The sequence below is a fragment of the Drosophila simulans genome, chromosome 2R (genome assembly GCF_016746395.2).
Source record: "Drosophila simulans strain w501 chromosome 2R, Prin_Dsim_3.1, whole genome shotgun sequence".
Classification (NCBI taxonomy): domain Eukaryota; kingdom Metazoa; phylum Arthropoda; class Insecta; order Diptera; family Drosophilidae; genus Drosophila; species Drosophila simulans.
Window position 1 is genome coordinate 57 of NC_052521.2, and position 121,896 is coordinate 121,952.

At 45.8% G+C, this 121,896-nt stretch overlaps 3 protein-coding genes and 2 long non-coding RNA genes across 7 annotated transcripts; 3 read left to right on the forward strand and 2 right to left on the reverse strand.

The window, feature by feature from the left end:
- Positions 1-40,859: 40,859 nt before the first annotated feature.
- On the reverse strand, positions 40,860-55,690 carry LOC120284357. Its single transcript, XM_039291516.2, has 2 exons — positions 55,628-55,690; positions 40,860-41,621 (listed from the first exon to the last, which is right to left on the reverse strand). The coding sequence occupies exon 2, from the start codon at positions 41,562-41,564 to the stop codon at positions 41,010-41,012; it is 555 nt and encodes a 184-aa protein (XP_039147450.1). The 5' UTR covers positions 41,565-41,621; positions 55,628-55,690; the 3' UTR covers positions 40,860-41,009.
- Positions 45,923-59,181, forward strand: LOC120284356. The gene is made up of 2 exons (XM_044922408.1): positions 45,923-46,420; positions 58,701-59,181. Exons 1-2 carry the CDS (start codon positions 45,938-45,940, stop codon positions 59,127-59,129), a joined length of 912 nt encoding a protein of 303 aa, XP_044778343.1. The 5' UTR covers positions 45,923-45,937; the 3' UTR covers positions 59,130-59,181.
- A 6,353-nt stretch (positions 59,182-65,534) lies between these two features.
- On the forward strand, positions 65,535-67,159 carry LOC123327124. 2 transcript variants are annotated; one of them, XR_006541598.1, is made up of 3 exons: positions 65,535-65,860; positions 65,924-66,462; positions 66,527-67,159. It is a non-coding gene; the product is annotated as an uncharacterized LOC123327124 (long non-coding RNA). The 2 variants fall into 2 exon arrangements; XR_006541597.1 differs by having other exon boundaries at positions 65,537-65,860; positions 65,924-66,445.
- Positions 67,160-71,383: 4,224 nt separating this feature from the next.
- Positions 71,384-120,745, reverse strand: LOC6739267. Its single transcript, XM_016172160.3, has 8 exons — positions 120,656-120,745; positions 120,357-120,598; positions 120,142-120,292; positions 106,888-107,135; positions 89,604-89,739; positions 72,228-72,847; positions 72,054-72,168; positions 71,384-71,999 (listed from the first exon to the last, which is right to left on the reverse strand). The coding sequence occupies exons 1-8, from the start codon at positions 120,696-120,698 to the stop codon at positions 71,614-71,616; spliced, it is 1,941 nt and encodes a 646-aa protein (XP_016025993.2). The 5' UTR covers positions 120,699-120,745; the 3' UTR covers positions 71,384-71,613.
- LOC123327077 lies at positions 86,898-89,080 on the forward strand. Of its 2 annotated transcripts, none has more exons than XR_006541534.1 (2): positions 86,898-88,655; positions 88,723-89,080. It is a non-coding gene; the product is annotated as an uncharacterized LOC123327077 (long non-coding RNA). The 2 variants fall into 2 exon arrangements; XR_006541535.1 differs by having other exon boundaries at positions 88,744-89,080.
- Positions 120,746-121,896: the final 1,151 nt, after the last annotated feature.

The window sequence follows — 121,896 nt, forward strand, 5'->3', positions numbered from 1 at the left end:
CGAGTGCTCGTACGCTCCTTCAAGCGGCCGCCGTTCGACTGAGGTAGCCTGGAATTCCCGATTTTATCGTGGAGCAGGTAGTGATGCCTTCTTTTGCACCCGTTGACACTGCATTTGGTGCCCTTCTTGCAGAACCGGGCCATGTGTCCACTCTCCAAGCACGCGAAGCAGATCCAATGCTTCCTTGCTAACTCGATTCCTCGATGTCGGAAGTGCATGATGAAATTCCTCGCAGTCCTTGATCCCATGCTGCCCCTCACATATTGGACAACATTTGTGAGAGTCAGTATCCTTTCCATCTAGACGACTTGTGCTTGCGTGCAATAGCCTTTGCTTCGGATCATTACTTGCAGCATCCGTGACAATGCATATCAATTTAGCGAGCTCGTGTAGCCATTCGCTAATATGCACCACTGTTGGATATGGTTCTATCGTAGCCGCATGCTTCGCCCAGTCCAACCTCTTGCTTATAGCAACATGCTATCAGCTCCTTCATTAGGGTTTTTTTTTTAATTCGTTTATTAAACCCTTAAGCTAACTATTTACATATAACATTATAACATTAAGGAGGGCAAATCCAGGACTCTCCGTGGTATGGCCGCGAAGCATTGCTTCGCGAGGACGATCAGGATTTGCTCACTCGTGGACCCTCCTGGCTCTCTCGGCTCTTCTGAGCTCGGTGGTTATCGCTGCGGCAAAGCTGTTGACCGCTTGCCATTCCGCCTCCCCCTTCAGCATGAATGGGACTAGGTTGTCCGCATTCAGTCTGCCGCCAAGTACGGTTTCCAGAGAGCTCCGTTCCCTAGCGTATTTAACGCACGAGAAGAGAACGTGCTCAGCTGTTTCGCTCCGTCCACCTCCGCACCATGGACAGTCATCCGCCTCCTCGTGTCCAAAGCGCTTCAGGTAGCTGCGAAAGCAACCGTGCCGCTGATCAGCTGCGTTAGGTGGAACGTTATATCCCATGCTTCCGTTCTAGCCACGGCTTGAGGTTGGGTATCAGCTGCTGCGCCCAGCGACCCTTAGGTTCGTTGTTCCACCTGTGCTGCTATGTCTCCAGGGTGTGCTGCCTTGCTTCAGCCCGTATTGCTTTCTTGACGCCGGGGGAGAGTCCTTGACCGTGGGTTTGGTTGAAGAACACTTCGTTTTCGTGCGCTAACAGGTCCAGAGGCGGTATCCCTGCGATCACCAATGCCGCCGCGTTGGACACTGTTCTGAAGGCGCAGCAGACACGTAGTGCCGACAGTCTGTGGGTAGCATTTAGGCCCTGGGCGTAGCTTTCGGTTCCAAGCGCTTTTGCCCACACCGGGCCGGCATATAGCATGGTCGCTCGGGTGACGCTCGTCAGCAGCCTTCTGCTCGCCTGTTTTGGGCCTCGGGAGTTCAACATTATGTTTGATAGCGCCCGATTTACTCCTGCTGCTTTCGAGCTAGCGTAGGCAAGGTGTTCTTGGAACGAAAGCCTGGTGTCTATCATGACTCCCAGGTACTTGATTGCCCGAGAGGAGGACACCTTGGTACAGCCTACTTCGACAGTGGCCGTCTCCACCGCCTTCCGCTAATCAGGACAGCCTCAGTCTTCTCCGGCGCCAGCTCTAGCCCCATTGAACTGAGCAATGTTCAATGGCCCTGATGTTTTGGTTGCAGCTTTCTTCGGCCTTGCCGGGATACTTGTCAACAACGAGCAAGGCCACGTCGTCCGCGAAGCCTACGATCTCGCTCCTCCCGACCAGCGGTAGGCGAAGTATCCCGTCGTACATGGTGTTCCACAGAAGCGGGCCGAGGACCGAGCCTTGCGGGACTCCACCGGTGACCTGGTGCCTGAAGACTCCTTCCGACGACTCACACAGTAGGACCCGATCAGAAAAATAGCTGCGGATGATCCTGACTAGGTAGGCTGGGACGCTGAAGCCAATTAGTGCCTCTAGGATCCGGTCCCATCTCGCTGTGTTGAAGGCGTTCCTGATGTCTAGTGTGACCATGAGGCAGTACTCTTTGCTACCACCCTTTCATCTGGTGCCTGGGCCGCTACTTCGACCACTCTGTTAACCGCGTCGACGGTGGACCGCGCTTTCCTGAATCCAAACTGGGACCTTGAGAGGTCACCCGCGTCGGCGATATCCCTCTCTAGCCGAGTGCACACCAGTTTCTCCAGGAGCTTGCCAGTTCCATCGATGAGGCATATTGGCCGAACGATGAAGGCTCCTCGGGTGGTTTCCCTGGTTTTGGGAGGAGCAGCAGCTTTTGAATTTTCCAGCAGCTCGGGAAAACTCCTTCCGTCAGGCTCTTGGCGAATGCCTTCGCAAACGAGTCTGGCTGGAGGTAGAGAGCAAGCCGAAGCGCCCTGATTGGGATGCCGTCGGGCACGGGGGCCTTGCCGTCCTTCAGCAGTTTTGCCAGCTCCAGGATCTCATCACTGCTGACCGTGGCGTCGGATTCGACGTGGTCCCCTGTGGCTGGGTCGGATGGACGTAACCCATCCATCACAGGGAACAGATATTCCGCTACACTGCGGAGCATCGCTGGGTCTAGTAGCTTGAGAGTCCTTGTGTACGCCTTCTTGACCACCACCTTGTAGGCACTTCCCCATGAGTCGCTGTCGGCAGAATCGCTTAGGTCGAGGAAGCATTTGCGCTTGCTCTCCCTTATGGCTATCTTAAGGGTTTTTCTGCGGGCTCTGTACTCGATTGGCGTTCGGCAAAGGACTCCGCACCTCTCGCGCGTTGGTAGCGACGTCTGAGGCACTCTCGACGAGCCGTCTCTGTCTCCTGGTTCCACCAGTAGACAGGGGCTCTTTGTCGGCTATGCGTCCTGCTCGTTTGCATGTTGGCGTCGCACGCGGCCTTCAGCCGCCACATCAGCTCTACTGGCGTCAGCTCGTGTCCTTGTCTGCTCGCCGTGGGTAGGAACTGCTCTCGAAACACCTGCGTGTCCAGAGTGTCCGTCTTGTATTTAATCCTGGCCTGGGCTGGTGTCTGTGCTTGGGGCGAGGGAGGGCATCCCAGGTCGCAGAAGATGGCCAAGTGGTCACTGCCCGTGTAATCCCAGCTGAGTCTCCACCTCGTTAGCCTGTACGACGAGCCACTAGTGAAGGGCACTCAGCGGCTTTGTGTCCCGCGGTCCCACATCTGAAGCAGCACTGGCTTTTGTCAACGGTGCTCCTGCAGTGAGCCGCTATGTGGCCTTCTTCCAGACATCTGAAGCATCTTTGGCGTGGCTCCAGCTTCTTGATCAGGCATTGGACCATCCTACCCTCAGCTTGCCACGCTTGATCAGCGGGTCCGTCAGATTGGCTGGGACTGTCTTCCCTCCGTACTGCGTTTGCCGAAGGCTCTTGATAGCCACCACTGCTGCAGGGATCTCTGCCTGGGCCTCCAAGGCACTCTTCAACTCGTCTTCCGTAGTGAGCTCATCGAGGTCGCGAATCACGAATACCTTGAATTGAGTTAACGCGCGAAGGCTGGCGCGGTCTCCTAGCACCGCTCCCATGTTCATCTTGAGCTTCTGCGTCAAGTCTTGGGCAGAGGCACGTAGCTCGAGGAGCAGTTCGCCTTTGGCCGTCCTCTTCACCCTCGCTACGTTCTCCCCGATGGGGGGGCACTTCACTGTACGGTAAGCCAGCTGAGGGGGTGATGACCAGCGCATCTGGCTTCCTCGGCGGTCTCTTCTTGCGCGGTCCGAGCGGTTGCTGCAATCTTGGTTGCGACTTCATTCCCGCTACAGTGGCTTGGGGCGGAGCCCTTGGTAGGCGCTTGGGTCCCGCAGCCTTCTGGAGGTCGGGTCGCTGGGCTCTCTTCGCAGACAGCACCGTGCGATCCTTTGGCTTAGGGATAACCTTACCGTTGCACGGTTCTTCGTGGCTGGTGGGAGCTTAGGGGTGGTCTGTTGACTAGCATCTGCTCTTGCCGTGCGTCCGACCTGCGATTTCTCCGACTCCGGCAGCCTAGTGCGCAGCTTTTATTGGAGCTCCTTCAATCTGGCGAATGAGTTCTTCATTTCATTTAGATTCGATACAGCGAACACATTTCGTAGGTCATGGCGCATGGATTTGCCCGTGCCACTTATCTGCAGGCTAACTACCGTTGTGTGCTCTCTGGCGGATTTGCCACCAAACAACTGCACGTTGAGCTGTCGACTCTCTCCCTTTAGGTTCAGGCTCTGGATGATGTCGTCGTCAAGCGTTAAGCGTTACGGACGATCCCTCATCGAGCAGCGCGTATGTGTCCACTTGCTTATTCCTCCCGTACAACGTCTCTGGCAAAATCCGGAATAGCAGGTGATCTCCATCCGGGTCAACGCAGCTAAGGTTTCGGTGTGGCGATTCCTGGCCATCCTCGGCTTGTCCTGCTTCTAGCGTTGCAGTCGTTGATGTAAAGGGATTACGTCGGCGATGACTGGTGTCCCTTTGTAGCTCCTGATCTCGAGTGCTCGTACGCTCCTTCAAGCGGCCGCCGTTCGACTGAGGTAGCCTGGAATTCCCGATTTTATCGTGGAGCAGGTAGTGATGCCTTCTTTTGCACCCGTTGACACTGCATTTGGTGCCCTTCTTGCAGAACCGGGCCATGTGTCCACTCTCCAAGCACGCGAAGCAGATCCAATGCTTCCTTGCTAACTCGATTCTCGATGTCGGAAGTGCATGATGAAATTCCTCGCAGTCCTTGATCCCATGCTGCCCCTCACATATTGGACAACATTTGTGAGAGTCAGTATCCTTTCCATCTAGACGACTTGTGCTTGCGTGCAATAGCCTTTGCTTCGGATCATTACTTGCAGCATCCGTGACAATGCATATCAATTTAGCGAGCTCGTGTAGCCATTCGCTAATATGCACCACTGTTGGATATGGTTCTATCGTAGCCGCATGCTTCGCCCAGTCCAACCTCTTGCTTATAGGCAACATAGCTATCAGCTCCTTCATTAGGGTTTTTTTTTTAATTCGTTTATTAAACCCTTAAGCTAAACTATTTACAATATAACATTATAACATTAAGGAGGGCAAATCCAGGACTCTCCGTGGTATGGCCGCGAAGCATTGCTTCGCGAGGACGATCAGGATTTGCTCACTCGTGGACCCTCCTGGCTCTCTCGGCTCTTCTGAGCTCGGTGGTTATCGCTGCGGCAAAGCTGTTGACCGCTTGCCATTCCGCCTCCCCCTTCAGCATGAATGGGACTAGGTTGTCCGCATTCAGTCTGCCGCCAAGTACGGTTTCCAGAGAGCTCCGTTCCCTAGCGTATTTAACGCACGAGAAGAGAACGTGCTCAGCTGTTTCGCTCCGTCCACCTCCGCACCATGGACAGTCATCCGCCTCCTCGTGTCCAAAGCGCTTCAGGTAGCTGCGAAAGCAACCGTGCCCGCTGATCAGCTGCGTTAGGTGGAACGTTATATCGCCATGCTTCCGTTCTAGCCCGGCTTGAGGTTGGGTATCAGCTGCTGCGCCCAGCGACCCTTAGGTTCGTTGTTCCACCTGTGCTGCTATGTCTCCAGGGTGTGCTGCCTTGCTTCAGCCCGTATTGCTTTCTTGACGCCGGGGGAGAGTCCTTGACCGTGGGTTTGGTTGAAGAACACTTCGTTTTCGTGCGCTAACAGGTCCAGAGGCGGTATCCCTGCGATCACCAATGCCGCCGCGTTGGACACTGTTCTGAAGGCGCAGCAGACACGTAGTGCCGACAGTCTGTGGGTAGCATTTAGGCCCTGGGCGTAGCTTTCGGTTCCAAGCGCTTTTGCCCACACCGGGCCGGCATATAGCATGGTCGCTCGGGTGACGCTCGTCAGCAGCCTTCTGCTCGCCTGTTTTGGGCCTCGGGAGTTCAACATTATGTTTGATAGCGCCCGATTTACTCCTGCTGCTTTCGAGCTAGCGTAGGCAAGGTGTTCTTGGAACGAAAGCCTGGTGTCTATCATGACTCCCAGGTACTTGATTGCCCGAGAGGAGGACACCTTGGTACAGCCTACTTCGACAGTGGCCGTCTCCACCGCCTTCCGCTAATCAGGACAGCCTCAGTCTTCTCCGGCGCCAGCTCTAGCCCCATTGAACTGAGCCAATGTTCAATGGCCCTGATGTTTTGGTTGCAGCTTTCTTCGGCCTTGCCGGGATACTTGTCAACAACGAGCAAGGCCACGTCGTCCGCGAAGCCTACGATCTCGCTCCTCCCGACCAGCGGTAGGCGAAGTATCCCGTCGTACATGGTGTTCCACAGAAGCGGGCCGAGGACCGAGCCTTGCGGGACTCCACCGGTGACCTGGTGCCTGAAGACTCCTTCCGACGACTCACACAGTAGGACCCGATCAGAAAAATAGCTGCGGATGATCCTGACTAGGTAGGCTGGGACGCTGAAGCCAATTAGTGCCTCTAGGATCCGGTCCCATCTCGCTGTGTTGAAGGCGTTCCTGATGTCTAGTGTGACCATGAGGCAGTACTCTTTGCTACCACCCTTTCATCTGGTGCCTGGGCCGCTACTTTCGACCACTCTGTTAACCGCGTCGACGGTGGACCGCGCTTTCCTGAATCCAAACTGGGACCTTGAGAGGTCACCCGCGTCGGCGATATCCCTCTCTAGCCGAGTGCACACCAGTTTCTCCAGGAGCTTGCCAGTTCCATCGATGAGGCATATTGGCCGGAACGATGAAGGCTCCTCGGGTGGTTTCCCTGGTTTTGGGAGGAGCAGCAGCTTTTGAATTTTCCAGCAGCTCGGGAAAACTCCTTCCGTCAGGCTCTTGGCGAATGCCTTCGCAAACGAGTCTGGCTGGAGGTAGAGAGCAAGCCGAGCGCCCTGATTGGGATGCCGTCGGGCACGGGGCCTTGCCGTCCTTCAGCAGTTTTGCCAGCTCCAGGATCTCATCACTGCTGACCGTGGCGTCGGATTCGACGTGGTCCCTGTGGCTGGGTCGGATGGACGTAACCCATCCATCACAGGGAACAGATATTCCGCTACACTGCGGAGCATCGCTGGGTCTAGTAGCTTGAGAGTCCTTGTGTACGCCTTCTTGACCACCACCTTGTAGGCACTTCCCCATGAGTCGCTGTCGGCAGAATCGCTTAGGTCGAGGAAGCATTTGCGCTTGCTCTCCCTTATGGCTATCTTAAGGGTTTTTCTGCGGGCTCTGTACTCGGATTGGCGTTCGGCAAAGGACTCCGCACCTCTCGCGCGTTGGTAGCGACGTCTGAGGCACTCTCGACGAGCCGTCTCTGTCTCCTGGTTCCACCAGTAGACAGGGGCTCTTTGTCGGCTATGCGTCCTGCTCGTTTGCATGTTGGCGTCGCACGCGGCCTTCAGCCGCCACATCAGCTCTACTGGCGTCAGCTCGTGTCCTTGTCTGCTCGCCGTGGGTAGGAACTGCTCTCGAAACACCTGCGTGTCCAGAGTGTCCGTCTTGTATTTAATCCTGGCCTGGGCTGGTGTCTGTGCTTGGGGCGAGGGAGGGCATCCCAGGTCGCAGAAGATGGCCAAGTGGTCACTGCCCGTGTAATCCAGCTGAGTCTCCACCTCGTTAGCCTGTACGACGAGCCACTAGTGAAGGGCACTCAGCGGCTTTGTGTCCCGCGGTCCCACATCTGAAGCAGCACTGGCTTTTGTCAACGGTGCTCCTGCAGTGAGCCGCTATGTGGCCTTCTTCCAGACATCTGAAGCATCTTTGGCGTGGCTCCAGCTTCTTGATCAGGCATTGGGACCATCCTACCCTCAGCTTGCCACGCTTGATCAGCGGGTCCGTCAGATTGGCTGGGACTGTCTTCCCTCCGTACTGCGTTTGCCGAAGGCTCTTGATAGCCACCACTGCTGCAGGGATCTCTGCCTGGGCCTCCAAGGCACTCTTCAACTTGTCTTCCGTAGTGAGCTCATCGAGGTCGCGAATCACGAATACCTTGAATTGAGTTAACGCGCGAAGGCTGGCGCGGTCTCCTAGCACCGCTCCCATGTTCATCTTGAGCTTCTGCGTCAAGTCTTGGGCAGAGGCACGTAGCTCGAGGAGCAGTTCGCCTTTGGCCGTCCTCTTCACCCTCGCTACGTTCTCCCCGATGGGGGGGCACTTCACTGTACGGTAAGCCAGCTGAGGGGGTGATGACCAGCGCATCTGGCTTCCTCGGCGGTCTCTTCTTGCGCGGTCCGAGCGGTTGCTGCAATCTTGGTTGCGACTTTATTCCCGCTACAGTGGCTTGGGGCGGAGCCCTTGGTAGGCGCTTGGGTCCCGCAGCCTTCTGGAGATCGGGTCGCTGGGCTCTCTTCGCAGACAGCACCGTGCGATCCTTTGGCTTAGGGATAACCTTACCGTTGCACGGTTCTTCGTGGCTGGTGGGAGCTTAGGGGTGGTCTGTTGACTAGCATCTGCTCTTGCCGTGCGTCCGACCTGCGATTTCTCCGACTCCGGCAGCCTAGTGCGCAGCTTTTATTGGAGCTCCTTCAATCTGGCGAATGAGTTCTTCATTTCATTTAGATTCGATACAGCGAACACATTTCGTAGGTCATGGCGCATGGATTTGCCCGTGCCACTTATCTGCAGGCTAACTACCGTTGTGTGCTCTCTGGCGGATTTGCCACCAAACAACTGCACGTTGAGCTGTCGACTCTCTCCCTTTAGGTTCAGGCTCTGGATGATGTCGTCGTCAAGCGTTAAGCGTTACGGACGATCCCTCATCGAGCAGCGCGTATGTGTCCACTTGCTTATTCCTCCCGTACAACGTCTCTGGCAAAATCCGGAATAGCAGGTGATCTCCATCCGGGTCAACGCAGCTAAGGTTTCGGTGTGGCGATTCCTGGCCATCCTCGGCTTGTCCTGCTTCTAGCGTTGCAGTCGTTGATGTAAAGGGATTACGTCGGCGATGACTGGTGTCCCTTTGTAGCTCCTGATCTCGAGTGCTCGTACGCTCCTTCAAGCGGCCGCCGTTCGACTGAGGTAGCCTGGAATTCCCGATTTTATCGTGGAGCAGGTAGTGATGCCTTCTTTTGCACCCGTTGACACTGCATTTGGTGCCCTTCTTGCAGAACCGGGCCATGTGTCCACTCTCCAAGCACGCGAAGCAGATCCAATGCTTCCTTGCTAACTCGATTCTCGATGTCGGAAGTGCATGATGAAATTCCTCGCAGTCCTTGATCCCATGCTGCCCCTCACATATTGGACAACATTTGTGAGAGTCAGTATCCTTTCCATCTAGACGACTTGTGCTTGCGTGCAATAGCCTTTGCTTCGGATCATTACTTGCAGCATCCGTGACAATGCATATCAATTTAGCGAGCTCGTGTAGCCATTCGCTAATATGCACACTGTTGGATATGGTTCTATCGTAGCCGCATGCTTCGCCCAGTCCAACCTCTTGCTTATAGGCAACATAGCTATCAGCTCCTTATTAGGGTTTTTTTTTTTAATTCGTTTATTAACCCTTAAGCTAAACTATTTACAATATAACATTATAACATTAAGGAGGGCAATCCAGGACTCTCCGTGGTATGGCCGCGAAGCATTGCTTCGCGAGGACGATCAGGATTTGCTCACTCGTGGACCCTCCTGGCTCTCTCGGCTCTTCTGAGCTCGGTGGTTATCGCTGCGGCAAAGCTGTTGACCGCTTGCCATTCCGCCTCCCCTTCAGCATGAATGGGACTAGGTTGTCCGCATTCAGTCTGCCGCAAGTACGGTTTCCAGAGAGCTCCGTTCCTAGCGTATTTAACGCACGAGAAGAGAACGTGCTCAGCTGTTTCGCTCCGTCACCTCCGCACCATGACAGTCATCCGCCTCCTCGTGTCCAAGCGCTTCAGGTAGCTGCGAAAGCAACCGTGCCCGCTGATCAGCTGCGTTAGGTGGAACGTTATATCGCCATGCTTCCGTTCTAGCCGGCTTGAGGTTGGGTATCAGCTGCTGCGCCAGCGACCTTAGGTTCGTTGTTCCACCTGTGCTGCTATGTCTCCAGGGTGTGCTGCCTTGCTTCAGCCCGTATTGCTTTCTTGACGCCGGGGAGAGTCCTTGACGTGGGTTTGGTTGAAGAACACTTCGTTTTCGTGCGCTAACAGGTCCAGAGGCGGTATCCCTGCGATCACCAATGCCGCCGCGTTGGACACTGTTCTGAAGGCGCAGCAGACACGTAGTGCCGACAGTCTGTGGGTAGCATTTAGGCCCTGGGCGTAGCTTTCGGTTCCAAGCGCTTTTGCCCACACCAGGGCGGCATATAGCATGGTCGCTCGGGTGACGCTCATCAGCAGCCTTCTGCTCGCCTGTTTTGGGCCTCTGGTGTTCAACATTATGGTTGATAGCGCCCGATGTACTCCTGTTGCTTTCGAGCTAGCATAGGCTAGGTGTTCTCGGAACGAAAGCCTGGTGTCTATCATGACTCCCAGGTACTTAATTGCCCGAGTGGAGGACACCGTGGTACGGCCTACTTCGACAGTGGCCGTCTCCACCGCCTTCCTTGAGCTAATCAGGACAGCCTCAGTCTTCTCAGGCGCCAGCTCTAGCCCCATTGAACTGAGCCAATGTTCAATGGCCCTGATGTTTTGGTTACACCTTTCTTCGGCCTTGCCGGGATACTTGTCAACAACGAGCAAGGCCACGTCGTCCGTGAAGCCTACGATCTCGCTCCTCCCGACCAGCGGTAGGCGAAGTATCCGTCGTACATGGTGTTCCACAGAAGCGGGCCGAGGACCGAGCCTTGCGGGACTCCACCGGTGACCTGGTGCCTGAAGACTCCTTCCGACGACTCACACAGTAGGACCGATCAGAAAAATAGCTGCGGATGATCCTGACTAGGTAGGCTGGGACGCTGAAGCCAATTAGTGCTCTAGGATCCGGTCCATCTCGCTGTGTTGAAGGCGTTCCTGATGTCTAGTGTGACCATGAGGCAGTACTCTTTGCTACACCTTTCATCTGGTGCCTGGGCCGCTACTTCGACCACTCTGTTAACCGCGTCGACGGTGGACCGCGCTTTCCTGAATCCAAACTGGGACCTTGAGAGGTCACCCGCGTCGGCGATATCCCTCTCTAGCCGAGTGCACACCAGTTTCTCCAGGAGCTTGCCAGTTCCATCGATGAGGCATATTGGCCGGAACGATGAAGGCTCTCGGGTGGTTTCCCTGGTTTTGGGAGGAGCAGCAGCTTTTGAATTTTCCAGCAGCTCGGGAAACTCCTTCCGTCAGGCTCTTGGCGAATGCCTTCGCAAACGAGTCTGGCTGGAGGTAGAGAGCAAGCCGAAGCGCCCTGATTGGGATGCCGTCGGGCACGGGGGCCTTGCCGTCCTTCAGCAGTTTTGCAGCTCCAGGATCTCATCACTGCTGACCGTGGCGTCGGATTCGACGTGGTCCCTGTGGCTGGGTCGGATGGACGTAACCCATCCATCACAGGGAACAGATATTCCGCTACACTGCGGAGCATCGCTGGGTCTGTAGCTTGAGAGTCCTTGTGTACGCCTTCTTGACCACCACCTTGTAGGCACTTCCCATGAGTCGCTGTCGGCAGAATCGCTTAGGTCGAGGAAGCATTTGCGCTTGCTCTCCTTATGGCTATCTTAAGGGTTTTTCTGCGGGCTCTGTACTCGGATTGGCGTTCGGCAAAGGACTCCGCACCTCTCGCGCGTTGGTAGCGACGTCTGAGGCACTCTCGACGAGCCGTCTCTGTCTCCTGGTTCACCAGTAGACAGGGGCTCTTTGTCGGCTATGCGTCAGATCCAATGCTTCCTTGCTAACTCGATTCTCGATGTCGGAAGTGCATGATGAAATTCCTCGCAGTCCTTGATCCCATGCTGCCCCTCACATATTGGACAACATTTGTGAGAGTCAGTATCCTTTCCATCTAGACGACTTGTGCTTGCGTGCAATAGCCTTTGCTTCGGATCATTACTTGCAGCATCCGTGACAATGCATATCAATTTAGCGAGCTCGTGTAGCCATTCGCTAATATGCACCACTGTTGGATATGGTTCTATCGTAGCCGCATGCTTCGCCCAGTCCAACCTCTTGCTTATAGGCAACATAGCTATCAGCTCCTTCATTAGGGTTTTTTTTTTAATTCGTTTATTAAACCCTTAAGCTAAACTATTTACAATATAACATTATAACATTAAGGAGGGCAAATCCAGGACTCTCCGTGGTATGGCCGCGAAGCATTGCTTCGCGAGGACGATCAGGATTTGCTCACTCGTGGACCCTCCTGGCTCTCTCGGCTCTTCTGAGCTCGGTGGTTATCGCTGCGGCAAAGCTGTTGACCGCTTGCCATTCCGCCTCCCCCTTCAGCATGAATGGGACTAGGTTGTCCGCATTCAGTCTGCCGCCAAGTACGGTTTCCAGAGAGCTCCGTTCCCTAGCGTATTTAACGCACGAGAAGAGAACGTGCTCAGCTGTTTCGCTCCGTCCACCTCCGCACCATGGACAGTCATCCGCCTCCTCGTGTCCAAAGCGCTTCAGGTAGCTGCGAAAGCAACCGTGCCCGCTGATCAGCTGCGTTAGGTGGAACGTTATATCGCCATGCTTCCGTTCTAGCCACGGCTTGAGGTTGGGTATCAGCTGCTGCGCCCAGCGACCCTTAGGTTCGTTGTTCCACCTGTGCTGCTATGTCTCCAGGGTGTGCTGCCTTGCTTCAGCCCGTATTGCTTTCTTGACGCCGGGGGAGAGTCCTTGACCGTGGGTTTGGTTGAAGAACACTTCGTTTTCGTGCGCTAACAGGTCCAGAGGCGGTATCCCTGCGATCACCAATGCCGCCGCGTTGGACACTGTTCTGAAGGCGCAGCAGACACGTAGTGCCGACAGTCTGTGGGTAGCATTTAGGCCCTGGGCGTAGCTTTCGGTTCCAAGCGCTTTTGCCCACACCGGGCCGGCATATAGCATGGTCGCTCGGGTGACGCTCGTCAGCAGCCTTCTGCTCGCCTGTTTTGGGCCTCGGGAGTTCAACATTATGTTTGATAGCGCCCGATTTACTCCTGCTGCTTTCGAGCTAGCGTAGGCAAGGTGTTCTTGGAACGAAAGCCTGGTGTCTATCATGACTCCCAGGTACTTGATTGCCCGAGAGGAGGACACCTTGGTACAGCCTACTTCGACAGTGGCCGTCTCCACCGCCTTCCGCTAATCAGGACAGCCTCAGTCTTCTCCGGCGCCAGCTCTAGCCCCATTGAACTGAGCCAATGTTCAATGGCCCTGATGTTTTGGTTGCAGCTTTCTTCGGCCTTGCCGGGATACTTGTCAACAACGAGCAAGGCCACGTCGTCCGCGAAGCCTACGATCTCGCTCCTCCCGACCAGCGGTAGGCGAAGTATCCCGTCGTACATGGTGTTCCACAGAAGCGGGCCGAGGACCGAGCCTTGCGGGACTCCACCGGTGACCTGGTGCCTGAAGACTCCTTCCGACGACTCACACAGTAGGACCCGATCAGAAAAATAGCTGCGGATGATCCTGACTAGGTAGGCTGGGACGCTGAAGCCAATTAGTGCCTCTAGGATCCGGTCCCATCTCGCTGTGTTGAAGGCGTTCCTGATGTCTAGTGTGACCATGAGGCAGTACTCTTTGCTACCACCCTTTCATCTGGTGCCTGGGCCGCTACTTCGACCACTCTGTTAACCGCGTCGACGGTGGACCGCGCTTTCCTGAATCCAAACTGGGACCTTGAGAGGTCACCCGCGTCGGCGATATCCCTCTCTAGCCGAGTGCACACCAGTTTCTCCAGGAGCTTGCCAGTTCCATCGATGAGGCATATTGGCCGGAACGATGAAGGCTCCTCGGGTGGTTTCCCTGGTTTTGGGAGGAGCAGCAGCTTTTGAATTTTCCAGCAGCTCGGGAAAACTCCTTCCGTCAGGCTCTTGGCGAATGCCTTCGCAAACGAGTCTGGCTGGAGGTAGAGAGCAAGCCGAAGCGCCCTGATTGGGATGCCGTCGGGCACGGGGCCTTGCCGTCCTTCAGCAGTTTTGCCAGCTCCAGGATCTCATCACTGCTGACCGTGGCGTCGGATTCGACGTGGTCCCCTGTGGCTGGGTCGGATGGACGTAACCCATCCATCACAGGGAACAGATATTCCGCTACACTGCGGAGCATCGCTGGGTCTAGTAGCTTGAGAGTCCTTGTGTACGCCTTCTTGACCACCACCTTGTAGGCACTTCCCCATGAGTCGCTGTCGGCAGAATCGCTTAGGTCGAGGAAGCATTTGCGCTTGCTCTCCCTTATGGCTATCTTAAGGGTTTTTCTGCGGGCTCTGTACTCGGATTGGCGTTCGGCAAAGGACTCCGCACCTCTCGCGCGTTGGTAGCGACGTCTGAGGCACTCTCGACGAGCCGTCTCTGTCTCCTGGTTCCACCAGTAGACAGGGGCTCTTTGTCGGCTATGCGTCCTGCTCGTTTGCATGTTGGCGTCGCACGCGGCCTTCAGCCGCCACATCAGCTCTACTGGCGTCAGCTCGTGTCCTTGTCTGCTCGCCGTGGGTAGGAACTGCTCTCGAAACACCTGCGTGTCCAGAGTGTCCGTCTTGTATTTAATCCTGGCCTGGGCTGGTGTCTGTGCTTGGGGCGAGGGAGGGCATCCCAGGTCGCAGAAGATGGCCAAGTGGTCACTGCCCGTGTAATCCCAGCTGAGTCTCCACCTCGTTAGCCTGTACGACGAGCCACTAGTGAAGGGCACTCAGCGGCTTTGTGTCCCGCGGTCCCACATCTGAAGCAGCACTGGCTTTTGTCAACGGTGCTCCTGCAGTGAGCCGCTATGTGGCCTTCTTCCAGACATCTGAAGCATCTTTGGCGTGGCTCCAGCTTCTTGATCAGGCATTGGGACCATCCTACCCTCAGCTTGCCACGCTTGATCAGCGGGTCCGTCAGATTGGCTGGGACTGTCTTCCCTCCGTACTGCGTTTGCCGAAGGCTCTTGATAGCCACCACTGCTGCAGGGATCTCTGCCTGGGCCTCCAAGGCACTCTTCAACTCGTCTTCCGTAGTGAGCTCATCGAGGTCGCGAATCACGAATACCTTGAATTGAGTTAACGCGCGAAGGCTGGCGCGGTCTCCTAGCACCGCTCCCATGTTCATCTTGAGCTTCTGCGTCAAGTCTTGGGCAGAGGCACGTAGCTCGAGGAGCAGTTCGCCTTTGGCCGTCCTCTTCACCCTCGCTACGTTCTCCCCGATGGGGGGGCACTTCACTGTACGGTAAGCCAGCTGAGGGGGTGATGACCAGCGCATCTGGCTTCCTCGGCGGTCTCTTCTTGCGCGGTCCGAGCGGTTGCTGCAATCTTGGTTGCGACTTCATTCCCGCTACAGTGGCTTGGGGCGGAGCCCTTGGTAGGCGCTTGGGTCCCGCAGCCTTCTGGAGGTCGGGTCGCTGGGCTCTCTTCGCAGACAGCACCGTGCGATCCTTTGGCTTAGGGATAACCTTACCGTTGCACGGTTCTTCGTGGCTGGTGGGAGCTTAGGGGTGGTCTGTTGACTAGCATCTGCTCTTGCCGTGCGTCCGACCTGCGATTTCTCCGACTCCGGCAGCCTAGTGCGCAGCTTTTATTGGAGCTCCTTCAATCTGGCGAATGAGTTCTTCATTTCATTTAGATTCGATACAGCGAACACATTTCGTAGGTCATGGCGCATGGATTTGCCCGTGCCACTTATCTGCAGGCTAACTACCGTTGTGTGCTCTCTGGCGGATTTGCCACCAAACAACTGCACGTTGAGCTGTCGACTCTCTCCCTTTAGGTTCAGGCTCTGGATGATGTCGTCGTCAAGCGTTAAGCGTTACGGACGATCCCTCATCGAGCAGCGCGTATGTGTCCACTTGCTTATTCCTCCCGTACAACGTCTCTGGCAAAATCCGGAATAGCAGGTGATCTCCATCCGGGTCAACGCAGCTAAGGTTTCGGTGTGGCGATTCCTGGCCATCCTCGGCTTGTCCTGCTTCTAGCGTTGCAGTCGTTGATGTAAAGGGATTACGTCGGCGATGACTGGTGTCCCTTTGTAGCTCCTGATCTCGAGTGCTCGTACGCTCCTTCAAGCGGCCGCCGTTCGACTGAGGTAGCCTGGAATTCCCGATTTTATCGTGGAGCAGGTAGTGATGCCTTCTTTTGCACCCGTTGACACTGCATTTGGTGCCCTTCTTGCAGAACCGGGCCATGTGTCCACTCTCCAAGCACGCGAAGCAGATCCAATGCTTCCTTGCTAACTCGATTCTCGATGTCGGAAGTGCATGATGAAATTCCTCGCAGTCCTTGATCCCATGCTGCCCCTCACATATTGGACAACATTTGTGAGAGTCAGTATCCTTTCCATCTAGACGACTTGTGCTTGCGTGAAATAGCCTTTGCTTCGGATCATTACTTGCAGCATCCGTGACAATGCATATCAATTTAGCGAGCTCGTGTAGCCATTCGCTAATATGCACCACTGTTGGATATGGTTCTATCGTAGCCGCATGCTTCGCCCAGTCCAACCTCTTGCTTATAGGCAACATAGCTATCAGCTCCTTCATTAGGGTTTTTTTTTTTAATTCGTTTATTAAACCCTTAAGCTAAACTATTTACAATATAACATTATAACATTAAGGAGGGCAAATCCAGGACTCTCCGTGGTATGGCCGCGAAGCATTGCTTCGCGAGGACGATCAGGATTTGCTCACTCGTGGACCCTCCTGGCTCTCTCGGCTCTTCTGAGCTCGGTGGTTATCGCTGCGGCAAAGCTGTTGACCGCTTGCCATTCCGCCTCCCCCTTCAGCATGAATGGGACTAGGTTGTCCGCATTCAGTCTGCCGCCAAGTACGGTTTCCAGAGAGCTCCGTTCCCTAGCGTATTTAACGCACGAGAAGAGAACGTGCTCAGCTGTTTCGCTCCGTCCACCTCCTTAGGTTCGTTGTTCCACCTGTGCTGCTATGTCTCCAGGGTGTGCTGCCTTGCTTCAGCCCGTATTGCTTTCTTGACGCCGGGGGAGAGTCCTTGACCGTGGGTTTGGTTGAAGAACACTTCGTTTTCGTGCGCTAACAGGTCCAGAGGCGGTATCCCTGCGATCACCAATGCCGCCGCGTTGGACACTGTTCTGAAGGCGCAGCAGACACGTAGTGCCGACAGTCTGTGGGTAGCATTTAGGCCCTGGGCGTAGCTTTCGGTTCCAAGCGCTTTTGCCCACACCGGGCCGGCATATAGCATGGTCGCTCGGGTGACGCTCGTCAGCAGCCTTCTGCTCGCCTGTTTTGGGCCTCGGGAGTTCAACATTATGTTTGATAGCGCCCGATTTACTCCTGCTGCTTTCGAGCTAGCGTAGGCAAGGTGTTCTTGGAACGAAAGCCTGGTGTCTATCATGACTCCCAGGTACTTGATTGCCCGAGAGGAGGACACCTTGGTACAGCCTACTTCGACAGTGGCCGTCTCCACCGCCTTCCGCTAATCAGGACAGCCTCAGTCTTCTCCGGCGCCAGCTCTAGCCCCATTGAACTGAGCCAATGTTCAATGGCCCTGATGTTTTGGTTGCAGCTTTCTTCGGCCTTGCCGGGATACTTGTCAACAACGAGCAAGGCCACGTCGTCCGCGAAGCCTACGATCTCGCTCCTCCCGACCAGCGGTAGGCGAAGTATCCCGTCGTACATGGTGTTCCACAGAAGCGGGCCGAGGACCGAGCCTTGCGGGACTCCACCGGTGACCTGGCGCCTGAAGACTCCTTCCGACGACTCACACAGTAGGACCCGATCAGAAAAATAGCTGCGGATGATCCTGACTAGGTAGGCTGGGACGCTGAAGCCAATTAGTGCCTCTAGGATCCGGTCCCATCTCGCTGTGTTGAAGGCGTTCCTGATGTCTAGTGTGACCATGAGGCAGTACTCTTTGCTACCACCCTTTCATCTGGTGCCTGGGCCGCTACTTCGACCACTCTGTTAACCGCGTCGACGGTGGACCGCGCTTTCCTGAATCCAAACTGGGACCTTGAGAGGTCACCCGCGTCGGCGATATCCCTCTCTAGCCGAGTGCACACCAGTTTCTCCAGGAGCTTGCCAGTTCCATCGATGAGGCATATTGGCCGGAACGATGAAGGCTCCTCGGGTGGTTTCCCTGGTTTTGGGAGGAGCAGCAGCTTTTGAATTTTCCAGCAGCTCGGGAAAACTCCTTCCGTCAGGCTCTTGGCGAATGCCTTCGCAAACGAGTCTGGCTGGAGGTAGAGAGCAAGCCGAAGCGCCCTGATTGGGATGCCGTCGGGCACGGGGGCCTTGCCGTCCTTCAGCAGTTTTGCCAGCTCCAGGATCTCATCACTGCTGACCGTGGCGTCGGATTCGACGTGGTCCCCTGTGGCTGGGTCGGATGGACGTAACCCATCCATCACAGGGAACAGATATTCCGCTACACTGCGGAGCATCGCTGGGTCTAGTAGCTTGAGAGTCCTTGTGTACGCCTTCTTGACCACCACCTTGTAGGCACTTCCCCATGAGTCGCTGTCGGCAGAATCGCTTAGGTCGAGGAAGCATTTGCGCTTGCTCTCCCTTATGGCTATCTTAAGGGTTTTTCTGCGGGCTCTGTACTCGGATTGGCGTTCGGCAAAGGACTCCGCACCTCTCGCGCGTTGGTAGCGACGTCTGAGGCACTCTCGACGAGCCGTCTCTGTCTCCTGGTTCCACCAGTAGACAGGGGCTCTTTGTCGGCTATGCGTCCTGCTCGTTTGCATGTTGGCGTCGCACGCGGCCTTCAGCCGCCACATCAGCTCTACTGGCGTCAGCTCGTGTCCTTGTCTGCTCGCCGTGGGTAGGAACTGCTCTCGAAACACCTGCGTGTCCAGAGTGTCCGTCTTGTATTTAATCCTGGCCTGGGCTGGTGTCTGTGCTTGGGGCGAGGGAGGGCATCCCAGGTCGCAGAAGATGGCCAAGTGGTCACTGCCCGTGTAATCCCAGCTGAGTCTCCACCTCGTTAGCCTGTACGACGAGCCACTAGTGAAGGGCACTCAGCGGCTTTGTGTCCCGCGGTCCCACATCTGAAGCAGCACTGGCTTTTGTCAACGGTGCTCCTGCAGTGAGCCGCTATGTGGCCTTCTTCCAGACATCTGAAGCATCTTTGGCGTGGCTCCAGCTTCTTGATCAGGCATTGGGACCATCCTACCCTCAGCTTGCCACGCTTGATCAGCGGGTCCGTCAGATTGGCTGGGACTGTCTTCCCTCCGTACTGCGTTTGCCGAAGGCTCTTGATAGCCACCACTGCTGCAGGGATCTCTGCCTGGGCCTCCAAGGCACTCTTCAACTCGTCTTCCGTAGTGAGCTCATCGAGGTCGCGAATCACGAATACCTTGAATTGAGTTAACGCGCGAAGGCTGGCGCGGTCTCCTAGCACCGCTCCCATGTTCATCTTGAGCTTCTGCGTCAAGTCTTGGGCAGAGGCACGTAGCTCGAGGAGCAGTTCGCCTTTGGCCGTCCTCTTCACCCTCGCTACGTTCTCCCCGATGGGGGGGCACTTCACTGTACGGTAAGCCAGCTGAGGGGGTGATGACCAGCGCATCTGGCTTCCTCGGCGGTCTCTTCTTGCGCGGTCCGAGCGGTTGCTGCAATCTTGGTTGCGACTTCATTCCCGCTACAGTGGCTTGGGGCGGAGCCCTTGGTAGGCGCTTGGGTCCCGCAGCCTTCTGGAGATCGGGTCGCTGGGCTCTCTTCGCAGACAGCACCGTGCGATCCTTTGGCTTAGGGATAACCTTACCGTTGCACGGTTCTTCGTGGCTGGTGGGAGCTTAGGGGTGGTCTGTTGACTAGCATCTGCTCTTGCCGTGCGTCCGACCTGCGATTTCTCCGACTCCGGCAGCCTAGTGCGCAGCTTTTATTGGAGCTCCTTCAATCTGGCGAATGAGTTCTTCATTTCATTTAGATTCGATACAGCGAACACATTTCGTAGGTCATGGCGCATGGATTTGCCCGTGCCACTTATCTGCAGGCTAACTACCGTTGTGTGCTCTCTGGCGGATTTGCCACCAAACAACTGCACGTTGAGCTGTCGACTCTCTCCCTTTAGGTTCAGGCTCTGGATGATGTCGTCGTCAAGCGTTAAGCGTTACGGACGATCCCTCATCGAGCAGCGCGTATGTGTCCACTTGCTTATTCCTCCCGTACAACGTCTCTGGCAAAATCCGGAATAGCAGGTGATCTCCATCCGGGTCAACGCAGCTAAGGTTTCGGTGTGGCGATTCCTGGCCATCCTCGGCTTGTCCTGCTTCTAGCGTTGCAGTCGTTGATGTAAAGGGATTACGTCGGCGATGACTGGTGTCCCTTTGTAGCTCCTGATCTCGAGTGCTCGTACGCTCCTTCAAGCGGCCGCCGTTCGACTGAGGTAGCCTGGAATTCCCGATTTTATCGTGGAGCAGGTAGTGATGCCTTCTTTTGCACCCGTTGACACTGCATTTGGTGCCCTTCTTGCAGAACCGGGCCATGTGTCCACTCTCCAAGCACGCGAAGCAGATCCAATGCTTCCTTGCTAACTCGATTCTCGATGTCGGAAGTGCATGATGAAATTCCTCGCAGTCCTTGATCCCATGCTGCCCCTCACATATTGGACAACATTTGTGAGAGTCAGTATCCTTTCCATCTAGACGACTTGTGCTTGCGTGCAATAGCCTTTGCTTCGGATCATTACTTGCAGCATCCGTGACAATGCATATCAATTTAGCGAGCTCGTGTAGCCATTCGCTAATATGCACCACTGTTGGATATGGTTCTATCGTAGCCGCATGCTTCGCCCAGTCCAACCTCTTGCTTATAGGCAACATAGCTATCAGCTCCTTCATTAGGGTTTTTTTTTTAATTCGTTTATTAAACCCTTAAGCTAAACTATTTACAATATAACATTATAACATTAAGGAGGGCAAATCCAGGACTCTCCGTGGTATGGCCGCGAAGCATTGCTTCGCGAGGACGATCAGGATTTGCTCACTCGTGGACCCTCCTGGCTCTCTCGGCTCTTCTGAGCTCGGTGGTTATCGCTGCGGCAAAGCTGTTGACCGCTTGCCATTCCGCCTCCCCCTTCAGCATGAATGGGACTAGGTTGTCCGCATTCAGTCTGCCGCCAAGTACGGTTTCCAGAGAGCTCCGTTCCCTAGCGTATTTAACGCACGAGAAGAGAACGTGCTCAGCTGTTTCGCTCCGTCCACCTCCGCACCATGGACAGTCATCCGCCTCCTCGTGTCCAAAGCGCTTCAGGTAGCTGCGAAAGCAACCGTGCCCGCTGATCAGCTGCGTTAGGTGGAACGTTATATCGCCATGCTTCCGTTCTAGCCACGGCTTGAGGTTGGGTATCAGCTGCTGCGCCCAGCGACCCTTAGGTTCGTTGTTCCACCTGTGCTGCTATGTCTCCAGGGTGTGCTGCCTTGCTTCAGCCCGTATTGCTTTCTTGACGCCGGGGGAGAGTCCTTGACCGTGGGTTTGGTTGAAGAACACTTCGTTTTCGTGCGCTAACAGGTCCAGAGGCGGTATCCCTGCGATCACCAATGCCGCCGCGTTGGACACTGTTCTGAAGGCGCAGCAGACACGTAGTGCCGACAGTCTGTGGGTAGCATTTAGGCCCTGGGCGTAGCTTTCGGTTCCAAGCGCTTTTGCCCACACCGGGCCGGCATATAGCATGGTCGCTCGGGTGACGCTCGTCAGCAGCCTTCTGCTCGCCTGTTTTGGGCCTCGGGAGTTCAACATTATGTTTGATAGCGCCCGATTTACTCCTGCTGCTTTCGAGCTAGCGTAGGCAAGGTGTTCTTGGAACGAAAGCCTGGTGTCTATCATGACTCCCAGGTACTTGATTGCCCGAGAGGAGGACACCTTGGTACAGCCTACTTCGACAGTGGCCGTCTCCACCGCCTTCCGCTAATCAGGACAGCCTCAGTCTTCTCCGGCGCCAGCTCTAGCCCCATTGAACTGAGCCAATGTTCAATGGCCCTGATGTTTTGGTTGCAGCTTTCTTCGGCCTTGCCGGGATACTTGTCAACAACGAGCAAGGCCACGTCGTCCGCGAAGCCTACGATCTCGCTCCTCCCGACCAGCGGTAGGCGAAGTATCCCGTCGTACATGGTGTTCCACAGAAGCGGGCCGAGGACCGAGCCTTGCGGGACTCCACCGGTGACCTGGTGCCTGAAGACTCCTTCCGACGACTCACACAGTAGGACCCGATCAGAAAAATAGCTGCGGATGATCCTGACTAGGTAGGCTGGGACGCTGAAGCCAATTAGTGCCTCTAGGATCCGGTCCCATCTCGCTGTGTTGAAGGCGTTCCTGATGTCTAGTGTGACCATGAGGCAGTACTCTTTGCTACCACCCTTTCATCTGGTGCCTGGGCCGCTACTTCGACCACTCTGTTAACCGCGTCGACGGTGGACCGCGCTTTCCTGAATCCAAACTGGGACCTTGAGAGGTCACCCGCGTCGGCGATATCCCTCTCTAGCCGAGTGCACACCAGTTTCTCCAGGAGCTTGCCAGTTCCATCGATGAGGCATATTGGCCGGAACGATGAAGGCTCCTCGGGTGGTTTCCCTGGTTTTGGGAGGAGCAGCAGCTTTTGAATTTTCCAGCAGCTCGGGAAAACTCCTTCCGTCAGGCTCTTGGCGAATGCCTTCGCAAACGAGTCTGGCTGGAGGTAGAGAGCAAGCCGAAGCGCCCTGATTGGGATGCCGTCGGGCACGGGGGCCTTGCCGTCCTTCAGCAGTTTTGCCAGCTCCAGGATCTCATCACTGCTGACCGTGGCGTCGGATTCGACGTGGTCCCCTGTGGCTGGGTCGGATGGACGTAACCCATCCATCACAGGGAACAGATATTCCGCTACACTGCGGAGCATCGCTGGGTCTAGTAGCTTGAGAGTCCTTGTGTACGCCTTCTTGACCACCACCTTGTAGGCACTTCCCCATGAGTCGCTGTCGGCAGAATCGCTTAGGTCGAGGAAGCATTTGCGCTTGCTCTCCCTTATGGCTATCTTAAGGGTTTTTCTGCGGGCTCTGTACTCGGATTGGCGTTCGGCAAAGGACTCCGCACCTCTCGCGCGTTGGTAGCGACGTCTGAGGCACTCTCGACGAGCCGTCTCTGTCTCCTGGTTCCACCAGTAGACAGGGGCTCTTTGTCGGCTATGCGTCCTGCTCGTTTGCATGTTGGCGTCGCACGCGGCCTTCAGCCGCCACATCAGCTCTACTGGCGTCAGCTCGTGTCCTTGTCTGCTCGCCGTGGGTAGGAACTGCTCTCGAAACACCTGCGTGTCCAGAGTGTCCGTCTTGTATTTAATCCTGGCCTGGGCTGGTGTCTGTGCTTGGGGCGAGGGAGGGCATCCCAGGTCGCAGAAGATGGCCAAGTGGTCACTGCCCGTGTAATCCCAGCTGAGTCTCCACCTCGTTAGCCTGTACGACGAGCCACTAGTGAAGGGCACTCAGCGGCTTTGTGTCCCGCGGTCCCACATCTGAAGCAGCACTGGCTTTTGTCAACGGTGCTCCTGCAGTGAGCCGCTATGTGGCCTTCTTCCAGACATCTGAAGCATCTTTGGCGTGGCTCCAGCTTCTTGATCAGGCATTGGGACCATCCTACCCTCAGCTTGCCACGCTTGATCAGCGGGTCCGTCAGATTGGCTGGGACTGTCTTCCCTCCGTACTGCGTTTGCCGAAGGCTCTTGATAGCCACCACTGCTGCAGGGATCTCTGCCTGGGCCTCCAAGGCACTCTTCAACTCGTCTTCCGTAGTGAGCTCATCGAGGTCGCGAATCACGAATACCTTGAATTGAGTTAACGCGCGAAGGCTGGCGCGGTCTCCTAGCACCGCTCCCATGTTCATCTTGAGCTTCTGCGTCAAGTCTTGGGCAGAGGCACGTAGCTCGAGGAGCAGTTCGCCTTTGGCCGTCCTCTTCACCCTCGCTACGTTCTCCCCGATGGGGGGCACTTCACTGTACGGTAAGCCAGCTGAGGGGGTGATGACCAGCGCATCTGGCTTCCTCGGCGGTCTCTTCTTGCGCGGTCCGAGCGGTTGCTGCAATCTTGGTTGCGACTTCATTCCCGCTACAGTGGCTTGGGGCGGAGCCCTTGGTAGGCGCTTGGGTCCCGCAGCCTTCTGGAGGTCGGGTCGCTGGGCTCTCTTCGCAGACAGCACCGTGCGATCCTTTGGCTTAGGGATAACCTTACCGTTGCACGGTTCTTCGTGGCTGGTGGGAGCTTAGGGGTGGTCTGTTGACTAGCATCTGCTCTTGCCGTGCGTCCGACCTGCGATTTCTCCGACTCCGGCAGCCTAGTGCGCAGCTTTTATTGGAGCTCCTTCAATCTGGCGAATGAGTTCTTCATTTCATTTAGATTCGATACAGCGAACACATTTCGTAGGTCATGGCGCATGGATTTGCCCGTGCCACTTATCTGCAGGCTAACTACCGTTGTGTGCTCTCTGGCGGATTTGCCACCAAACAACTGCACGTTGAGCTGTCGACTCTCTCCCTTTAGGTTCAGGCTCTGGATGATGTCGTCGTCAAGCGTTAAGCGTTACGGACGATCCCTCATCGAGCAGCGCGTATGTGTCCACTTGCTTATTCCTCCCGTACAACGTCTCTGGCAAAATCCGGAAAAGCAGGTGATCTCCATCCGGGTCAACGCAGCTAAGGTTTCGGTGTGGCGATTCCTGGCCATCCTCGGCTTGTCCTGCTTCTAGCGTTGCAGTCGTTGATGTAAAGGGATTACGTCGGCGATGACTGGTGTCCCTTTGTAGCTCCTGATCTCGAGTGCTCGTACGCTCCTTCAAGCGGCCGCCGTTCGACTGAGGTAGCCTGGAATTCCCGATTTTATCGTGGAGCAGGTAGTGATGCCTTCTTTTGCACCCGTTGACACTGCATTTGGTGCCCTTCTTGCAGAACCGGGCCATGTGTCCACTCTCCAAGCACGCGAAGCAGATCCAATGCTTCCTTGCTAACTCGATTCTCGATGTCGGAAGTGCATGATGAAATTCCTCGCAGTCCTTGATCCCATTCTGCCCCTCACATATTGGACAACATTTGTGAGAGTCAGTATCCTTTCCATCTAGACGACTTGTGCTTGCGTGCAATAGCCTTTGCTTCGGATCATTACTTGCAGCATCCGTGACAATGCATATCAATTTAGCGAGCTCGTGTAGCCATTCGCTAATATGCACCACTGTTGGATATGGTTCTATCGTAGCCGCATGCTTCGCCCAGTCCAACCTCTTGCTTATAGGCAACATAGCTATCAGCTCCTTCATTAGGGTTTTTTTTTTAATTCGTTTATTAAACCCTTAAGCTAAACTATTTACAATATAACATTATAACATTAAGGAGGGCAAATCCAGGACTCTCCGTGGTATGGCCGCGAAGCATTGCTTCGCGAGGACGATCAGGATTTGCTCACTCGTGGACCCTCCTGGCTCTCTCGGCTCTTCTGAGCTCGGTGGTTATCGCTGCGGCAAAGCTGTTGACCGCTTGCCATTCCGCCTCCCCCTTCAGCATGAATGGGACTAGGTTGTCCGCATTCAGTCTGCCGCCAAGTACGGTTTCCAGAGAGCTCCGTTCCCTAGCGTATTTAACGCACGAGAAGAGAACGTGCTCAGCTGTTTCGCTCCGTCCACCTCCGCACCATGGACAGTCATCCGCCTCCTCGTGTCCAAAGCGCTTCAGGTAGCTGCGAAAGCAACCGTGCCCGCTGATCAGCTACGTTAGGTGGAACGTTATATCGCCATGCTTCCGTTCTAGCCACGGCTTGAGGTTGGGTATCAGCTGCTGCGCCCAGCGACCCTTAGGTTCGTTGTTCCACCTGTGCTGCTATGTCTCCAGGGTGTGCTGCCTTGCTTCAGCCCGTATTGCTTTCTTGACGCCGGGGGAGAGTCCTTGACCGTGGGTTTGGTTGAAGAACACTTCGTTTTCGTGCGCTAACAGGTCCAGAGGCGGTATCCCTGCGATCACCAATGCCGCCGCGTTGGACACTGTTCTGAAGGCGCAGCAGACACGTAGTGCCGACAGTCTGTGGGTAGCATTTAGGCCCTGGGCGTAGCTTTCGGTTCCAAGCGCTTTTGCCCACACCGGGCCGGCATATAGCATGGTCGCTCGGGTGACGCTCGTCAGCAGCCTTCTGCTCGCCTGTTTTGGGCCTCGGGAGTTCAACATTATGTTTGATAGCGCCCGATTTACTCCTGCTGCTTTCGAGCTAGCGTAGGCAAGGTGTTCTTGGAACGAAAGCCTGGTGTCTATCATGACTCCCAGGTACTTGATTGCCCGAGAGGAGGACACCTTGGTACAGCCTACTTCGACAGTGGCCGTCTCCACCGCCTTCCGCTAATCAGGACAGCCTCAGTCTTCTCCGGCGCCAGCTCTAGCCCCATTGAACTGAGCCAATGTTCAATGGCCCTGATGTTTTGGTTGCAGCTTTCTTCGGCCTTGCCGGGATACTTGTCAACAACGAGCAAGGCCACGTCGTCCGCGAAGCCTACGATCTCGCTCCTCCCGACCAGCGGTAGGCGAAGTATCCCGTCGTACATGGTGTTCCACAGAAGCGGGCCGAGGACCGAGCCTTGCGGGACTCCACCGGTGACCTGGTGCCTGAAGACTCCTTCCGACGACTCACACAGTAGGACCCGATCAGAAAAATAGCTGCGGATGATCCTGACTAGGTAGGCTGGGACGCTGAAGCCAATTAGTGCCTCTAGGATCCGGTCCCATCTCGCTGTGTTGAAGGCGTTCCTGATGTCTAGTGTGACCATGAGGCAGTACTCTTTGCTACCACCCTTTCATCTGGTGCCTGGGCCGCTACTTCGACCACTCTGTTAACCGCGTCGACGGTGGACCGCGCTTTCCTGAATCCAAACTGGGACCTTGAGAGGTCACCCGCGTCGGCGATATCCCTCTCTAGCCGAGTGCACACCAGTTTCTCCAGGAGCTTGCCAGTTCCATCGATGAGGCATATTGGCCGGAACGATGAAGGCTCCTCGGGTGGTTTCCCTGGTTTTGGGAGGAGCAGCAGCTTTTGAATTTTCCAGCAGCTCGGGAAAACTCCTTCCGTCAGGCTCTTGGCGAATGCCTTCGCAAACGAGTCTGGCTGGAGGTAGAGAGCAAGCCGAAGCGCCCTGATTGGGATGCCGTCGGGCACGGGGGCCTTGCCGTCCTTCAGCAGTTTTGCCAGCTCCAGGATCTCATCACTGCTGACCGTGGCGTCGGATTCGACGTGGTCCCCTGTGGCTGGGTCGGATGGACGTAACCCATCCATCACAGGGAACAGATATTCCGCTACACTGCGGAGCATCGCTGGGTCTAGTAGCTTGAGAGTCCTTGTGTACGCCTTCTTGACCACCACCTTGTAGGCACTTCCCCATGAGTCGCTGTCGGCAGAATCGCTTAGGTCGAGGAAGCATTTGCGCTTGCTCTCCCTTATGGCTATCTTAAGGGTTTTTCTGCGGGCTCTGTACTCGGATTGGCGTTCGGCAAAGGACTCCGCACCTCTCGCGCGTTGGTAGCGACGTCTGAGGCACTCTCGACGAGCCGTCTCTGTCTCCTGGTTCCACCAGTAGACAGGGGCTCTTTGTCGGCTATGCGTCCTGCTCGTTTGCATGTTGGCGTCGCACGCGGCCTTCAGCCGCCACATCAGCGCTACTGGCGTCAGCTCGTCTCCTTGTCTGCTCGCCGTGGGTAGGAACTGCTCTCGAAACACCTGCGTGTCCAGAGTGTCCGTCTTGTATTTAATCCTGGCCTGGGCTGGTGTCTGTGCTTGGGGCGAGGGAGGGCATCCCAGGTCGCAGAAGATGGCCAAGTGGTCACTGCCCGTGTAATCCCAGCTGAGTCTCCACCTCGTTAGCCTGTACGACGAGCCACTAGTGAAGGGCACTCAGCGGCTTTGTGTCCCGCGGTCCCACATCTGAAGCAGCACTGGCTTTTGTCAACGGTGCTCCTGCAGTGAGCCGCTATGTGGCCTTCTTCCAGACATCTGAAGCATCTTTGGCGTGGCTCCAGCTTCTTGATCAGGCATTGGGACCATCCTACCCTCAGCTTGCCACGCTTGATCAGCGGGTCCGTCAGATTGGCTGGGACTGTCTTCCCTCCGTACTGCGTTTGCCGAAGGCTCTTGATAGCCACCACTGCTGCAGGGATCTCTGCCTGGGCCTCCAAGGCACTCTTCAACTCGTCTTCCGTAGTGAGCTCATCGAGGTCGCGAATCACGAATACCTTGAATTGAGTTAACGCGCGAAGGCTGGCGCGGTCTCCTAGCACCGCTCCCATGTTCATCTTGAGCTTCTGCGTCAAGTCTTGGGCAGAGGCACGTAGCTCGAGGAGCAGTTCGCCTTTGGCCGTCCTCTTCACCCTCGCTACGTTCTCCCCGATGGGGGGGCACTTCACTGTACGGTAAGCCAGCTGAGGGGGTGATGACCAGCGCATCTGGCTTCCTCGGCGGTCTCTTCTTGCGCGGTCCGAGCGGTTGCTGCAATCTTGGTTGCGACTTCATTCCCGCTACAGTGGCTTGGGGCGGAGCCCTTGGTAGGCGCTTGGGTCCCGCAGCCTTCTGGAGGTCGGGTCGCTGGGCTCTCTTCGCAGACAGCACCGTGCGATCCTTTGGCTTAGGGATAACCTTACCGTTGCACGGTTCTTCGTGGCTGGTGGGAGCTTAGGGGTGGTCTGTTGACTAGCATCTGCTCTTGCCGTGCGTCCGACCTGCGATTTCTCCGACTCCGGCAGCCTAGTGCGCAGCTTTTATTGGAGCTCCTTCAATCTGGCGAATGAGTTCTTCATTGCCAGGTTAATGCTCCTCACCCCGTTATGGTTGACTTTCGTCAGAAGGTCGTTCAGGATTGCTCCCATCTCCTCGATTTCTAGCTGGGGGGTCTTAACCTACTTTGCTAGTTGAGCTCTGGTAGGGGGGGATGTCGCTTCCAATGGTCTCTTGGGGGTGCCATCGCTCGGGTTTTGGGGTGGGGTCCTTAGTACCTTTGAAAAAGAGTTGCGACGGTGGGAGATATACCGCTCCAGCTCGGTCGCCAGAGTCCCGAGTTTATAGTGTGCCGCCTACGCGGGGGGGTTGGCTATTGGTCTGCTCCTTGACGTTTTACACTCATCTTCTGCCTCTCCTGCTCGGTTTATGGATCTGTCTCCGGGTTTCCATGGGATGTTGCCATGGGTAACCGTTGGCCGCCCATTTATGTATGCTACGCCCGGAGAACAGATCGTTAAGTGACTTCCGTAGCTGCTAGCTTTTGTCAGTGAGTGCACTGAGAAGAAAGCGCCACCTATGCCAGGGGCCTCGTGCAGCCGACCAGCGCTGCCAGACCTGGGAGCTTTTGCCGTTTACCAGCACTGCTATCCCAGCTGACTGCGTGATCAGCTGGCGTGACTGGCAAGTAGCAGCCAGCCCAACAACACACGGAACGAAGAGAAAATAGCAAAGAGAAAGTTGTTTGCTACTCTCACCCTGTCCTGCCCCATGGCCCTGAAGATCGTCGTCGGCGGGCGATCCCTGGACCCTTGGAGCTGTGCCTACTGCTAGTGAGTACGGCCCAAACTTTGTGCTTTGGGGACTGCTGCTCCTGTCCCTGTCGGGCCGGCGCGACCCGGAAAAATTTCAAGATTTTCCAGGAGCGCCAACTCGATGCACTTCGCGCGCGCACAACTTTTTTGCATCTCCCTTTCCTAGGATTTCCTAAATGCTGAATGCCGTTCTTCGTTGACTTCAAAAACGCAGCAAGGTTGCTCACCTTTGTGACAAACGATACAATTTTGGCTATGTTCGGTTCTGATATTGGCAGCACATCTCACACGCTCTCCAGTTGACTTCGAATCAGTTGCTCCGGGCGTCCATATCGAAATCGAAGCTGCTCCATAACTTCTTGCACATTGTTCGGGTGGATGAGCAGCGCCTTTACTGCCGCTCGTGCCTCACCCTTCATTATACTCACATACTCCTTCAAATACCAAGTTACCGTTCTTGATTACTTTAATGCCATCCTTATTAAACTCGACGGACATTCCAGCATCTATCATCTTCTTTACGGATAGCATATCGTGCGGGATTTCCTTACAATACAACACGTTGTGTAATGTAATGTTGCTTCCAGAATTGTTAAGTTTAACTTGTCCTTTTGCAGTAGCATAAACAAATTATCCACGCTTTGCTATCTCAATAGCCACGTTTAAATTTAAATTTTCATACTTAGAAAATAAATTAATATTATTCACTAGGTGATCTGATGCCCCCGAATCTAATATAAAATTTACTTCGTCTGGCTTTTCAGTGTAATTTACTATTTTCACCATAAATGCAAATACGCATTTTTGCTGCGTTTCTACCTTCTGAGTCTGTCTTTCTCTAACTTCTGCATTCATCAGAAATGCAAACGCACGTTCTGGCTGTTTTTCTGTCGCCATCTGAGCCTGTCTCTCTCTAACATTATTTCCATCGGGAACATTCTGGTTTCCCGCCTGCCTTTTTAATAGAAAGCAATATTTCTTCATATGACCCAATTTCTTGCAATGAAAACATTTTAGTTTGGACTTATTCTTAAAAGGTTTTTTCATAAATTTCATAGCTTTGTTTTTGTATGTATTTTCCCTAGACTCTCGATAGCTTGCAGCACTTTAGCACTTGTGTCTTTGTTAATTCCTCTTAACTTTATTTTATGATCGAGAAGCCGTGTCTTAACAAAGTCAATTGTCAAATTGCTCTCAGTAAGAGTTTCTATAGTTGTTTATACTCCTTCATAGTCAGTAGAAAGTGTATTAGGTAGGTGAGCAATTTTGTCCATTTCGTCCAACTTAGCTCCAGCCGCAACTAACTCAGTTATCAAATCATCAAATAAATGAAAATGGTTTACTAGCAGAGTATCACCTTTTAGTTCTAAAGAAAATAATTGCTTGCGTAGTGACACTTGAGATGCCAAGCTTTTACGCTCATAAATAGTATCCAATTTTTCAAAAATCTGCTTTGCCGAATTTCCACTGTCGGCAAAACTTAAAAAAAGAATCACTCAAATATTCTATTATATTCCCCTTTGCATTTCTTTCTGTCCGTTTTACTTCCTCGCTTACTTCTGTTTGTTCTTTATCAATTACATTTAACAAATCGTTTTCCTCTAACAGTGCCCCTACTCGGAATTTCCAAATTGAATATTTTTCACCGTTAAACGGCTTTATATTCCTCTTTCCTTTATCCATGTCTTTTTTTCTTTTGACTTTTGACCACGCGTCGTTGCGATGATAAAACTAACTGTTCTTATTTTTTCTTCTTTGTTTCTCCGTTTGCCTTGCGCTTCTTAGAATCACTTTTCGTTGCCGTACTGCTTTTACACTTATGTATATAAGTTAACACAATCACCAAACAGACGAAATATAGTCGTAAGCCTCAAGTGTTTTTCCCATTTATAGATCGAGCTTTACCTATAAGAAACCGTAACTTGTTAAGCTTTAGAGATAAGAACTCTTGCTATACTTAAGTCAGTCGATTTTGGAAGATTAGAAGCGTCGGTCATCGCCACGTACTTACTATTCGTCTCATTAAGTGCAGACCGCGCAAGCCCTATTATAATTAATAAACCTACACTAATAAATATATTGAAAATCTATTAAAATTGTTCACGCCAGAAGGGCGCAAACAGTTGAGCGGCAGTGTAAGCGGCCAATGCTTGTACTCAAAGCTCCTCCACGGCTCGCAAGCACCGCTGCTCGCGCTCTCCTTCTCTCCTCTCGCTCTCCTCCCTTCCCGCAAGGTATTCACCTCTCCGCGGTCCCGCGTTATTTCCAATGTTAGTTATAAGGTAGTCTGAATTTTCAAGTGCGAGAATAAAGTGCAAACTTTGAAGTCGATCCCGGGCGTTTAATTTCTGGAGAAATCAGCCGCAGCAGCCGCAACAACCAGCTTTTCCGCCCACTTCACTTCATGGTCCTTCGAGCCGGATGCTTCCTGATCCTGCCAGCGCTTCTTGCGGAAAAATCAAGATAAGTACGGCTTTAAATCCTATTCCGTCCGTGGTCGCCATTTTCGTTTTTCCAACGGCGTTCATTCTTTCCGTCCATCCGTATCAAGTGAAAAGTGAAAATATATAAGTACATGCGCCCAGCCACCGTGATTACTTCTTTTTTTTAAGTGCAGAAACAAGCACTTTGCCAATACCGGCCCCCTAATTCGACTCACGGTGATCCGCTGGTATCCAAGCGCATATACATATATATATAAGTTATGAACCCTTTTCTTGCGCTCTTCGTCACACCCCCTCCCACCGGCCTGTCTCACACGCGCTTCCTCCGCTTACGCCACTTTACGGTCACTCAACCCCCACTTCACAACGCTGACTTCGTTCCCCGCCCTTACCCATCAATACAACAATGTACCCAACGACCCGCCGGCTGCGATGTGCCGCGTCTGCAGGCGACACTTAGTTGCAGCCTAACTGCTGCGCCCGCAAATAACATTGGGAACGCGATCACGCTGCCGACGAACTGCTGCGTCTGCAACTTACGCCTGTTGCTATGGTGCAGCGGAGCCGCCGGACGTTGGATAAGCGACCGCCGACTTAGCACGGGTCATATTTCGGCGACTTGGCCGACTGCTATGCGGGGTCGCCCCTCACCCTGCCCCAGCAGCGAACGCTGCCGGCGATTCTGGAACCGTAGCTCTGATGGGAACCAGGCCCGGTCCCAGTCTTCAGTCTTTCACGGACACACAACCGAGGCACTAGCTGATGACTAATCCAAACTAATCTTAAAGAATTTATAATAAAATCAATTACAAGCTGAACTCTGTCGACTATTACTCTGGAGAAACACAGCATGCTAGCTGTTACATCAAGGTGAGGTATTCGGCAACGAGAGCCGAAGGTCCCGACGCAAGTATGACCTGCGTTAACTGGCGCCCGAACAGGGACCGGCAATGTCCGGCCGATAAAAATGACATGAATAAAAAATTGTGGAAATTTGTGCGCAAAAAATGTGGTGTGCATAAGTCAGATCAAGATCTGAAATTTATAAAGAAAAAGAAGTGTTGCGTGAGCTGTGAATAAAATGATAAAATAGCAATTACCCGCTGCCGGGGGGAATTACGCCCATCCCGGGGCGCAACAAATATTGCATAATTCAATAAAAGGTGTGAAAATTCTGAAATAAAAATGTAAACCTATGTTGCGCCAAGACATAATCAAAAATAATAAAGCAACGACCCGCCACCGGAGGACGCCACGTCGTCCATGCCGAGCGCAAAAGTTGTACGATGCCTATAACGTAACTAAAACACAATCAACCCACTGCGGCGGTACGGCTTGTGGAAAAAATTTTTTTTTCTCCTCAATTACCAATTCGCAGGAGCGCGAGAACGCTAACCTTACGATCGATCAACCGCAACCCCTGGTGCGCGCACGCACCGAATACGAGCTAAAAGAGATATCGGTCCTCCCTGACTGCGTCAAAGAACTGCAAGCGTTCGAAGGACGGCAGGAGGCTTACCTGTCTTGGATAAATAGGGCACAATCAATATTGACCGATTATGACTTGATTAAAACCAGACCCCTGTATAGGGCAATTGTCTTGCATATTAGACAGAAAATAAGGGGGCACGCCGACATGGCCTTGGCGGCCTATGGCGTCCAAGACGACGATTGGGACGACATAAAACGAGTCTTGGCGCTGCATTATGCAGACAAACGAGACTTACGTACGCTTGAGCATGAGCTCGGCGTTATGTCTCAAGGTTCTAGACCACTAGATAGATTCTATATGGACGTTAATGGCCATCTCTCGTTGATCTTAAATAATTTGAAGGCCAGAAACCACCCTCGTGAAGTGGTCAACGCTTTGATAGAAACCTACAGAGACAAGGCTTTGGATGTTTTTATCCGAGGAGTGGGGGGAGATTGTTCCAAACACTTACTTGTCCGCAGCCCCAAGAATCTACCAGAGGCGTACTCTTTTTGTATGGGATTGCAGAATGTAATGTCGAGGAATTCCGCTGCTCAGAATTATCAACCGTCAGGTGCCCCAAGATTCGCAGGCCCATTTCAACATCAGGCCAGGCCACCGTTCCGAACCCCTTTTTCTCCTGGTTCAGGCAGATTTTCGCAAAACTCCTACAGAACTCAGGGTCCTAGACAGGCCACTAAAATGGAATCCAATCGGTCGGGTCAATCTTACCAATCAGGATACAGTGGTCGCCAAGAAGAAGGCTCCGGTATCAAAAGAATGTCCGAAGGCAGCAACCCATTCCGAAAGGCACAAAGATTGTACCACATGGAATTGGCACCACACTCGCTAGCCCCGGCGGCTAGTGAGGATAACCAAGGCCGTTCACACGAGGGTTATTATGATGACGAGTCTCAAGTTGTCGAGGGAACCAACAATTATCCTCCGCAGGAAAATGCGGAAAGAGGTACAGATGCTCCACATAACCTTGAGACTGAGGGAGGGGCAAATTTTATGACCATCGCCTCTCCAGTGTACCGTACTTAGAGTATGCGACGGAGAGGGGAGAAAGGCTAAAGTTTTTGATCGACACGGGGGCGAACAAAAACTTTATCAGCCGAAAAATTGCAGCCGGTTGTACCACAGTCCGTAAACCCTTCTCCGTACTGTCCGCTGCAGGTAACATCATGATAACGCACCGCCTAGTTGGTAAATTCTTCAAACCACTAGGGAACGACTCGGACATTACCTTTTTCGTACTACCAAATTTACATTCTTTTGATGGTATCATTGGCGATGATACTCTCAAAGACTTAAAAGCCATAGTGGATAGGAAAAACAATTGTTTGATAATAACCCCAGGAATTAAAATCCCTCTTTTGGCGAGAGCTTCACTAAACGTTAACCCGTTACTCGCCGCCGAACACCCAGACGGTACACAAGAAATTTTGAATTCCCTTCTCGGAGAGTTTCCCCGCATTTTCGAGCCCACCTTACCTGGAATGTCCGTGGAGACGGCCGTCAAGGCTGAAATCCGGACCAACACACAAGACCCGATCTATGCTAAAAGTTATCCGTACCCAGTCAATATGCGCGGAGAAGTCGAACGTCAAATCGATGAACTGCTGCAAGACGGTATAATTCGACCCTCTAATAGCCCTTACAATTCCCCTATCTGAATAGTCCCAAAGAAACCTAAACCAAACGGGGAAAAACAATATCGCATGGTAGTCGATTTCAAGCGGTTAAATACCGTCACCATACCCGATACTTACCCCATCCCAGATATAAATGCTACACTAGCCAGCCTTGGCAATGCCAAATACGTTACCACCCTAGATTTGACTTCTGGATTCCATCAAATCCATATGAAGGAAAGCGACATTCCAAAGACAGCTTTCTCTACTTTAAATGGAAAGTACGAGTTCCTCCGTCTACCATTCGGTTTGAAGAATGCACCTGCAATCTTCCAAAGAATGATCGATGATGTTTTGCGCGAGCATATTGGCAAGGTTTGCTACGTTTATATTGACGATATCATCGTCTTCAGTGGAGATTATGACACACACTGGAAAAATCTCCGATTGGTATTAGCGAGTTTATCAAAAGCAAACCTCCAAGTGAACCTTGAGAAGTCGCATTTTTTAGATACACAGGTAGAATTTTTAGGATATATCGTCACGGCCGATGGCATTAAAGCAGATCCGAAAAAGGTCAGGGCGATTAGCGAAATGCCTCCTCCGACCTCTGTTAAGGAGTTAAAAAGATTTCTAGGCATGACCTCATACTACAGGAAGTTCATTCAGGACTATGCAAAGGTAGCAAAGCCCCTTACGAACTTGACGCGTGGATTGTACGCTAACATAAAATCTTCGCAATCAAGCAAGGTGCCAATTACATTAGACGAGACGGCTCTACAGTCTTTTAATGATTTAAAGTCAATTCTCTCTTCTTCTGAAATATTGGCGTTTCCATGTTTTACTAAACCATTTCATCTAACCACGGACGCTTCCAACTGGGCCATCGGAGCTGTCCTCTCGCAGGACGACCAGGGTAGAGATAGGCCGATAGCGTACATTTCCCGTTCATTAAATAAAACAGAGGAAAACTACGCTACCATTGAAAAAGAAATGCTCGCGATAATTTGGTCATTGGACAACCTTCGGGCTTACTTATATGCTGCTGGTATTATTAAAGTATATACAGACCATCAACCTCTAACGTTTGCCCTGGGCAACAGAAACTTCAATGCGAAGCTAAAACGCTGGAAGGCTCGTATAGAGGAATATAACTGCGAACTCATCTACAAACCTGGGAAATCTAATGTGGTGGCTGACGCGCTTTCACGCATTCCGCCTCAGCTTAACCAGTTGAGTACCGATTTAGATGCTAATCCAGAAGATGATATGCAGTCTTTGGCTACTGCCCATAGCGCTTCACATGACAGTTCACGATTGATTCCCCACGTTGAATCTCCAATCAACGTTTTCAGGAACCAACTCATTTTTGACACAACCAGGTCAGAATACTTATGCGAGCACCCGTTCCCAGGTTATACTCGCCATTTGATTCCTCTCAAAGACGGATCACTTGCCGATTTAACCAACTCGTTACAATCGTATCTACGGCCTGTAATAATTAACGGCGTCAAAATCCCGGAAGCATATTTGCAACGTTTTCAGTCCATCTGCTTAGCGAATTTTCTTTTATACAAAATTCGGATAACGCAGCGCCTAGTGGCGGACGTGTCTGGCGCAGAGGAAATTTGTGAAATAATTGAAAAAGAACACCGTAGAGCACATAGGGGCCCTACGGAGATTCGCCTCCAACTTTTAGAAAAATGTTATTTCCCGCGGATGTCCAGTACGATCCGTCTGCAAACTTCCTCATGTCAGTGTTGCAAACTCTACAAGTATGAGAGACACCCTAATAAACCAAACCTACAACCCACGCCAATTCCTAACTACCCATGTGAAATACTTCACATCGACATTTTCGTGCTCGAAAAAAGGTTATACCTAAGTTGTATTGACAAATTTAGCAAGTTTGCCAAACTCTTCCACCTGCAGTCAAAAGCATCCGTGCATTTGCGAGAAACTCTGGTGGAGGCCCTACATTACTTCACCGCCCCTAAGGTCTTGGTTTCGGATAACGAGCGAGGGCTATTATGCCCCACAGTGCTCAACTATCTTCGGTCTCTGGACATCAATCTGTATTATGCTCCAACCCAGAAGAGTGAAGTAAATGGTCAAGTCGAGAGATTCCACTCTACGTTTCTAGAAATTTATCGTTGTCTTAAAGATGAGCTCCCTACCTTCAAACCCGTTGAGCTGGTACACATAGCAGTGGACCGCTATAACACTTCCGTTCACTCAGTAACGAATCGGAAACCAGCAGACGTTTTTTTCGACCGCTCGTCAAGGGTAAACTATCAGGGTCTGACAGATTTCCGGCGGCAGACTTTAGAGGACATCAGGGGCTTAATTGAGGATAAGCAAGTTAGAAGTAATATGGCTCGGAATAAAAATAGGGACGAGCCAAGGTCTTATAGCCCGGGAGATGAAGTTTTTGTTGCAAATAAGCAAATAAAAACAAAAGAAAAAGCGAGGTTCAGATCCGAAAAGGTACAGGAAGACAACAGGGTAACAATTAAAACCAGATCAGGAAAAACTTTCCACAAATCTGATCTAAGAAATTGAGACGTGGTTTTCACATATAAAAAAGAAACGCGAAAAGAATAACAAAATTAATAAAAGTAGGTTGTGGCAGCTAATGAAATATTCCACCCATTCATACGCTAATTTAACACACATTGACGACATTAAGATTTTATAAAACTATATAAAAAAATATAAATAAGAAATGAATTAAAAAATACCGAAAATATAAAAAAAAGTACAAAATATGAGAAAAAAAAAATATAAAAAAATAGAAATATAAATACACAAAATGTACCGTACCCCCACACACTATGTATTCTTAGAACAACTTAAACGACCAGATATTTACGAATTGTCTTTTTGTAAGCTCGATTTCTGCATGTGTAGTAAATCCTGCCCACGTTTACAAGTACGAGGGGCCGGTGATCCCCTTGCAGCACGGCGAAGTATGGAGAATCAACGGTGTTTTCAAACTGGCACACCTCGTCGATCTTGCAAGGATGACCAGACTGGCTGAGGAAATCGGACAGGAAACGGTTGCCTTGGCGGATAAGAGAGCCGAAGCTCTTGTCAACTACTACCTCAACACAGCTATGGAGGGAATCAACAGGCTTTCCGGCCGAGCGCGGCGCAAATCTCGCTCACTGGACTGGCTGGGGTCGGCTTGGAAATGGATAGCTGGATCTCCAGATGCTGCTGACTGGAACGCCGTCTTAGCCGCGCAAGCGAAGGCTTCGAAGAACAGCGACCAACAATTGAGGATAAACGCGCGCTTGTTCGATGCAACACACGAATCCGTCGAGCAGCTAAACAACGTCATTGCAAAGGTGAATGCGGTGGACAACGATTTGTATACCACTACGACGGTGCTACACAAGCCCATTATCCTCTCTAATCAGGTTTCCGAAGTCGTCAGAGCTTGCCAGTTGGCTAAAACCGGCATAGTCGACTCAAATTTGCTGGACCATGGCGAAATTGAGACCATACTGAGGGAAGTGGACAACCTGCCATATAGGAATGTGATCGAAGCCATCGAGTTCTCTCGGCCAACCATTGTGACCAATGGAACCTTGTTGCTATACATACTAGCGTTCCCTAAGGTTGCGGTTGAGAATTACCGCCTTATGCACCTGTACGCGACAATAGGCGAAGGGAAACAGATTATACTGGAACATCATAAGCTAGCCACAAGCTCGAGCGAAACCTATGCGGTCCTAGGAGATTGCCTTTCTATCGGCAATACCACTGTTTGCCGGGAAGAGGAACTGCAAAAACTGGAGGAGGCTAGCTGTATCCCTCGGCTACTGAAGGGCGGCCAGGCTAAATGCTCATATCAAAGAAGTAACCAACGAGTGGTTAAGCAAGTCGACGATGGAATGCTCCTCCTGACCAACTTCAACGGAACTCTGAGAACGGCCGCAAAGAACTACGACTTGATCGGCTCCTTTATCATCCAATTTGACAATGAGACGATAACGGTCAACGGCCAAAACTATTCCAGTTACTCGGTCAGTCATCTAATGGCGATGCCGGCCGTATTGAGCCACATAACGGCCAGCAACTTTCAACTTTCCCTGGAATACGTCCACGACGTGAGCATGAAGAATTTGGAGAAGATGTCCAACGTGGCGAGTGAGCTACTAGCGGCACTCGCTATCTGCATACTCCTAGGCTTTTATTTCCTATGGAAGAAGCTAATGTCCACCAAAGGCATGCCCGATGTCCGCGGGATTGCCGCAAACTTAGAAGCATTGGGCCAATCCGAGCTGGGCAAGGCTCATTAATCTGCGGGACGCAGATCTTGAGGGGGGAGGAGTTATGAACCCTTTTCTTCCGCTCTTCGTCACACCCCCTCCCACCGGCCTGTCTCACACGCGCTTCCTCCGCTTACGCCACTTTACGGTCACTCAACCCCCACTTCACAACGCTGACTTCGTTCCCCGCCCTTACCCATCAATACAACAATGTACCCAACGACCCGCCGGCTGCGATGTGCCGCGTCTGCAGGCGACACTTAGTTGCAGCCTAACTGCTGCGCCCGCAAATAACATTGGGAACGCGATCACGCTGCCGACGAACTGCTGCGTCTGCAACTTACGCCTGTTGCTATGGTGCAGCGGAGCCGCCGGACGTTGGATAAGCGACCGCCGACTTAGCACGGGTCATATTTCGGCGACTTGGCCGACTGCTATGCGGGGTCGCCCCTCACCCTGCCCCAGCAGCGAACGCTGCCGGCGATTCTGGAACCGTAGCTCTGATGGGAACCAGGCCCGGTCCCAGTCTTCAGTCTTTCACGGACACACAACCGAGGCACTAGCTGATGACTAATCCAAACTAATCTTAAAGAATTTATAATAAAATCAATTACAAGCTGAACTCTGTCGACTATTACTCTGGAGAAACACAGCATGCTAGCTGTTACATCAAGGTGAGGTATTCGGCAACGAGAGCCGAAGGTCCCGACGCAAGTATGACCTGCGTTAACTTATATATACATTTTGTTTTAAAAAAAAAAAAAAACACTGTCCAAAATTCACTATTATCGTCCGCTGCTAAACTGCTGTTTTTTGCCTCAATAAAATATACAAACCACAAATTCAACTAAATTAAATCAAATATACATATACATATATTCAGCAAAATTTTACATACACATAAATATACATATACATACATATCCATTGACATACATATTACAATAAAATTCACATCTACATATATTTATAAGAATCACTCCATAGATTTAACCAATTTAATACACAAATAAAATATATTACCAAAAATAATAAATGGCTCAAAATAAAACACAAACCTCGACACATAGAATAAAATAAAACCTGAACTTTTTCTTCCGAGATTACATTACATAGATATGTTTCTCCATACATAAATACATATGGCAAGTCCCCTAATAAACTCCAACTAATACATACATACATACACACAGTCGCGACTTACATAGGCTTGCCAAGTGCAAGTTCTTTCGTCTCCTCTTTGTTCTTTATTGCCCTGACAAAAACCGGCGCATAGCGACGAGAGAATACCCTAGAATCGAAACATAAAATAAGATAAATAAGTCCGACGACAAAATTTAAAAAAAAAAAAAACTGACCCGATTATTTAATAATTATTTAAGCCAAATAATAATTTTTTACAAGCTATTTCTGGCTCCTATTTCTGGTTCCTAAATTAAAATAATAAAATTGTCGCTATTTTTTCGTTGTGGTCCTAAATCCGGTAGCTATTTTTTATAAATTCATTTTATAGCTATTTTCTATATTATTAGCTATTTAGATATTAGCTTATTAGCTATTAGCTATTTTTTTTCGGGATTTCCAGTCGGTAGCGATTTTTATAAATCCTTGGCTATTATCCAGACTCCAGCTGGTAGCTATTTTTCCAGAAATTGCAATTCATATTTTTTTTTTTTTTTATAAATTGTTTTTCTAGACTCCAATATAGCTATATCTTCTTGTGGACTTCACTCTAGCTGTTGTTTTTTTTTGTGAATCCTCCTAGCTATTTTTTTCACACTGAATTTTAGCTATATTGTGCTTCATTTAAGCTTTTTTCCAGTTGATTGAAGATCTATTGGGGCCTTATTTCACAAAAATTGGGATTTTTTTTCCTTCGTGTTTCAATCTCCAGATCCCAATTGCAACTTTCTCCCGAATTCCGACGGGATCCTTTGTCCATCCAGATTTGGGTGCCCTCTGTGTCTGGTTCTTTTTCAATTCCACATTTTTTGCGGCGTGCAGGCCTTCTTGACTTCCTTCTCCTAGGGCATAGCTGAGCATGCCCCTAGAGGGAGACAAGAAAAAGACACCCGCACCTGGAAAAGAACAAAAGTTCAACCCGCAATCTCCGCTATCCACTCGCGGTAGGCCAGCACCCAAGTCCGTTAGTCCCAGGGTCAAAACCGCGACTCCCACTCCGAAAGCAAAGGTTTTGCCATCGACCAGTTCGAAGACAACTCCTAGGTTGGTCATTTCCCGACCAGTGACGCGAGCGTCTAGTGAGTCTTCGCTATCGAGAAAATCCGAGAGTCCCTCCGCTGTCGGGACTGATTTCCTCCGCGTCACACGCTCTACCACAAAGAAAATGGCATCCTCTGAGCAGCCAACGCCCGCAAACGCAGCGTTGCATAAATTCATCGCCGTCAGCGATCGCGTAAGCCTTTTCGAAGCGAAGATCAACACTCCTGATCAAGCCTCCATGCGACAAGGAAGTCTTCGATGGCGACTACCTCCGATGGCCCACTTTCCGGGACCTATTCACGGCAATTTACGTAAACAACCCCAGGCTGACTCCGGTCGAGAAGCTATTCCATCTCCTTACGAAAACAAGTGGCGAAGCAAAAGCCATCGTGGCGAAATCTCCTCTCACGAATGATGGTTTTGCTTCGGCGTGGGAGGCGCTGCGAGATCGGTTCTAAAACAAGCGACATTTAGTCAACAGCCAGCTCAAGCTCCTTTTTAACTTGAGTTCAATTTCGCAAGAATCTGGTCATGCTTTAAAAGAGCTACAATCCACGATTCAGGGGTGTTTAACAGCACTAGCGCATTCCCAGGTATCCACAGAAAACTGGGATTGTCTCTTGGTTTTCCTTTGCGCGAGCAAACTGCCCAAGCAGACCCTGTCCTTATGGGAACAGTCGCTAACTACCAAATCCGAGATCCCAGCTTGGGAAGAAATGAATGCCTTCCTGAGCGAAAGGTATCGGACATTGGAAGCCATTGAAGATATGAAACCGACTCAGGCAGTTCCAAAAAGGCTTCAATCCTTCGAGACAAAGGTCAGCACCAAACAGAAAGGGTGTGACTTATGTTATAAGGAGAACCATCCGGTAAGATTGTGCCCGCGTTTTCTTCAAATGTCTGTTGACTCGCGCTCCGGATATATAAAAAAGAAGCAGCTATGTCTGAATTGTTTTGCCAGAGGTCACCAGCTACGTGACTGCACAAGCACACACAGCTGCTTTACATGGGCAGGCACCATACGCTGCTGCATCGCAGCCCCCCAAATTCCGAAAATGCGAGTTCCTCAACCTCGCCCCCTACACAGCAACCTCCGAGACCCTCTAGCAGAAATGCATCGGCAAGCACCTCAGCGGTGCAAACTTTTTTCGCGTCCGGCACTTCAGCCGTCCTACTGAGCACAGCGATGATTGACGTGTGCCATTTGGGGACGAACTACCGAGCCCGAGCCTTAATCGACTCGGGATCCGAGGCGACGTTCATTTCAGAACGCCTGTTCAACCTCATCAAGTTGCCATTCCGCAACACCCAGACCCAAGTCTCCGGGTTAAACCATTCGGTCTCCGCGAAATCCTCGAAGCTGTGTCAAACAACAACAAAAGACGCAAGCGGGAGGTACGTGGTGACGCTCCCGTTCCGGGATCCCGAGAATACCGGATCCGATTTAGGATATTCAAGGTCCATTGCGTTAGCTCAGTTTCTTAGAAACGAAAATCGTTTAAAAAGAGACGTTCCCTTAAAAGAGCAATATGACAGCGTGATCCAGGAGTACCTGGATCTGGGTCATATGAAAGAAGTTCCGCCGACTCACAATTCTCCCTCGTATCATCTTCCTCATCACGCGGTAGTTAAGCCCGAAAGCACCACTACAAAGCTTCGCGTTGTATTCAACGCTTCAAGTCCGTCGGCAAATGGGACCAGCTTAAATGATATCCTTCATGCTGGTCCAGTCCTACAATCCGATCTAACGATCCAGGTCCTGAAATGGCGTTATTTTCAATACGTCTTCAGTGCAGACATTACGAAAATGTATCGTCAGATCTGGGTCGATCCAAAACATACCCCGTTTCAAAGAATTCTGTTCCGAAACAAGGAAGGAGATATCCGAGACTTTGAACTAAAAACAGTTACCTTCGGGGTCAACTGCGCCCCCTTCCTCGCCATTCGAGTCTTGCAACAGCTGGCAGAGGATATCCAAGTGCCATTTCCAAATGCCAGCCGCATCATCCAGCAGCACATGTACGTCGACGACGTTCTGGCAGGGGCGAATTCCGTAAACGAAGCCCAGAGTTCAATTCGAGAGTTGCAAGCTGCCCTAAGTGCCTCCGGGTTTCCGCTAAGAAAGTGGACCTCGAACAACAAAAGCGTCCTTAAAGATGTCCCGGCCGAACACCTCCTTCATAGCGAGTTCCTCGACATCGATGCCGAAAGCACGGCCAAGACGCTCGGTATTCGGTGGAGGGCAAAGTCCGACGAATTCTATTTCGTTCCCCCCGACATAGTTGTGGAACCCTCCTATACAAAGCGAGAAGTTTTGTCCCAAATCGCTAGGTTGTTCGATCCTGCCGGGTGGCTCGCGCCGTTCATAATCCGTTCAAAAATGTTCATGCAGGAGATTTGGTTGCAAAACTTAGGCTGGGACGATAAGCTTCCCACTGAAATGAGTCAGCGGTGGCAATCGTTTTTAAACGAGTATTCCGACCTCAACCAGATCCGCGTTCCGAGATGGATCTGTATCTACCTGGCCTGAGGTAATCATAGAGCACCACGGTTTCTGTGACGCGTCTCAGAGAGCCTATGGAGCGGCTATATACATCCGCGTCGAGATGGGGCAAAAGATCCTGAGTCGCCTGCTTACAGCCAAAACACGAGTGGCCGCGGTAAAAACTGCCTTCCTTCCTCGGCTAGAGCTCTGTGGTGCCGTGCTGTTAACCCAAATGGTGACAGCAATCCTTCCGCACATGCCCTCCGCCAGTTCAGATATCCGCTGCTGGACAGATTCCACAACCGTCTTAGCCTGGCTACGAAAGCCTGCGTACAACTGGACCACATTTGTGGCCAACAGAGTTGCCAAGATCACGCAGGCGACGCCAGTCGACTGTTGGGCACACGTTCGCTCAGAACAAAACTCCGCCGATCTAGCCAGTCGAGGCGTATCCCTACATGAATTGGCAGAAAACCATCTCTGGTGGCACGGACCAGAGTGGCTGCAAGGGCCACGACAGCTATGGCCAGCACAAAGCGACACTCTTCCAGTGACAGAGCTAGACCAGTGCGCGGTCAAAGTGCATTTTGTCAAGGCCCCGTCCATCGACATTCTCGAACGTTTCTCCAAATTGGACAAGGCCCTGCGAGTTCTGGTCTATGTTCAACGCTTCCTTAAACGCTGCCGGAAAGGTTCGATCTTGCCCAATTCACGCCCTACAAGTGAAGAGATCCGAGAGGCAGAACGAACTCTGACCTCCATTGCGCAGCGCAGAGCATATGGCCAAGAGCTTCAGCATCTGACCGAGAAAAGGCCTCTTCCAGTGTCAAGTCCTTTGGTGAATTTATTTCCCGTTCATTGACCAACACGGCCTTTTAAGGGCGTGCGGCCGTCTCACTGCCTCCAAACCCCTGCAATATGATGAACGTCATCCGATTATTCTCCCCTATGACTGTAGACTGTCGCGCCTCATCGTCCAATTTACTCACCAGATTACTCTTCATGGCGGTAGTCAATTGATCGTACGCCTGATCCGATCGAAGTATTGGATTCCTAAAATCAAGAATCTGGTGAAGGCTGTGGTCAATCCGTGTAAGATTTGCACGATTTACAAGAAGAGACTCCAAACACAGCTGATGGGTGATTTCCCGACAGATAGAGTCTCCTTCTCGAGGGCGTTCACCTACACGGGTATCGACTATGCCGGCCCTTTCGAAATAAAAAATTATACAGGGAGAGCCTGTCTCATAACGAAGGGATTCGGATAATGGTAAGAACTTTGTGGGGGCGGCAACTTTGATTTCCAGGGACTTTCTCCAAGCTATCAAAGAGTCCGTGACTGATGCATATAGCCATCAGGGACTCGTATGGCGGTTCATCCAACCAGGGGCTCAACATATGGAGGGTTTGTGGGAAGCAGGGGTGAAAAGCTTCAAAACCCTGTTCCTTAAATCGACGTCAGTCCGCAAATATACATTTGAGGAGCTGGCGACGCTTCTCGCTAAGATTGAGGCTTGCCTCAACTCTAGACCCCTCTCCCCTATGTCCGAAGATCCTTCAGATTTGCTGGCCCTCACACCAGGCCATTATTGGAGGGCCGTTGCTCTCCACGGCGGAACCCGAGATAAAGGGCGAAGCCAAGTCGATAATAAATCGATGGCAACACCTCAAGGCACAACATCAGCAGTTTAGTGCACGGTGGAAAGAGGAGTATCTTAAAGAACTCCATAAACGAAACAAATGGCAATTTCCGACCAGGAACCTCCAAGCCGACGATATGGTAGTCGTCAAGGAGGACAATCTACCACCAAACGAATGGCGGCTCGGCAGAATTGTTTCTGCCTTTCCAGGAGCCGACGATCGCATTCGAGTCGTTGAGATCCGTACGTCTCGCGGCACCATAAAACGCCCTGTCCACAAGGTTATTCTGCTACCGATGGAGGACAAAGAGTCCTCCGTTCCTAGGGATTAGGGCACTTCCCCCATTCCGGGGCCCAAATAGTAGTCGGCTCACACTAAGATTTTTTATTTCTTTTATTGGCGGACTTACTCACTTCCTCCAATAATGGCTCCTCGTCCTCGTGCCACCCAGTCGTTGGAGAGCAGACGTACTCGAGGTATTAAATCCTACCGCTGCCGAGTCTGCTCTGGAATCCATCCTCTTCGGAAGTGCAAGAGTTTCCACAAACTGAGCGCTGAAAAGCGCCTTCGGGCAGTACTTATTAATAAGTACTGCTCGAACTGCCTCGCCCATCAGCACTCAGGAGGAGACTGCCGCAGCCAAGAGGGATGCAAGAAGTGTGGAGGAGACCACCACACTCTACTCCACATGCCTGAGGTCCTCCCCGCTCCGACCCCGGCAGCACTACCAGCTCCGACGCGCAGAGAGCGCCATCCCGCTGCACCTCGTCCGGTCCGGATTTCCCGCACTCCGCCACCAGCCCCAGTCGCCAACAATCGCCCGCGTCCGAAGGTCTCCGTCGCGTCTCCGGCGGTGGCAACGGGGCAGCAGAAGGCTGTCCCCATACTGCCTACAGCCATCGTCGTGGTGGACACGGGCTCCAAGACCTTCGAGACCGGGGCCATGATCGAGACCTTCGAGACCGGTCGTTGGCGGCTGCGTTCCGGCTGCCCATCACTCGGCTGGGAGGCGACGAGGTCTGCTCGGTGACACTCCGGTCCCGAACAAGCACCTTCCGACTCAACGTCGTCCTGAAGATCGAACCCAGCCTAAGGATCCGGACACCCATCCGAGCTCTGAGCGACGCCGCCAGGGCCAAGTTTGACGGTGTTCGTCTCGCGGACGAGCGCTTCCACCGGCCGACCTCCATCTCCCTCGTGTTGGGATCAGATGTATATGCCAACTTGATCCAACCGGGGTTCCTACAAATTGAGGATGGGTTGCCCGTCGCGCAGAACACGGTGTTCGGATGGACCGTTTCTGGAGCGTGCACGGAATGAAGAGGCCGATCCTGCTGTCTAGCCGGACGTTTTTTTGTATAGTTATACATATGTCGGCGCATACTTTTGTAAGCTAGTGTATGTGCTAGAATATTTCACAAGAATAGTAATTCCATCATTTTTGGAAATCAATGGTATTTCATCATATTGCATTATGTGTTAGAATATTCCAGAAGAATAGTAATTTAATCATTTTGGGGAAATCATTGGTATTTCATCATATTGCATTATTGCATACTGCGTTGCTATTGGTCGGCTGTATTTTTGTAGCTTTGGCATCTCCCGTTTCAGCGCGGCGGCAGCGTGTGGCTGCAACGATTAACATTTACTTCAAATGTGCGCACAAGAAGTGAATTACAAACTGAGCTTAAAGCATTTACGTTTAATAAACGAAAGAAAACTCCGCAAGAAGAAATGCCTCCAGCTGACATAAAGCGCCAGCGACTTTCAACAATGATATGCCATTTCTGTGGAAAACAGCAGCAGCAATTTTCATCTAATGCCAGGGACAGCAACGACAGGAACCCTTTTGGTCACCGTCAAAAATCGGATGTGACTTGTTTTAATTGTGGCGAGAGCGGTCATATTTCAACACACTGCAGCAAGCCCAAAAAGGACAAAGGCACACATCAAGTGAAAAGGTTGGAACTATGCGAGGTTGTTGAACCCAAGGGAGAGATGGTTCATCAAGACGAGACATTTTCAACAACAACAACAACAACTCAGAGCCCACTCGTTCGTCAAAAATGCCTAATTCGCTGGAATAGAGCAAGGTCCCGAAAAGAAGAGGCACAAAATGCAAACACCGATTAGATGCCATAGTTGTGGTAAACTCGGACACAAGGCAATGGAGTGCCGAAAGAGAAGAGCAGAAGAAAGGAACGAGGGAAACGAGACGAGACCAGGCGATAGCAGCGTTGGACATATTGCATCGGCGTGCAGGAACAGCAACAGCGAATATAACCATAGAGAGGAGAGTCGACACGTGTGCGGTAATTCAGCAGAAAGGGACAGCAATATAGTTTGGTGAGCGGTTTCCATTTTTCTTTGATTCTCGTTCCGAATGCTCGTTAATAAAAGAGACAATTACCGAGAAGAGACGCCATAATCTTGTAGTTTTGAGAGGCATAGGCGATATTGTTGTCAAGAGTAATTTGCAAATTCTGTCCACTGTAAAAATTTCTGAATTCAATCTTGAATTGTTATTTCACGTTGTTGATAAGAAATGCCTTAAATACGATATGATGATTGAAGCTGTTGAGACAGTAGCGAAATTGTTGAAGCTGTTGAAAGAGACAGTAACGAAATGATTGAAGCTGTTGAAAGAGACAGTAGCGAAATGATTGAAGCTGTTGAAAGAGACAGTAGCGAAATGATTGAAGCTGTTGAAAGAGACAGTAGCGAAATGATTGAAGCTGCTGAAAGAGACAGTATGGATGCCTGAAGGGCTAATAATGAAATTTGTAATTATAAGGTAAGCACAAGTGCAAGGCAAATGTCTTGATCATGGCGTGTTGCGCATTAGATATGAATATGAAGAGAATGAATTATGTTAAAGAAAAGAAGTTTGTATTGGAAATTTAAATTTGAAAATTTGATTTGTCAATTTGCTAATATTTTTTTTTTTTTTAATGATGTAAAAATAGTTTTACAATATAATTATAGAGAACGAATCATTTTGGTAATATTTCACGATGTTCACGCCGGAAGGGCGCAAACAGTTGAGCGGCAGTGTAAGCGGCCAATGCTTGCACTCAAAGCTCCTCCACGGCTCGCAAGCACCGCTGCTCGCGCTCTCCTTCTCTCCTCTCGCTCTCCTCCCTTTCCGCAAGGTATTCACCTCTCCGCGGTCCCGCGGTATTTCCACTGTTAGTGTTAAGGTAGTCTTAATTTACAAGTGCGCGAATAAAGTACGGAATTTTCGTGAAGTCGATCCCGAGTGTTTCATTTCAGGGAGAATCAGCAGCAGCCGCAGCAACTACAACCACGGCAATTTTCCGCCCACTCCATTTCATGGTCCTTCGAGCCGGATGAGCTCTGATCCTGCCAGCGCTCCTTGCGGAAAATTCAAGATAAGTACGGCTTTAAATCCTATTCCGTCCGTGGTCGCCATTTTCGTTTTTCCAACGGCGTTTATTCTTTCCGTCCATCCGTATCAAGTGAAAAGTGAAAATATATAAGTACATGCGCCCAGCCACCGTGATTACTTTTTTTTTAAGTGCATAAACAAGCACTTTGCCAATACCGGCCCCCTAATTCGTCTCACGGTGCTCCGCTGATATCCAAGTGCATGTACATATATATATATATACACTGTCCAAAATTCACTGTTATCGTCCGCTGCTAAACTGGTGTTTTTTTTTTGTGCCTCAATAAAATATACAACCCAATACAAATACAACAATACAATACAATATACAAATTTAATTAAATTCAATTAAATATACACATACATATAATCACCAAAAATTTCACATACACACAAATATACATAGCCATATACATACATGTAAGATTGTTTATTATTATTGTTTATTATTAATTTAATTATTAGTTTAATTCTAAATGCGGTAATTATATAAAGTATTCTTAGTTTGTGACCGAACGACTGCTGCTGAGAATTCGACTGACTGCAACGCTGACTTCCACTCAACTCCACTGCTGCCTTGCGATCGTTCCTTCGATGACTGATTGTCGATAACTTCGATTTCCGACAATCATGTTGCTGCTCAACAGCGCTGCCAACCGGGTTGTTGCCAGCCTTCAGCCTTACTCCATGTTACATTCGGCCCTCCTGATCATCATCATCCGACCCGGATGACAATAGGTCTGCATTTTCGGCTATGTACTTCCACAACTTCATATTGTCACAGCTGGTGGATGTGACATTGGGTCCTTCGACGTTTGCTGCTTTTTTAACGTCATATCTGCCATTGTCTTTGACTCCTGTGACTTCGTATGGACCTAAATACCCGCTTGCCATCTTGCGGCCAGCTACAAATTGGGTCCTTTTAATTGCAACCAGATCACCTGCTTTGTATTTGTATTCAGCTCGGCGCTTTTTGTCGTAATTGCGCTTGTAGTCCTTCTGCGCCTGCTCGATGTTGCGTTTTACCAGCTGTCTCATCTCATAGCGGTCCTCGTTGAATTGACAGACCACTTCTTCTTGGAGCAGTTCCAGTAACCGATCCTCAACTCGGGTGTACATCTTGGTGCCAAACATGACCTCAAATGGTGACAGCTTCAGTGATGAATGCACGTGACAGTTGATCGCCTTTTGTACCTCAGGCACATATTTGTACCACTTCGACGGTTCGTCTAAAGACAGCTTTGATATTATTGCCAAAATTAAACGATTTACTCGTTCTATCTGGCCGTTGCCTCTGGCCACTCCAGTAGTTGTGCAGACGTGTTCCACGTTATGGCTGCTCATAAATTGTTCGAACGCACCACTCGTAAAGGCCGTTCCTTTGTCGCTAACAATTCGCTTAGGGAAACCAAAAATGTTTGACCAGTCGGTCAGCCTCTTGACCACTTCTTCCTGTCCGGTTGATTTGGTTGGGAATAACCAGACAAACTTTGAAAACGCATCGACTGTTGCCAGAATGTATTTATACTGTTTGGCCGATGAATCCATTGGCCCCAAATGATCGATGTGTAGTGTGTGCAACGGTGCGTCTCCTTTATCTATGCAATTTAGATATCCCTCCTGCTTTCCCAACTTTTTGCTGTGGATGATACATTTTATACAGTTAGAAATTAGCTTTTTTACCTTGTATTCCAAATGAGGAATAAAAAATTGCTGCTGTATGCTATGCATCGTCTTTTGCAACGACAAATGGCCAACTTCATGTGCGCTTTGAATCACCTCCCTCTCCATTGCTTGCTTGGGGATGGCGGCTTAAAAAATCAACGTGTCTCATTCTTTCTCCTGCACGATGTTCGGGTTGAAAATTAAAATCCTGCATATAGAGAATCCATGGGCCAACTTCTCTTGGGACATCTGCTTTTTTTGTTGTCTGTTTAAATGCGACACAGTCCGTGACGAGCTTGAAAGGGACTCCCAATAAATAGTGTCTGAACTTTTTCAGAGCTAAGTATGCGGCTTTTACTTCAAGGTAGTAACTATGACGATTTGATTCGGCTTTTGTAGTTTTTCTGCTCCAAAAGCAGACTGGGTGAAAACTGCCTTCGAACTTCTGCAATAAAACGGCTCCTAACCCGTCCTTAGAGGCATCTGTATGAAGTTCGGTTTCTGCTTCTCGTGAGTAGATCCTCAATACTGGTTCGTTTACCAGAATCTCTTTCAGCTTATTCACCGACTGCTGCTCTACTGGTCCAATGTTGAAAATGGCATCTTTTTTTAATAGGTCCGTCAGTGGTCTCGCAATTTGGGCGTATCCAGGTATGAATTTTCTGAAGAATCCTGTGAGACCCAGAAATCCTTGAACGGCTTTTACATTCTGAGGTGTTCCAAAGGAATTCACTGCTGATGTTTTCTCTTTTCCAGGGCATATTTGTCCACCTTCGATAATATGTCCCAGGAAATGAATTCGCCTCTGCATAAAGTTGCACTTCTTCCATTTTATTTTTAGACCAAATTCTGCAGCTCTCTTAAGTACCATTTCCGTCTTTTCCATGCATTCTTCTGGGGTAGCGGCATATACAATTATGTCATCCATATATAGCTGCTTCTTTACAGCTATAGCTTCTTCTTCAGATAGTCGGGTGTGTCCATGGCGAAAGGGTTTAATCACGCCATCAGGAATAATTTTGAGTTCGACTGGACATTGCTTTATCTGCTTGGGTGGTGTTTCGTATGTTCTCTCTATCATGCGTTCAACGTCTTCTCGGTATTGTGGTGCAACTGTAAAAGAAGATTCTTCACAAATATTAAACATTTGGGAATACTCAACCGCTTGTTTTTTATCTGCTTCCAGGTCAAGAAAAGTATAGCCTTCTGCACTACAGATAAGACGAAACTTGCTGATAAAATCGTGTCCCACTATTCCATCGCAACTGAATTTAGAATCGTGGACGACTAAAACGTTGTGGCTTGCTTCCACCTGGTCGGTCTTGATTAATGCTCTGAAGCATCCAATCGGCTGTGTTGAGGCATTTCCCAAACCTCGCAATACTGTTGCAGTGCGGTTTAAATCAACATCTTTCATCTTCTTGAATATAGCTTCTTTAATTATGGTCACATCTGATCCTGTGTCCACCAGACAGTTGATGATAATCCCATTTATGATTACTGGCTTTGTTCGTGCACTATCAACGTGAATGCGCATGCTGTTTACTTTTTCCGGACACTTGCTTGAGATATGGCCCTCTTGATTACAGCTGAAACATTTGGTAGGAAGTGTACAATCCTTTCGTTTGTGTTCCCTCGAACCACAGTTGAAGCAGTGATCTGCTTTTACACCTTGTGTAATTTGCTTTGGTTTTGGTTGAATATTCGGCTTGTCAACAATATTCAGACTCTCGTAGATTTCGAATTCTTGCTTTAATTCCTTAAGAGTTTTACAACGGAGCATAGCACCCTTATACTCCTTTTTAATGTCGAGGCCGTTTACGATATGAGTTATCAAAGCAACTGTTTCAACTTCACCTAAGGCTGCTATTTTCTTCATTTGTAACAAATAGTCGTGTAGAGTTTCCTCCCTCTTCTTCTTCCTGTCTTGCAACTTTTTGTGAATAACGGCGCTATTATAGCTGCCTGAAAATTCTTCAATTAGTAACTCTTTGAGTTCAGTGTATCCACTGACACATTCAGATTCTAAGAAAAGTTCTGCTGATCCAATCATCTTACTTCTGGCTTGAACATATTTTTGTTTCTCCGAAAGTTCATATGCCTCGGCATTTTTCTCAAAAATTTCAAACCATTTTTTAATAGGAATTGATTTGCCATCACAGTCACTTACAACTTTTTCAAATTTTTCTGCAGCGATAATTACTTGCCCCTCTTGTTTAGATTTTGCCAACATGCTCTGGGTTAGAGTATTCATCATTTGTTCAAATTTCTCTTCGACTTTAGCACTAGCGTCTTTATTCTGCTTCTTTGCCTCTGCTTCTCCTACAGGCGCCAACTTTTGATCTTCTTCGTTCATTTTTTCTTTTCTGCTTTCGTCCTCGCTTTCGTTCTCTAGAATTGCTTGTATTTGGTCGGTGTTAAGTTTTTTATTTGTAGGTGGTGTACGTGTGAACATTCCGCGACAAGGCACTAACACCAGCAAACAACGACAATGTTCTAACGGCGCGACGGTAGTCGATTTTGCAGACGGCGCCACCGGTTAAAAGACAAATTTTGATTTTCGTTAGAAACGAATTTCACCACCTTTGCAATTTAATTGTTTTAAATTCCACAACAGCAAAACGACTTGAGTCTGTATGAGTTCAACCGATTTTTTCAACTTTCAATGCAGTAGACGTAGCCATAACTTTACAACTTTAAAGACTAAATCCACGCACACGACAATTTCAACTTTATCAGTTCTCTCTAGCAGCTTTCCCGACTTTTACCGACTTGTGTTCAAACAAAATCTGTACAACTGATTTTTCCAACTTTAAATGCAATAGATATAGCCACAACTTTACAACTTTTAAAGACTATACCCACGCACACAACAATGTCTTTTTTCTTTAAACAACTGCACCTTCATATAACCGATTTAGGACTGGACGAGCCCCCATGTAAGATTGTTTATTATTATTGTTTATTATTAATTTAATTATTAGTTTAATTCTAAATGCGGTAATTATATAAAGTATTCTTAGTTTGTGACCGAACGACTGCTGCTGAGAACTCGACTGACTGCAACGCTGACTTCCACTCAACTCCACTGCTGCCTTGCGATCGTTCCTTCGATGACTGATTGTCGATAACTTCGATTTCCGACAATCATGTTGCTGCTCAACAGCGCTGCCAACCGGGTTGTTGCCAGCCTTCAGCCTTACTCCATGTTACATACATTACGACATATCCATTGTCATACATAGATTCCAACGATATTCACATACACACAGTCGCGACTTACACAGACTTGCCAAGTGCAAGTTCTTTCGTCTCCTCTTTGTTCGTTATTGCCCTGACAAAAAAACCAGCGCATAGCGACGAGAGAATACCCTATTGTCGAGACATAAAATAAAATAAATAAGTCCGACGATAAAATTTAAAAATAAATAATTTAATAAAAAAAAAAAAAGGAAAGAAACGATTGTTTTAATTATTATTATTATTGATTATTATTTAATAATTATTTAACCCAAATAATAATTTTTTTTACAAGCTATTTCTGGCTCCCATTTCTGGTTCCTAAATTAAAATAATAAAATTGTGGTCCTAAATCCGGTAGCTATTTTTACAAATTCAAGTTTATAGCTATTTTCTATATTAGCTATTCTTGTTCGGGATTTCCAGTCGGTAGCGATTTTTATAAATCCTTGGCTATTATCCAGACTCCAGCTGGTAGCTATTTTTTAGCTATTTTTCCAGAAATTGCAATTTATAGTCTTTATTTATAAATTTGAGCTACTGTTTTTTCTAGACTCCAATATAGCTATATCTTCTTGTGGACTTCACTCTAGCTGTTGCTTTTTGTGAATCCTCCTAGCTATTTTTTCACACTGAATTTTAGCTATATGAAATCCGGTAGCTATTTTTTATAAATTCAAGTTTATAGCTATTTTCTATATATTAGCTATTCTTTTTCGGGATTTCCAGTCGGTAGCGATTTTTATAAATCCTTGGCTATTATCCAGACTCCAGCTGGTAGCTATTTTTTAGCTATTTTTCCAGAAATTGCAATTTATAGTCTTTTTTATAAATTTGAGCTACTGTTTTTTCTAGACTCCAATATAGCTATATCTTCTTGTGGACTTCACTCTAGCTGTTGCTTTTTGTGAATCCTCCTAGCTATTTTTTCACACTGAATTTTAGCTATATGAAATCCGGTACCTATTTTTTATAAATTCAAGTTTATAGCTATTTTCTATATTAGCTATTCTTTTTCGGAATTTCCAGTCGGTAGCGATTTTTATAAATCCTTGGCTATTATCCAGACTCCAGCTGGTAGCTATTTTTTTTAGCTATTTTTTCAGAAATTCCAATAAACTGAATTTTAGCTATATTATGCTTCAATTTAAGCTTTTTTCCAGTTGATTTAAGATCTATTGGGGCCTTATTTCACAAAAATTGGGATTTTTTTTCCTTCGTGCTCCAATCTCCAGATCCCAATTGCAACTTTCTCCCGAATTCCGACGGGATCCTTTGTCCATCCAGATTTGGATGCCCTCTGGGTCTGGTTCTTTTTCAATTCCACATTTTTTTTGCGGCGTGCAGGCCTTCTTGACTTCCTTCTCCTAGGGCATAGCTGAGCATGCCCCTAGAGGGAGACAAGAGAAAGACACCCGCACCTGGAAAAGAACAAAAGTTCAACCCGCAATCTCCGGTATCCACTCGCGGTAGGCCAGCACCCAAGTCCGTTAGTCCCAGGGTCAAAACCGCGACTCCCACTCCGAAACCAAAGGTTTTGCCATCGACCAGTTCGAAGACAACTCCTAGGTTGGTCATTTCCCGACCAGTGACGCGAGCGTCTAGTGAGTCTTCTCTATCGAGAAAATCCGAGAGTCCCTCCGCTGTCGGGACTGATTTCCTCCGCGTCACACGCTCTACCACAAAGAGAATGGCATCCTCTGAGCAGCCGACGCCCGCAAACGCAGCGTTGCATAAATTCATCGCCGTCAGCGATCGCGTAAGCCTTTTCGAAGCGAAGATCAACACTCCAGATCAAGCCTCTCCGTCCCTACACACGTTACAAGTCCGTCTGCAACAGGTGCGAGCCTTATGGGACAAAGTGGAAAGAGAGTACGAAACATGCTCTGACCTAATGGCCCAAGAAGGATCGCTCGACACAGTGCCTATTCTCCAGGCCAAATATGACTACTGCTACTCAGTATACAAGTCATGTGCAGCACAAATTGGCGAAACAATCGACAAAGCAACGCCTCAAGTCGCGCAAGCACCCTCTCAGCCGCTAATTTCGTCCGGCTGCCGCTTACCTCCATGCGACACGGAAGTCTTCGATGGCGACTACCTCCGATGGCCCACTTTCCGGGACCTATTCACGGCAATTTACGTAAACAACCCCAGGCTGACTCCGGTCGAGAAGCTATTCCATCTCCTTACGAAAACAAGTGGCGAAGCAAAAGCCATCGTGGCGAAATCTCCTCTCACGAATGATGGTTTTGCTTCGGCGTGGGAGGCGCTGCGAGATCGGTTCCAAAACAAGCGACTTTTAGTCAACAGCCAGCTCAAGCTCCTTTTTAACTTGAGTTCAATTTCGCAAGAATCTGGTCATGCTTTAAAAGAGCTACAATCCACGATTCAGGGGTGTTTAACAGCACTAGCGCATTCCCAGGTATCCACAGAAAACTGGGATTGTCTCTTGGTTTTCCTTTGCGCGAGCAAACTGCCCAAGCAGACCCTGTCCTTATGGGAACAGTCGCTAACTACCAAATCCGAGATCCCAGCTTGGGAAGAAATGAATGCCTTCCTGAGCGAAAGGTATCGGACATTGGAAGCCATCGAAGATATGAAACCGACTCAGGCAGTTCCAAAAAGGCTTCAATCCTTCGAGACAAAGGTCAGCACCAAACAGAAAGGGTGTGACTTATGTTATAAGGAGAACCATCCGGTAAGATTGTGCCCGCGTTTTCTTCAAATGTCTGTTGACTCGCGCTCCGGATATATAAAAAAGAAGCAGCTATGTCTGAATTGTTTTGCCAGAGGTCACCAGCTACGTGACTGCACAAGCACACACAGCTGCTTTACATGGGCAGGCACCATACGCTGCTGCATCGCAGCCCCCCAAATTCCGAAAATGCGAGTTCCTCAACCTCGCCCCCTACACAGCAACCTCCGAGACCCTCTAGCAGAAATGCATCGGCAAGCACCTCAGCGGTGCAAACTTTTTTCGCGTCCGGCACTTCAGCCGTCCTACTGAGCACAGCGATGATTGACGTGTGCCATTTGGGGACGAACTACCGAGCCCGAGCCTTAATCGACTCGGGATCCGAGGCGACGTTCATTTCAGAACGCCTGTTCAACCTCATCAAGTTGCCATTCCGCAACACCCAGACCCAAGTCTCCGGGTTAAACCATTCGGTCTCCGCGAAATCCTCGAAGCTGTGTCACTTCGGGATTCGCGCTCCTACTAAGCCAGGTCTACAGTTAGACACGGAAGCGTACGTCCTTCCGGAGCTCTCAGGCAAACTGCCCTCCTATCCGATCCCTCGGAATTCTTTGAAGGACCTGCCCGCACTCCGCTGGGCAGATCCTACCTTTTTTGAGAGCTCTCAAATTGATGTACTGATCGGGGCTGACATTCTACCATCCATAATGATGGATGGCACCCGACAAATATTCGCTCGCTCCTGGGCCAAGAAACTATTTTCGGGTGGGTGCTAACGGGGCCGATTTCCAAGGGTAAGCCGAAACGGGTCGCATCCTTCACGACCCAGGTGCACCAAACAGGCGACCCGATTCGCTCGACACGCTTCTCAACAAGTTCTGGGAGGTGGAGGATCTACCAGTAAAGATGGTAAAAGAGTCGGACTCCTATTGTGAAAGGAACTTCCTCCAAACAACAACAAAAGACGCAAGCGGGAGGTACGTGGTGACGCTCCCGTTCCGGGATCCCGAGAATACCGGATCCGATTTAGGATATTCAAGGTCCATTGCGTTAGCTCAGTTTCTTAGAAACGAAAATCGTTTAAAAAGAGACTTTCCCTTAAAAGAGCAATATGACAGCGTGATCCAGGAGTACCTGGATCTGGGTCATATGAAAGAAGTTCCGCCGACTCACGATTCTCCCTCGTATCATCTTCCTCATCACGCGGTAGTTAAGCCCGAAAGCACCACCACCCGAAAGCACCACACAAAGGTTTTACCGTTGCTTTCCACGGCGGAACCCGAGATAAAGGGCGAAGCCAAGTCGATAATAAATCGATGGCAACACCTCAAGGCACAACATCAGCAGGTTAGTGCACGGTGGAAAGAGGAGTATCTCAAAGAACTCCATAAACGAAGCAAATGGCAATTTCCGACCAGGAACCTACAAGCCGACGATATGGTAGTTGTCAAGGAGGACAATCTACCACCGAACGAATGGCGGCTCGGCAGAATTGTTTCTGCCTTTCCAGGAGCCGACGATCGCATTCGAGTCGTTGAGATCCGTACGTCTCGCGGCACCATAAAACGCCCTGTCCACAAAGTAATTCTGCTACCGATGGAGGACAAAGAGTCCTCCGTTCCTAGGGATTAGGGCACTTCCCCCATTCCGGGGCCCAAATAGTAGTCGGCTCACACTAAGATTTTTTATTTCTTTTATTGGCGGACTTACTCACTTCCTCCAATAATGGCTCCTCGTCCTCGTGCCACCCAGTCGTTGGAGAGCAGACGTACTCGAGGTATTAAATCCTACCGCTGCCGAGTCTGCTCTGGAATCCATCCTCTTCGGAAGTGCAAGAGTTTCCACAAACTGAGCGCTGAAAAGCGCCTTCGGGCAGTACTTATTAATAAGTACTGCTCGAACTGCCTCGCCCATCAGCACTCAGGAGGAGACTGTCGCAGCCAAGAGGGATGCAAGAAGTGTGGAGGAGACCACCACACCCTACTCCACATGCACGAGGTCCTCCCCGCTCCGAACCCGGCAGCGCTACCAGCTCCGACGCGCAGAGAGCGCCATCCCGTTGCACCTCGTCCGGTCCGGATTTCCCGCACTCCGCCACCAGCCCCAGTCGCCAACAATCGCCCGCGTCAGCAGCAGCAGAAGGCTGTCCCCATACTGCCTACAGCCATCGTCGTGCTGGACACGGGCTCGAAGACCTTCGAGACCGGGGCCATGATCGACCCATGCATGCCGGTGAGCAGCATTGACCGGTCGTTAGCGGCTGCGTTCCGGCTGCCCATCACTCGGCTGGGAGGCAACGAGGTCTGCTCGGTGACACTCCGGTCCCGAACAAGCACCTTCCGACTCAACGTCGTCCTGAAGATCGAACCCAGCCTAAGGATCCGGACACCCATCCGAGCTCTGAGCGACGCCGCCAGGGCCAAGTTTGACGGTGTTCGTCTCGCGGACGAGCGCTTCCACCGGCCGGCCTCCATCTCCCTCGTGTTGGGATCAGATGTATATGCCAATTTGATCCAACCGGGGTTCCTAAAAATTGATGATGGGTTGCCCGTCGCGCAGAACACGGTGTTCGGATGGACCGTTTCTGGAACGTGCACGAAATGAAGAGGCCGATCCTGCTGTCTAGCCGGCCAGGGATACCTTTGCCTACGCAAGGGGGGGGGGGGGGGGGGGGAGAATGTTCACGCCGGAAGGGCGCAAACAGTTGAGCGGCAGTGTAAGCGGCCAATGCTTGCACTCAAAGCTCCTCCACGGCTCGCAAGCACCGCTGCTCGCGCTCTCCTTCTCTCCTCTCGCTCTCCTCCCTTTCCGCAAGGTATTCACCTCTCCGCGGTCCCGCGGTATTTCCACTGTTAGTGTTAAGGTAGTCTTAATTTACAAGTGCGCGAATAAAGTACGGAATTTTCGTGAAGTCGATCCCGAGTGTTTCATTTCAGGGAGAATCAGCAGCAGCCGCAGCAACTACAACCACGGCAATTTTCCGCCCACTCCATTTCACACGAGGACGTGTAAAGGTCAGGATGGCCGTGTCGGCGCATACTTTTGTAAGCTAGTGTATGTGCTAGAATATTTCACAAGAATAGTAATTCCATCATTTTGGGAAATCAATGGCATTTCATCATATTGCATTATGTGTTAGAATATTCCAGAAGAATAGTAATTTCATCATTTTGGGGAAATCATTGGTATTTCATCATATTGCATTATTGCATTCTGCGTTGCTATTGGTCGGCTGTATTTTTGTAGCTTTGGCATCTCCCGTTTCAGCGCGGCGGCAGCTTGTGGTCGCTGTCGCCGATTGTGGTTCGAAGGTTAGCACGGAGAAGAAGTGAGTGACACAAATTAATTGTGTGTAGACCTTCGGTGCCTTCGAAACTCGCTGCGTGAAATGGAAAATAATAATTGTGCTCCGACACATACATATGTATGTATTTCGGATAGCCGATATGTATTTGTATTCAATAAATACATATATTTAAATAAGAAAATTCACTTTTATTTATTTTAATTATTCTTATTTGCACAATTAAAATATTTCACCACTTGGCCGAAAATGTGACTGGGCCCATAACCTGTTGAATTTAATATAATATAATACGTTTAAGTATGTATATTATAAGCCAGCCCATCAACCAAATAGTGAAACACTTTCATTGTTCTAACTGTTCAATAATAATTTTATTTAAGCAACCGATAGAACTGCACTGTCTCGTTGTCTGCAAGCGAATGGGGTCGATTACCCTCTAACATGCATGTGAGAGGCAACATGACAGAGTACAAAGAGAACAATAATAGAGCGCGTTCTCTCTTACATGATCCTCTTCATTTCCTCACTCGCCACATACACGCAACTTTGTATAAGTGTGACTTTTGTATTTTCAACAACAATAGATCAGAATGGGTCGCAGTACACATAGAAACCCACTTAATAATAATAATAAGTGAACGCAATTGACAAAATGATAGCTTATTCCTTTCATGGACGTTATCTAGACCAACATGAAGCGACTGCAGGAGAACAGAGCGAGATGTTGCTGATTGCAATCATAGTGTGTCCCTAGTCAGACCACATGGTTGGCCGCACTTGCCATAGTATCAAAGCTACGCTGAGTGTTGCGTCTTCAACTTTCATTTTTCTTCTTTCTAACTCTCTCTCAAATAATAATAAAGCAATTGGTCGAAGAATTATTGGTTAAGCATCGAGTTAAATGTTTAGAATATATATTATTCGTGTATTTACGCCAGCGAGGAAATTGTTTGAGTTGCTTGATATAGTGTTATTTTATATTTTTTGATTTATTTTTATTTGCGGATACAACGAAGTGAATTCAGAGAAAGTGGCGTAGAATAGAGATCTAATCGGAACGTAGAAAATCCTGTTTCGGATCACATCATTGGGTTGAAACAACTTAGAACCGATTATAGGCCCTATTATAATGGAACTAAACCACTCGGATAACGAAGAGGGGACTGGTGTGCCCAATGTAGAACTCATATTTCTAATTAAGATATATTCAAGGCAAAGTGCGGACAACGTTTTCATAGGAAGTGCATTCGACCTCATTTAGCGAGCAAGAAAAGTTGTCCGACATGCAATACTGCTTGTCCTAAGGCTGTTTTAAGAGACCAGAATGGATTATTACTCAGAAAAGGCAACAAGTAAGGCTTGCGAGTTTGCAAACCGAAGACGAGGGTCAACGTGTAATGGAGAACACAAGTCAAGACCAGACGTGTGGGCTCTTAAGTTGCAAGCGTTCAGACTTGAAAAAGAACACCGTCGAGGATGGCTTAACGTTGTCCCAGATGCACGGTGTAATGGAGAACACAAGTCAAGACCAGACGTGTGGGCTCTTAAGTTGCAAGCGTTCAGACTTGAAAAAGAACACCGTCGAGGATGGCTTAACGTTGTCCCAGATGCACTTTCCAGAGTCAACAAAGACGAAATAGCAAGTATTTAGGCGTCTCATGGATTGGTAGTAGATGTCGCTTCCGAACATTTTTGAAGTCCTGAATATTTAAGCCTAATACAAAGTGTTAACGCCAATATATAGGCATTTGCGACATTTTTAAGTCCACCAAGGAACCAAACTGCCCTTTAAGACCTCCTTTAGGAGTAGCGCCAGAATCGCAAAGATTCTTTCAGCGTATTTGTTTTTGTAAAGGCTATTAAGAAAATGGAGTAAAGTATCTAAAGGAAAAGTTATTTCATATATGCGGAGTTCCTGAGACGGAACTCAGATAATGGATCCCAGTTTAGAGAAGAGATGTTTCAGAAGCTGCTGAGGGAGCATCTTATTATTCACAAGTTAACGGCTATCCTTTCACTGCAAGGAAACGCGTCAGAGCGAGTGAGCCGATTAATTATTACAGAAATTCGCTCGTATGTAGATACTAGTCAAAAGGACTGGGATGCGAATCTAAGCAGCATGTGGTGTGCGTTAAGGTCGACATTGCCATGCCACGGTGTTTGGCCAACACATGGGCACATCGGTGGAGCATATGCCTGGCTGAAATCGGTGTAGGTGGTGAAAGATATGAGCAAAACTGCTTTCAAACAGGGTACAGCGCGAAGTTAGGACGTTCGTTCGTAAAAGCACAGATACGGCAGAAGCTGGGAAATTCATACTACTACATCGGGGACCTTCAAGGTAAACTTATCGGAAGCTATCATGCAAAGGATTGGCGCCAATGATTTTAGTGGTATTAGCTTTGTTGGGATTGCCCCAAGTTTGATCATGGCGGGGGTGTTATAACGGACACTAGCACTGGCGTTAACGCTATAAAACATATGGTGAATCGAAAATTGCAGACATCCTCTTTTCGATTCTGATTCTCGACCGGTCGCTTGGTGGTGCTAGTAAACGAAAATTTTTTTTTTTAAAGTGGAAAGTGTAAGAAAGGCAGTTATTCTAAGCGTCTGGCAGCAAAAGACAGTTTGCCAACAACGTGCGTTAGAGGGTTTGGCCTGAACCTGGCGTTAGAAGATCGGCTCCAGCACTTAAGAAGATCTCTGGATGTGTACACCTTCTTCGTTCGAAATACTGCAGCCTCATATCCATTAGCACCAAGTGGATTTCCGTTGGATCCAATTTAAAAGCCTAGGGCGTCCCAGCGCCACAATCAAGGGCAAGCGAGTAGGAAGCGAGGAACCCAGAAAGTGAAGGCGAAGCTGATCCTTTTCTTATCGGAACACAAATTTCGCCAATCGTTAGTCGCCAGCCAATACTTTTGCAAATGTATTAGTTCGCACGCATTCCTCTTTTTTGAAACCGTTATGTGACTCCGATCAGATCCCGCTTCGATAAGCTAACGCTTTACAAGTTTTCTTTTTTTCGCTATGTAATTTAACTAGAAACAAAGACGTAAAATAAATAAGTAAAAAAGGAGACTGGTATAGTCGAGTACACCGAATATTATATACCAGTTACTCAGCTAATGTGAAATAGAGCGTGGGCGTGGCAAAAAGTTTTTTTTGGCAAATCGTTAGAAATTGACACGACTTAGTAAATAGTGAAAAAATACAACAATTTTTAGAAAATGTGCGCGTGACAGTTTTGGACGGTTTGAGGGCGTTAGAGTGGGCGTAGCAAAAAGTTTTTAGGCAAATCGATAGAAATTTACAATACTAGTAAAATTACGAAAAAATATGGAAAAATGGTTTCAAAATGTGGGCGTGGCAACATGGGTCAAGAAACTTTCAGAAGAGTGACAGAAGGACATGGCCAGATTGACTCGGCTGTAGGCCCCTGCAGTGGCCGCATTTCATTATGCTTGGTTGGGATACCTTCGTGCCATCAGGTTAATGGCCAGCTGGCAAATTACGGTGCACCCACGGATGGTGTCAGACAATATGAGAATCCACGTTTCACATTATCAAGCCAAGCTCTATTTAGGTCAAGCAACGCACATAACGCACTCCCTTGGACACTACCTTACCGCTTATAAGTTAGTTTAGTAAGGTGTTCTTCTCCTGAAATGGCCGTAACTAGAAATGTGCTGCAATTGGGTCTATTTAACTCTCCCTTGTGGTTTAATAGTGCAGCTCAACATGGTGTCTGGAGAGGGAGTCTCTCGATGCCGGGTGCACTTGGTGCTCGCGAATTGATACCAAGGTGCCAATTCTAAGAGCAGAATACGATAAGGCGGAACTATAAGTTCACTGTTTTGGGATCAATTTCGGATTGTGGACAGATACGGCAGATTTATGTAGATCAGCTTTTGCGCTTTTATAATATAAAGCTCAGCAACTTATGCGTAGCTCATAAGTTTCTATAACTGATGCGCACATGGAGGAAAACGTTTTGATACTTCTCTTCGTTGATAACTGACTTGCTCGGTAGTTCAAAGTGAAATTAAAACGACCCAATGATTTAACCTTTTTACGTTAATATGGTCTATACTCGATTTCCGGGCAAGCCGCGTGTTTCTTTTGACAATCAACTGATAACGATTAACAGAGCCTTATCGAAGGTATGACCGATATCTGCTCAGATGGCACTGCTAAACGATATGTAACACTGTCTAGCAGCCCTTTGCTAAAATTGGTATATATCGGAACAAACCATCGCCTGCAGACTGTTTTTTTATGGACTGTCAAGGATAGCATGACTTTTATGCCGTCATGACTATTTCTATCCAAGCGACTTGTTACACTCCCCCCACTATAATCACACAAACGGTTGAAAACACATATGGGTGATCCTCGCTTATATTTTAGATCAATTAGAAACCATTGCTTTATATCCTTAACATTGTATTTGGCAAGAAACTTTCCTCGCATATCCTCTAAATCGTAATAATTGCTTCCGAGCCGCTTACTAATTCCTGCCTTTTTGTAAATGGTAGCAAGTTTCGCAAGTTTACCTTTGGTAAAGTTACTTTGTTGATGATTTGTTCCTCTCTCTCGAAATGCAACTACCCGTATGCGAAGATTGTACATGTTTGAATTTCGATGATGTTGTTCCTGTATAGATACTGGTGATTTAAGGATATAGAGCGGTTTTCCAGCATTCCTAGGATTCTAAACAGCTCGTATGTAGAAGTCCAGAAGTAATCACATTTTGTCCAAGTGCCGTCGTTACTGACTGCTATTTACAGCAGAATGCACGCTAGAAAGCAATGCACAGGAGATGACATTATGGCCGTGATACGGACCTGTTTACTCTCTCCACCGCGTTTGCTTGAGGAGCATAAATGGCCGTGTAGATATGATGAATTTGATATTTCTGCAATACAGCATTAAACTGGTGCGACTTGAACTCGGACTTGAACTTGATTGTCGGAGACGACCGTTTCGGGTACTCCAAAACAGTGAAAGAGGTCTTATTCCATGAATGGTATTATAGCATGGGCCGTGAATTTCTTTACCTTTTTCAGAAAAGGAAATTTTGAGAAATGGTCAAGTATCACAAAAACGTCTATATTGCCAGACTTACTTATCGGATTAGAATCTAAAGAGTCTATATAGATCTTTTGAAAAAATATTGTTTGTTTCTGGTGTTTTTACCATGGTCGGTCTCAATTTACTATATGGTTCGGATTTTGCATTTGCAAATTGAAATCTCCGAGCTTTCTCCACTGATCTGGGTGTCGGAAACTCTCGAATACTTAGATACTACGGTAAAAGCCGTTTAGTCCCTATCACATGCTTCTAGGCGAATCTTCCAATAGGCATCCTTTAAATCAATGCTGGATACAAATTTAGCTAACGGCTAAGAGGTACCACGGACTATTCAAGTGTTCTATTACTCCAAGTGACAAATTTAATCACATTAGTGAGTTTCGATTGTTGTAAGGCTGATAAAGTTACTTGATTCGCATACTTCGCAGTAATGCTGGAAACAGTTGGGGAGTTATTTGACGTTGACTTGCTTGTTGCTTATTTTTTTCCATGGACTGGAAGAAGCGTTCCATAGCGCAAACCATATGGAGTCTGGCAACATGTTAGATCGAAACACTTCCAAAGGTTCTGCTTCCGGCAAGGGTTGCGGAAGTTTATCAGCTATCAAAAGAATTTTGACGTAGAACTTATCAAAATTCTCCTTTTGTCTTCATAGTGAAAAAGCCATTCGGATTTCTAAGTCAGTTCGTGGCCAAGTAACAACAAGTACGCTTTTGTGAAAACGACAGAACCGTTCGGTAGCACTACCCTGAAATTAATTGTTCGCATGGCGATAAAGTATTTTTAAATTTCCGTCTAACGTCTGTCTTGTGAGAGCCTCAATTCTGTAAATAAAATCATCTACGGACATAGACGAGTATTCGGATTCCATTCGGCGGTATTCAGCCGTCGGCTGGGGTACGCGATAACTCGCTTCCGTATCTCTATAGTTTGGGTGAGTACGGCCCCAATACCATAATCGCTGGCGCCTGTCTGTACTACAAATGCTTCCTCGAAGTCAGGACGAGAGATCGGTACGAGAATCGGTGCTTCAGTGAGTAAATTCTTCAAGGCTTTGAATTCTTTCTCTTGTTTTGTCGTCCACGACCACGTCGCCGAAGCTTGGCACGAAATTGGTTGGCGGTATCAGTTCCCGTAAGACGGAGACCTTGTCGGGGTCCGTAAAAATCCCGGCCTCACTGATTACGGGTCCAAGATATCGAATGCTCCGTTGGAGGAACTGGCACTTGTCCCTGTTGGCTTCCCTAAGCCGTCGGAACACCTCGCGGTATTCCGTACGCGCTCCTGTAGAGTAGATCCGATCACGATGATGTCATCGAGATAGGCCAAGGCATGCGACTCCATGTCTGGGCCAATGACGATGTCCAGGGATCTCTGGCAGGTCGCTGGGGCTGAGTGCACGCTAAAAGGCATCAACTTCCAGTTGAAGAAACACCGACTGGGGACGGTGAACGCAGCGTATCCAACGTCGAGATGAAACGGGCGTGTCGTAGTAGCTCCAGGATGTGATGGATCCAGGGTAATGGATACGCATCGGTGACTTAGTTTTCGTTTAGCTGCCTGTAGTCAATGCACATCCTAACGTCACCGATCTTTTTAGACGGCTCGATCCTTCTATCGCGGAATAGCTCGTCAATCTGGAGAACACAACACAAGATGATGGGACGGTGATATGATATACTCCGGCTCCACGGTTCTGGGTAACTCTTGGGAGGGCCGCTGTGTCGTGGCTCTTCCTCCGAGTCGCACTCTGCGCCCGCCGTCCCGAGGGGCTGTGTGTGAGTGTCGGCGGTTTCAGATCCTGGAATCGGACTCGTTTTGCTGCCCGGCGGCTGCTTCTCGTCTGCGTGGCTCTGGGTGAGCTGATGAACCGGCTTCTGCGCGGTCTCTATTCCGAGTGGGTGGCGTGAGTCCTAGCCCACCGCACTGCGCGGTACCATCCAACTGCGCGGTGTCCGGCGGTTCCGTCGTCTTTGTATCTCCCGACGAAGAGTTACCATAATTGGATTCCATTTCCCCGAGGGGAGTCTGGATGAAATCGGAAAGCCCAGGTTGTCGTGCAAACGCGTATAGTCGGGCTCTCCTAATGTACCGCTGCGATCTAGATTAAGCTTCTTTGGTGACGGCCAAAATTGCTCTCTGTCCGCTCGCTTTCGCTGAGAGCATAAGAAATATAAAAATAGAATTTGCTTGCTTGTGTGAGTAAAAGCAATAGACGAGAATGTGTATATGTGTGCGTACTTCTGCTAGAAGAAGATTAATAAATAAATAAATAAATCTTTTTATAAACATTCTTTATTTATTATTTTTAAAAATATTTCAAAAACTTTAATGAGTATTTTACAAAAATTATAAAAAAAGATCAGATGGTGCTTTTAGTTTTCCGAAGTATTAAAAAAAAAAAAACTAAGCTTGCTGGTGGCGGCGAAGCTGATCCGAAAGTAATAATACTAAACCAACCCGTATTTCCATATGCAGCATAAGGCACAGGTTCACGCCGACCCGCAAAATGTCAAAAATTACAAAAACAACAGAGCCTATGGACTTCGATCCCTCAATTTCAAAATTGCTGCAGCCGACCCAGGCAAATGCCTACCAGAACAGAAGACCAGCCACCTCTGATCGCACAGGCGCCGTGAGGAAACAACAAAAAATTTACCTCATTATGCAGAAGCATATGCCGCCGCCGCCTCCAAAGTGGAATCGAAAATAGACGACGATGCCATTGCCGAGTATGTCAATTTTTAAGCGGAAAGGCCCTGTTACACGTCATCAGACAAAATGTAGCAGGGGTACCAATGACTTTCCTTTTAGACACCAGCGCGTCAAAAAATTTCATTCGACATCGCAAAAAGCAAATGGGTACCCGGTGGACTCTCCTTTCGAAATTCACTCAATTCACTGTTACAAAAAAAAGCTTCGTGTCGATTTTTAATTTGAAAGCGACTTTTTTCATTCTACCAAATTTGACAATATTCGACGGGATAATCGGGCCGATCTGTTAACACAGACACAAATGGGGTAACGAGGTTGAGAACATTTCATTCCATAATGAACTTCACTAACGTGGAGTGCGCAGATGCACCACCTTTGGTGAAGAAGGCATTTCTGGGGATGATCAAAAGACAAAAAAACGCCTTCGCAGATCCCAACCAGGCCCTGCCATATAACACATAGGTAGTGGCCACGATTAGAACGACTAGCGAAGATCCCATTTACGCCCAATTATATCCATACCCTATGGGGGCAGCAGATTTCGTCAACAACGAGATCCAAGACCTGCCTAAAAATGGTATCATTCAGAATTCGGTGTCTCCTTATAACTACCCAATAAGGGTGGTTGATAATACCCGATTTTCGATATCTCCATGATTCTGGGCAACTTGGGCAAGGAAAAAATTCTTTACGACACTGAACCTCAAGTCCGGATATCACCAGATCGTCTTAGCGGAAAATGACCGCGAAAAAACTTCCTTCTCCGTAAGCGGAGGGAAGTACGATTTCAAGAGGCTTCCCTTTGGCTTGAGAAATGCTGCCAGCATCTTCCAGAGAGTTATTGATGACATTCTCAGAAAATAAATCGGCAAGACTTGCTTTGTCTTCTCAGAAAATGAGTATGCTCATATCAAGCACGTGGATTGGGTTTTAAAAACCATAAGCCATGCAAATATGAAAGTCTCAGTAAAAAATCTAGTTTTTTAAAAGAAAAGTGTAAACTTTTTTGACTTTATAGTCACCAGAGATGGCACCACTATCGACCCAGAAATGGTCAGGGCCATTATTTGAGGTTAGATCATTCCTAGGTCTCACGAGCTATTACAAATGCTTTATTAAGGACTTTGCAGCCATAGCAAGGCCTACTTTGGACATCTTAAAGGGCGAAAATGGTAAAAGTGTAAACAGACATAGGTCGCGACACAACAAATTTTTTTTCGAAAAACTGCGCAAAATTTTGGCATCCGAAGATGATATGCTCAGATACCCGGATTACAAGAAGCCATTACATCTAACGACGGATGCTTCAGCCTACGTTATTGGAGTAGTGCTTTCACAAGAGAACCGTCCTTTTACAATGATCTCGAGAACATTAAAAGATAGGGAAATGAACTCCGCCACAAATTAAAGGGAATTATTAGCCATCGTTTGGGCGTTGGCCAAACTGCGACACTATTTATATGCGGTGAAAGATATAACTATTTTTTGTCATTCTCGGTATTAGATTCTACATTTTTTTTATATATTGTAACGAACTGATTTTTTTTATTTCGCTCGCTACTGGTTGCAGCGGTTAGCTCAGAGAGTTTGTGCGTTCGTCCCACCAAATTTATGATTTGTGTGATTGCCCGACCAAGGAAAGGCAATAGGTTCTGAATATAGCCGTTAATTTTGCTGTTTCTTATATTATATCTTTGGAGATCTAACTACTCCTGCGGCGCTTCTCTTGCAACAAGAGAAGGCAAGGCGCCTCCGTGGTACTGCTGGCTCCTTGACGTGAACGACAAGTCGGCCCGGCCGGGACTAGGATATTATGGGGCACGGTGTATCGTCCTGGGGCGAGGCAACGCTCGTCCTGGAACCACCTGTACCGACCACTGACTCCACTGTCCTTCTCGAACCCGCTACGTCGCAGTCGTCTCTGGAAGACCACCCGCCGGTCGTTCTGGGTTTAGGATGTTATGGGGTAGGGTGTATCGTCCTGGGGCGAGGCAACGCTCGTCCTGGGACCACCTATATCGACCACTGACTCCACTGACCCTTATGGACACGTCGGGTTCTTGCCTTTCCTTCTGAAGGTCCTTTTGCCGGCCGGAACGGATTTAGGATATTATGGTGCAGGGTGTATCGTCCTTGGGCGAGGGAACGCTCTTCCTGGGACCACCTTTGCTGGCCACTGACTCCAATGATCCTTACGACACGTCAGGTCCTTCTCCTACACTCCCAGGATCTCCACTTGCTTGTGGTGATTCGTCCTTCTGAGTCCTTCGGGTTTCATGCCGCCCGATGCTTGCACTGCTCCTTTTCTTCTCGTTTGACCGAGCGTTCACATTTCCGAGATCCTTCTATTAACACTCCGACGCTCGGCCTCCTTCCGCACGCGATCTCTCTGTCTCATTAACTGTCTCCTACTCCTCCGCCTTCAGACCCCGTTCCGACTGCGCGGTGACCGCGCGACTCGCGCCGGTACTTTCTCGACTATCCTCGCGTACGTACTCCTCGCGTGTTGAGACTGACTGCCACGAGCTGCACTTCCGCCGTCCCTTTATAGGCCGCGGGGATCCCGTTATTTCCCCTTTTGCTCACGGCCCGCTCGGGTACAAGGTCCAACAGTTGTACCGTTAGTTCACGGTGCGTCCTCTTTGTGCACGCACCGTTACCGGTCGACCTCTGTGCCCTTGGTCAACTCGAGTCCAAGGTCCAGAGCGGTACTGTTAGTTCATGGTGCGTCTTCTTTGTGCCTGTCCGACATCCGCACCGTTACCGTTCGACCCCTGCGCCCTTGGCCCGCTCGAGTCCAAGACCTAACGGGGTACCGTTAATTCACGGTCTCTCCGCTTTGCCCTGGCCGCCTTGCATCGCGGCTGTTGCTAGGCCACTCCCCTACACGAGATTTGTAGGGAGTTTTAAGACTCCTCACAATATTTACTTTTGTCTATTTAGCTTCCATGATTTTTCCCAGTGTATAAATTCCTTTATTATTATGTTGAGTTCTGTTCGTAATTTCTCTGCAGTCGAACATTGGGATTTGTGTGGTGGCGCTGATGCATCCCAAAGCTAAGCTCAAGCTTCCTGAAGTTTGTCCATCAGGAGCTTTCAGATTGTTCTTACATAACAGCTTAAGTCGCCACTACAAACTTTAAAGAAGTTCTCGTGACTTTCAAGACAATTCAAGTTAGGAGCACAATCAAAAAGCACATTTCAGTTTGCTACACGTAAAAGAATCGTACGACATTTTGGAAAATAAAATAAAAAATATTAGATGGTACAAAACAAGGATGCTTAAATGGTGACCCCGACGCTTGAATTTCGATAATAGTATGCATAACAACAGCCGAAACCTCACCGACTTATGTCTTAGTACCTTGAGGAACACATAACATGGACACATCATATGGAAAGAAAAAAGGTCGTGGGTAAGCAATGAAAACATTTTATATTAAACCGTTTCTTTAATGGTTGCCCACTTGTCAGTTAATAAAATGTATTAGAAGATAATGTAATTTGGGGCTTTTAGGGTAAATATTTCATTTTAAGTATTACATTTAATATGATATTTATTAATAGTGAATATTTTGTTGGATTTAAATATTTAAAACTGAACTGAATGAGAAGCTGTTGAAATAGAGCACTTATGTTGTATTCGTTCTACGTGTTAAGAATCTTTTGGGAATTGGATAAGGGATAATACTACTTTTCCATTCCATTGTCTACGTAGGGAGTGTAAAGAGGCAGGTAACCATATCATAAAATCCTCTAATTTATTAAGTTCTCTGAAGTTACTTGTCGTGCTGGCGCATACTTATTACCAGGATACCTATTTCATTTTTTAAACCGCGCACTTAACAAATGTGTCAGACCAAATATGTGCGGACTCCATTTAATATAAATAATATACAAATAATACTAGGAGTGATCGAATTGTTTTAGAAATATGGGTGAATTAGAATTAAAAACTATTAGCTCAAAAATTTAAATCATCTCCTTTAAAATATAAGTTAGTGATAGCTCTAACAAAAAAGTTAATGTAGCTATAGCTGATCCTAATATCCAGACAATTATAAATCCTGCAAAGTTTGACATTCCGAGCGGGACCGGACCAATATCTTTACTTCCTGTCATTGTTTCTTGAACTTGTTGTTGTATCTTCAGATTTAAGTTATCGGCAACAACTCGATATTCCCAGTATTTATCGAAACCAGACGAATGCCAGCTATATATTAGAGTATTTAATTTATCGAGGAGGGGCCAAAGTCTGGGAACAAAAGCCACCGTATATTGAAAATAAATATCGTCCTTCATTATAACTAACTGGTCAATCGCTTGAGGCCCCAAATAGTTTCCGATAGCAAAGTGACCTACAGAACAACAAAAATATAATATTGGTTCCTTTAATTAATTGTTGTTGTTACCGAATGGCAGACGCTCCACAGTAAATCCAATGCGCACATGCTGGTCCTGTGCTAAGCGTAGCAACTCATCGTCGCTATATATGTGGAAATTGTACAATATATCTTTCACCAATGCCTTTCATAGAAAGAATCGTATGTTACTAAGGTGATATTGTTCTTCATTAAAACACTTACCTCATCAGAAGCGCGTATGGCCGAGACCCATGCCTCAGAGTTGGCCGCCCACTGTAATCGGTGAAAACGCAAGCGGGGGACTGTGTCGGCTGCCTCGTCCAGACTTGGAATTGTCAATATACTTGCAAGGCCGCCACCATATATGCTGGTTATTATTAAATCATTAAGGAAGCAGGCAAATAGTAGTACACGAACTGTCAGTGAATATGCCTTGCTGTTTCCTGATTGCGATATGAAAAGCTTAAAGGTGGTACATACTCCAAAGCTTATACAAGTCCACCAGCCCTCACGGTAGCTAGGCAGTACATACAGCGCCTGCTCACTTTTAAATGCTAAAACCAACCCTGTAGCTTCCGCACATAGACATAACAGAATTGCAGCCCATAAAGTTTCTTTGAAAGGCTCTAAGGGAAGGTACCAACTAGTCAGTCGCAATGGCGCTGGTACAAGACACGTTATTCCAGAACGTACAAGATACATGGAAAGGTCTAAGTATGTGTAATCTTCGTACCACGAGTACATAGCTCCAATGCATATATCTGCTTTACGATTAATAAGCATACCAAGGGCACCATCTCCTGACATATTTGGATAAACTTTGCCCCAATCACTTGCGGCAGCTACGAAAATAATAAAGAAGGTTCTTTATAACAACAGATCAATACACAATTTTTGGCTACATATGTCAACAAGCGTGAAATACAAAGCTAGAAAGTTATATATACCTAAAACTATGTTCTAATTATAAATGATCGAATCACATGGTGAGGGAGAGTTGTTTTGAATTGATGAAAGTGGCTTAAAAACTTTCACACGAAAAATATACTGTTTGAAAGCATGCGAAACTTTTGAAAATACCTTATCACAGACGGAGCACGAGTCTCTACTCTTAACTATTTATAGCTGTTGTTGAGCTAAAAGGCTTTTTATTAGTTATTTTCGAGCAATGACAAGACAATTTTTTGTAGCGATTTCGAACGATAAGATTTTATTGTTTTTGGCGACGCAGCTGGCGGCTGTGTGACCCGACAGTTGTTATTCCGGCAAGCTATCTGCTTTTAAGTCTTAAAACTAAAACTAACATCCAGCTCTTTATCACAAAAAAAAAAACATTACAGGTTTCTAAAATATTTTATTTGGATATAAATATAAATAGCTACCAACAGAGAACGCTATAGTCAAGTTCCTTAACTATCAGATACCCATCCAGGCTTCTTGCAGGCCGTGTCGATCCTGAATTTAATTGTCAGCGTTCTACTTGTGCTTCTTCTTCAGCATACGATCTCTATAAGGGCATATCAATTTCCATTATGTCTAGATTCTAGAGAAAATGAACGGTATTCTTCAAGCTGCTTTCGAGAGAGCTCGTCAGCAGATTAGTCGTTACTGTCGTCCGAGGCCATTCTGGCGGATGCAGGTGTCGACCTGGATTCTGTTCCCGGCCTATTCTGTTTAGCCAGACATTTTGCATTATGTCGTTTGGCGAGTAGAACTGAGTATCATGTGAGACGAGAGATAGTCTATTGGCGTCACAATTCCATTGATTTGTTCAGCCTCTGATGGCAATGAATTCTTTCTTGTCCCATTATATCTTCCTTGTGGTAGTGCAACTGTAGCTCTGAAGGGGCTTTAAAGTAACGCAATATTTGTTTGGTCCACTGACTTATGGACTAGAGCGTCGACTCTCCGTTTGTTACGGAATTTATATCATGTCGGGTTGTCATCCCTAGATACATCAGTAAATCAACCAATGACTGATATACCATTTTCTTGACCAGTTGTCAACTGTCCTTATTGCTTTATACTTGAAAATCTGTGTCCGGTGGTAACAGCCTAGTTCCACCACCACCATCGCGTTCCTTTTTTATACCCAGGAAATGCTTTAAAATGCCTCAATCGACAAAATCGACTGTGGCAGAAGTAATCGTCTTTACGTAGTTCAGTTCATGTATGCTCGAAATTTAGGTCACCAACGTATACGCATTTGACACATCACAAATCAACGATTTTCCAAAATGTAATTACAATTAAGTAAAATTCAGTCGGTTAAATTAAACGTGTTTGCCTAGCCTAAAGGTTGTAGACCTCTGCCAGTACACAATAAACCGTGCGTGTAATCAGTACAACTTGCATAGTGCTCTCATAGAAGTATTTCTTGTGCAAGTTAGCGAAGGTCTTACTCAGCACCACGTGATTAGCTAGTGGCCGAGAACAAAAATCACCGCAATTCCCTTAAGGGATTCCACCACTCAGCCGCAATGCTTCAGATGTCAAGGTTTTGGCCATACCCAGCGATACTGCTTCACTGCCTTCACGACTCAAAAGAGTGTTCAAAAAAGGAGGATGAGGAAGTATACTGCCTTCACTGCCACGCCGATGACCCCCAGACATATAGAGGATTCCTAGTATACAAAAAAGGTTAAGGCAGAAGCTGCACCCAAAGGCAGGTCTGTTGTGATCAACAAAAAACCTTCTCCCATCCTATTCCCAACTGTTACCAACGGGTTAAGCTACAATAATGCACTCATCGCAAACAAGGAGTCGCATACGCTCATAACAAAACCCCCCAAAAACCCAGCCAAATAGAGGAAATGGTTGCCCGCCTTGAAGGCATGATGGCGAGGCTGATGACGAAAATGTTCAGCTAAATAGCTGGACATGCACGTAAAACTCCATATTGTCATTTGCAACACCAGCAACGGAGTAGGGCCGAAGTGGGGAATCACGTCAAGACAAACAATGTCGACCTCGCCTCGGAAACCCACTTCGGCCACAGATCCCAGTTAAGCATCAGCGGGTACGACCTCATCCAAGCCAACCACCCATCCGGCAGAGAAAGAGGGGGAGCTGCTATCATCATCAGAAGCGGCATGGAATAAACGGAGTTACCAATGATCCAAAAGGAATGGTCTCAATTTGCAGTGAGAATTCTAAAAATTCCCCACAGTGGTCAGGTCGAACTGGAATTAATAGACCTTGGACCCTGGGAAAGCAGAGACCGTAAACTAGCGGTATCGCGCTGGCCCTTGGACTAAAGCCAAGGGCACGGAGGTCGAACGGTAACGGTGCGAACTTCGGACACCCATAAAGAGGACGCACCGTGAACTAACGGGTACTAGTTGGACCTTATACCCTACTGAGCCGTGCGCAAAAGGGGGAAAAAAACGTGATCCCCGCGGACTGCGCAAGTGCAGCACGAGGCAGTCCGTCAAAACACGCGAGGAGCCATACGAACGCGAGGATAGTTGGGGAGAGTACGGGCGCGAATTACGTGGTCAGGATGTGGCCGCGCAGTCGGACAGTCCGAAGGCGGGGGAGAAAGCAAATCACCAGGACCGGATCGCATCGACGCGCAACCTCTACAATGAGCACTGCTGTTAGTCAACTTCTTCAAGAGTTGTTTTCGGATTTGGTATTTCCCTAAACGGTGGGAACGCGCAGAGGTAAGAGTTATCCTGAAGCGGTCTGTTCACGGTCATACCACGAGAATGCCACTAACCACATGGAACTGGGCATCCCATCAGCTCAGCGCAAGGTACGTAAGCAGCATGGAAAAGCAACCAAACAACCTGGCAATCAACCTACTGGACATCAGTCCAACCAACAGACGCCTGAGAAGAATATACTCATTGGACCTCACCACTAGCTGAACAATGAAGATACCCACTTAACCTAAGCTCTGACTGAATAAAGAAGACACGCAATCCACTTTGCTGAATAAACCCACACACAACTTTCCCTCAAGGGAAAGTACACTTTGCGTTTACAGCCAACCAGCTTTCCCCAATGATCATCGTTGGCACGCAGCGAGCTAAACCGGTCGAGAAAAACCGGTTAGGGAAGGCCTATATAAACAGATCGAGCGCTAAAAGCGGGACAGTCTATGTTAACGGAGTTACGAATCATCAACGCAAGGTAACGAAGCAGGAAGGAAGCTGCATCTGTGAGAGTCAATAAGGAGTAAGATCGTTACGTCGATACGATCGGGACAAGGAAAGTCTCCGAATTGAGACACAGGTAGCTGAGGTCCAATAAGACATCGCACGGCTTGATTGATTAGCCTTGCTACACCACGAATCGGGACAAGACCCTGGTGTTAGCCCGGCGAGTAAGTTATCGTATGAACATGCGTGTCCAATTCTAACAAGGACCCGCGTGGCGGGACTGTGGCAAAGTCCCAGTCAACTGTTTCGGTGTTCGCGAAAGGAAAACCATGCGATCGCCTGGAGAGTGCGTTAGAACCGTGCAGACATGGTACCAGCGCGACCAGTCAGAGCAGACGTGGGGTTAACGCGTTGTCATCTCGCCCGGCGATAACCTGGAAGAAGCAACCGTTGGCTACCGTGAGCCCGTGGACGACAGCAATTCCCAGCCCGAGTGCCTATCACCCGGCACCGCAGCCCGCATCGTTCAGGATCACGACGATTTAAGTGTTAAGCGAGCCAAAAATAAAGAAACGAAAATAGAAACGGGCTGTTTACGTTTCTATTTTGTGCTATTAAGAAAACACCAGGTCTGTCGATTACACTCGCTTAATTCTTGTCAAGTATTACTTTTAGTCCATCTATGTTGTTGGTTTTTGCGACAATATCGCAGAAACTTAGAAACCATTTCTAAATGCAACAATTGTTTCAACAAAACTTTCGCTTTAGCAATGTGCTTTCAAGTAGACGCTAGATTTGCCCAGGGCAAAGAAATCCTGTAAACATTATCCATCGGATTTTTCATACCTCATTGCATTCCCCGTTTTCCTATAATCCTACAAAACAGAGAGTCGTAATTAAGCGGGTAGATGGGCGCAAATTGGATATGTTCGCGAAAAATATTGAATATTGCAGCCACAGTCTTTAAACAGCTCTTTATTGTTTGCACATTGTATGGTTTATGCACAAATCACGTCGGGGTCACCAAATGTTCCGGTAGTAAACTTTTTTATGATCGGTTTTTGAGCTATTAAAAGACGAGATATATTTGGCGACTTCGAACGTTTTGTTTTTGTTGAATCTAGTGAACAAAATTTTGCATCGATGCGAATGTATAGGTAACGAAAAGCGAATGGTAATGAGCGACTTAATTGCAGAGCGATCAGCAGAAATCTAAGCCCATATTTGCAAAGTTAGCATATAAACGAATAATAATATTAAGAATACTACCCCCGTTAGAAGCGTTGCTTTCAACAGAATTTCTAATAGGCAGCAGACACAGCTCATTCACTACTCGCCTCGTCGATCCTACAGCTGTATGATCCCTCGGTAGGCTGATTGTTGTTGAGTTACTGAATCCAACGAAGACTTCTCTAGCTAACCATATACTCGACGAACAAAGGGTGAAAGCTAGGCACGTGAGCTAGATGGCTATCTTGATCCTTTAGTGTGCGGAGAGTTTTTAAGAGATGCTCTTCTGCAAAATTCTAGCACTGGTTAGCTCTAGCTCTGATAATGTTGTGAGTGGCCATGGAGTCTGTGTAATCCGAGCGACTGCAACATCCAAAAACAACCCATCCCCAATCCTAGCAGAAGCTTGACTTGACTGATGGACAGAAGTTCGTAAAAGAGACCAGCGCCAACCAGTAAGTCTGTTGAGGCAATGAGCTTTTTCGTTGACTTGGAGAAGTGGTTTGGCAATTTATAAACACGGTAAAGTTAATGTTTCAACTAACATTTGAGAGTTTTTTATATATTTTGCCACACAGGGCTGTAGGGTACAAAACGAACGGCGGCAGTGCCGGACCGAACCTATTAAGATTTAAAGTGCATCACAGCAGTACCGGTGTGATCAACACTTTGTAACTGACTTTGCTATGCAGAAGGCAAATGAGCAAGTTTCACAAAATAAAGATTTAAACAGCTGTGCTCGCTCTTTATTGAGAGAAAGAGGAACATATCACAAAGGGCAATGCAAAATTTGTAGCTGCACAGAGGAATGTATAAGAGTGATAAACAAAATGACTCAAATTTATGATGAGCTCCTGCTTGCTGCGGGCTGCATAACAAAACATCCTCCCCCCGTTGGAGGACACGGGCACGGATGATGTTGTACATCCTGTTTGGGTAGAAAGCAATGTTTAGCGACGGCTCTATTGAAGATTCCAGTGGCAGTTTTGAGAACAGCAACTCCTGCGACGCTATCGGGTCCAGGGATCAGATTGATTACTCGAGCTAGTGGCCATTTGAGGGGTGGCAGGTTTTCGTCTTTTACTAAAACGACATAATCGATTTGAACGTCTGTCTTCTGAGCTCGCCATTTGGAACGTTGCTGAAGAAGCGTTAGATATTCACGTCTCCACCGGCTGGTAGGAGGCCTCCAATTTGCTGGTAGGAGGTGATTCGCTGCCAGCGATCCATTCGGTTGAGATTTAATTTTGTTGATCAGCAAACAAGGCGAGGGGGCCGTGCCTAAGAAGTGCGCTGGCGTTAGTACTTCAAGGTCGTCAGGGTGTTCTGAAAGAGGAACTAAAGGTCTAGAATTAATTATTGCAGCAATGTAGCAAATGAGCGTACGCAGGTCATCAGCGGGCAAAACGGCAGGGCCAACAGCTTGGTAAAAATGATGCTTTCCTGTTTAGACAGCCGCCTCCCAGAGGTCTAGAATGCAGATTGCGACGATGATAGTCGAGTATAATGGCACGAGTGACTGGGTGCTGACGTGGCAATATTAATGGATGCTGTGCGTCATAGTCCAATGATGAGTGATTCAGTCTGCCACCAACTCTCGTGAGTCCAGAGTTGTCAATGATGGGTGCGAGCGATGCTCGATGATTTTACTTGTCGACTGTTGATACGATAACAAAACTTGTATTTGTATCCAAAACCATGCTTCAATTTTTGCCAAGAGTTGACAATTTTATAACTGGTTGGGATGTCGATGTCGGCAGGGGTCTTGATAGTGATGAGGGCCTTCTTCCTTAGCTTAGGGAGAACCTTTGGAGAGAGACAAGACTCTGGCCAGTGCGATTTGTCCTCTTGAAGATATTCAGAACCATGAGACCCAAGACTGGACTCGATCAGCTCACTAGGAAGTGCCCCTCTGGAAAGTATGTCCGCTGGATTGCTCAGAAGACTCATCTCGAATCCAGGACAGCACAACAGCAGAGTCTGACCAGCAATAAACAGGGCATGAAAATAAGGCAAGCTGCAGTACTTTCCGTATTAGTTGAGCCAGTAATACTGCCGCGCATAATTCCAATTCGGGAACCGTGAGGGTCTTCAATGGGGCCACACGAGATTTAGCGCGGAAAAGGTGGGCTACTCGGGCTACTTTGAGACATGGAGACTATGTAGATGCATCCTCCATATGCGCGTCAATGGCATCACTGAATCTATGGATTTCGACCACGCTATTGGGTACCAGTGCGAGTCTTCCTTTAAAACGCAGTAATACGGCAAATAAAATTTGCATAGTTTCGGGAGTCAAATGGTACCAGGTACATATGATTTAAAGATAAGTACTCGTGAATAAAGGCTGAATACTTCTCTTTGAACTGGCGATGATGCCAAGTTTGTTTTCCAGATCTAAAAAACGGCGATAGGCTTGTCGATTGGAATCTCCCAACACTTCCGGGCTGCGCTTTGCAGGAAGTCGAACTGAATATTCTCCAGATGGAAGCCTAGAAAATGTAGACTTGAAGTGGGTCTCGCAGTCGAGTTCTTCCTTTGTGCGGTTAGAGGCGGATTCAGCAATGGTTTCTGTCTCCCAAAATTTGAGCACCAGTTCCTTCAGACGGATGCCATCATTAGGCATTTGAGGCGCATTTGATTTAACGGTCAATGATGAACCCTTGTTAGGGTTGGAGCCACCACCAGTGACAATCCATCCAAAACGAGTTACTTGGAGAATGGGAAGTCTATCGGCCAATTTTATTTGGCCTACACACAGCAGATCAAAGAAAAGACTTGCGCCTATCAGCAAGTCAATTTTTTGGGGCCTGAAGAATTGGAGATCGGCCAAGCGAAGATTAGCTGATATTTTCCAGTCTTCACAATTTACAGTTAGGTTGTGCTGCTCGTCCGTGATAGTATGAGCTACCAAAACTGCGATGTTGGCAACGAACTCTGTAGTTTGAGATTTGAGATTAATATTTACCATACATTCATCTGATCTAAATCTGGCTTCACCGATTTCAGAAACTGTAGCTGCAGACTTGTACTTGGGCAATTTCAAAGTGTGTGCCAGACGAGAGGTGATTATGTGTAGTTGCCAGCCGGAGCTGATTTTTATTGAATATTGATGACGGCAGTGGCCAACAACACAAAGTCTGCTCCGAGATTTTTAGCCACTAAGGATGAAGATTTACCAGGTGATGATTCCTGTGCAACTACTTGCAATCCGTTGGAATGAGCTTAGGAAGCAGCTGAGATTGAGCAGGCTGGGAGCGAGATGACGAAGGCTTTGAGCCAAAATGTAGCGATTTGTTGTGCTCACAATTACAATGTCGTAGGTGATGTCCACCTTTAAGGCAGTTTTGGCATAAAGCCCACCTTTTTGTCTCCAGTAAGCGATCTTGAGGCGACAGTTTTCTGAATTGTGGGCAATCAAAAATTATGTGGTCTACAGCATTGCAGACAGGGCAGCAAGCGACTGGGGTAGTGGCGACAAATAAATTTCTATAGTCGTGGATGGCTTTCCTCGGTTTTACAACCTGTGGCATGATTCCAAGTACAACATTGGTACGTTCGATGTTTTCAACCTTCTGGTATTTGGTCTACAAAAACTTAACAAATTCATAACATTTTGGAAGCCTTTCAGTGGGAGCAGCATACTCCCATAATAGCTGTGATTCACGGTCGACCTTTTGGAGAAGACAACGAATGAGAATACACTCGGATATTTCCACAGGGGTGCCCATGTTGTGAAGTGCACCTAAACGCAAATTAATTTGGTCGGACCGTTCACTCAGCTTTACAGAAGATGAGCCCTCTACCTTTGGTAGGTTCATGATCGCCGAAATGTGAGACTCGTAAGACTAAGCCGGTTATTGTTGTAGCGCTTATCCAACAAATCCCGGGACGGCCGGGTAATTTGCATCAACCTCTAAAGCACCAACGGCATCCAAAGCGGTACCTCTTAGGAAAGACTTGAGGTGTTGAAGCTTCTCCATGTCAGCCAGTATTGGGTTTTTATCGATGACAGTGGAAAACATCGACATAAAATCTGTGTATTAGTATAATTTAAACTAAAGGTTGGTAGCTTCAGGTTAGGCACATTCGGTCGTCGAAATAGAGAACCAGAAGACCACTCAGTTTTTCTTTGAACTGGTCACGCAATTCGCTTCCCATTTGATTGAGGTACAGTTCCTCCAGGGAATCATGATGTAGACCATCATCATTAAGGCAAGTGACCGATTCGGTGGTTAAGCCTGCAGCAATTTTTTTAGAGTCGACAAATGTGGAATTTTCCTAGCGCTTTAAAAATGTTACTCTGCCAGCTGGCAAACTGACTCTGTCCTTGTTTGACATTTTGATTTATTTTAATAATTTAAGCACTGAATTTTGAACCGGAAAATGTAAAATGCACGCACAATGGAACAGTTTTACAAGCACTGTATTTGCACCGGCAACCAAACAGCACACACAATAGCAATGATGTGGGTGTGTTGACGCACAAGGTCAATTTTTTTGCACAGCTAAAACGACACGAATTTGGCGATAGGCAAAGAAGAAACCGGAAACGGTGGCGAGCAAGACGGGTTAATGATTCAAGCACTGAATTTTGAACCGGGCAATGTAAAATGCACGGACACTAGTGAACAATTTTACAAGCACTGTATTTGCACTGCACGCACAATAGCAAAATATGACAAAATCTTTACCAAGATCCCGTGCAAGAAGATCAGCAGACGTTCCAGGCAATTAAAAGGGCTCTTCGCCATGATGCGAGTCAGAGGCAAACATTTCTTCAGCCTGTCATCTTTAATGTTGTGAAGGCGAGGCCAAGTTTCTAAGATGAATGTGGTGCTTAGATCCGCACACACGGCCATTGCTGGAGTCGCACTGCCTCACTTGATGGCCAGCCTTGAGGCAATTTAAACAAAGAGCCAGTTTCTTCTCGCAATCGCTGGGTTCAGGTTCTTAAAACTTTGGCAGTGATAAATTGAGTGCCAAGAATCATTGCTGAAAACACAGGTCGCAGGGTTGAGGCTTGTGGCAAGAAGGGCGGTCCTACGCAAATCAAATGTTCTATTACATCCCACCTGACTGCCTGGAATCCAAAAGACGATATTCAAATCTTTTTTGAAAGAAAAACCAATGCTAGAGCATAGCGAATGGTTTCTAGGGCAGAGTTCCTCAGACATGATCGTAAATGCTGCACCTTTTCTATGTTTCTGAGGTCAGGATGGCTATATATTAACGTTGTAAACATAGAATAGAAATTCAGCCTCCAGCGAATTTTGGAAGCTAAAGAGGGGGCAGCGTCGGTGCCCTATGTCGGAGTGAACGGTGCTGATTAAGGGGTAGTTTAGTTGCGATTAACGCTTTGGAATCTCCCCCGAACCGATGACTTAAGAGTCACGAGAATGTCATTATATTTCTCACTCAAATTACTTTCCATTTACTCAAAATCCAGTTCTTCGAGCTCGTTGAGAATTTTTTCCAAATATTTGTTAAAGCTCACGGATTAGCACCAGCCTCACACCAAGAACGAACTCATTAAACGAAATTACCGCAGAACTTAACAAAGAATCCGCTAATCGTTCCATTCGAACGACTCGTAGAACAGAGACTTAAAATTTGGCGGGAAGATGGAAAAAGAAGAATTAGCGGAAGCTTCCGTTACTTGGCTATGTACGCGAAAAATATAATTTCTTTTTTATATGCTCTCATCCGTAACCAACGGAGTTACTGTTAATATTTATTAATTAATTTATTTTTTCTGAATACTGAAGACTTTAAATAGCATTGTATGATTTGCACGATGTATGGTTTAAGCAAACATCACGTCGGGGTCACCAAATGTTAAGCGAATAAGGTTATTTATTAGTTATTTTTGAGAAATTAAAACACGTTTACACTGAAGAGATTTCGAACGACTGTTTTATTGGTTTCAGCTACTGACGGCTGCGAGACCCGACAACTGTTTTATTTCTAAACTACAACCGTTTTTGCCATTATTACGTGTCATAAAATAGTGAAAATGAATCGAAACAAGTTTTTTGGCAAATCGATAGAATATTAAGCGACTCATAAAATTATGAAAATGTGGGTGTGGCAGTTTTGGACGGTCTTAGGGCGTTCGAGTGGGCGTGGCAACAAGTTTTTTGTTAAATCGATAGAAGTCAAAGCGACTAATAAAATTATGAAAATATATCCAACCATTTTTCAATAATGTTTTGAGCGATTTTGGCGCGTTTAAGTGGGCGTGGCAAATTTTTTTTTGATTGAAATTTTCACGACTAATAAAATTATGATAAAACATCCAAAACATTTTCAAAAGCGTGGTCGTTTCAATTTTGGGCGGTTTGTTTGCGTTAGAGTGGGCGTGGGCAAAGAGTGGGCAAAAGAGGGCAAGAACTTTTTCACGTTTAAAGACACAAAAATTAAATGTGTAACTCATAGTAAGATTTGTTCCATTGACACCTTAATCTCAGACTCAAAATGGCTGCGGGACGGACAAGATCTGTTCAGTCCAATGTTTTGTCTCGGTAAGAAATTTAACCCCAAACTCAGTTTAAATTGCTTCACCGAAATGGACCACGCCCACTCTCAGGCACACAAACCGCGCAAAATTGCCACGCCCCCCTTTAAAAAATATGTTTATATTTTTTCACATTTTTATTAGTCTCTTAAATTTCTATCGATATGCAATCGGCCACTCTATAACCCTAAAGCCGCCAAAAACCGCAACGCCCACATTTTTGAAATTTTGTGGGATATTTTGTATTTATTTTATTAGTCTTGTAAATTTGTATCGATTTGTCAAGAAACCTTTTGCCACGCCCACTCGAACGCCCTAAAACCGCCCAAAACTGCTATGCCAAACCGGTCGCAATTTTTGAAAATGTTTTAAAATTGTTTCTCATTTTATTCCATAATATTTATCGAAATCCCAGAAAAATTATGAAATTTCACCTGCGCATTCACTCTAGCTTAATAACGGATATCTGAAAGTTGGGGAAGTCGGCTATAGCCTTCTCTCTTGTTCTTTTTTATCTACCTACAATTTGAGTGCTAAACAATTCATAAATAAGATAAAGCCGCCACGTGAGAAGACCTCAAGTGCACTGGTTAACAAACTAGCTGCAATTATCGGAGAAAACAAGTTACATGTTATAACTCTTACTAAGGGCAACATACAAGAAACGAAAGTGCAGACTCAGGATGAGTCTTCCCACCGATCAAGGACCAAGTACCTGAACGAAGCGGGGAAGAGTTACTATACCTAGCAGCTAAAATGTGCCAAGGGATTGCAGGTTGTCATTAAAGGAATAGAGTCATCAGTGACCTCATCCGAAATTATCGCGGCACTAAAGGAGAAGAACTTTAATGCCAAAACGGTGATCAACATTCTCAACAGGAACAAAGAGCCGCAGAAACTCTTTAAAGTCGAACTGGAGCCATTGAGTCAGAAAAACAACAAAAAGGAAGTACATCTTATATATAAGCTACAGTATTTACTGCACCGAAGAATAACCGTAGATGAGCCACATAAGGTCAGGCAACCTGTGCAGTGCACCAACTGCCAAGAATATGGCCACACCAAAGCGTACTGCACCCTAAAATCCATCTGCGTCGTTTGCAGCGATGCCCACAGTACTGTAAACTGTCCTAAGCAGCAACTGTGGCGAGAAACACACAGCCAACTGGCGAGGATGCATTGTTTACAAGGATCTCAAGAGTCGCTTAAACAAATGAGTGGATTCAGCTCGAGATCGTATCACACCAACAGCTCACAAAGCAATGGAACCGACTACAACTAACATCCCTTCGTCTGCCAGCCACCGAACAATGCCAAATTCTTCCTTTACCAGTGTACTAAAATCAGGGATGCAAGTACCAACAGCACTCACCACCAGCATCCAGAATAAAATTCACCAAATAAACACAAATAAACAAATAAACACAAAGAACATGCAACAGCAGCTTATTGGCCTTGAAGCGATTATGCTCTCGATGCAGCAAAGCATGAAAGACTTCATGACCTTCATGCGAGAAACTATGCAAGAGCTTATGAGGAACCAAAACATCCTTATTCAAATGCTCGTTTCTTCTAAAACAGGGTAATGACTCCCTTAATAATAGCTACCTGGAACGCTAATGGCGTTTCGCGGCTCAAGCTAGACCTTGCTCAGTTCTTAGCAGACAGAAACATTGACGCTATGCTACTTTCAGAGACTCACCTTACCGAAAGCTACAACTTCCAAATAACAGGATATGAATTTTACTTTACGAATCACCCGGATGGCAAGGTTCATGGATGCACTGGGATACTAATACGATTGCGAATTAAGCACCACTTTCTTGGTAATTGGCAAGAAGATTGCTTACAATGTACCTCTATAAAACTCCAATGCCATAACGGTGCTCTCACTCTGGCTGCTGTCTATTGCCCACCTCGCTTCACAATCTCTGAGCAAAAAAAATTCACAACACTTTTTGACTCGTTTGGTGAAAGGCTTTTTGCAGCTGGCGATTGGAATGCCACGCACATGTACTGGGGATCTCGGATAGCGAACCCCTTAACTCTGTGTCCCGGGGAGCGCCTACATACTGGCCAGTAGATCTCATGAAGCTTCCAGATTTGATTGACTTTGCCATCACAAAAAGCATATCCCAATCAATGATCACAGCTGAGGCACTTCCAGAAGTCTCATCTGATCACTGTCCGGTGCTCCTCCATCTTTTGTACCAGCTACAACACATCGAACGACCGTGTTACACGCAATAGGACCAACTGGGCGTTGTGGAAAGACCACAGGAACCTACAGGCACCAACAGAAACGGTTGTACCTCTCCGTAACTCTACCGGAAACTGGTCTGGATCCTAAAAAGTATTTTAACCAAATCCATTTACTCTCCCGCCTTTAACTGCATCTGCATCTGGCACCACAAGATCCTATAGAATTTTGGCCAAGCCAGAGAACGAAAGTCATTAAAGAGCAACTAAAGACTGGAAAATCGCCTGGCTACGACTTAATAACCCCGAAATGATCATCGAGCTCCCAATGTGTGCAGTTCTACGAATCTGCTTGCTCTTCACCGCAATTACTAAAATTGGATGCCATCATCATACAGGCCAATAAGCTTACCAATTTGGTTTTCGGGCAAAACATGGAGCCATTGAACAGGTTAACCGCATGACAACAGAAACTCGCACTGCCTTTGAACACCGTGAACATTGCACAGCTCTCTTCTTAGACGTTGGACAAGCATTCGATAGAGTATGGCTGGATGGACTTATGTTTAAAATAATCAAACTGCTGCCTCAAAACATACATAAGTCTTACCTATATAAAAGAGTGTTCGCGGTCAGATGCAGTTCAAGCACTTCAAGCGATTGTACTATAGAAGCCGAAGTGCCTCAAGGAAGTGTTCTGGGCCCAATTCTATACACACGGCGTACATCCCAACGAACTACCAGCTAACGATATCCAAATTCGCTGATGACACTGCAATACTAAGTCGATCCAGATGCCCAATAAAACTACGATGCAACTAGCACGCCATCTAACTTGCGTAGAACATTGGCTTGCAGATTGGCGCATACGAGTAAATAAAGAAAAGAGCAAACAGGTAAGATTTACCCTAAACAAACAAAGCTGTCCGCCCTTGGTAATGACCCACACGCGCATCCCACAAGCCGATAACGTAACATACTTAGGTATTCATCTGGACAAGCGGCTCACTTGGCAGAAACACATAGAGGCCAAGACGACGCACCTCAGTCTAAAAGCAAGCGATCTACACTGGTTTATAAACGTTTGCTCTCCACTAGGCTTGGAGTACAAAGTCCTCTTATATAACTCCGTTTTAAAACCCATATGGACCTATGGCTCCGAGCTATGGGGCAACGCATCGATAAGCAACATAGACATAATACAGCGAGCACAGTCTAGGATTCTGAGAATCATTGCTGGAGCTCCATGGTATCTTCGGAACGAGAATATACACAGAGACTTACAAATAAAACTTGTCATTGAGACAATAGCAGAGAAGAAAGTAAAATACAATGAATAACTAGCCTCACATCCAAATCCTCTTGCAGGAAAACTTATTCGAGTATGCAGCCAAAGCCGACTGCACCGGAACGACCAACCAGCCCAGCGTTAAATTTGTTAGGCCACACAGCACGAATCATTTTATAAAATGAAACTGGATACCAATGTCATGTAAGGGTCACTGTCTTTTGGAAATATTCTGACCGTTTCCCCTTGACTAGCTTGATTAGCTTTAGTTTAGAATAAGATTTGAAAACTTATTGTTAGTCTCTTAAGTAAAAGGGAAGATTCAATAAATAAGCAAAACATTGAAAAAAACAAGGTACGCGCCAGTTCGTAAACTAACTTTTCCCTAAATACTCATACCAAAATCTGAAGACTATCCCTACCGACCATGAGGGTCTTCCGCAGCGCTTAACTACAGGGAATATTAGCCCTGAAGCACAATGCGCCCACAGATCCAATTAACCAATCACCAAAAGAGCACCCACGAGGAGGAGTCGATCATACAACTACACCCCCACAAACGTATTTGAAGTTTAAGTACCAGAAGAACCGATATTAAATTAAGCAGTTCATCATAAGATTCTGTCTCTAGAACCTCATCTTCATAATATAGAAAAAGAGTCTCAGATGTAGCGGTTTACACCTTATCTAGTAGTTCTACGTCAATTTCGATTTGGATCCTAAGGTCTGACTATTATGGTACGAGCCCCGTTACGGTACTGGTGCGAGCCCATTTTTGCCGGCAGGGTTAACAGTTGTCCCCGCCTGTACGCCGAGACACCTTATCGGCTACGTTCTTGTCTACAAAATAATAAAAGATGGTGATTAAGCCTTCCCTCATATTTTCGCCTTTGAACACCGTGAATATTGCACAGCTCTCTTCTTAGACGTTGGACAAGCATTCGATAGAGTATGGCTGCATGGACTTATGTTTAAAATAATCAAACTGCTGCCTCAAAACATACATAAGCTTCTAAAGTCTTACCTATATAAAAGAGTGTTCGCGGTTAGATGCAGTTCAAGCACTTCAAGCGATTGTACTATAGAAGCCGGAGTACTTCAAGGAAATGTTCTGGGCCCAATTCTATACACACGGCGTACATCCCAACAAACTACCAGATAACGATATCCAAATTCGCTGAAGACACTGCAATACTAAGTCGATCCAGATGCCCAATAAAACTACGATGCAACTAGCACGCCATCTAACTTGCGTAGAACATTGGCTTGCAGATTGGCGCATACGAGTAAATAAAGAAAAGAGCAAACAGGTAAGATTTACCCTAAACAAACAAAGCTGTCCGCCCTTGGTAATGACCCACACGCGCATCCCACAAGCCGATAACGTAACATACTTAGGTATTCATCTGGACAAGCGGCTCACCTGGCAGAAACACATAGAGGCCAAGACGACGCACCTCAGACTATAAGCAAGCTTGGACTTGGCAGTCAAATTATTGATAACTCAATACATACATATCATCAAATTCAACAAGCCGAAAGTTTTCCCGTTCCCGACAGTACATAGAGATCATGTCAGGCTATCACAGATACGGAAATAAAGTCGGCACTGGGTCACGAATAAATAGATGAACTCAACATTTTTTAATATTCATGTTCATGATGTTGTGTTGTGTTGTGTTCTCGCATCCGCCAGCAGCTGAAACCAATAAAACAGTCGTTCGAAATCACTTCATACTAAACGTCTTTTTATTTAAAGTTATCGCTGATGGCAACAGGAAAACATTTTTAAATCTCAAGGCGACTGCAATTTATAATAGAGTGGGACGATTAGCGGATTCCTTCTCAATTTGTTTTGACGAGTCCGTTTATACTGACCGATGTGCTGCAACAAACATCTAGAACAATTTTTAACGAGCTCGAAGAACTGAATTTTGAAGAAATTTAAAGTAATTTATGGGGGAGATGTTTTTTGACATTCTCGGGACTCTGATATCGTCAGTTCGAAATGAGATTCTAAAATAGCGCATTCAGCCCTAGTTCCTGCTTAATTCGGTGAAGGCAACGCCAAATAGATATATTTAGTCTGTGTGCACCAGTATCATTACTAGCCATTCTGCCTCGCAAACATAGAAATGATAGAAACATAGACACAACATGCAACACCTTAGGTTGATGCCTACTTTTTAATAATTAGGGGAATTTAATTGAAAAGGGAATTAATTAATTAATTTAAAATTAATATAGTTAGTACTTACATGAATCAATTTGGATTGTACAATTGAATTTTTCACAGAAATTTAAAATAATACGAGTTTCAGTTCCATCAATGTAAACATTTTTGAAATCGGAGTCTCCGCTCACGCCCATGTCTTGTGCATTAGTACTCATGTTCTAAAAATGGATCAACAGATTAATTTTATAAAACATTTGGAGTCGAGCAGTTAAAGTTTTCAAATGTTCCTGGCAAAAAGTTTAAAAGTTAAAAATATTAAAACATTTTTGAAAAATGTGGCCGTGGCAGTTTTGGGCGGTTTGTGGGCGTGACAACATGGATCAAAAAAATTGCGTTTGTTACTCTACGAGTAACGGGTATAATATTCTAATTGGTGATAGTAAAAAAAACACCGACTTTTCACCAACTATGTAATAATAATCTGCTTTACTAACACACTTCTCCATAGTGTCGGTTTAATTTATGAATCATAAGTACGTCTGATCGCAACTAGATCGTTAACCTTGTTCTGCTTTTCGTCCTTTCTCTTCAGACTGAAATTTCTCCTGTACTCTAACTGCAAAGTTTTTATATTATTCCTAGCCTACTGAAGAATCTGCTTACGCTCTTCGAACCACTCAGACAATTTCCAGGGTTCTCTAGGCTCACCTTCAACAACATCGGCACTACACTTCGTGCATTCTTTCTACCTGACCGGTATCATGCTGTATCTGATGTTTTTCGCAATATACCTTCAATAAATGCTGAATGAATGCTTTGGTTACCAAAATTTACCGCCTGTCTCTCACTCTCAACCGACCGTATTTCGAGAATGCGTCCACGATGACTATTATGTGATTATACTTCTTTTTGGTGATCTCCATCGGTCCAACGAAATCTATACGAAAAATGACGAGTGGTTTGTCTCCTCTATTAATTGGATTGAGATATAACTACTGTCTAGATGCTTTCGAGATTACTAAAATGCATCCAACACAACTTCCACCGTATCTTTCAACTTTGACCCGAAATATGATATCTCCACCAAATCTTGTGTATTCTTCGCTGATAAATGACCTTGCCTATAAGCAATATTCATGATTTCAGTTTCCATTTGAGATAAAACGACGATAACTTCTGACTGCCTCGATCAAATCATCTGCCGACTAACCTTCCTTTATCTTATGCATTACGATTTCTGGCCAATCAAAACATGTCACTCGACTGTGAGTGGCTACATGTCTCATTTTTGTTCCTGATAGATAATCGGTTTTATACTTTTGGGAGTTATGTTTTATGTTGGAAAAATTGTCCCTCCTTGTAGTTTCTCAACACGATGTCCATCTGAATCATTTTGTTGTTGTTTTATTGTCCCTCACAATTTTCTCATTCAACTTTTAAAAGTCGCAGCACAAATGTTCCTTTCCATTCTTATTCTCCACAAGTTGGATAGGTGAAGCGTACTTTGAAGTACCGGGCTTAATTTAGTTTTGGTTAAGTCACTCCTAAGCCCGCTCGTCTATTACCATCTGGTCAGGGTAAGCAATGCGTCGAGCATGCTGAAACACTGGTGTTTCGTCTGTAAGTACGATTTTCATCTCAACCAGACAATTTCTTTTCGGCTTGTACTCTTCTATCACCTTCTATTCCTGCTCTCCATCCTGGACCTGCTTTTTAAGCCCTATCACCACCTGCATGTCTGATATTGGTATAAATTCAGTACTCTTCTTCGTGATTTTCATGACTACCATTACTAAAAGAGTTCGGCCTAAAATCGCATCGAATTTCATGTCTTTGTCGGCTATGACGTGAAATTCTACTTTGAGATATATCTACTTGAACTGAAATTATCAGGCTTCCAAAAGTTACGATTTCACTTTCTCAGAAAGTGAAATCAAACATTTTTCGGGCCCCATCTACTTTCCTTTCCTTTAAATAAATGTCTTCAAATAAATTCTACGATGTAGCAAACAAAGATCTGCGCCAGTATCCACTAATCCCTTGAAATTAACTTTTCCGAACATAATGTACTTTAAATCCAGGTCTGAAGACGTAAATACGCTTGTTGGCTTAGTCTTGGCTTCAACCTGTACTACATTTATGTTTTTCCCCTGCCTGGTTGATTGCACCTGAAACATTTGTTGTTTCTTTTTGGATAATCTCTTTTTATGTGTGAGTCCGAATTAAGAATTTCAACTCACCTTCACCTGGATTCCGCCTACGCCTACCACCTCGACCTGTCTGCACATTATTAGATGTTACGGATGCAAATGACTCATCGAACTTCTGATCATGATTCACTTCAATATATTTATATTATATTATTTATATTTATATTATATATATATTTATATATTTATATTTATATTTATCATTAGCAGTACCAAACTCTCTTGCTTGTTTATTTTTAAACTTAACTATTGAAATAGAGGGGGCGGATAAGTCCAGGCCGCTGGACTGGGTCCTTGGTCCGCTGGTTGTTGTGGCGGAGTTGTATGGTTGGCGGATACCTTTGTTGTTGTAAAGAAGTCCCATGAAGAAGAAGACATCGGGGTAGCTTCACTGCACTTGAACTTTATTGGCGGGCGGGATGATAAATACTAACTTAAAACCTAACAAAAGATTGTCGTGGGACCGCGGAGTGGTGAGCTTGCTGGGTGTAAGGAGGGGGAGCGAGAAGGCATGAACAATCCCCCCACTCTTTCGAAGGCAAAGGAATCAGTTGACGCATGGTCAGCCGGATCGCTGTAAGCACTCCAGGCATGCTCTAAAACCGGTCCATCCGAGTACCGTGTTCTGGGCAACGGGCAACCCATCACGATTTGTAGGAACCCCGGTCGGATCAGCTTCGCATATACGTCTGACACCAACACGAGGGAGAATGTTTCCGGCCGGTGGAAGCGGTCGTCCGCGAGACGAATATCGTCAAATTTGGCCCTTGCGGCGTCGCTCAGCGCTCAAATGGGTGTCCGGATCCTTAGGTGTGAAACGGTTTGTTCGGGGCCGGATAGTCATCGAGCAAACTTGGTCCTCTCCCAACCGGATGGTGGGCGGTCGGAACGCTGCTCGATCATGGCGCCGGCCTCGAACCTCGGACTAGCCGGGGACCTCCGGACGGATGAGATCGTTGGCAACTGGAGGTCGCAACGGAAACCGTGGGATGGTAATCGTACGAGAGAGGACACCTCTTCGTGTCGGAGGTGTCCACTGTCAGAGCGGAGTTCCTTATGCATATGTAGAAGGGTGTGGTAGATCTCTGCACACTTCTTGCGCACCTCTTGGCTGCGCCAGTCTTCTCCTGAGTGCTGATGGACGAGGCAGTTCGAGACGTTCTTGTTAAGAAGGCGAAGGTGCTTTTCAGCGCTCAGTTTATGGAACTTCTTTAATACCTCGGGTTCCTCTGCGCTTTCTGGGCAGACTCGACTTGGCTACGCTCTTTATCTCGGGCTCAGCCGTGATAGCAATGGCCCTCCCATAAGGAAATGGCGTGCTGTAAGAGCCAGTTAATATGAGGGATCTTTGGACATCGTGGAGAGGGGACTGGAATTGAGGCAAGCCTCGATCTTAGCGAGAAGTGTCGCCAGCTCCTCAAACGTGTACTTGGGGGCGGACATACATGGATAGAAAAGGGGTTTGAAACTTTTCACTCCCGCTTCCCACAGACCTCAGGGTGTCCACACGAGTCACTGATGTCAATATGCATCAGTCACAGAGAGTTTAATGGCTTGTATGAAGTCCTTAGAAAGTAAACTTGCTGCCCCCACAAAGGTCTGGACATTATCCGTATGGACTCGCTGAGGACAACCTCTTATCGCTTTGAAACGAGCAAGAGCCGCTAGGAATTTCTCAATTGTAAGATCAGAGGGGGTTCCAAATGGACCGCCTTAGTGGAAAAACACAAAAACATATACCTTGTAAATAAATAATAGCTTAAATAAAGACAAGGCGTTCCTGAAAGGCACTACAACCCCCGCGAAACATCGGTCTGTTTTACAGGTCTCTACATTTACTAGTGGACATTTACACTGGCAGTAACTCGGTCCCACCAAAGGAAATCGGAGTTCAATGTAAGTAATTATATGTTCCGGGACGCAAAGGGTATCCTCGGTTGCTTTAGAATATATAATTCGCGCTTGCGATAATTTGAAAAATATATCTTTTGCTGTGAAGACTTAGTATCTTTTACTTGACAATGTGCAATATGTGATCTGCGTAGTCTGGAATATGAGTTGTGTGAGGAGTCTTAAAACTCCCCACAGCAAAACAGCAAACAGCGAAGACGGCTGAAGTGCAAGAAGAGTCAAGGGCGACCAAATCGAACGGGAAATGGACCCTGGTAAAGCGGAAAGACCGTAAACTAACCATACCGCGGAACTCGAACTCCAGCCGGACAAGGGCACGGAGGTTCAACGGTATCGGTGCGGACTTTGGACACGCACAAAGAGGTCGCACCATGAACTAACGGGAAATTAGTTGGACCTTGGGGAAATAACGGGATTCCCGCCGTCTATAAAGGGACTGTGAAAGTATCGGGCGGTGAGAAACGCGCAGGACACAGAAGGAAGGATGAGCCATACAAGTGAAGATCGATCTTCGGAGTGGACAAGGACCTGTCAACGATGCTTCTATAATCTCAAACTTTTAGCTTTTATAGTTCGACGTTCATTCGGACGGGCAGACAGATGATAGAGGGACAGGGCCAGATCTGAGATCTGTCCCAAAACTGAGACTTTAACTCACAAAAAAGCACGAGTTATATTTAAGATTAAGCACAGTGCTTACTAACTCAATCTATTAAATGTTATACGAAATAATTATAGATAACTTAGTCGACGGCAGGAAGAAACAGAGGTAAAAAGTAACAAGGCTGAGTATATCGATAAAGCTCCATTAGCAGCTACCGTTATTGAAGGCACAACCATTTCGAATTCTATTAAGAAGTCACGATCCTTCAAGGTGGTCCCTGGTAGAGCGTTGGCTTGACCCAGCGGGCGATACACCTTGCCCCTATAACATCCTAAGCCCATTCGAGCCGACACGGGGTATAAGATTTCATTTCGGCGGCAGAGGTCGCACCCAGGAGAAAAGAAGTGCGGATGGCAGATGGGCGATATGAAGTTGTCAGATTGAATTGGATATAGCTCTCGGGGAGAGGACTGTATGGATGCAACTGCTAATTCTACACAACATAATCGACGCTCTAGTACTGAGTACTGGATTTTCTAACCAAAGTGGTACCAAGGTTGGAGTGGACCGGAGTGAGCTTAACAATACCGGTTGGCCCAGCGGGGCGAAGCAGGCCACGCGAAAAACAAACAGTAGCAATCGTGGAGAGGGCGGGGGACTTCTCGGAGAGGAGGTTGACGACTTCCTGAGGGCGCAGTTAGCCGATTTAGAAAGGGTGAAACGGACATCGATGGTGGCGGTGCTCAAAATCACAAAAAATCCTAAGATGCAGGTAGGGTCACCGTGTGACAGATCAAGGTATTGAGACGGATCCAGAAAAGGTAGCGGCAATAGCGCAGCTGAAGCCCCAGGAAACGTGAAGGAGCTGCGACAGTACAGTCGTTTCGTTTTTTTTTTTTTTGACTTTGCGACATTGGTACCTGGTGCATTCGAGGCCGTCAAATCCAGGCTGGTTGCCGACCCAATCCTGGCGATATGGTGATATCATACTCTAGTGGAACGGTAAACGGAGCGGAGAGGAACTACTCTGCAACGGAAAAGGATGTTTAGCAATAGTGTGCACTGTCATGAAATTGAGATCGTACCTGAAGGGTTACGATCCAAGTGATAGCGGATCACTTGGCTCTAAAATGAATGAACAGCATCGAGAGCCCGACTGAAAGAATCGAAAGGGCGCTGGAACAGTACGAGTTCGTAATTTCTTACAGGAAGGGCCAGCTGAAGACAACCTCTACGGGAGACGAGCGGCACGATGAAGGAAAACGGTCACACGGGCAAGCAGCAGGAGGATGGAGGAGATGCAAACAAAGGTGAAGCTTGAGCCGCAAAAATTCCCACACTATGTGGAATAGTCCGGCCGCTTAAGCCGACACAATCCACACCGACCAGGAAACGAAGATGTAGTATCATGAAAACTGTGTGCATCGACCGGGGAGAGGCAGCGCGTCATGGCCTATAACCACGACATGCCCACGGCAGGACACCTGGTAAGTCGTGAGTCGGTTGCTAGGGTTTCAGACCGTTACCACTGGCCGGGAATGCACCGGGACGTAAGGAATTACATGCGGAACTGCGAGAGCTGTAAGAAGTACAAGCCTAGCCAATGCAGGTTGCCGGGAAAATACTGACGGTTGCACAGGAACAGTGGGCTACCATGTGTGCAGATTTCGTGGGCCCATTGCCGCGGTCATGTAGGTTCTCAAAATGAACCGAGATCGTACCAATGAGCAGGCTACCCACCGAGACACTACGAATGGCGGTTTGACAGTGGATAGTGGCAAGATACGTGTGCCCAAAGTTATGATAACGGAAATCTGAGTACAGTTCACAAGCCGGGCTGGGGTGCGCAATTCACAGGAGGCGATCGAGGACACAGTACGCTGTTTTAAAGCAAAAGCAAAAAACAATGTTTATTCAGCAATTTCAAACGATAGATTGTAGCGAACGAGATTTTGAATTAATACGATATGTACATGATAAGGAAAGGAAATGGTAGAATATTTTTATTGCGAACAGCAGTTCGCTAAGCCGAAGGTGTAGGTGTAGAGTACAAGAGATAGAAAGGGGGCTAGATACAAAAGATATTGCTGCACAGCTGAGGTGCTACAGAGTTTAGTCATACATAGCTTTTGCACTATGCATCCACTTTTTCGGTGACGGCCAAAATTGCCCTCTGTCCGCTCGCTTACGCTGAGAGCGTAAGAAATCTAAAAATAGAATTTGCTTGTTTGTGTGAGTAAAAACAATAGACGAGAACGTGTATATGTGTGAGTACTTGTGCAAGAAGACGAATTTTTGGCCGTATCAATTCTGAACCTAGAAACAAATTTACATATTTGGAGTTTTGGTCAATTTCGTAGCAATATGATGAAATAAAATAATAATTAAAAATTCACGCCCTGACTATTATAATTTTAAAGTTTTTAAATATTCGTTTGGTAAAATTGCCGCTCGAATTAGCTTCCGTTTAAATATATTTATTTTAATATATACTTATGTTAATAATAATTATATGTAATATATGTAATAATCAGTACACAGGGAACACCAGGGGAAGGCCATTACAATTGTAATGGGGTCCTATATTTATATGACCTTCGAGTTTATTTTTCACTCCTTTACTATTGCATCAAAACGACTTTAATTGAATATAAACTTATACAGCGAAAATTTCAAAAAATCGAGTAGCTCTGCTACTTTATTTTTTTTATATTTTGATTTATTTTATAAGTTTTTATTTTTCACTGCGTATTACTTTTATGGATTACTTTTTTCTTAATGTAATGACTTCTTTTTGAAAAATTTATGTTTTAAATTACAGCAGCTATAATAATTTCCTTTGCATTTGCTTTAATTAGTTAGTATATCTATTAAGTTTTTTGAGTATACCTGCGTATACTCAACTTTAGGAAAACGGATTAAGGGAAATTGAAAGAAACCCATAAAGTTGGCGCGCTTTTCTTTCCACACAAAATTGCGCACTTTTCAAAAATATCAAATTGGTATATAACGAAATAATTCAACTGAATCTAATTTGAATGTTAAATAATAAAAATGGATCATTTACAAACATTATTATAAAGTCAAAAAACTTAATAATAATAAACTTAATAATAATTTAAAACATAAATTTTCCAAAAAGAAGTCATTACATTGAGAAAAAAGTATTCCATAAAAGTAATACGCAGTGAAAAATAAAAACTTATAAAATAAATCAAAATATGAAAAAAGTAAATCAAAATAAGCAAATCAAAAATATCAAAGTGCGGGCACAAGCACTCAATAATCATTGCCTTATTAATTTTTCTCACGTCGCAAGATGAATACTCTAATGACAAATATAATAATATAAAGTCATTTGTGAAATTTATTTTGGTATATTATGTACATAGATTCGGCTATTACTATTTCTAAGGTATATTTAAGTAATAATAACGTTAAGGCAATGCCAAACAAGAATTTTTCACATGGTGCCAATAGATCAAAAATAATATTGATTGAAAGTGATCTGATTTTCATACTTTAAAGCGAACGGTCGTGTTTTTTTTGAGCTCCTATTTTTAATTTGTATTTGTCAAACCAGCCGAGGTTTTTATTAATTTTTTTTTAGTATCATATATTGTAAACATAATTATTAAATATTAAATATTTATATAATAAATATTTGTGCAGTAGTTTAAACAAATATACAAAGTCTTTTGCATTTTTCGTCTTTGTGTTTTGTTTACTCTTCCTTTTGTGCGTTGTTCGTAGTGCTGTTTGGTGTTGTTTTTTGCATGCACATAAACTGCACTGTGCACTTATTCTCCCGCTCTCACTCTCTTTCGCTCTTTCGCTCCCCCACACAAAATCTAAAATTTCTGAGCAGACTGCTCTAGTGCGGTTCTTTTAACAGCTCGCTTGAAAGTTTTTGATCTTGAGTTTTCGTGCACAGTGGTCTGATTTTGGACAAATATGGAAACAGTAAATGTTGTCTGCTTTTATAAAAATTGTTGCCAGGTTATAAAACATGAGAAGCCAAAAATGATTTGTTGCCTATGTGATAGAATGGTGCACACTAAGTGCGCTGGTTTTAATGGCCGAACAAGTGATGACCTAGCAAAGGGTAAAAATCTAAATTACTGTTGTGATGCTTGCCTTGTGGTTGCAAACGAGATGAAATCGTTTATGCGCCAAACTAAAGGTGGCTTGAAAGAACTGATCAACAGTTTTGGCGTAGCTAGAGATATTTTTCGTCGAGCCGATGATCTTCTTTCCGCGCTTAATTCACAGTTTAATGGCCTTAAGCTATTAGATGAATCTCCAAAGTGCAAAAAATCCGCTGGTGGTAGGCTGCCTAAGGCCCCGCAACCACGGGCAAATGATCAACAGGACTCCACAACTGATCAGCTGTCAATCGCAGCAAATCCACATATGCTGCTAAGATTGGCAGCTAAAAAAGATTCGGAGCAATCCGATCAATCAGCTGTGGATGAACGCCACCCTGTGATTGCAAAAAATTCCGAATTGTCTGCACTGGTTTCTCAACCAGTGATTCCACCTGTCCCGATTAGTTTACCACCACAAGGGAACATTGAGTCCGGACTACCGGCACAAGTTGGCGCTTCAGAAATACAATCTGCAGGGCCAAAACCCCTCGCGGTGGTTCCACTAAAGAAACAAATTTTCGTTTCTCGGCTTTCCCCTGATCAAACATCGTCGGATGTATTCTCTTATATACAAGACAAAACAATAGTCGATAATATAAAAGTGGACATATCATCTTTCAAGATAACTGTCCCAAACGAGCTCTTTTCGACCATATGTTCGGGTGATTTTTGGCCGGATAGTATGGTGGTAAAAGAGTTTGAAGCTAAGATCAAAAATAAGAGAAAGGTGCCCGGGGGAATTAAACTTCCCTCACGTGGACAGACCACTGCACCATCCGCCTCTTCATCTTCTTCCTCTTCAAAAAACTAACTACAAAACTTACTATCTCCTATCAAAATGTTAGAGGCTTGCGTAGCAAATTAATCAAATTGCAATTGATAGTTGTCTAAATATGTGTTTAGACATAAGTAGGCAAACTATACATATGGTCTTTTTATGGGCTGCAATAAACATGTCACGGGACAGCATAAGTGGAAACTACAGATAAGTACGATTGCAGCGGCCTATTGCCGGAGTGTCAAGTGACATGACCACGCGGGAGGCCTCAAACATAGATTTAAGAATAAAACTCAGCTGCACTTACCAACGCAGAATGCGGCGTCTTACAAGCGCTGCATTATATAATTAGATGATAAGAACCTATGTAAGAAGGAATAAAAGGCGATGCACTCGCAGCAGCGAGTCAGTTAGATTCAAACACCCGAATTGAACTCAATAAGTGTACACACAAGTGTAAAGTGTGTACATTTTGGTCCTTCGAGCCGGATTCTGTTGTTTCCCCCACCAGTGGTATGAAACATTTTGGTCCTTCGAGAAGTTCTGTTGTTTTCCCCCACCAGTGGTAAGAAACACAGAAGAAAAAACCAGCGCTTCGAAGTAAAAAGAGCAAGGTTATTCGAGTGATTCTGTTGTTTCCCCCACCAGTGGTAAGAAACACAGAATAAAAGTCCACGCCTTAAAGTACTAGGACTATAAGGTGAAATATTGTGTTATTGCTTTTCTTGGCTGATCAATCAGCTGTGAGTCGAGGCACAGCTAGGTCAACTGGGCGACCGATCAAAAATCATCCAACGGAAAACGCCAAAGAATACAAGCAGAAAGCACAAAAAAGTCACAGTGATTGTTTTCCCAACATGTTGTCGGAAAGATCTGTGAACTTGATGCAAGAGCAAGGAGAGCTGCAGAAGAAAATACTGCAAGCCATCAAGGAAAAGGCATCTATATCAGCAATAGATGTATTGGTAGTCCGATTTACCACTAATAACAATGCGCTGGTAAAATTGGGAGTTGGCGATCATCAATATTTTAATGATAATTATGGATGCTATCAGGGCCTACAAGAAGTCACTATTAAAGGTAGAAACACTTGAAGAAATAAATATACCAAGCGGATCAAAATTATCTGATACCGCATCAACTCGGAGCTCCAGTCCAGTTGATAATCTGGTTCAACTAGTGGATAGAAGAGCGGACAGGGTGAGGCAACAGATGAGCCTAATCTACGAAACCCTAGATAGTTCAAGTGAGATTGAACTAGTCAAGCAGCTGGCAATGATGAAAAGTCATTGGTCCAACGTGACGGACACACTGAAACTGCTTGAAAACAAGTATGACAGAACTGCCTTTGATTAAGATGAGGCCGACATTCTGCAATCTGAAGTGGCCGCACTAGAGATGGTACTTCAAATGAAGTTGGAACAGTTCAAAAGTTCCAAGTACGACGTGCCAGAACTCCCAAAAGTGGACCTTCCAACGTTCAATGGAAATGCGAAGGAATGGCCAACGTTTTACGAGCTGTTCTCTGAGCTAATAGACAGCAGGAAGGATCTCAGCAACACAAGGAAGTTGGGATATTTAAGAGCCTGCTTAAAAGGAGAAGCTCAAATGGTGGTTAGCCATTTGATAACGGGATCAGCGGCTAGCTATACAGAAGCGTGGGAGCTTATCTGCAAACGCTATGAGAATAGCATAAAAATATTCTCCCAACACTTCAACAAATTTATGGAACTGGAGTGCTTGCTGCCCCATGATGAGATAAACTTAAGGAAGTTTTTGGATACTACGACTGAGAGCATATTCATCATAAAGGAATAAGGAAAATTAGAAAGCTCTGCTGACGTAATTTTAGCAGAAATTTTACTGCGGAAATTTTCGCCAGAAGCCTTACAGCTGTTTGAACAGCATGTAAAAAAGGCAAGAGCTATACAGTCCTTGCAAGACGTACTGGAGTTTATTGAGCAACAATACAACTCAGTAAATGCCATTACCAAAAATACCGCTCAGCTTGCTACAAGAAAAGTGCAAGTAAGATCGTGTGCCTTTTGCTCTAAGGATGGCCACGATATGATAAAGTGTCTCAAATTTAGAGCACAATCTATTGAAAAAAGAAAAGAATTCTTTCAAAAGAACAGCATGTGCTTTAGATGCTTTGGAAAGCATAATGCTATCGACTGCAGAAAGGAAATTACATGCAATCGATGCTCCAAAGGACACAACAGCCTTCTTCATGAAGACAACAAACGCAGTATCAACAGCATTAGCCTCAAGCAAGGCCAAGACACACTATTGGCTACAGCTGTTGTTTTAGTAAAAAACAAAGCTGGAGGTTGCAACGAGTTGAGGGCGCTTATTGACGGTGGATCCCAGAAGACGCTGATTTCAGAGGAAGCAGCTCAAATATTAAGGATTCCCAGAATAAGGAGTACTATAGAGGTCGAAGGTATCTCCCAGACTACGCAATTATCCAAAAATAGAGTCCACTTGACGATCAAACCAAAAATTCCAAGCAGCTTCAAAACATCAACGGAAGCATTGGTTTTACCAACACTCCATAGAGCCCTTCCCAGCAAAAAGTTTGATATTGATTCAAAAGGATATATTCGATATTCTAATTAAATGGCGCAAGTGGCAATATGTTATGGTAGCTGACATTGAAAAAATGTATCTCCAAATAAAGGTGGACTGGATGCTGCAAAGGTATTATGGAGCTACATGGATTCTGCGATGCATCAGAGAAAGCATATGCAGCGGCTGTGTATACAAAAGTAGGCGACAGAGTTACTTTGCTAGCAGCAAAAAACAAAGTAAATCCTATAAAAAACAGGAAAACAATTCCAAAGTTGGAATTATGCATTTATTAGCAAAGTTATTAGCGAAGGTGCAGGCTATATGGAGCAACAAGATCACAACGCATGCATGGAGTGATTCGCAAATTACTATTGCTTGGATACAATACAAGCGCAGCAAAGATAGGTTTGTCAGAACTAAAGTGGAAGAAATCAATAAACTAATTCCCAATGTCAAATGGAATAACGTTAAATCGGAAGATAATCCAGCAGACGTGGCTTCAAGAGGGATATCACCGCAAGCTCTTAAAATCTGTGAAATTTGGTGGAGAGGGCCTAATTGGCTAGCTATACATGCACAACACTGGCCAACTCAAAAGGAATCGGAAATTGTTGTGGTATCCACATTGATAGAATCCGAACATCTTCAAAACCATATTTTATCAAAGTATTCATCGATCGACAAACTTCTTAGAGTAATGGCGTATGTATTACGTTTCATAACAATGCTGAGAGGAAAATCGCAGCAGCCGTCACATCTTACGGTGGAGGAATTAAAGCTAGCAAAGATTGCCGTGGTAAAGATACAACAACAGCTGGATTTTAGACACGAAGTCAGACTACTCAAAAACAAAAGACCATTAGACCCAAAGAGTAAGTTACAGGCGCTAAATCCGTATTTGAATAGTAATGGCGTACTTCGAGTTGGTGGACGATTGCAAAACGCAATGATACCCTATAATGTAAAACATCACATTTGACTTGGTTAATTGCAAAGGATGCTCATAAAGAAACTCTGCATGGCGGAATTAACATTATGAGAACTTATATTCAGAGGGAGTTCTGGATATTTGGCATACAACATTCCATAAAGAAATATTTAAGGGAATGTATTGTATGCATACGATACAAGCAAGAGATGTCCACTCAACTGATGGGAAATTTACCAGTTTATCGAGTAACGGCTGATTACTCGTTTCAAAATACTGGAATCGACTACGCCGGACCGTTCCAGATTCGCTGCTCAAAGGGAAGAGGTCAAAAAACGTATAAAGGATACATTTGTGTATTTGTTTGTATGGCAACAAAAGCGATACATCTGGAAGCTGTTAGCGACCTTTCGTCAGACAAATTCCTGGAGGCTCTTCGACGGTTCTTTGCAAGACGAGGCAAGAGTGAGAACCTATACTCAGATAATGGAACAAACTTCGTGGGAGCTTCAAGAGTATTGGACAAAGAATTTGTAGCTGCCATTAAAAACAATAATGAGCTAGCACCTACGCAAGGAAAATAAGGCATCAAATGGCACTTTATTCCCCCGGGAAGCCCCCACATGGGAGGTTTATGGGAAGCCGGTGTAAAATCAGTAAAGCATCACCTTAAACGAGTTATTGGTGAAAACAGCTTTACATATGAAGAATTTGCAACGCTGCTATGTCAAATCGAAGCAGTGCTAAACTCGCGGCCATTAGTCACAGTAAGGAGCGAAAACGATGGTGAGGACATATTAACACCGGGTCATTTTCTGGTGGGAAGACCTCTAATTGGAGCTCCTGAACATTTTGACGAAAGTAAGAGAATCAGCTCTTTGGATAGATGGAAGCTTATTCAACGCATCAGAGGTGATTTTTGGAAGAAATGGAAAGAGGAGTATCTGGTGTCATTGCAACAGCGAACCAAATGGCGCCAAGAAATCCAAATCTGAAGGAGGGACAGCTGGTTCTATAAAACATGAGAACACTCACCCTGTAAAATGCGTCACGCCATCTAAAACGGAGTCAATGCAAATACGCATGGACAAGAAGCTTAGGCAGCGCGATCCAAAAGACAAAAGGAATGGCACTGGAAGCAACAATCAGAGGCCTTCCTGGAAAAATCCCGCTTGGTTTGCCAAAAAATGGGAGACTTCAAGAAGTACTGCAATTCCTTCGGCACGACAATACGGACAAAAATTGACAACATTAAAATACTACGGCATCGTACCAACCGAAAGAAAAGGTTTATACTGTTCTTTGATATAGGAAATGCAAATAGAATACAGGAAAATATGCACACGATCTTAAAAAAAGAAAAACATCTAATGGAATATGTTGATAATCAGACCTCGGTCATCAATGCCACGGAAGAATTAGTTATTATGAAGGAGCACTTTATGGTATATAAGGAGTCAATTAAATTCCTTATGTTATCAAATCAAGTGCGAAACTGGATTGAAGATGCAGAAAGCCTACAAGCAACAGCTATTTTAATGATCTCCTATTCATTGAAGCAAAATTGCCGATATACAACAATCAGGAAACGGATCTCTTTGAAGAATTCCCAATACCACTGTGGACAAACGGAACAAAGCTTATTCCGAAATTGAATTCTAAATTTTTTGCGTTCAATACAGACATAAACGCATATCACCTAATGTCTGAAATGGAAATTAACCAATGCAGACAAGAGGATTCGACAACATGGCTTTGCGAAAATAATTGGGCATGGAAAAACGTCACCATCGAAACCAAGCAAGGCACACTCATGCGAAATGATGGAATTCCAAGGCAATTCGTTCATCAAAGAGATAAGTGGATCCAACCGTTGGCTATTTAGACTGTTTCGGAATACAACAGCTAATATAAGATGCAACGAACAGCATCAAGTTAATTCTATAATTTGGTGTATGGCTGTTGTTTTTTTCCGTCCGTAGGTGGCATGCACGATTCATAAGCCCTGTTGGCCCTACGTAGGCATACGTACTAAAAAAAAAAACCTCCGCGTGCTCTTCAGCCCACGCTCGCTCACCGGGACTGCCAGTCAAGGTACGGCTTCGGTGAGCAGGATGTGAGGCCAGGTAGCACTCCCTCCCTTCAGTGTAGTCCCTTAGGGCTCCTCCTTCCACCCTTTAGTCGTCTTTTACGACGAGCCGGGAACGCTGAGGTAGAATTCTTCGCCCGCAGTCACCCAGGACACCTGTTTGGACTCGTCTGATCGGACACGCTTCATTATATTAATGATAAGGATGCGTCCCAACTCCCATGCCCCGCAGTTCGCCACCATAGCCGCGAACAAGCCACTAGGGCTGAACGGGGTACCTGACATCGTCTTTAGCTCCTCCCTCTCCGCCGTGAACCTGGATTAGCACATGTTCTGCTGCTTCTTCACCGTCGACGCAGAACAAGCATTGGGCTGACTCTACGTGACGGAACTTGAGTAGATAGGCCCGGGAGCAGCTATGGTCCGTGAGGAACTGGGTTAGGTGGTAGTCCACGCATTTGTGTTGGAACTCTGCCCAAACCGCCATCTCTGGGATGAGCTGATAAGTCCACCTCCCCCATCGCGACGTTTGCCATCTGCTCTGCCACTCACCCAATAGCCACTCGTGTGCCTCTAGCCTGGAAGCGCCACAACGCATTAGGCTGGGAGCCTTGATCTCCAGATCAATTGGGGGCAGGCCTGCCAGCGCTAGCGCCGCGTCTTCGGATATGGTCCAAAATCCTCTAATGAGCCTGAGAGCCATTGACCGTAGCACCGAACGAGCTCCTTTCAAGTATGAGCCACTGCAAGTGACATTGCTCCAGATTGGTGCAGCTTATAGCAGCGAAGCCTTTGCTACCGATACCAGCAGTTTCCTGGCCGGGTGTCTTGGGCCTCCGACGTTGGGCATAAGCCTATATAATGAAGAGGCTGTGACTGCTGCCTTTTTGCTGGCGTATCTCGCGTGATCCTTGAACGATAGTCTGTGGTCTATCATTACCCCCAGGTACTTTAGGGACTCTTGGGAGGTCACCTGTGTGCCATTGACGGAGACAAGCATATTCTCCACCTTTTTCCTGCTGCTTAGTAGGACTGTTTCGGTCTTGTGAGCCGCTATTGCTAGCCCGGCTTTCTCGAGCCAGAGGATGGCAGCACCAATCGTAGAGTTACATTTATCTTCCAACCCTGCGATTGTTTTAGAGACAGCTGTGATTGCCACATCGTCAGCAAAACAGTGCAGCTCTACACCTACGGGCCTGATGATGCCCAAGATCCCATCGTACATGATGTTCCACAGGATTGGTCTAAGTACCGATCCTTGGGGAACACCTGACGAAACTCGGTATCTTTTTGGGACATCTTCCGTATCGTACCATAGGACCCGGTCCCTAAAGTAGCTGCCAACGACTATCCTCAGGTACTCCGGGATCCCATGCGGTTTATGGCTGCGTGAATTTCGGGCCATCTGGCGGTGTTGAAAGCGTTCTTTACGTCCAGAGTGACTATTGCGCTGTATTCCTTCCTACCCCCTAACCATCTATCACCAGAAATAGCGGTCTTGGCGATGTTAGTAACGGCCGAAAGAGCGTCCAGTGTGCTCTTTCCTTTCCGGAAGCCATATTGATGGCTTCCTAGGCCGTTGATGCTCTCGGTGATTGCCTCTATTCGTGTATAAAGGATACGTTCGAACAGTTTTCCAACTATATCCAGTAGGCATAGAGGGCGGTAGCAACAGGGCAACAGGACTAGCTTCTAGCTTTTTCACCTTGTTGGGAAGATTCCGTCCAGAAGGCATTGCTGGAAGGTGGCCCTGAAGATGCCAGGTCTACCCAGCGCCACTGCTTTAATAACAGCTCCAGGAATACCATATAGTCCAGGGGCTTTGTTGGGTTTAATGCGCTTGGCTGCCTCGACGACTTCAAGTTCTGTGACGCACGGGAAATCTGGGGCAGGGGCTGCCTCTTTCCTATAAATTTTGCAAATACAGTTGGACGCGCCCAATCTCACATGCGCAATCGATTTTATCTTTTTTATTTTATATTTTCAATAACCGCGATTTACCTTTTTACCTTTTTAAAGTTCCCTGAACTTTTATGATTATCTATTACAAAATTAATATAGTGATACAAAGGATTGCGAATATAATTAAAATTTAAAAAGATTAATCAGCTTACCTATTACACTTACATGTTTTATCACTGTATAAGGTGGATAATCGAATCCAGCAATGATGACTTCTCGACCCTGCATGTTATTAAGTTTGTCCGCGAACAACGATATTCCAAATTGAAATCGCCGTTCCGAAGCCAAATATCTGTCGACCAGTATCAACTGAGAAGGTTTTTCTTCTTTGCGTCCAACAAATTTGTTTGTTTTTATATCAAAACTACTGGCGGAGGAATGATCTCTTACAACAAAGAGAATGTTTGGTTGATCTAAAATAATTAAACACGAAATTATTAATAATAAAAAATAAAAATAAAAATAACGAAACTCATATTCTTTTCTATTATTTTCTAAAAATTTTCCGACTTTTTCTATGGCAGCTAAGTGCTATAGGCGTCTGATTCTTAGATCAATTTATTAATATTGTATCAAAAAACTAGGAATAAATATTATTAATCGTAATATACAAATATAAATTTGGTGGTAGTTCATCAATTGTGATGTGGGAAAAATTTTCATATTATGAAGTTGAGTTACCCCATTAGGTGAAAACCATCACTGATCGATATCTATATGTACAAATTTTTAGCAAAGTGATGCGTCAATATGATTCCAACAGGACAAAGACCTAAAACATATAAGTAAACTTTCCCATCCAATTGAAAATTTTTTTGTGTGACGCGATTGGAGAATTTGAAAATAAGAAAGACATAATTTGAATCTTTTGGACGGTTGACAAACGCCCTTGAAAGCAATTCCTGTGAGGCGATGCCAGAATTTAATTTAATGGTCGTTTCCGACCAAATGAAGTATTATATTCTTGATAAGGATTGTCGATCTGACCATGTCCGTCTGTCCGTATGAACGTCGAGATCTCCGGAACTATAAAAGCTTGAATGTTGGTTGATATTTTTCATATTTTTATTACTCTTGAAATTTTTATTAATTTGCATAAAAACTTTTTGCGACGCGCACATTTTTGAATAATTGTTATATTTTTTTATAGTTTTATTAGTCTTGTAAATTTCTATCGATTTCTTATACTTATACACATTTTACAACATAAACATATTATTTATACATTTGTGTAAGAATACAAGAAGATAGATTTCCGTCAAATATTCTCGCCAGAAGTATTAGCAAAGTCAACCGGGTATGTACCAAACAAGGGTGGTTTTAGACTTAATAAATTTAAATTAATAGTAACAGTAATATTTTCTTTATTTCAAACATAATTTAGTATTAGTTTAATTATTGATTATCTTTAAGAATATTGTATGTAAACAAAATGTGAAAAGTTTTAAGCAATAGAAATAATGTAATATTTATGTAAATATATTGCATTTTCAAATAAATCAATATTGGTTCTTTTCAAAAGTCATAAGTCCAAAGTCTACTGTGGGAGTTATTCAAATCAATATGACATTAACATTTAAGCGACATAGATCCTGAAATCCTCCTTACGATCGCGGCACCCTAGTTTTAAACAAGCCTTTACCGTTGACAAAAGATATAAACATTTTTCAATTTTTAAACAAATGTTCCAACCTCTGAACCCCTTTGTCAGCATAAAAGCTTTGATCAATCTAATCTAATTAAACAAAAGATGCATCCCGGCGACGTAAAGATCAGGCGACAGTTTTAACCAATCGAAATCTTCTGACAAAAGTCCGTGTACGCTGCCAGCGTCCAGCGTCGATTTCGAACGATATGTTTTTATTGGGTTTAGCGAACGAGATTTTGCTTCGATGCGACGTGTACATTTTAGCGAAGGCAATAGGTAGTGCGCAACTTAATTGCAGAGCGAACATCAGAACACTTATCCAAAGGCGTAGGTGCGAGAGTAATAGACTAATAGATCGCGAGAGAGGGAAGCTTAGACAACGAAGACATTGCTGCTCACCTAAGGTGCCGCAAAGTTAAACTGTCTCCCAAGTGGGCACGTTTACAAAGTTTAAATTTAGGAATCTGGTGGCGGCTTCGTAACCCAACATACTCGCCCCGTTGGAAGCGTATCTTTCAACAGAATTCTTTAAGGATTGGCTTTGTCAATCCAGTCGGTGTCCTCACTGACTCCATCTCTTCATAATGCCGACTGCGGTTGTAACTGCTTATGCATTCGTCATCAGCATCTTTCGCCAGTAGAGCGGACTGCTCCTCGTTTTGTCGTTTATCTTATACCTCGGCGAGAAAGTGTTCCGGCAGCAAAGTCAACAGGCCGGGCAGGTTCAACATGCCAAAGAACTGGACCGTAGAATCATCAAACAATTGTGCCCAACTGCACTCGGTTAGCAGATCAAATCGCAGTGCCATAAATATGCGCCATGGACCCACCGGGCCTACGTCAACGCTGTCATGCGAGAGGATAAGCGCCTTCCTCCATAGCTCCACCTCTGGTAATTCCTGGACGAACGTATACACCGGGGCAGTTTGGTTGGTCGGAATCCGTCGCGAATGCTGCTCCCCATCCTGATGGGGATGTAAGTGCCGATGCGAGAGAGGCTGCTGCTGCAAGGGCTGTTGGTCCTTCTTGCGGCAGTCCTGAAGATGGAACACCGCGGCGGTGGTTACTTAACTCCATGTTAATGCGATTGCTGTTCCTGGGCTGCAATGCGGGGCATCTTATCTACTGGCCTGGTCCCGAGGAGCTAATTCCGTTGTCCTGTGATATCCCTGATATCCCTATCTGTCCCTGACCATGGCCACCCTGAAGCATTTGTGGTAAACACTTGTTGATCAAGTTAGCCTCCAGCGAATTTTGGTAGCTCAAGAAGAGCAGCGACGGTGCCCTATTCCTGAGTGAACGCTGCTGGTGGCTACGATCAAACGGACCAATACCGTCAGCAAAAGTTAAGTGGGAGTGAATTCGAGTGAATAAGCATTACGAGAATGTTATCATATTTCTCAGCCAAGTTAATTTCATTTCATCAAAACCAAGTTCTTCAAGATCGCAGAAATTTTTTCTAAATGTTTGTCGAAGCTCATCGATCAGCTCCAACCACACATGAAGAACGAACTCATCAAAAGAAATTATTGAAAAGCTTGAGAGCGAGTCCGCTAAATGTTCCGTTTCACTCGATTATAAATTGTAGTCGCCTTGGGATCTTGGCGGCCATGCGCATGCAAGGAGGGCTACTACTCCAGTTGATTTCGGAGGCTACGGGGAAGGCTACTGCTCCGGTTTACCTCGGAAGCTATGCGGAAGCAAGGAGGGCTATTGCTAGGATTTCGGATTCTATGCGCACGTTATCCAACCCGTAATTGTAACACTCTGCCGCAGTTGATAAACAAATTTCAAACTCCAATCTCCGCAGCTTTGCCTTTGCACTTGTTTTTGTCGCCAACACTTAGCCATCCGATAAATAACCAAATTAAAAGTAAACACAACATCCAATTGGAGACCAAGCCATGATCAACGTATTGCGCTTCAATCAAACTGCATCAGTTAGCAAATTTCAATTTCACAATAAAGAGTAATAATTTCAATATAAAGCTTTTATCCTAAAAGTAATTGAAAGTTCAAAAAGTTAGAAATGAAAAGCTTCTGGCCGAGGTTGATTGGATAAGGATTGAGAATTAGAAGAAAAGTCTGAATCGGGACGAGATCGTGAAAAGCTTCAAATCAAAGATTTGCTAATATAAGCTATTAATAATGTGTCTGATAATTGTTAAAAGAAAACCGAAAAAATATAAAATAATAATAATATAAAAATTATTTTTTAGTAATCATTTTAATTGGCGCCCAACGACGGGCGGAGTACTTCAAAAGATATAAATAAAATGTTAACAAAACGGAACTCGCGCCGTTAACAACTTACATTTTTAGTGGAAAAATTAAAACATCCACATTTATCCAACGACATCTAATTACTGTGACAGTGATCGTGAAAAAACTTAATTGGAAATTAATGCAATAAGCCAAAAAGGTGAATAACAAGAACACAAGAATAATAAAAATCAGACTCAACAAGAAACAAAAATTAAACCAAACCAAAATCTATAACCAAAAATATTTAAAAAATCAACACCAAGAAGGAAGGAATAAGGGGAATAAATAAGTTAGGCACTGTTTGGAAATGGTTAGCTGGAACTCCGGATCACGATGATTTCATTACAATTCAGAATAAAATAAACGACTTAATGAGGTAAAATCGCTTTCCGATCACTTTGAAAATATTTTTATTTATCAAGAATTGCCGTTAAGAAGACATCGTTTACGATTGTTAACAATCGACTTGCAAAACATAATTGATACTATTACACTAGCAATAATGGATGTATTTAACACAAAAATGTTAAATAATGAAGACATTAAAGAAATATTAAATCACCAGCAAAAGCCTATAATTATTGCAGATATAATGGCTATCTCCGTAATCAAAATTGTACCACATAAAGAACTCTTAATTATTATTATTAGTAGAGCACTCTTGAATGCCTCTACCAAGCTTCTTCTTTGTGGACAAAATTTTAACAGCTTTGTATGATTAGCACTATATATTCTTTATGAATCTTCATTCTTTAATTAGCTAATTTAAAGCAATGAAAAGTCGAGGCTTATGTATCAATTTTGAACGATATGTTTAATTGGGCTTAGCGAACGAGATTCTGCATCGATGAGATATGTATAGGTAACGAAAAGCGAACGATAATGAGTGACTTAATTGCAGAGCGAACAGCAAAACGCTAAGGGCAAGTGCGAAAGAGAGTGCTGACGTCGCAAAACCATATAATACAATAAATGAAAAAATCCGTACAGTCAATTCAGCTGAATATGCGGAGGAATACCATTAAGCAAGATAGATAGATAATAGATAGATAGATAGATAATCCTTTACACATACAACCATAGAATTATTCATGAGACGAGTCTTTTTTTCTGGCCAGCGAAAAGTGAAAAGTTCGAATTATCATCGAGGCGCTGGATTCAGAATTAAGGGTAAACGAGTGCCAGGTGAAATTCAGGTCAGCTATCTCTTAAACGTAACCTTAATGTAATGTAGACTCGCGTTCTAAGTTTCCAAGCGGTTCGGGAAGGGAACACGGCGATCGAACTGATTTGTTCCCGGAGTCGGCCCAAAGTATTTTTTTCATGGCCAAGGTCTCTAGCAGATCGAAATGGTGGAATTGATTTTCAATGGCAGCATTTTTCTCTAAAATTTGTGTTTGCAATTTATGGATTGAGACCGCTTATTTTTTTGTTTCTCTTTGGCTGCCGGCTGTTCACACGCACATATGGTGATCTATGTCCGAAAGAAATGTATGTATACTTTAATTAATTCTTGAGGTGCCAAAATTGTCTCTCCGCTCTAGAATTATCTCATTTAAGTTAAGTATTTATTTTAAGGGGAATAGAAAATATTATTATTGACAACTAATATACCTTTTTCATAATGTTTTAAAAACCTAACTTGTTTGCCTATGACTAGGATGTATTCCCTGTGAGCCGCGGTTTGCGACCAAAAGGGACCATTCAGGATAACAACTGTTTGTGATTTTTTGGTAAAGAATAGCCAAGGTAGGGCGGTAGGGCATTACACGATCCTCCACCACACCTGAGGATCGGGCGGAAGCTTGTTGGGTAAAATAATCTTTCTGTCCGTTGTCTGTGTCGTGGATGGCGATTTGCCGCACATTTCTTAATTGTCGTAGCACCCAATCACATTGATAATCAGTAGAATAAAATTAGGCTGAGATTTCAGGACAAGACTACCACCCCACATAACCGACCAGGAGCTGCTTGACCTTCACGCGTGCGTCCTGGAATATCTCATAACACCACCCTAGCCTTATGAATCGTTACAAATACCATAACAAAACCTCTAACCAAAATAGGGAAACCAAATACTACAAAACACAACTAACTTAACGGAAATCATTGGTATTGGTATCAAAACCTTAGACTCGGCCAGAATGAAATACTAATAAAATAAACTACTGAAAGAATTAAATGGTTTAACTGTTCATCAGCAAAACAGGCAGAACGTGGTTTATTTGACTTAATAAGTTAATCTTTTAAATTTCTTTTTGGGACACCTAAGGAAAATGATATGGTAAGATTTAATAAAATAAATGGATCTAATTGCAGAAAATGTAATTCAACTTCATATACTAAATGATGGCATACATTTTGTGAATGTAGTACTTCAGAAGCTTACTAACTACGAAAATACCGGAATAGTACTCGTTTATAAACTTTTGCAATTTATTGAATTCATAGAAGACATAGAAATGAGCATGCAACGTTCACGTCCTGGGCTTTTTAATGCGAAATTACTAAATTACGATAGGTTAGAAAGCATTAACAGCCAAAATATACTTTTCATCAAAACATCAATATCATTTAGACTGTTCAGAGCAACAAACATATTTTGAAAATGAGAATAGAATTTAGAATCAAGACAAAAATATGTTAACAATGAATGCATAAAAATATTATTAAGCGTAAGAATCCAATTTGTAGTTCTATGCCGACTGCCCCAAAGGAAATTACCCAATACGTTTAACCAAATATAATACTTACATGGAATCTAACTGAAAAAAGAGAGAATGCTATAGTCGAGATCCCCGACTATCAGATACCCGTTACTAAGCTAGTCTAAATGTGAACTCAAAATTTAATTATTTTTCTTGTAAATCGATAGATACGATACTGGAGAATAAAATGAGAAAAAATTTTAAACAAAGCGATACACATTTTCACAGTTAATAAAATTATGAAAAAATATCCAGCAATTTTTTAAAAATGTTGCGTGGCGGTTTTAGGGCATTAGAATGGTCGCGGTAAAAAGTTTTTTTTGCTAATCGATAGAAATTTACAAGACAAATTAAAATGTAAAATAATAAAAATGTGAAAAAATATAAACACATCTATGTCTCTAGGTCATGTCTTCCCCCCGGCTCAGCTGCTCCTGGCCACTTACGCCGATGACACTGCCATGCTGGCGTCTCATCCTTCACTGCAAACTGCCTCCAACGCAGTCCAGGAATGGCTGCACGCAATCGAAAAATGGACTGCCAAATGGAATGTGGCCATTGACTCCTCAAAGTCAGCCTGTGTAACTTTTTCCCTGCGACCCGGAACCTGCACAGATCTGACCTTCGATGGAAGCCCTATCACCAATGCTAGTTCGCACTGCTACCTAGGAGTTCATCTAGATCGGAGACTGACCTGGAGGGCCCACATCACGTCGGTCAAATCTAAGTCACTGGCGAAGCTAAAAAAGCTCGACTGGCTCTTCCACTCCAGCAAACTTCAAATGAGCTCTAAGGCTCTTTTAATCAAAGCCATTCTCGCTCCAACGTGGAGTTATGCCATCCAGGTGTGGGAACTGCCGCCAAATCCCAGCTTAATAGGCTCCGTGTGGTCCAGTCGAGAGCTGCACGTCACGCATCTGGGCTCCCCTGGTACGTGACGAACATGGTCATCGAAAGAGATCTGAAAGTTACCCTTCTTGGGGATCAGATTAATTTCCACAGCAGCCGTTATGCCGACAGGCTTATGGCCCACCCGAACCGACTAGCAACTATTCTAGCTGATCCCATCTCCCTCCGAAGACTGAAGAGGGTACACCCCAGCGATCTCCTTACCCGGAGGATAACATAACATATTACATTTTAAGTAATTGATAACTAGTCTAGATTTTCCTTTCTTTTGTACTTTATAATTAAGATTCCACTTGGTCTCATTTATATTTATCACACATTAGGTTAAGTTCAGAGGAATTACTGAACGATTCCTTTTGAAACCTTAAAAAAAAAAAAAAAAAAAAAAAAAAAGATCATGTCTATGTTTATATCTCTAAAATGAATCTCAACCTTCTAGCTTTCATAGTTCCAGAGATCTCGACGTTCATACGGACAGATGGACAGACGGATAGTCAGACAGGCGGACATGTTTAGAGCGACTCGGCTATTGGCTGTTTACCAAAATCCCACTAGTATGAAACAGCTGATCCCTAGACAACGACGACGACGATAACAAGAAGAGCAACGACTGCAGATGAAGAAGGTTGCGAATTAGCGTGGTGGCGATTTCGCAAAGACGACGATTAACGAGAGGCGCAACTCTACGACAGCGAAGTGCTGAACGACGGTGGCTAAGGAGTTATTGCCGGCGCATGAAAGAAATAAGTTGTGCCTTCTGCCCGTGTGGCTACACAGCGACAAATATACCACGACGATATATAATTTCGTCCGGGATTGAGCAAATGTGAACGGGTTTGGACAAATGTGATCGGGAATGAGCAAATGTGAACGGGATTTAGCAAATGTGAACAAGATCGATGACATAAAACAAAAGTTGTATGTGTAAAACAAACAAAGAAATACAGTTGAATTTTTTTTTACTATAATGACATAATAATGTTTTAAATAATTTCATAAGTGCTAGCTTACGCTCAAGCAAGAAAGAGAACAGTGCTGCTCTGCATAAGTTTGTGTTCGAGTGTAAAGGAGACAGAAGTAATTGGCAATGACTATCTCTGGGGCATCATGTGTATGCATTAGGGTTCGGCTTATTATTTGTATGGAGGAAAAAAAATTCTAAAATTAAAGGTCTGTTGGTCTCAAATTGTTCGTTTTGTTGTAAAACTTAAAGTTGTAAAGTTTTAGCCCGATTGGATAATGTTTAGAGGTGCCTTTTTCTAACCGTTTCAAAATGCATCTTGACGAGATCTTGGCACTTCGCGTAGCAGATGGTTACAGAGTGGTTACAGAGCGAAATTTAGCTGAAGATCAAAAAGTATACAATGGCAGGTCATTGTTCACTCTCAAAGATGTAGAAGGCAGCGTATCTAGTTTCTCTGGAACAGGAAGTCCTGATGTAGAACAATGGATCGATGAGTTTGAAAGTTGTTCAACTACTGTCCAGTAGAGTGATTTGCAACTTTTTATCTATTCGAAACAGATGCTTACAGGAGCGGCTAAACTGATTGTGCACCTTTTAAGTTAATGACTGGAGTAGATATGTTTCTGATAATAAGGAGCTAAAGGATTTAGTAAGCGAATTCGTGATTAGAGAGTTAGAAGAAAAGCGTGAAAATTTGCGGCAAGAAGCTCTTAAAAACATTAGGGATATACAGGAAGGAAATAAAAAAGCATTTGATTTAAAAAGAAAGCAACAGAAGCAGTTTAATATAAATGATTTGGTAGCCATAAAATGGACTCATTACGGAGTGAGGCTAAAGCTGAAAGGTAAATATTTAGGCCCATATAAGGTGGTGATCTCAGATCATGGGAGATATGAGGTTGAAAAGATAGGAGACAATGAAGGTCATATAAAAACAATTACAGTTGCAGAGTATATGAAACCATGGCCTTTCAGAGGGCGAATGTCCTGTCAGATGGGCCGATTGTGGGAATTGGTTAGATTAGATCTTTCGATACTTTTACATTGCAGCCCTGATTAAAATGCAACCCTAGACAAGAGCAAGCTATCGATAGAAGTGTAGAGTGAAAGGGAGTCGAGTGAAGTTGTTGCCAAGAGCGGATGTTCCTAAATCGAAATAATAAATTGCGTAATAAGTCTAAATAATTAAATGTGAAGTCTTTAAGAACATAAATAAGTTTTTACACATATAAGCTCTACTATTTGTTTCATAAGAACTATTTAAACACAGAACAACATACATATTCAAGAATCGGTAGGACCAGCGAACAAGGTTTTGGTTATGGAAAAATCATCAAATTCCTTTGATCATTTTTTTGTTTTATAATTAATAGAATAGAATAATTAAAGTTTAAAGTCCAAAACGACACTAAGATCATCAAAATGTGTAATTCTGCCCCAACAACTGCGAACTTAGAGTTAGTCGCGTATATTTGGTTAACACGTCAAAAGGTCATAACTTTACACTTGGGGCCATTTAAGTTTAGTATTTTATTAGGGAAAGATCAAAAAGTAAAGCTAAAAAAAAAGTTTCCTAGAAGTGAATGATTAACAGGGTCAATTGCTTTACAAAATTCAGTGTCGATGAAGCCCTGCTTTACGACGGAAATTGGCTCCAAAATGTGAATGGTTGCTGATCTGCGTTACATAAAATCGTGTTGGTAAAATTTACTCGAGCTCTTAAATATTAAGAATGGATAAAGCGAACCGGTATTTTTTATAAAGTTTTTGTATAAACTGTTTTATATATACCGTTTTGTATAAAGTCTTGACTTTACATTTCATTTAAAAGAAAAACATTAATTAAATAAATTTATCACGAAGCATTGAAAGTGAACCCCTGCCGTTATCTCCAAATTCAAATAATTTAGCGATTAGCAAGTAAATGTTGTAATAAATCCAATGCTATAGCATAGTTTCCATTCGAAAATGCCAGTGAGCGAATGGTTTCCGACGCAGTGTCCTTTAGACATGATGCTGTACTGGCTCTATCGACCGAAAGAGGAACTGAAATTCTTCTCAAGCGGCAAGATGATAGCAAAGAGAATTAGCGGCAGCTTCCGTCATTTGGCTATATGCGCCCAAGCGTCAACAGGGGAATTTATTTTATTGCTCACTGCCTTTAGTCTGTTTTGAATATTGCAGACAAATATTGTTGTTCAACAACAAACTTAACAATATCGGCTTTATAATTAATGTAAAAGATTAAAGCAGCTTTGCATGTTTTTCACTATGTATTGTTTATGCTAAAATCACGTCGGGGTCACCAAATGTTAAGCTAATATTGTTGTTTATAAGCCATCTTTTACGAAATGAAAAATAACGATTAATGGGTGTAGCGATTTCGAATGATTGTGTTATTTAGTTTGCTCAAACGAGAATTTTCATCCATGGCCATATGCAGGAGTTACGAAAGCGAGTATTAGGCGAGCTAATTGTAAACCGAAATCGAATTCAGAACGCTGAGCTAAAGGTGCAAGCGTAAGAGTACAAGTTAGATAGAGCTGCCGCATTTTGTACGGAAAGCCCAACCCTAGATGACGGCACCAGGACTACCACTTCCTACAGGCGATGCAACTTGGATATTGTTTTTGTCCGCTGAGTTGCCGTTGAGTTTTATTGCGTCTCCAAAGTTGGCTAGCTTACACATAACCAATGAAGTAACATCTGGCGGCTTCGGGACTTGAGAACAACTATCACATGTAAAAGCAAAAAAAATAATTGATAAGTTCCAATTACAATTAAAAAGAACAACACCATAAGCTAAGAAATTGTATTGAAAAATGAAACCGCTTATAAATTAGAAATATCTAGCAATATCAGCAGTGAAGAAAGTAATAATAATAACAATAATAATGAATAAAAACTCCACGAGTAAGAGAGAGTGAAGAGATAAACATATAAGAAAGTTCACAGTGGACATCATGACAAATAATTAATAAGTTATATTGTTGCAATACCACATGGTTGGCATTTGATAAGCGTTTTTTAAAAATTAATTTAGGATAAGTTCTATGTAGTGGTGGGACTAAATGATGACGCTAAACCAAATCGATCGTCTCCTTGACATCTTCTCCTTTGGCCACCATCGCTAAAGTAATAAGAAAAATCGCAACTATCGGAATCTTGTGTGAAACTCCGAAACCTGCAGACTAGTTTGCTGGATTTAATGTATTAAAGAATGCTAGTTTACAAGCTATGAACCTTGGTCAATGATTTATAGATCTGGCTGTCATAAACTGTTAAAAGGTATCTGTAAAGTCCGTAATTTGATAATATTTTTGAGTTATTATTTATTAAGTATTCACCTACAGTACAAGAGAGCACTCTATTACTGTAGCATTCTATTTAGGCTTAAGTGCTAAACAGCAATAACAATAATCCTAACATATAGAAATCATGCTACAATTCAACCATTTTGACATTACCAGATTCCGGATCTTCATGATTCACACTTGACTATCAATTACTTGTGTGTAACTTAACCAGAACCAATCTATTTTTTCGTATTTTCTGGCTTTCGTTTTTTTATCTTTAGAATTATTACTACTTAAGATACTTAGGCTACGTTAAAACCTTTACCATAGCTTATCAAATTTTTGTAATCTCGTACCACTTTACCTTAAGTTCGCTCCCGTATATTGTCAATTTTCCTCCAATTCATATATAAAAAAAAGAGAGAATGCAATAGTCAAGTTCCCCGACTATCATATACCCTTTACTCAGCTAGTGGAAATGCGAACGCGAAATTTCATCATTTTTCTGGGTTATCAATAGATAGTGGCGGAAAAAGTTTAACAATTTTTTAAAAAGGTGATAGGAGGAAGACAAACTAAAAAACGAAGGCAGTATTGGGCGGTTTGTGGGCGATAGGGTGGGCGTGGCAACATGGGCAAACCAACTGGCACTGCGTCTATGACTCTAGAATTGTTAGCTTTTGTGCTTTATTCTAAGAATAAAAAGCACAAGCTCATGAAACAAAATAGCTCCGACTACCTGTCGTTAACCACCTTATTTTACAATAGCTAGCTGAGTCTCTAGGCCAGTAGCCAAAGGAAGCCAGTTATCTTTCCAACATAATCATCCAAGATCTTCAATTGGATTCACCATCCAACGCCTCTGTGCGAGTTACCATAACAGCGACAAACTTGTCTTCACGAACGCATCTCTACTCTGTGCATATCAACGAAGGGGATCATAACAACCGAAGAATATCATTAGTGACATACATAAAAATCTAATAAAGCTTTCGTCTTTACTCTGTGAGCATCGACTAACGGCATAAAAAGCTATAGCGTGTAACCATACAAGTTAACACAGCTAATAATACAAAACAACATTTAACAAGAATTGCCTAAAATAAGAAATAACAAAATATTGCAATATTGCTCAGTTCAATAAACTAAACATCCGCCGACCCAACTGAAGAACTGCAACATTGTAATACACTGTAATGCAGAGCTTTGCCGCGTCGCTGCCTAACACCCACAGCTAGCTTAGGGTACCATAAGATCTTTTCTGTTCAGTCACAATTTAGAGTTGAATAAAACCACAACGATTTAAAGTTTCTGAGTTTTTAATTAAACGGAAATTAATTTACATAATTATTTTTCAATAAAGCTTGACCATTCTGAGTTGTACCCTCAATCATCTATACATTTAAGTATAAGAAAGATTCATATGTGCATGGATAAGTGTTGTAGCATTGTTTTTTTTTTAATCGAATTTTTATAACCATTACTCCTTGTAGTATAACCTTGTATACCCAACGCCTTAAAAAGTATATTTTTATATTCGCAAACCAACCACGTCATCATTATTTCTATCGGTAATTCAACATTAAAACTATTTAGAATGGTTGCTTGACACTCTATCATTGTACATACCTTCGAAGAAGTGGTGATGGGACTCCGGCAACTCGTAAGCTATATGAGCAAAAACAAATTTATTGTGTAAAGACCTCCATATTGAATATACTGACGCCTTAGTAAACGCATTTACAAACCGATCGATATCTTTGTCGAAAACTACAAACGTCTGGTTAAGCGGAAATTTCGAAAATGTATAAGCACTAAATACTTTTTTGTAAGTATAAATTTACCTCGCAGTGGGTGACTTCAATAGATATAATTATTTTTATCACAAGGTCATCCAGAAACAAATTTTTGTTTTGAATATCTTTTTCCTTCAATCTCTTATCAACAATATAATGACCTCTGTTATCATCAAAGCTTTTAATATTTATTCCCACAAAGCTTATATAATCCGACTTATGAAGTAGATGGAACTCGAATTTATCATTCCAAAATATACAGATAGTACTCTCGTTTAAATATGTCCCAACTGAGTAAAAGGTTTAAAGATTAGAATTAAATTTAAAACGTAATTTAGTTTTCGTACTAATAGCACTTAGGACAAGTGACCAACTCAGATCTATAAGCATTTTCGCCTTGCACGTTGAACTTTGGTAAACTAATCTAGTCAGGCAAATGAAACAACGAGCTTTATGGTGGCCAATCGTACCAATAAATTTGTAATGCTAATTCGAGCATGTATACCTTTACAAACAAATTGGGTAATTGAATAATAGTCGTGAATGTGCAAACAAAAACCAAATTAGTTTAGCGGTTGGCAACGTTGACCTCGGCCCTATTTTGGTTTCCCCTACTAAGACAACATCAGAACTATCGAAAAGTCGGCAGTCGCAGATATGTCTCATATCAAAAGAGCGCAAAGAGTAGGAACCAATACTAGAAACAAATATGAAACAAGCCGAAACCGACCATGTTAACGTTATTCTATATTTTAAATAATAATAATAATTATATAATTATCGTTTACTTTTAAACCTTGTTTGAAGCATGGAGCACATTCTTCATGTAAAAAAAAACGGGTTCGCAGGCAGGAACACTTTCTATAGTTAGGCTGACAGCCTAAGGAAGAGTGCGAGCGAGAAGCGAAGCCAGAAGCTATAAGCAGAGCGAGAATATGGCATAGTGATAGCATTTACACTACCTGCGTAACGGGTATCTGATAGTCGGAAAACTCGACTATAGCATTCTCTCTTGATGATTACTTTTGAAGCGATATCCCTGAAAAATGATGACATTTCGCGTTCGCATACACACTAGCTGAGTAACGGGTATCTGGTAGTTGGGGAACTCGACTATCAGATTGTGAAGAAGTGTTGGCGTTAAATCTTTGTAAGGTTTGTGTGCATTAGGGTGGGCTAGGAAACAATGCATATTTGTCTCTGGAATCTGCATGTTTGGCGGCAAAAGGGCATGAGTACCATGCTTACAAATGTAAAATGTCAAATAAATAAATATTTCAGTATATTCCAAGTCCAAATGTAATTCATTTTGGTATTTTGGGTGGCTGTTTGTTTCAAGCGTTTTTGCTTTCCAGTGGCCATTTCCATTTTGTGCGAGACCAAATACGCTCGAAAGAAACCGTGATCCACATCGTCTTCAACCACCTGTTTGTCACAGTTAGTCACGACAAGTATCTGTCACATACCAGTAGCTCGCAGTATATACACTACAGTAGTTAGCATAAGCAATTTGACAAAATAAGCACTAAACTTTTTTTCTGTGAAACTTTAAAATCGCTTGACTATTTTTGATGAATTGATTTAATGA

Excerpts from the sequence above, each read along its gene's own strand:
- LOC120284357 (XM_039291516.2), bottom strand. The coding sequence starts at position 41,564 with ATGAATTTATGCAACGCTGCGTTTGCGGGCGTTGGCTGCTCAGAGGAT.
- LOC120284356 (XM_044922408.1), top strand. The coding sequence starts at position 45,938 with ATGGCTCCTCGTCCTCGTGCCACCCAGTCGTTGGAGAGCAGACGTACT. Across the intron at positions 46,421-58,700 it reads TGCCTACAGCCATCGTCGTG|CTGGACACGGGCTCGAAGAC; the intron begins GTGGACACGGGC and ends GCCATCGTCGTG.
- LOC6739267 (XM_016172160.3), bottom strand. The coding sequence starts at position 120,698 with ATGCTTATAGATCTGAGTTGGTCACTTGTCCTAAGTGCTATTA. Across the intron at positions 72,848-89,603 it reads TACAATCCAAATTGATTCAT|CTGCCGCAAGTGATTGGGGC; the intron begins GTAAGTACTAAC and ends TTATTTTCGTAG. Across the intron at positions 72,169-72,227 it reads CCATACGCGCTTCTGATGAG|GCATTGGTGAAAGATATATT; the intron begins GTAAGTGTTTTA and ends TTTCTATGAAAG.